Source organism: Myotis lucifugus, unplaced genomic scaffold (genome assembly GCF_000147115.1).
Source record: "Myotis lucifugus unplaced genomic scaffold, Myoluc2.0 scaffold_11, whole genome shotgun sequence".
NCBI lineage: Eukaryota > Metazoa > Chordata > Mammalia > Chiroptera > Vespertilionidae > Myotis > Myotis lucifugus.
In genome coordinates this window covers 7,928,720-8,062,293 of record NW_005871059.1, presented here as the reverse complement: position 1 = coordinate 8,062,293, position 133,574 = coordinate 7,928,720, and the positions used below count along the sequence as shown (strand labels likewise).

Sequence of the window (133,574 nt, the reverse complement as noted above, 5' to 3'; positions counted from 1 at the left end):
CCCGATCGGCCCCCTCACTTCGATCAGGGGCAGGGCCGTTTCAGCCAACCACCTAGGCCACTGATCCCCAATCGGCCCCTCCTACCCCATTTAGGGGTGGGGCTGGCCCGATCACCACCCACAGCCCCTCCCCACAGCAGGCTCGACCCTGATTGGGCCCCAATTGGGGCAGGCCGGCGGCCAACCTCTTGCCATCTCTTCCTCCCGACAGGCCCAGCCCCAATCCACCCCAATTGGGGCTGAGCCAGCCAGACCCCACGTGTGCATGAATTTGTGCACTGGGCCTCTAGTATAATTATCTAATCTAATAAAAGAGAAACATGCAAATTGACCGCACCTCTGCTACGCCCCAAGCCATGCCCACCAGCCAATCAGAGCGACTATATGCAAATTAACCCAACCAAGATGGCGGCCGGCAGCCAAGGAGCTGGAGCAAGCAGGAGGCTTGGTTGCCCTGGCGATGGAGGAAGCCAAGCTTCCCACCTGACCTGGCCGCTGTGGCTTCCGCTCAAGGCAACAAAGTTTCAATTATAGAAGATAAATAAATCCTAGATACCTGCTTCCAGCCAGCCTCCATTGGGAGCTTGGGTGGCTGGGGGCTGTGGCCAGCGTGCAAACAGCCATAAGCCCCTCACCCAGACTGGCCAGGCACCCCAGCAGGACCCCCCCCCACCCTGAAGGCGGTGTGGCCAGCCTGAAAACGGCCCTCAGTCCCTCACCCAGGCTGGCCAGGCACCCCAGGGGGGACCCCCACCCTGAAGGGTCTGTGGCCAACCTGCAAATAGCCATCAGCCCCTCACCTAGGCTGGCCAGGCACCCCAGTGGGGACCCCCACCCTGAAGGGGCTGTGGCCAGTCTGAAAACAGCCATCAGCCCCTCACCCAGGCTGGCCAGGCACCCCAGTGGGACCCCCACCCTGATCCGGGATACCCTTCAGGGCAAATCAGCCAGCCCCCACCCATGCACCAGGCCTCTATCCTATATAATAAAAGGGTAATATGCAAATTGACCCTAACAGCAGAAGGACTGGAATCACTGGTCCCTATGACACACACTGACCACCAGGGGGCACACTCTCAATGCAGGAGCTGCCCCCTGGTGGTCAGTGCGCTCCCACAGGAGGAGCTCTGCTCAGCCACAAACCAGGCTGATGGCTGCCAGTACAGCGGTGGTGGTGGGAGCCTCTCTCGCCTCCTCAGCAGCACTAAGGATGTCCAACTGCAGCTTAAGCCTGCTCCCCCCTGGCAAGTGGACATCCCCTGAGGGCTCCCGGGCTGCCAGAGGTATGTCTGATTGCTAGCTTAGGCCCAATCCCCTGGGAGCGGGCCTAAGCCATCAGGTGGTCACCCCCCGAGGGTCCCAGACTGTGAGAGGGCACAGGCCAGGCTGAGGGACCCCCCGAGTGCACAAATTTTGTGCACCAGGACTCTAGTATTATAGATAAATGTTCAAATATAGCTGAAGTTCAAAGGGGACAGAAACCTCAGTATGTTTTGTATGACTTACAAATGTTTATGAACTTTATTGTTTTTCAAATTAATGGTAAAAATTTTTTCTGAATATGACAGGTATTGATAGAGTAATAAAAATAATCCCCTTAACAAGTATTAAGTATTAAGTGCCTGCTATGTCTCAAGCTTGGCCTATCCACTGAATAAATTTCTCACACATATGTGATACTATTTTTCAAATGTACATTGATTTTACCACTGATAAAATCCAAATATATCTTGAAATGTATGAATTTATCTTTCAGTTATTGTAATGTTTTCTCAGTCAACATTTCCCTCATTATAAAATCAATGTGTGGTGTTTTTTTTTTTTTTAATGTGAGAAATACATTTCCATGTGTGAAAATTTCAGGAACTCTGGTTGGACTACAAGACTAAAATGAACCTTGAGTCATCCACTCTTCTTTGCCATTAACATTAGACAAAGGAAAGATTTCTGAGCATTTCTGGGTTATTTCAGGTCCTCACATGTTTTTGTGAGACTGGCCACTACCATCCTTTTATGTATTGTCACTTGAATTTGACAAAGTCTTCCAAACAGAAAGACATAAGCAAGCTTACATTATCTAGATATGAGTAAAAATAAAAACATCTTAAAAAGAGATATAATATAACTTCTTTATTGCTCCCCAATACCTGACTCTGTAATGGGATAGGGTTGATGCATAAGGTAAAGCCCTAGACAGAAAGGTTAGCACTTGTTTAAGACAGAAGTTAATCATCAAAGAGGAACAAGCACAACAGAACAGAAAACCTATCACTTGTCATAGTGTTAGTGTGGGAGAGTGGAGTGGGCAGTCTAATAAGACTAGGTGGCAGTGAAGGTGCCCACTCAATGTTTATGTGGTAACTGAGGAAAACCAGAGCTGGGTTCAGTTGTAATGAAAATCTAAAGCAACTAGGGTATCACCATACAACCACCTTTAGACTATTGGGAACAGGAGAAGTGGTTATATTTTTGTGGTAGTTTTTGCTGTTCTTAATCTCCAACCACAGTCTGGGTGGTGACCATGAGGCCACTCGGAGCTTTGGAGGGGCATTCTCTCAGGAGAAAGAGGCAGCCCTGGAATGAGAGGCAACCTTGTAGCCAGGAAGACAGAGCCCATCCCAAAGGGTGAGTATCTGAGAGGATCTGAGAACACATAGTCACCGGGCTGGAGATAGTTGAGCAGAAGTGAGAGCCAGAAGCCTCAGATGACTAAGATAAGACTCTCTTTCTCCTGGTTCTCCTCACCTGAAAATTGGGCAGACACATCTCCCAAAGGCACCTCCTGGGCTGAGCTGCCCCCAGTGTTTGACTGACAAACACAGCTGGGGCAGCAGAAACTATCTTGTGCCTTGGGCTTTGAATGACTACCCTGAATATCAGGAAACACCCAACACCTTCTCAGCCAAGAGCAACAACACATGCTATTGATCTTAAACTTCTTGAAACCATAACTGCTTAGGGTGGTTACTTTCAGAGATGACACATATTCTTTTGTCAAGTTATTTTATCCAACTCTCAACAAGGTTCCTTCCAGGATTTATACTGTCTAATTGTACAGTGTTACCGGTTGAATGTGTGTTTCCTCAAAATCTATGCATTGAAGCACTAACCCCTCAATTTAATGGCATTTATAGGTGGGGCGTTTGGGAGATAATTTCATTTATTAAGGTCATGAGGGTGAGGCTATCATGATGGGATTAATGGCTTTATAAAAAGAGGAAGTGGTTCTCTCTCTCTCTCTCTCTCTCTCTCTCTCTCTCTCTCTCCTCCCTCCCCCCCCCCATGTAAAGACACAATGAGAAGGCAGCCTTCTGAAAGCCTGGGAGAGGGCTCTCACCAGGAACAGAATGAGCCAGCAACTTGATCTTGGACTTCCCAGCCTCCAGAAGTGCAAGAATTTAAACTACCCAGTCTATGATATTTTGTTATTGTAACCCAAGCAGACTAATACATATAGTTACGGGAGCAGGTCAGGTAACTCTTGCCAATAAGTTGGTATTTATTGCATACTTTTTATATCCATAGACCCACTGAAAATTCTTTTTGAGAATAGATAGAACAATGTGAAGAGAGCTCACAAGATTCCCAAAACCCTTGGAAATCAACGTTCTAAGCACTATGGGGATTTGAGTGTGTGAACTCATGCTAGCTCATTTTTCTGGTTCAGAGAGTGGTTTATAAAAGACCTTTAAGAACTAAACAGAAAAGATTTGTACCAAGCTGGATTAACTAGGGTTCCTCAAGTGAGGGCAAGCCCAGAACACCTGCCAACAGTGAAAGATTGTGACCTACAGTCATTGTAACAAATCGCATAAGACTGATTTGGCAGGATTCCAGGGAACACCTCTCTGAGAACTGCTACCAGGAAATTGCTAGTGAAATGCCAAGAAAAAGTGGCTATGGCTTCTAAGTGGGAGCCCCCTTTCTGCAGTGCCAGAATTTTATTTTGATTTCCAAATGTGTGTGAACCTTTGAATTTAGAGGTTCAAATTTTGATTTGCTTACTAGTATCCCTTTAGACTAAAGGTTAAAATCTCTTGCCTCATAAAGTTTTAAACATATCATCTCCTGGGGAGGGGCAATGAGGGGAGTATGCAGGAAGCAAAGCTGTAATGGGAAAGTAAGTATGAAATCACATTCCCAGAGGCTTTGCAGTTTAAACACAATTGGGTTTCAATTCTGTGCTGTTTCCCTTGCCTCAACTTCCTCCTCATTTCAGTAAACCCCTATCGGATTACTCAAGCGATCAAAGGACAACATACCTACCCCACACCTAAAGAATCTTGCTTTACATTTTCTTGGTGAGCACATCATAGGTCTTAATGCTTCTCCCTAAACAGGGGACATCAACAGCCATGCAGACTGTCTGGGGCTTTGGCGATGCATGAGGTATAGCATGAAACAGCTTATATAAATCATGTTTTCTGTGTTTCCTATTCCTGTAATGCAGGAAGTGCTGGTTCCACAGGCCCTTGTGCTTTCAGAGATAAGAAAGGTTCTGCACCATTCAGAGTTTTTAGATAGCCCATTGGAATTTTGTAGGAGATATGGAGTTTGCAGTCCTGTACCAAATAGACAAGAAACTGTTCTTAAGGTGTCATCACCCACTGGAACTGTATTAGGTGCTGGGAAATGTGGATAGCTGCAATTCCTGGCTGGGCTTGCTACAGGCTATTGTGTATATGTACAGATAAACTTATATCTAAGTGCCTAGCCAGCCATTGCTATGGAATTTGGTTTCATTCATAGTAACAATGTCCAGAATAAAAGAAGCAGATCAACTGTGTATGGTAGGTTTGTATAAGAAAGCAGGTGTAGATTTGACAGCCCAGAGTCTGGTTAAAGGATCAAATGAATCAGTCAATAAATTATTAATCATTTTTTTATGGAACTTGAAACACATTCCTGCCCTGAAGCAAAGTAGGATATAAGCCATGAGGTAAAGCATGATAATGAAAGCTCTGATGTCTGCATTCTGGGAGCTTTATTTATTTAGAGGGTTATGGGGGGGGTGTAGTGGGAATAGGGGTACAATAGTGAATATGTTATGAGAACATGACATGAATAATCTCAAACAGGGGATAGTCAGAAACATTAAAATGCTTCTCTTATAATCTTCAATGAAATAAGAGCAGTAAACAAAAGTGAAACATGTTATAAAGCATGCAATGGTGACTTCAGTACTTCAGTGCAGCAATTATATCTATTAACATAGCTGATGGAAAACATCAAGAAAAAAAAAGCATTTATATTCTTGATGGCCAGGGGGTCAGTCTTTTGTTCCCCGATTGTCTTACATATGGCACACAACTGTTATAACAGTGGACAATGTAATTGCTGATTTTATATTGTTTTTGCATTTTTTTGGTATGTACATTGAATGTGTTCTGATGTTAGTGAATTATTTAGAGAGCTGCTGTATAATGTTGTTCCTATAGGCAACAATACCACATTGTACACTTAAATTTGTTGAGAGGATAGACCTCATGTTAAGTCTTACCACAATAATATACATATATACTAGAGGCCCGATGCACGAAATTTGTGCAAAGGGCTTGGCCCTCGCAGCCCCGACTGCCTCAGCCAGCCCTTACAGACCTGGCTTCACCCAGAAGGTCATCCGGAAGGTCATTCAGCTGTTCAGTCTAATTAGCATATTAGCTCTTTATTATATAGGATATATTTAAATATTTTTTATTGATTTCAGAGAGGAAGGGAGAGAGAGAAAGAAACATCAATGATGAGAGAGAATCATTGATCAGCTGCTGCCTGCACACCCACTGCTGGGGATTGAGCCCACAACTCAGGCATGTGCCCTGACCAGGAATCGAACTGTGACCTCCTAGTTCAGTGATGGCGAACCTATGACACGCGTGTCAGAGGTGACACGAGAACTCATTTTTTTGGTTGATTTTTCTTTGTTAAATGGCATTTAAATATATAAAATAAATATAAAAAATATAAATCTTTGTTTTACTATGGTTGCAAAGATCAAAGAATTTCTATATGTGACACTGCACCAGAGTTAAGTTAGGGTTTTTCAAAATGCTGACACGCCGAGCTCAAAAGGTTTGCCATCACTGTCCTAGTTCATAGGTTATCGCTCAACCACTGAGACACACCGGCAGGGCTATCTCTCTATATATTTAAATATATATATATATTTAGAAATAAGATAAAATTAAGGAATACCTAGAAAACAGGCTGGTTTTCTTACTTTTCTTCCAGAACTTGTTTGTATTGGAAATACTGACATATTTCCCTTGGCCATAGAGCCTCCCCTCTAGGATTTCTGTATTCCAAATACTTCCCTAAAGTAAAGGAAATATTTAAATGTTGGACTTTTAAAATATTTTTCTAATAATAGAGTTTGGGTTGTAGGGGCTTCATTGGCCATTTCAAACATGCGCACACTTCCACATTCTATAGGGATCCAACTGAAGAACACCATTTTTCTGGTCATTAATAGTATCTAATCAATTACACTAAAAATTTTGCCAATTGAATCATACTCATTGCTAAGATTAAAACCCCAGGAGTAATATATGAGGTCTCTCCTTTTCTCCCACAGCATATCCTGCCCTTACAGTATTATCTATACCTTAAAAATACAAGTATGACCATTCCTCATGACTTCCACCATTATCCCCAAGTCCCAGTCACCATCATTTCTTCCCTCAACTGTTACAATGGTTCCAAGTTGGTCTCCCTGCTGCCACAGTTGCCCACCTAGAGTACATTGTCTGTAGAATAGCAAGAAAGATCGTTCAGTATTCCATCACTACTCTGTTAAAGGCAAGAGAAAACTTTGAGAGAATAGATTGGAATGAGAGGTATTGATATGGATTTATAATTTCTAAAATGTGTTCTTGAGTATATATAAGTAGCCATATGCATGTATGCATACAAATACATACACACATACATTTCTTAGGTCTATCTGTTGAGTAAACCTTGGAGCAATTGATACTCCCAGTAACAAAATGAATACATTTAGCATTTAGATCTTGACTTCTATACCATCTCTACTAAAAGGGATTCTCAGAGAAATGATTGTTTTCCAGGCTGGGTTATGGTAAGTGCAACATGTAATGAAAAATTCCTTTAAGTGACAGATTCAGAAACAGCCTTATAGATACAGAGAACAAACTGATGGTTGCCAGATGGGAGGGGAGATGGAGACCTGAGTGAAAAAGATGAAGGGATTAAAAAGTACAAATTGGTAGTTACAAAATAGTCATGGGATGTAAAGTACAGCATAGGAAATATAATCAGTTAAATTGTAATAACTATGTATGGTGCCAGAAGGGTATTTGAAATATCGGGGGATCACTTCATAAATTATATAAATGTCTATCAACTATGCTGTACATCTGAAACTAATATAAAATAATATTTAATGCCAACTGTAATTAATTTTTTAAATTAAAAATAATAAAAGGGAAAAAAGATTGAGGATATGTGCCCCAAACATGATGGGGACTTGTCACAAGGACAAAATGAACAGCTTGAAGGAGCTCCCACTGGAACAATTTGAGAAATAAAGTAATTAAGAGCAGTAATTAATCACAAGCCATTTTTAAAAAGCCACACGTGTGTACTAATAATAAGTAATGAAAGAAAAAATGGGGTGAACATTGAATTTGGAAAAGCATCATTTTGCAAACATCACAGTAAAGAGGAATTCAGGCAAAGATCAGAAAGAAATGTTAGGTTTAGGGAGTAAATTTTGGTAAGGATGGGCTATTTGCCTGATTGCTTATTAGTACTGAGGAGAAACTGAATAACACCTTGACTGGGTGATTAAAATTACTATAATGAACAGATGGACATTGCGTGTCTCCTGATGGGATATTCTAAGGACAAACATCAGTTCTATGTTGTTCTTGCCAAGAATGCATAACCTGATCATGAAGAAATGTTAGACAAACCCCAAATGGTGATTGAACGATAGAAAAGAGGTGGTAGGAGCAGGGATAGTGAGAGGGAAACAGCATGCTTCAAAACTGTCCATAGTCATAAAAGAAAAAAATAAGGCTAAGGAACTGCTCCAACTTAAAGGAATAAAAAAGACATAAAAACTAAATTCACTATGTCATCCTATACTGAATCTTATACTAAAAGAGGAAAAAATTGCTATAAAGGGCATTATTGATTCAACTGACACAACTGGAATACAGATGGTAGTTTGGATAGAAGAACTATATTAATGATAAATTCCACTTAAATTGATAAATATTCTGTGGTTGTGTAAGGAGTATTAGTCAGTGTTCTTCAGAGAAACAGAACCAGGAGGAGTAGATGAGAGAGAGATAGAGAGAGAGAGAGAGAGAGAGAGAGAGACAGAATAAGAAATTGAAACACACCGTTGTGGAAGTTGGCAAGTCCCAAGAACTTCAGGATGTCATCAAGCTAAAGACCTAGGAGATCTGATGATGCAGTTGTAGGCTAAAGGCCAGCAAGGTTAATAAGACCCAGGAAGAGCCAGTGTTTCAGTTTGAATCTGAAAGCAGGAAAAAATAAATGATGTTCCAGTTCTAAGGCCATCAAGCAAATAATTTTCTCTTATTCAGGCAGGAGAAGATCAGCCTTTTTGTTTTATACATGCCTTCAGCTGATTGGATGAGGCCCACCCACATTACAGAGGGCAATCTGCTTTACTCAGTATATTAATTTAAATGTTAATCTCATCCAAAACACCCTCATGGCAATGCTCAGAGTAATGTTTGACCAAATATCTGGGCACCCCAATGATCCAGTCAAACTAACACACATAATTTACCTTTATACAAATGAATAACCTTTTAATCAGGAAATACACATTGGAGTGTTTAGAGTTTAAGAACCATGATGTATACAATTTACTCTCAAATGGCTCAGATACAAAAGTTTTTAAAAGACAAAGTGATAGTAAATGATAAAGGAAATTAAGCCAAACATTCACAGTAAGTGAATCTGAGTAAAGAGTATAGAAATATTTTCATACTCTTTAACCTAAATTTTCTGTAAATTTGAAATTATTTCCAAAGTTTTCTTAAAAGCCTTCCAATGTTCTGCTAAAAGTACTCCTGCAGTTTCCCATGCACGAAAAGTGAATCCAACTGTCCTCACTTGGCCTTCTGGGCTGCCAAAGGCCCAGGGTCTGCCCACTTCTCACCTCAGCTAGTCCTACTCACCTCCCTATATACCCCCAGTCACCCTGCATGCTTTCCGCTCCTGGAATAGGCCAAGTTCATTCTCTCCGTAGAACTTTGACACTTGTGTTCTCTCCCCTGAAAGCTCTTCCCCAGGCTTCCCATGGCCACTCCTTCTCATTGCTTAGGTGTTTTGTCAGCTGTCACTTCCTCAGAGAGGCCTCTGCTTGAAGGAGCCACCTTCAGTCATATTGCCTTATCTCACTTTACTCTCTGAACTTACCATGTTTACTTCCTCCTTCACTTGTCTATTATACTAGTACTCAAAACGGTCTGAATTTCAGAAAGGCAGTCTCCTCATCCATCCTGTCTGCTCCTATATCTTTGACACCTAAAACATTACTTGACATATGAAAACTTCTATGGAAATGTTTTGGAATCAATAAATAAATATTTAAGTGCCTATAGTGCAGAAAACCTTTGCAATTAAAACACAAATCTATTAGCTATTTGTCTTCCATTTATATATCGGTTTTTCTAGTTTATGACAAGAATTTAATGATTAATATTATGATGTTACAGGTGAGTATCAGATATAAAGTGTTATTATAGAGAGTGTACAGATAAGTACAAGTGGATGAATAGAAACATTTTAAAAGTAATCCTGATTATCTAAAAATTGTAGTTGGTGGACATAATGTAAAAAATCTCACAGACATAGTAGTAATAAGAAAATCTTTGGTAGCAGATTTGAATTCCAAATATCTAGTACAATACCCAGGAAATAATAGAGGATTCATAAATGTTTAACAAATGCAAGAAATAGTCTATCAATAGCAGGTTGATCCAAGGAAAGTAAAAAGAGAGAGATGGCTAGTTTTGCACCTTTAACAAACATTAAAACAAATATCGTTTTTAGCTAGAAAAATAGTTCAGGATAATAAGATGTAAGATTTCCCCAACGAAATAGAAACAACATTAGAAATAACAATCACAGCATCTGCCTCAGGGTAGTTACCACCTTCTTCACATTTTTGTTATGTTTTGTTTTGTTATTTTGGCACATCTGGTTCAATTGATGACTCATACTTCCCAAGAAGCCATATGTTTCTGCACAAAGTATTCACTCTCTGCATTCAGTAGGGATGAGAGCCAAGCAAATATCATAAATCCCCTTTTTATCCATCAAAACTAAGAATGAAATTCCATCTGCAGCAAGACTTAATTAGCAGACCATAAGTCGTTTTAGTTTTGAAAGCATGAACTCTGTAGTGATGGCGTGTTTTACACCTCCATACTCCATCCCAACGTCACCACGTAAATGTGCCCTCATCGTTTTTACAAAAAAAATCTAGAATTTTCCAAATTCTATGCATTTAGGTAAAACTACAGTCTCTCAGTGGTCCTCTTTAGATGCTGTGCTTTGCACTTTCACCTCCCCTGTTCCCCGCTTTCCAACATTTGGTACACTGCCTCTGAGGCAAGGACATTTACTTAAGAACAACTCAGCTATTTTGTAATTAGTTTTAAAACTTGATAGAGTTTTAGATTGTGGCCTTGTAAATGTACAAATGTATTACTCTGACCTCTTCAGTAATGAAAAACCAATGTCATTATTAACATTTCCGAATCTTAAGAGAAAACAGAATTATTGACCCAATCTTTTTTCCCCCTGAAATTGAAGTTGCAATTTGCATAGGGAAAAATCCACCTTTTTAATGTACTATTATTGATGGGATGTCCTCCGTGTCCCCACCTGTCACTGGTGGAAGTGGCCTTTTTGGGGTGCTGTGGAATTTCCTGGGGCACCCACAGGAGGATGAGGTATTGTGGAAAGCTTTATTGATGATGTCACATTTCGGGAGTTCCCCTCCAAGGTCCCATCTCCCTCCGTCTGGCCATGGAAGAAGTCCCATTTTGTCTTCAGTAGAGCTAGGATTAAAGCTACTGCCCAGCCAGAACCGGTTTGGCTCAGTGGATAGAGCGTTGGCCTTCGGACTCAAGGGTCCCGGGTTCGGTTCCGGTCAAGGGCATGTACCTTGGTTGCGGGCACATCCCCAGTGGGGGGCATGCAGGAGGCAGCTGATCAATGTTTCTCTCTCATTGATGTTTCTGGCTCTCTATCCCTCTCCCTTCCTCTCTGTAAAAAATCATTTTTTTAAAAAAAAGCTACTGCCCAGATTCTTTGCTCCATATTAAAGCATCACCCAGTCCAGCATCTGGCTAGCTCAGCTTGTGTTCCCAGTTGCAGTCCATTGCATGTGGAGTCTGCATGGCCATGAGCCATGCAGCTTATAGGGCCACATGTCATGGGCAAGTGTGGTCAAACAGAGCCAGGGAGAAACTGAGCACAAGAGTAAGCAAGTGAGTGAGAGAATTCTTTGTGTGGGGATTTCACCCCTTCAGGATTTCACACCCTTGCAGTGGCGCCCCCCTCCCAGCCAATCCATGTTCCCCTGGCTGGACTGACACAAGTACCTTCCCTCTGTCACCCTGACCTCATTGTGCATGTGCCCATCTTCCCTTTTGTTTAATCCCCTTTCCCCAGTGATTTGCAGGGAATAGACCCCTGGTTCCCTGGGGAATGTAAATTGTCAGCTTCCTGGTGAAGTTGCCCAGATGGCCAGGCTTACAATGTCTAGTCTCCTTTTGCTTTCTTCCTATTATTAATATTAATAACGAGCTAGTTATGACGCTACCAGTACAACTCCATGAGTTTTGACAAATGCATGCAGTTATATAACCACCCCTACAATCAAGATTTAGAACACTTCTATCACCTTCCAAAATTCCCTCGTGGCCCTTTGTGGTTAAACCTCTCTGCTACCAACTCCTAGCAACCACTGATAAATACAATCTTTGTATATGAACATGTTCATCAGATTTACTCTTTTACCCTAATAATAGGAAGGCTTTATTAGAAATTAAGGATCAAAATGAAATTTCATCTACAGGGAAAAGGCAATTTAATAATGATACCCTTACATTTGCCTCTATCATATCTTATTTTTAATTATTTTCTCTTTTTTATGTTACCAATATGTAGAACTCTTAGTTAATAAAAAGGATGATGTTATATATCATGGTAGGTAAGTAAAATAACCTTTTTTGGTGAACAGGGTGAGCAAATGTCATTTCCATAGCACTATGTAAATTATTAATTAGCTTACATTGACCTTCTGAAATGAGATAATTATTAACACACCATTATACTAATCAGAAATGTGACAATAGTCTCAGTTTGAATCCTAATTGCTAGTAGCTGCCAAGAGTTCTGGGTGACAAAAAATTATGAAACTTAATAAGAATAATTATACATATAACATTTAAGTCTTAGAAATTATTAAATATTACATATGCATTTTCCTATTTAATCATAACAAAATGCCCAGGAGAATATTCCTATTGATATCCCTATGCTATGAAAGGAGAAACTGAATCTTAGATTAAAAAAAATCTCATTTAAGGTCAAACAGGGGAGAAGTGATGAAGCTGACCCACGTAGTCTGGTTGTCAAGGCTCTGCTCACTGACAATGCATGATGCTGACTTTGAGAAAGAGGACAAGTTTGATTATTGACCTTTGCTGAGGGTTGGGAAGAGGCTGAGGAAGCTCATGCATTTCATATTGCCATCCTAAATCTTCAGTTAGAAGAAGATGCACAAAGGCAAGCAGTAATAATTCTACTTTAAGTAAACGGGTCTTGAAAACCCACTGGATACTCAATTTTGATCAAGGGGAACTCATTTAATAATGTCAAGAATAATGGCCTGTTACTGTTCCTTCGAAGAGTAGAACTAATATTTTGCATTTTATAATTACCCGTAAGTGCCATTTCTTCCAGCTCCAATTCTACCTAGAACCTTCTCAGAGTCTGGAAGCATAATGGCTTTCTGCTGGAAGGAGTGGAGTGAAGAAATGTGTAAGGCCTGGATCTGGGATCATTCCATACTTCCCAAAGTCTACCTCCCTTAGAGAGGTGTGACACCTTATTTAAAATGACTAAGGAAACAAACAATGTATTTGTTTCTGGAACTTTACAGGAAGTACAAATGAAAGGAGGGACCATGGATGTGACCATGTCCACATCCCAAATGCTGGATGATATATAGAGTACCTAAAAAACAAGCAGTTCTTAAATTTGGAAAGAAATAAATTGGCCTTCAAAAAAATACCTCTCCCGCTCATTCTTGCCATCTTTCCCCATCAGGCAGGATTTGTTTATACTGGTGTTTATAGTTACGGGTTGGCCTCAAAATAGATATTTTAATTCTGAGATCTCACTCATGGATAAAGAATGTGAAAAGAAGGTTTGTGTGGTGATGTTTGAATTTTTAAATTAAGGGTGCAGTTAATTAATCTCTACCACCCATCTCAGGAAAAAGAAGATGATTAATATGAAAACAAAGGTTGTTAGAAGAGAAAACAGTTCATAACTACTCATTTTGGAATTTTCCTTAAACTCTGTTCTTGTTTTTAGTTCATGAAGGTAGAAGAGAGCAGTTATTTTTATTTATCCTGAACCCAAGGTTACAAAGACAAACAAATGAGGATCTATATTTACATACTTTCCCCTATTTGTGAATAATCCATTATTAGTTGTGGTGGTTTGGTTCTATCATGCCAAATTCTAGAAGCTCAATACATAGTATAAGTTGTCTTACCCAATGAAAGCAGAACTAGTAGTTGATTGGTTAATTTTAAAAAGCCAAATATCATAAAAATTTAATACATTCATCTTTAATTATTTTCTTATAACATAACAGTTTAAACTGCCTGCAAATTTATCATCATTTTGTGTAGTGTAGCACACCATCTTTTTTTTAAGCATTAGTTTGTGATTAGGATTTAGTCAGGTAGCTTAAATAAAACCAACTAAATTCCAATTTCACTTTATTTAAAGAGGAGTGAGAATTTAAAGACATTCAAAAATCAATTAGAGGGTAGAATCATTTATTTTATTTTTGAATCTTTTACAGTTGTATCACCCACACATAATTCAATGGCCAATTTTAATGACTCATTTATTCTTTCTAAATCATTTAACTTAGTAGTCATAGATATAAATACTCTCTTTTAGCAATCATACTTCATAGGTTTACAGGATATTTAAATTATGTAGCTTAGACACAAAACTTGGGATTAAAGTCAACTGCATATAATTCAACTGGTGTCAGCAAAAATGCACAGATGTATGGAGAGTGGCTTTGAGCATTCAGCTCTGTTTGTAAAGAGAAGGAAGAAATGCAGTTACTCTTATGAATCTATTAGTAGAGGTTGATTTGAAGATCTTTGACTGTGTATGTAAGGTGATGTTTGCATGTTCGTAGGTTTTACAAATCTCCTGTTGTTGTAATTTAATAAAGATGGTAATAATGAGACTAAATGAACTATAACAGTGTAATACAAACAGTAATGATCTTGGTGTCTGACTTACTTGGATCTGAACTTGATCATCTTAGTAATAATGGCAACACAGTAGCAAAAATGCAGTTATTGCCATCACTATTTTTAAATTGACTTAAAATAGCAGTAGTCTTCTTAACACACTATGAGTTTACTTACGTTTCAACTACTCTATTCAGAATAAACTTCCAAAAACTGTCAAAGGCTTTGAAATATTTTCTCAGACATAAAACCCAAAATATTTGATTTTATAATATTAAGGATGAGCTTTTTAGAGTAAGTACATTTTTGTCTGATGAATTTCTATTCATCTTTATCTCCTTCCCCCCAGCTTCAAACCTACCAGTGGTTCTCATCTGGGGCAGTATATTTCCAAGGCATTTTAGAAATTTATAAAAGTTCTGTGATTGATGCTATGATTGTAGGATGCCACTGACATTTATTGGATGGGGTTCTGGGGATGGGGTTCTGGTACTGGAGTTCCAGAAATGCTTAAGACAGTTTAGTCCAACTTTCTAATGACCCTTCAAACAAGACACCCCTGAAAGTGAAAAATCTATTTAGATTGAAATGAACCTAGAACTGAACTCTGTGTAATTATAAAGATAAATTTTTGATGGGGGGGGGAGGTATAGAATTTTAATAAGTAATTTCTGCTATAAGAAGACATGTGCTTTTCTAAAAATCTCTGTGCTACCAAAAATCATGTAATAAAATCTACAGGGCTTATGAGAAAAACAGAGTTGAGACATAATACTCAACTCTGGTGACACATAAGTTTCATGGTGACACATAAAGATAGGACCCCAGTAACAGTAGTAACACAGTGTTGAATGGTTAAGAAATACACAAGTATTACAATAAATAGAGCACTTAATGTGAAAAAGACCTAAAGTTTGCTAGTGGAAGTGGTGACAGAGAGAAGCAATTAATGAGTTATTGTGAAGTAGTGGCAGGCGGGTTCTCCGAAATGATCCAGAAAGTCAGGACACCATGCACTATGTGTGTGAACGTGGCTCATAATGCAGGTGGTGAAATGAGGTCTCTGGTAGGTGTTAGTGTGTGCAGCTGTATATTCCTACACACGTGTTCAGCTAAGTGCAGTTTTCTCAGTTCAAAAAAATGTTTCTCACTGAAAAAGTCATCCAATAGAAATGTGGTGTGAGCCACATATGCAACAGTCAATTTTCTGTAGCAATATTTAGAAAAGAAAACATGGGAAATCAATTGTAATAACATTTTATGTAACCTATTATATCCAAAATGGAATCTTTTCAACATGTTTTCAATATGAAAATTACTAATGAGATAGTTGGCATTTTCCTTGTGCTATGTCTTCAAAATCTGGCATATCCTTTGCATTTATAGCACATATAAACTTGAAGTAGCATTTAAAGTACAATTTGAAAGAATTTTATGCTGACCTGTGATACTAAATGTATAATATCTGGTAAACCAGATGTGACAATGTGGCTGGGCTTGAGTTGAGGCGGGAAAGTATACTATGGCGCATCACTTCACCAATAGGATTCCATAAGAATAGGACTAGTCAGCTAAGACATCCACTGTGAGGATGGTACTAGTTATGAGCTCTCCTTAGGAGATTTGAGAAAATAGTTAAATCGTCTTTTGATGAGCTTAATTCTTTCCAGAAATGGCTGTGATGTCCACTTATTTACCTAAGTTGCAGTTATTTTATTTCTTTGTCCAGTTTGTGTCAGTTTAATATTACTTGATTTATAATCTCACTGATTTCAAGAGGATAACATGGAGACACAGAATGTGTTTTAGGGGGAGCAGTGGGTCCGTGGTGATGGTAGGTTTTCTACAAAAGGTGGAAGATTCCCAGTATGGTTGCCCTTGAGTGACTAGTAAACCGATGGGAAATGTTTGAAAGAGAAGCCTTTTCCCCCAGGTTCCTCACTCAAGAGGAAGGAACACTCTCCATTTCTTCCGAATCTCCACCCCTTTTGTTATTGTGGAAGGAGAGTTGTCCTATGAGTTCAAGACAACCCTCCCCCCTCACCCCCAGCTGACTCTTTTCTTCTGCTTCCCTCCAGTTTACTTACCTGTGCTATTCAGAAATGCAAGGCGGGACTTCCAGGAGCAGAGGGCAGACAGCTCTTTCCCACAGACCTCTGCTTCCTGGGCAGGAGCTGTAGGCTGTCAGGCCCTTCCTGGAGCCCAGTCCTGCCTCTCTCTTCATAGACCTGCTGGAGCGTGTGCATTTACACCAAGGCAGGAAGTGGGGACCTGCATCCGTCCTGAGATTATGATGTAGCCTTCACCCTAGCTTGTACGAGAGACTTCCAGCAGGGGAGGAGGATTTGCATCAGGGGCTTGTTTACCTCTTCATAAAATCCTGCTTTGGTTGTTGTTATTCCTTGGGTGAGTTCCAAGGTCTGAAACTCAACAGAAAGGGGAGCAATCAGTAGAACTGCGTTACCAAAATCCTTAACTGGATGTTTAATGGTAAGCACTGAACACAAGTTTTATCATGGCAGATGTTTTGTTCTATTTTTTGTTGTTCATTCCTATATACCCAGTACCAAGAAGGGAGCCTGGCACATGATAGGAGTTCAATATTTGTCAAATGACTGATGTATATGGAAATATATGGTACAGCTTGTGTCAAAAGTAAGTATACAACCTGTCAAGCTGTGCAGTCCAATTAAGAAACCAGTGGCTACATATGGTCACTAAATTACGTATCTATACTAATAAAAGGGTAATATGCTAATTAGACCGGGTCAACTGGCCATCTTCCAGACATCTGACTTCCTTCTGGACAAAGCCACGGTGGCGGGGGCTGAGGCAGAGGTGATTAGAAGTGATCAGGCCAGCAGGGGAGAGCAGTTAGGCAGTTAGGGGGATCAGGCTGGTAGGGGAGAGCAGTTAGGCAGTCAGGGGGATCAGGCCCTCAGGGGAGAACAGTTAGGCAGTTACGGGGATCAGGCCAGCAGAAGAGGGCAGTTGGGGGCCATCAGGCCAGCAGAGGTGGTTAGGGGTGATCCGGCAAGCAGGCAGGTGAGCGGTTAGCAGCCAGCTGTCCCGGATTGTGAGAGGGATGTCCCAGATTGGAAAGGGTGCAGGCCGGGCTGAGGGACACCCCCCTCCCCTCTGCTGCACGAATTTCGTGCATTGGGCCTCTAGTAATTAAATAAAATTTAAAAAACCTGTCTCTCAATTACACTTGAACATCTCAGGTGCAAGTAGCCATAGGTAGCTAGAGAGGATTGTATTGGAAAAGGCACATAACAGGACATTTTTATCATTGCAGAACATTCTATTGGATAGTTTGCTCTAGAACTCAACTGCCTGCTCTCTTCTACATACTAGCTGTGTAAACACAAGCAATTAATTCTTTCAGTTTTGTGACCATTAAATAAGCAAATAGTCTAAAGCACTGAAAATAGGGTTAGCATATAGTTCTTAATTGTTAGCTAAAAATGCTTTCATATTGGAATGCTGTCCCAATTCAAGGAACTGGCTCCCTAGACAATATACAGTGTGTGTATGGGGTTTAATAATAAGATGAAACTGACAAGGATAACGATTTTGAGTCTGCAAAATCTAAAGCCACCATCCACCCTTAAATCATGACAAGGGGTATTCATACAATTGAGGGTTATCTTATAATCAGACCTGCACCTCAAGACAAATTATTGCTAAGGGTAGAGATGCTCAAGACTAAAGGTTCACGTGGCCTTTGCCCTTCTTCACGCTGGGAACTTGGCTGTAAAACGCAATGCCTGTGAGGATTTAGATGTCCAGGGGCTTCGATAGGCAGGCCAAGTGCTCAGAGTGAAGCGCCCCAGTCCCCTGCTGCTGCCACACTTTCTGTTTGATCTACCACAGTTACTGAGGTAATCCCACACCTTGCTCTCCTTGGAGAAGTCCTGTTGCACCTTTTTAATTTTTCTCTTTTCATTATCCACAGGACTGCTTGAACTTTTCACTTTGCTTTGGGGATATGGCTTGATCACTGATATCATATTAGACTCCTTAGGAATTTTTTAATAGAAAAGTTATTATTTTATAATATTTTATCCATTAACATAATGTTCAATGAATTACTAAAATGTATTAAGCATTATATTTTTTTTGCCAAAAATAAATCTTGTTCACATCAAACCATAATTGTTAAATGTATTCTTTAAGAAGATAACAAAGCTTGGCATCTACTTGAAGTATAAAACATGCCAGTCATCTGTAGCCGAATTTAAAATACACTTTAGGAATTTAACAAACAGAGAGAGGACATCTGATGGTTTGGCTCATTTTGATGACCAACATATATTTCTGAATGAGATCCTAGTTGTTGCTAAGCAATGGATGTGCACATATAAAATGATCCATAGAGTGTTCTGGAATATTGAAGATTGATACATTGTGCTTGTTATTCCTTGGCACTTTTAAATGCCAAATAAAGTATTTTCTGACATTTTCCCTGTGCTTCAGTACGTCTGCTACATGGCCAAATGTGGTTTATTGCTGAATCTGGAGTATGGGTACGCAGAGGTTTCTCTACACTCAAGAATCAAGGGGAACATTTTCAAGCTCTGATGTCAAACAGCCTGGGGAGGGAGGGACAGTATACTGTGACAAAGTAGGTGCCAACATACTTAGTAATAATAACCTTGGTGGGCTTTCTGTTACTTTGAGATCATTCAACCCTAGCATTTTACTGTAAATTGTCATTATTGTAATATGGTCTAAATGAGAACAACATACATAATCAGAAACTGTTCTTTAAGCAAATCTGGACAGGGAGATCTTGGTTTAGAGTAAGACACACATTACTCTAAGTAATTGAATGTTTCGAGGATTCTTCTCCATGACAGACAGATATTAGGCTGGCTGGCTTTGTTGACCTTTAATTCACCTTTGTAAAACATAGTTTAAAAAGACACTAGCTCATAAAAGAAAATAGTTGAGTTGTAAATCCACCAATTTGAGATTTTTATAATGGCAATACTGATAGATTTTGACCTTTAATAAACTTCTACTTTCATTATTTAAAAGGTTCTACTCTTTTGTAATAAAAGAACTGTGATATGTAGATATTTTATGATGTACTTATTTCAGTTGGCTTTTTGCCTTCAGTCACTGACAAAATTTTAAAAAAGAGGTTTCCCCAGTGAAATTTCAGACATGTAAGCATACTGAGAGGAGGCATAAGGGGAAATGATAATTTGCTTTACCCATGACTCTTTTCAGATACAATGTATTCTGCAAGTGCCCATGCTGACATTCCGATGAGTCCATTTTTGGACCCACACTGTGGTGACCACTATCTGTCTTAATGGAAGAGATGTGGAAGCCAATGGCTGTCTTCTCACTTGTTAAAAGCATCATATTAGCATACCGCAAGATGGGCTGAGCCTGGCAATTAAAGGCACAGATGGTATGTTGGTAGCATCAAAACTTTTTTAGAAACCAAAATGGGCAAACTTAAAATGTAAAACAACACATAAAAACTAGACACCTCAAGCATGTAATTGTATATTTATTTCTCTTTTTAAAGAACACTCCTTAATGTAATTCAATATACAAACTTGGTTTCACAGAATTATAATCCACTATATAGCACAAAGATAACCCAGATTGTGTGTGTGTGTGTGTGTGTGCACGTGCACACACAGGGGTGTGTGTGCACATGTGGTACCCTCCCTTTCTGCCATTCCTCTGGACCTACAAAGGCTCTGCCCACCTATGCCACCAACCAAAGCCCACTTTGAATGTTATATACAAAAAACCTCCTGCTCCCACAAGTTCTTTCCCCTGGAAAGCTTCTTCCTCCCATTCCCCCTGAGATAGCCCGAAGTGTGACACTCTTCCCCTCTTCCAAAGGGTAAAGTGGCTTCTCCTAAAGCTAATGCCAACCCTGTTACCGTGTGGACTGGCTGACAGGAAGGGCTGTGAGCAGGTAGGTCTCCATGCCTCTTCCCCGCTTCCACACCCACTCCTCAGAGTCCAAGAGTAACCCCTCCATAGTAGCCTTAGCTCAGTCACCGTCGTGTGCAGCAAGAACCAAGGAGATTTCTAAGCCCAGGTCTTCTCCACAGGCAGCGCCCAGCACTGCCTGCCAAGCCACCGGGCCGGCCGATAACCAAGCTCTACAAAGTCCCATGTGCTTTGTCACTTTAATTTTTAAAGACACCCTAGCATAGGTCTGTGGCAACCTAGTGTCCAACTGAGTTACATAAAATTGTACCAGTGATGCACTTGTACATATTTACATGGGGCGGAATGTTTTCCCATATTTTTCGATGAGTATATAGATCAACATGTTCACATAAGACCAAATACTTTTAATATTATTTATAACTGATTTATAAAGCTTTGAAAAAACTCACAATAGCACATTGTTTACTTTAATGCTTTACGGTACTATCAGTTTAAAATCACAATCAGCACTTAAGTTATAGTCAATCCAGCAAACAAGAGACAAAAAAATTTACAAGAGTTAAGAACTGACTGATACATCCTTTATCTTTTTTGTAACTAATGCATAAGTGCAGAATAAGATACTCTAGTTTAAATATCTTGTTTACAATATACATTTTTGTTCTAGTTATGCAACAGTAAATCCCATGCTTCACATAGAAAAGCAATCCACAACATTAAGAAAAAATGTACAATTTATGAAACAAGGTAAATAAATATTAGTATTACAGAATCAGAGCTGTACATAAAAGCTGTTCAGTTTTAATCATATAAAAATATGTTTTAGTGCAACCTCACATATATATTGATGCTGTTTTGCTTTACATCATTTAGATCCAAGTGTCCAAAAAAGGAAAGAAATTACATTTATTACAAAGCAGATACACAAATTCTAAAATATGTACAAAGTACTGCTAAAAAATGCTTATAAGAATATAAGCAAAGTAAAGAAAAGGCACAAACATCTGTACAGTTTTAAAAGTACCAGACCCAATAGGTTAATTTCAAATTTTGTTTTGGTCAGGCTCATGATGACTTGTTAATTTACCTATTCTTTTGCTATAACAAAAGTATATATAATAGCAAACTACTGTAACTCAGGACAGGCATGCTATAAACTTGATTACCTCTATTTCTAGAAAAAACAAAACAAAATAAGAAAATGTGGAAATGAAAGTCTCCATGCATCTGAGATCAATGTAGCTGACTCTTTTCCGACGAAGGTTCTTTGCCTTCCTCTGTGCTTGAAGATAATTCTTTGCTGCCGTGAAAGCCCGACTGTTTGTCATCCATACAACTCTTGCTGTAAAACGTGGAGTGAGCTAATGCAGTCTGTGATGTACCAAAGTTGTCCTTTTCACCATCATGCAAGTCAGTGTGGGTAGCTGAGGAGCAGGGCTGGCCTGGCTCAGGTCCACTAAAGTGTCTAATGCTAACATGTGCACTTTCCAAGGGTTTCTGGTGGGGCTCCTGCACCCGTGCTGGCTGGTCTGCCCCAAGCAGAGCGGCCTCTTCTGTGGCAATCCGGAGAGAGGCAATGGCTTTTGTACAAGTCTGTATATTTTCCTCCTGTTCCCTCTCTGTTGCATTTAAGCTGTCTTCCGAAGTGCTCTGTTTCATCAGTAGCCGAGGAGAGGAGGGCATGCTGGGTGGACCAGATGACTGCAAAAGGTGAGGAGATGGCTTCTCGTGCTGCTTAGAAATAGCGTAGGGATCCTTAGCGAAGGATTCCCCGGAAGCTCCTTTCTGCTCCTCAGAGCCCTCCATTGGCAGAGGCAATGTGGGTGGAGGATGTAAACCAGAGAGGAGCGGCGGCATGGAGTGAACCATTTGGATCCCACCAACGGGCACCATGGGGATAGGAGCTCGTACTTGTTGCTGAGAGTGGAGTGGAAGATGACTGAAGACATAGTCATTAGGTCCCTCAGGGAAGAGGCTGGAGCCCGGATGTTCATAAGCACCTTCTTGGTCTCCGTAGAGACTGAAGTAAGGAACCTGAGGTAATCCTCTTCTTAGATTCTGCGTTGGAAACACAGAGCACAACAGTTAGGACCCGCTGTTCTTCATGCTTAGGTCAAGCTTTTTCATCCATTCACGCTTTCACTGGTTCATTCAAAACACTTTAAAACTACCTGATCCTTTGATTAATTTTTCATTTTCAATACAAAAGAGGTATCTCAATTGTCGTTTAGAATCCTTGAATGAAGCTGCCCTTCTTTGAAAAGTTACTTTACTTTATAAACAGCAACGTGATACAACATGCATATGTTTTATACTAGGTTACAATTTTAACTCTGCTTTTTTTTTCATAAGAAAGGATGAAAAGGAAATAATGGAAAATTACTAGAAAAAGTTTTCCAAGCAAAACAACACTAATAATAGATTTTTAAATTCAAAAGAAATTAAAAATATTACCATCCATTTATATACTATGTAGAACTTTAACATTTTTCTGAAGTGTTAATAAGTATAATCAAAGTAACAAGCCTGAAAATTTGTATTTATAAAAAGGAAAATGTTTACCGAGTAGATGACAAAATGATGGCAATACACAAACTGGTTGCTCCAAAGTGCAAGTTGTTAGTCTAATGAAATACATTCCTGCTCAAGAGACACCCAGGCAGATGACCAGAGTCTTCACCAAATCAAGGGTGGGTTTTATAAGGAAACTATCAATCCATCAGATATGCAGTTAACTCTAAATACTTTGGGTAGTTACAGCTCTTACTCAACTACACAGGTGGGAACCAAAGACGACGGTGTCTTAAGTTCTCTGTTTATATTATTACTTCCATTTACATATCTTCTCATAAATTAATGAATTAAAGATACTTAAAATTTTTGGCCAGAATTCCAGATTTCATGGTTTCCAGCCCAGAAAATGGAAAACTTATTTTCTACAAAAGTTTCTGTAGCAAAACACAATTTAGACTGTGAGATTATCAGGTTTTAATGAGATTGTGTGGTTTTAATGACTGAGATTCATTCTTTTAATGGATTATCATCCGTTTATTGTTATTTTTTTGAGAACTTAAAATCAAATGGAGATTAAACATGTCAAGTATGGTAGTAATCCAGGAGACAGACAAAAAAAATGTTTTCATTCATTTCATGAATGTTTCAGTTCTAAAACTCAAGGTATGCTTTATACCATTAATGATTCATCCAGTTCTATTTAGATTGTGAGATCGGCTCAGGAATGATAAATTATGCATCATCTCTGCTACTCTGTGCCATACTTGGCCTTACCCTGCTCCAGGCTCCAACTTATTCAAGCTAAAAACAAATGATTTGTCCTGGAAGTGCATGAGAAATCATGTAATCATCAACCCTATAATCACAAGGGCCTAATAAGTTAGATAAGGAGAGAATTTTATGGCATGAAAGAGTCATTATATGCTACCAAAAAAATCCTACTTGTATTTGCTTCGGTTCTGAAAAAGGCACATTTCCTTTATCAAACACCAATTAAGGTTGAAGAACTGTAATGCCTACAATAATCATTGAAAATAATCAAGTGAATCTTTTAGTCACAGTTGTTACAGATTCAAAGTTTAAGGTGAAATGTGGTTTGGTTATTTTTCCATTTTGCTTTGGGTTGCTATTCCGTGATGGCCACTGCATACCCCTAATCAGAATGGGGTCTGGGAGGGAGCCTGAGAGAAAGAGAGCTCCCATTGCATGAGGTCTCTCACTCAAGGCTCTTGAAGGGAATGATGAACTTGTAAAACTAAAATTTATTCATTATGTTCAAATTCCAACAAAACTGGATTTGTGTTAAGAATAGAAGTGTCACATTTAGACCTTTACTGATCAGAAAATCAATGATTACAACCACAGAAGTTAGTACACAGCAGAATTCCTATCAGGTAACCACACATCCTCTCTCTGCCTATTCACCCCTTCTTCACCCTCCTAATAAATTCTCAATAAGGTGTTTCTACTTCGGTTTTTACTCCATTTGCAACCCTATTGTGTTCTGTAATTTATGCTTTGTTGTTGTGATATGGGAACAAACTCGCAACTTATTTAAATCAAAGTAAGAAAAATCTTGATGTGAAAATACAAATAATGAATTCATGTGTGGGTTGTATTATATATATCTCCCATGTGCCAGATTATCCCACTCATCTTTTCAACAGTGTCAGTAGGCCCTCTGGAAGCAAATGCTAAGAAGGAAGGATTGCAAGAGGTTTCACTGGTTGGTGTGTGTAGAGGTGGGGGCAGGAGCAGAGGAGCTAATGCAGGGGAAGGTAATGGGGAAAGGAAGCAAGTGCTCAGCTTAGCTGTGACCCATCTGGGCTCAGGCATTGGCTGGGGGCTCCAGAACAAAGCATGGCCTTGGCTTAAAAACTGAGGTGTGCCCTGAGGGAGCTAACAGCAGGAAGTTCTCAGCTGACTACATTCCTTACAGTTGAATGGCAAGTTCTTTCCAGGACCGAAATCTGCTTGGATCAGCTCTCTGGCTGCCACAAACAGATTAGGAAACTATGACCAAGAGGTTAAGTGACTTGCCCAAGATCATAGAGATAGCAAAGGAAAGAAGCGAATGTGGACTCTTTCACTGGACACAATGTTCATCTACACTATGTACTGAGGACCAAGACACTCTTTTGTCTCCTTGCTATTGATCTACCAAATCTTTAAAAATGGAAATGTTTTATATTTGGAAAAGATGAGGACAACATTTCACCCTTATCCTTGAGCCTCATATAGTAGACTTTTAAGAAATATTTACTAACTGAAAAAAAGACTTACCTTCTTATTCTATGTATCTATGTGTCTGTCTGTCTATCTATCTATCTAGTCATCCATTCATCCTAAAATTGAAACTAACCAGGGGGCATTAGGGCAGAAACAGCAGGGTAATAGAGTCCCAGTGATTGCATATCATCTCCTCCAAACCTGCTCCCTGGGGCCTACCACTCAGACTAATAATGAGTGTAATATGCTGGGCTACAAGGTCCTTTCACACCACAGTCACTGTCTTGTGAGCCCTTGGTCAAGGTTAAGCAACCACAAAGGTATTGCTAATAGCATTTCCATAAAAAAAAAAACACCAAAAAATATTTTAGGGGTAATGCAATTTAATATTTTCAAACATTATTCAGAAGGGTGAAGTTCTCATCAAATACAGCAATCAGGAGAAATACTTCTCAGAGTATTGCCAATTTTATTTTGTCTGCCAACAAGAAGCTAATGTATACATCACAGAAAGATGCAAATCCTCCTTTGCCCCTCAGAAACTGTGTGATAAAGCATAAAAGTGTTTGGGATCAAATGCTTCTGCTTCAGGGAGGATTTCCAGATCTGTTCCATCATATCATGTGACCAAAGAAGTGGGTTATCAATTCTCTCAAGATAATTACACTGGGTAATAGACCAAAGGCTCAGCACTTGGGCTTCATAAATGGCAATGTTTAATAATGCTATTAAATATCTAGGTGAATTGGGCATACTAGTGTATGCAAAAGTTAGATGAACTCCCTTAGCCTACTTCTTCAGTTCCTTTGCCCCAGTTGATTGTGAGTGCTATTATTTTTTAATAACAATACTGTGTTGGCACTAAAGGCTTATTTTTTGTTGTTGTTAATCCTCATTCAAGGATATTTTTATATTGACATTTTAGAGAGAGTGGAAGGGAGGGGGAGAGACAGAGAGAGAGAAACATCGATGTGAGAGAGACACACATCTATTGGTTGTGCCTCAACCAGGGCTAGGGATCGAGCCTACAATTGAGGTACATGCCCTTGACTGGAATCAAACCTGAGTTTGAGGGCTTTATCCACTGAGCTAAACTGGCATGAGCAAGGCTTATTTTTTGGGTGACTACAATTGGTTGAATATGCTCCAACATCTTACTAATACCACAGTCTCAGTCTACCTGACCAATTCAGAACAGGAGAGTCATATCTCACACATACCACCAGCATCACTGGGTCTAAAGCAGAGAAAGCATTTTACACCCAGATGCAGTGTCCTGGCACCTGAGGGCTTTATCACTCTTTATGCTGCAATGGTGTTAACTTCAGATTCCTCCTCTCTACTTAACACCACCAAGACACAAACACCAGTGGAAACTTACCTCTTTTTTCTTAGCTAGCTAGTTTATTAGCTTGGCAAATAAATTCCATCCTGTTTGCTATACATGTTTCTGCAATAGTTACAGCTTGAAAACTAAGTTGATGGCAGGCTTGTGAAAAGAGGATGTTGGTGGCAGGGGACTAAAAAGCAACACCAGGGAGCTTTCCTAAAGTTGAAAAATTCAACAACCTAAGCTTATGATTCTGGCTGGTGAAATGGTAGTAACAGGGAGGCAGCTGGCCTCCCTCAATGCATTTGCATTAAACCTTCTGCCTAAATTTAATTCATGATTGTACTATTGTTCTCTTAATTTACACTGAGGGCATATCCTAGAAATCTCCTCTGATACTTTCTCTTTTAGCTCTCCCAAATTCCCACTCTCTTTGGGCCCCCATCTCACTAAGCAAGTGCCCTTGGTTAGCAGGAGATGGAAGTAATGGTAAAACACACACATATATGTTGATGCCTTTGATTTACAAACATACAGCGGGGATCATTCTCTCTTCTCCCAGTCCCTCATTAGTGTCACATGTTCACTCATTGTGAGCAAGGTCGTGCTCAAGGTAATGAGTTTATTTTTTCAAAAATTTATTGAAAGGCAAGACTAATACCTGAATCAGAATCCTTACCTAGTAAAGAGTTATATAACTATGACAACTAAATACCCGCAAGAGTGTCTGTCTAAGCCAGTGGTTCTCAACCTTCTGGCCCTTTACATACAGTTCATGTTGTGACCCCCAACCATAAAATTATTTTCGTTGCTACTTCATAACTGTAATTTTGCTACTGTTATGAAGCGTAATGTAAATATCTGATATGCAGGATGGTCTTAGGCAACCCCCGTGAAAGGGTCGTTCGACCGCCAAAGGGGTCGCGACCCACAGGTTGAGAACCGCTGGTCTAAGCATTCATGACAGTCCAAAGACTTTATCTTTTCTATTCATGTCGAAGTTTCAGCTCATGTTTATAATTAGTTAAGCTTAGAAAGCATTTAGGAAGGCCTCACCTGTTACCAGCTGGAATGCACCACTGCTCTGATGCAATACTACTACACTTGGGGTAATGCCACAGCCATGTTACTGACAATAGCTTGTGATAAAAATGTCTTCCTGCTATTTTCAGTAACCGCGTTCACTCCTCCCCATAAGAGAGACTCATGTTATAAATTCCACACTACTGTGTTATCAAGAGGTTCTCATGCGCTATGACTTATATATTAAAAAGAGAAAGCTACTCATACTCACAGGAGGCCCCAATACGATTGGCTCTGCTTGCAAATACTGCCCCATGGACAACGGTGGGTTGTGGTATAAAGCCCTTCTGGGAGATGGTGCTCTTATGGAAGTCATGTATCTTCTCTCTCTTCTGGGAGAGAGGTCTCTTCTTGCCATGATATCTTTCCCAGGTGACAATGGCCTCCTTGGGGACAGATGCCTTCTTGGTGAAACATCTCTTTGTGACATCTCTCTTCTCAATGCAGCTTCCTTTCTTGGTGAAAGATGTCTCATGGGTGATAGATCTCTCCTAGGTGATAAATGTCTTCTGGGTGATAAATCTCCTTTGGGTATCAGATACCTCTTTGGTGAATTATCCCGACAGGGTGAAGAATCACATCCCGGTGAGGAATGGTGGCTTGAGGGAGAGAAGTCCCTCGGAGAGGAGCTGGGCTCAGAAGACAGCATGCACTCTTCATCCATATAACTGGGTATGTCTAACCTGTCTTTGTCTGGTTCTGAGTCTGTACTTTTGCTCTGGAATAACCTCTGGTATTCTGTCATCTGGGTATCTTCACATGAGTCACTTGGTGTCATAAGCTGAGTAACCTGAATACTTGGCAAAGTAACCAAATAGCTGATCAATGAAGAATGTCCCAGGGAACTATCCGAGGGAACCCCATGGGGTACGGCGCCAACATTCACAGGCAAGGAGGAGAATCTAGGAGGCTGAGGACTGGTGCTTCTTGATCTGGTTTTTGGTGTCAAATCTCCCTGGTCATCAAAGTCATCATCATCTTCATCATCATCATCATTATCATCTGCATCCTCACCATCCGATTCTTCGGCATCTGAGAACTGATGATCAGTTGAAATGCTGGACATGCTGTGCTTTTCAGCTGCTTTGTGCAAATCTTCCATAGTTTCTGAAACAATTGAACAAAGATAGTGGAGTTCCAGATCCAAACATCAAAATTAGGAGCTAATTTAGACCCCATCTCTTTCCAAAAGCTTTCCTCAACCCTCCAGCCCCTGCAGATAGTTCCATCTCTGAACTCCTGTAACACTCACTGGACACATACCTCTGTAAACCTGCATTGGTTCTTATCTTTTATGTACCTGTCCTATGTCAACACACCTTATAGTAAAAACTCCAGAGTAGGACCTTATATCTCAGATATCACACCACTGATAGAAAACCCCCAACAAATATGTATGTAATGTTGTAAATGATAATGTTAGAAAAAAATAAATAAAAGCAACAACCTATCTCTACAGGTATAAGCTTATGTGTAAGGAGAGTATCTCAGGAGGTTTGGCTGAGCCTCAGGTTTTCTACTGAGGTTAATGATGTTTTCTTTTCCTATTTTATTTCCTCTTAATAGGAAAAATAAGACATTCAAATTTTCAAATTTCCCAGAAAGTTTTATAAAATGTACATCCCTAACACAACAAAAGTACAGCTGGATTTCCTTTATGGTTCTAGATAGAAATATTTTCTTGGTAAGACCTTCTCCCTTCCTACTTATAAACTGAAATGCATTTGCTTCTTCTTAGTAGGTTTCAAGCAATTCAATATGTCAGACTTCTTTTCTATATTTAGTATTTGATAAAATAAAATGTGATCATTTTTAAAAAAAAACACACATCTAAACTTATTTTACCACCAGCCACAAAGCTGAAGCATACGTAGTGCAATAGTCCACCAACTAAATGATAAATACCTGCTTCCTCGGTTTCTGTATCATCCACTGAAGTCATTGAGACACCCAACTCCAGGCATTTTTTCATGTGCGCTTTAGATTTCATATGCTTCGTCAGGTTTCCTAGAAAACACACACAGTAAAATAATTAATGTTACCAAAATGTGATGATTGTTCCAAAATTCACTTGAGATGACAGGGATTTGTTTCTACCCATGACCCCTTGATTCAAACGGAAGAGGGACAATCTGGTTTGTGAAGATATTAAGCCCTGACGGCTGTAGCCCAATCTCAGGTTTTCTTCATTCTAGAGGACGTGTCGACACCTAGGTCACATCTTTTCAAGGGTAGGCTCCAAGCAGGACTGGGAATCCCAAGCTTTCCTGGCTGAGAAGGGATCTAATATCTTTGGCCCAAATGGGTCAGCCTCCTAATCTACACTAATAAAAGAGAAACATGCAAATTGGTGTCACTCTGCTACGCCAACCACCCAATCAGATGAGTATGCAAATTAACCCAACAAAGATGGCGGTTAATTTGCATACACAGGCGCGGAGCGAAGACTGAAGACAACATAGAAGGAAGCCAAATGCTGCAGAAGGGAGTGAAGCTGCGGAGAAGCAAGCAGGGCGGCGGAGATGGGGGGTGGGGGAAGCAAGTGGGACAGCGGAGGTGGGAGGAAAGCAAGCAGGGTGGCGGAGGTGGGAGTGAAGCCCACAAGTCACAGGAAGCCCTATTCTTTCAGGAATCTTCTTTCAACGGGCCTCTAGTACTTCATAAAAAGCCAAACTGAGTCACACATCTCAGAGAAACTTCCCAATGAAATATTATCAACACAGTCAACCTCCTGGCACTGATCTGATATAGATTAGACTCACAGGATCCTAACTAGTCAGAAGAAAAAAAAATCCAAACTAATGTTAGGGGCAACCCTGTAAATAATTCAAAGAACAATACAAATATTTAGCTAACTCATAGGGAATCGTATTCTCAGTATTGAACATCTATCTGTCTGACATATGTTGGCATACTTTATGACAGCAGTTTCTTCTGGGGCAGCAATACTGCCTTTTTACTTATCTTGAAACTCCCATTATTCTTAGAAAAAAAGAAAGAATTTTATGTCACATATGTATGATGATGACAGAGAGATATACAATTATGTATATACACACAAATGTTTATGTAAGTTTAAGTTTCTGTAGATTTATATAATTGCTATATGTAATGTGATAAATTATGAAAACACTGATCTAATCACTCTTGACTTATATTATACATATACTGTTCAATGTCATATATAGCTTATCAAAAGAGATCCAGAAATTAATTGTTGTAAAGGCCATAATATTGTCTAAGCCCTTTGATGCTACGTTAGCAGTGTACCAGCAAATACCTTATTTTAAAGAATAGGCTCATTGAATCTAGGTGGAAACCCTCAGCCTGCTGAGATAGTTTGTTCCCCTTGTAAGGGTGTTTAGTTTGCTATTAATGTAATATATGAGTCACAATTCTAAGCTAGGACACTGTTGTTTATTATTTTACTTATATTATTACGATTTTTTAAAAAAGCTCAAACATTTTTGTAGACAAATCATCAAGAACTCTAAAATCTGAAAATTAATTAAATATAAGTATAAATTAATATAACCATCTACTTCTGCAAGGGAGCTAGGAACCGTGTATGTGGATGGGTGTGGATGTTAAGTGGGTCAAGATAATTTATTTAGATCTTAATATGTGTTTCTTCTTCTGTATTTTTCTCTCCACCCGTTTCAAGCAGGTGGTCAGGCTCTGAGCTTTTATCTTTAGGGAAGGTGTGTTGTTAGAAATCTGGCTCTGAAACAACCCCACGTTGGCTTTGGTTTATGGGATTCTTGAATTTCTGAAGGGCTTAGAGCAAGAAGAGGGGAGCTGAGTGGCAGAGGGAGGGCACTGAAGGAGTGGCCCGGGCCTGGAGGAAGTACTGGTCCTATGAGTGTGCTCCTGATCTGAGCTCAGGTGTCTGGGGTTTGGATAACAGGATCTCAGCAAGAGGTGAAAACTGGAGGGGATTCCCAGAATGTTTTGCTCATTTTAAGATTCTGAGAAATTTTCACGTTTCCAAAGGGTGCATAGTAAACTAAAATAATGACCAAGATTAAGTTATTTCCTTCTAAACTCCAAGACAATGGTTCAAAGCCAAATTTAATTTGATTTCAAAAATATCTTTAAAATGTTTCTTCCCCCAGTGTTTCACACAGCTGTACCTGCAGACAAATCATATGTCCAGTGAAGATATATCTGTTGTAATGACTGGCAGATTTGCAGCATATTTTAAAACTAAAGTTTATATTTTCTTATCTCCCAGGAAGTCTCTTTGTGAAATTCTAAATGAAAGTCTTGATGGTGCAAAAGTGAATGATATTTAAAGGACCTTATGTGTATTTCTTTTGAAACGCAAATGAACATTCTCTTCCCCCTTTTCTGGCTTGTTAATAAAGAAGAAACAGGTATATTGAGAGGCTACACATTTATACTTCTGACAAACCATTGAAACAATTCAGGAGTTGAACTATAAAAGAAAATAAGTACACATTTCTCTAGCAAAGACTATCTTTTCTCTGATATTTACTTTTCTTGATGTGGAGTGGAGCAGATCAATTGGAATGCAAATTTAAAGTTAAAACTTTGGAAAATGATGTGAGGCTCCTGAAGGGTGAGGGGTGTCTAGAGCAGAGGTTCTCAATCTGTGGGTCGCGACCCCTTTGGCGGTCGAACGACCCTTTCACAGGGGTCGCCTAAGACCATCCTGCATATCAGATATTTACATTACAATTCATAACAGTAGCAACATTACAGTTATGAAGTAGCAATGAAAATAATTTTATGGTTGGGTCACAACATGAGGAACTGTATTTAAAGGGCCAGAGGTTGAGAACCACTGGTCTAGAGGATCCATTAGTACTTCTACAAAAAAACAGTAAAATGTGCTTCTACAAAAGTCAAATCACCTCTAATTCACTATTGTTTGTATTCTGAGAATACTGGGCTTATGAACACTTTCATGATTCTATAAAATGATAGAAACATAATCAAAGCAACCTTCTCCTGTAAAATGCTTTCATATGAAACTACCTGTTAAAAACAGATTTAGAAAACACACAGAATGTCATTTCAAGGCAAGTCCTAGTTATGACCCGAGAGTAAGAGATTGTCTCTGTGCTGATAAATACACAGATCCCAAGCTATCAAATTTCTATGCATAATTAATGCTACTGTGGATGGAGGGGCCCACCTGGGAGTCTGTGGATTTCTACATTATTTATAACCTTGAAACTGACCATGGGCACATGTTTTTTCCCCAGCTGCTGCTTTGCTTTCCTAATGCCACTGCATGGATTGTCTCCTTGCAGTATTTCAATACTGGTGCAAAGGTTCTCTAGACCACATAACATTTCCAACATGAAGTAATAGCTATCCAGGCAATTCTGAGCCACTTCCTTCAGAGACTACTGGCCTGGGCCTCACTCTATATAGCTCTTAAGACGTAAAAGGAGCCTCACTGTCTCATACATCCTTTGATCACTTACATGAGAGAGGAAATACATTTCATGGGGTCATATTTTCACAAACAAAACCATCTTATTGTCGATGAAAGTTAGTTGTAAAATGGGATTTGGAATCCATGGTAGTCATTAAATAGTGATTTTCCTCTAAAAAAAAAAATCAGACCCATACCTTTCGTCTTGAAGGCGAAGTTACATAACTTGCACACATACGGCCGGACATCAGTATGAGTGCGGATATGCTTTTTGAGCATGCTCGGCTTCTTGCAGCGAATTCCACATTCTTCACAAATGTACTTCCCACGTCCACGTCCTCTGACATATACATAATCTTCATTTGACTTATACCTGTTTAAAAAAGGGAAATCCAATTTGTTTTCAAATACTTTAGCACCCAATATATATAATCAAACCCAAAGCTAATTATTTGCATGGCAAATTTTTATGAGGGGCTTTTACAATTATTCAACCTTACTGCTACAAAACCTATGAAATTTATGCAATAAATGCCTGAAAGAGCTAGATAATAGATTTGGTATTGTAAAAAAAATGGACTTTCTCCTACATTTAGTTCAACATGGAATTTCCTCTTTTCTATTAAGTATAATATATGGACTTGTTATAGACGTTCAAATGGGCTTATAGAAGCCTAAAGGAGTTGCAGAGCTGTGCCTTACTACTTTTGGATTCTAGTAAAACTTCCAAACAAGAAACATCCAAAAAGTTCTCCCAACATATTCAAATCATCATATATCATTTAGTAATATTACATAATCTAAGATGTGCATGCCCAACATACATACCCCTCCAAATTTGCTAAAATTAATGTAACTGATAATAGAATTCTTCTTTGCAAGTTTCTACTCTATTTTTACAATCCTGGCACGAGAGTGCCTTGGAAATTTCTAGCTTACACAGGCTGAGTTGAGCTCACCAACTGTTGTCTACAGATTTTATCTGCTCTTCCCAAGGACTGAGAATCTGTATACAAATGGAGTCTAAATTTCAAGTGGCTTCTGAGAGATACTGTCACATAATGAAAACTAGAGATTCAATTTTTCAATCAAATTTGCATTGGTGTCCTGGAGGATTTAGTTGAGAAGTTTGAAAGGATGTCTAATGAAATCAGTTAAATGAATAAAGTCTTAGGTATTCACTGTGATAATCTACAGAAGAAACCTACCCAGTGCTCAAACATCATATTTTGTTTAGAATACAAAGAAACATAATCTGCTATGGAGTAGAGTGACATTCTATTGAATAAATATGTGAATATTATTACTTCCTTATTCTCTCATACATCACAGCGAGGCTAGAATTATGGTTCTAAATGTCATTCTTGGAAAGATATTCCTTTTGAAGTATTATTTATAACTTCAAAGGTAAATTGACATAAAAATGCCCTTGTTCATTGGGGATTGACTTAAAGGCACTAGATTTCTAATTTTCTACATTCTCAGAGCACTGTAAACTTCTCTATTCGTCCCAGGTCCCAGCTAATCCATCATCAGGAATAAAAGCAAGTTCAATTTCATTCATCCAATGCACTGAAGAATTTTTAAGAGAGAAAAATCCACACACATATTTAAATACCAGATCTGCTATAGATACTATTTAATCTTAATATGATCTACTTTTTGGTTAGTGCCAATCCAGGTGAGATTTAAAAAATTATTGGTTAATTTTGCATGCTTTCTGCTCCTTTAAATCTGTCCTCTTTCACAAAAAATTTTCAGTATCAACTTGTTCTTCAAAACTGTTTTAGACTTTGTCTTTTATCTCACATTGTGTTTTGTCATAAAGTAGATAAGAACCTACAGATGCAAAATATCTTTCACCTTTTAATTTCACTACTCTCTCCCACTAACTAGATGAAATTACCTAAGAAATACAGAATAAAAGAATTTCATAGAAAGCTAATTTTCTTTGGAGAAGGGTACTTTAAACTTATTGTAGCCCATCATCATAGTTGATGGGAATACATTTTTCCTTCAAATAATATCATTTTATGTTTAATGTCTTAACTGATTAAGTTGACTCCAGAATGGAAATATAGTAAATTTATGTATAAACTATTATTCTATATTAGAAAAATCTATACAAGTAAAATATGTACCAACCTACCATTCTGCACACCCATGAATCTACTTGACGTGAGAATTAATAGATTTTTGAAAAAAAAAATTAAAGGATATGTTTAATTAAATTCTAAATCTATAAATTAGATTAAAAAACACATACCCTTAAACAACTGGTCAGTAATACTTTTTTTAAGTTATCAGTTTGTAATCACCAAAGTAAGAGTTGGTACTACACTGCTTGGAATGAACCTGATCACCACCAAGCAGAAATTGGACTACAGATTAAGGGATGATTGGGACATAGCCTATCAAATTGGGCAATGAAAGGCAGAAGAAATGAAATATGGGCACAATCCTTTTGGATCATCAAAGCACAGCAATAAAATGTTCACATACGCTTTTTCATTCGTGTCCTTCGTTAGTGGAGATGGGCTCCCCAAAGCACACAGTAACTGTGAAGGTCTCTCTAATCTAGTACAAGTGCACTGCTATGAAGACTGCTGAATGTAAGAGGGTTGATTCAGTCACAGGGACCTCTCAGTCTCTGAGGAAAGATAAAATCTATATTTCTCTCGTTTGTATCAAAAGATGAGGGATGTCAAAAAATAGCGAGACAAGCTTCATGACTATATATGCAACTATGGTTTTAGTGAAAATACTCGACATCCATCAAAAGAAGGCCAAACCTAAGAGGGAATCAATTTTAATCATCCATCTCCAAACTGGTAATCTATGTGAGAAATCAATATTTCATTTCACTAAACATTCAACATTTTATAGTCAAACAGATAACATTATTTTGTCCTGTAAATATAATTGGAATAAATTCACGCACATGGAAATATGTAAGTTATAGATCTGTTATACAGATAAGGCTGGTTACATCATAATCTCCTAAATGTGGTTAATGTGCTTTAAATATTTTTAAAATTTTAAAAGCAAAAATCCGGGCTTTTCTCCCATTGACTAGATCAAAGATACATTTCCATCAAAATCTAAAACTAGACGTTACACATATGTGTACTTTTTCTTAACTATACAGATAACAAAGTCATTGGGCCTTATAACATGTTTCTACCACTCAGAATTTAACATTTAAAAAGAAATTCCTAAAGACAGAGAACTGTCACAGACCAGAGGACTTTGGGGAAGCATGACAACTAAATGCAGTGTGGCCCCTGGCTTGGATCCTGGAGCAGAAAGAGGACATTGTGGAACTGGTGAAATCCCAATGAAATCTAGAGTGTAGGTAATAAAAGCAATAAAACAAACAAATTAACCAGTGCCTAGGATTATACATGAGTGTGCAGGATTGCATTTCTGTAAGCATAGAATAAAAAATGCCCTCTAATAGCACACAAATGCCCATAAAAATAATATAGAAGAATAAAACTTTGAAGATTCCACCAACTTAGTCAATTTCATACTAAATTAGAGGCATAAAGATTTAAAGGAGAGGCTCCAACCATTTACAACAGGGACATGTTCATCAAAAGCTAGTCATGAATGCAAGGACATGAACTCATTATCTATTACCAGCCAGGCTTCAGAAATGTCAATAGAAAAGGAATTCGCTTTACCCTTCCAACCTGAGTAGATACCACTTTTCCCATGCAGGCACTCAGGACTGTTTCCTCTGACTTAACACTGAATCTTTTCCATTTGCACTTATGTTTCCTTACCCTCCTTCAAAGATTTTAATTCGGATTGGCTCAGCTTGTTTGGATCCGATATCTTTATCTCCGTGAATATCTCCTTTCCCTCTTTCCTTTAAGATATTTCCCACTAGTTTCCTTTCTAGTTTGCTGCCAAATAAAAAGGACGCATCAGGCTTCATCTGTAGGACAAGAAGAGAGAATCATTTCATATGCTTTCTCTAAGACAAAGGGGAAGCCCACATTCTCCGCTCTTCTTTGATCTCTGAAAATTAGCCTCAATTCCACACTAAAAGGCCATGGGCTGGTTAGATAAAATAAGGGATAAAATCAGAAAAGAATGACATGGTCTACTGAATAAATTTAACATTTTGTTTTAAAAAAATACTCCTCGCCTGGCCAGTGTGGCTCAGTGGTTGAACATTGACCTATGAACCAGGAGGTCACAGTCCAAATCCTGGTCAGGGCTCATGCCTAGGTTGTGGCTCGATCCCCAGTAGGGGGTGTGCAGGAGGCACTAGATCAATGATTCTGTCTCATCATTGATGTTTCTATCTCTCTCTCCCTTCTTCCTCTCTGCAATCAATAAAAACATATTTTTTAAAAACACTCCTTTAGTACTTATACTGTGGAGCACTAAGAAAAACTTTAAAAACAAGTTTTATATTCTGAAGTAGCAATTAAAGCTATCTTTATTAATTAAGGAAATATTTTCAAAACTTAATGAGGGGAAATGGTAACTGAAATTAGTAAAATATTTAAAACCCCCCATGTACTTCTTTAATAATTTAGCATTAAATTCCCAAATGTCCGTTGTTAACATTTTTTTCTTCTAATTTCACATGTAAGGCATTCATTGTTCATTTTTTGAACAAACCAGCTAGTCACTTGGGAAAATGAGATTTGAGAGAAATACATAGAAAAGAAATTTTAGTAACAAATATTGTCAGTGGGAACCAGCGCTCCAAAGTTTGCAAAGTTCAGTTCTGACAACCTGTCCATCTGCTGCTTGATCGTTCCTTCCACTCCCTGCTCTATGCCCCCATTTCACAATTTCTTGAATTCCTCGCATGAAAAGAAAAGTCAATCTGCTAGGTCAGTGGTCGGCAAACTCATTAGTCAACAGAGCCAAATATCAACAGTACAACGATTGAAATTTCTTTTGAGAGCCAAATTTTTTAAACTTAAACTATATAGGTAGGTACATTGTTATTAACTTAATTAGGGTACTCCTAAGGCTTAGGAAGAGCCACACTCAAGGGGCCAAAGAGCCGAATGTGGCTCGCGAGCCGCAGTTTGCCGACCACCGTGCTAGGTCATTAACACAGGTCAGAAGGGAGAAGAACCCAAAGGGATCAGTCTCGGAGGTAGAATTTCCTGGCACTTGGGTGGAGGGGATACTTGTGGTTTGGACTTTTCCTGGGATGCTTATAACTGAGCTCACACCAATGGCTTCTCTTACCCAGGGCCAAGCCTAATGTTGCACAGGACTCCCCCAACTCAAACCTTCATTTTATTTGCAATTTTTAGAATGCCCTTCACTATGTATTCTGCTCAGCAATCAAATCCACAATGCAGAATGCTTTCAGAACAACATCCATTACCTGAGCGAACTGCTTCCAAGCACTCGATGACGTCAGCTTGCCGGTTCCGGGCCTGTGCATAGCAGCCAGAGTATAAATTTCTGCGGTGATTTTTTGCTTGGACCTCAGAAGAGCCAGAGTGGTCTTGGTATTCAATCCTGATGGGTTTGGATTACAGGAACTAATGCACCATGAAGCATAAACCGAGGATTTGAAGGTGGCCTGTTGCACATAATTGGGTTTTGTATAATTCAAGAAGCACCAACTCACAGTAGTTGTTGTCCGTAGACTGGGGAACTGAAGAATCTGCTGGAAATCTGCCACATCGGTGAAAAGAAGTGTCGAGTTTGCTACTTTCCTGCTTGGGCCGGAGGCCATGTGGACCAGCATGCCAACGGGCAGCTTCTGGCCCCTTCCCTGCTCTTCGAGCTGACTGTCTCCCGGCGGCAATGAGGAACTCTGTGGGCTCAAGCTCATATCGGAGGCTGTCTCATCAATATCTAATTCATCTGAGGACTCTTTGCTCTCAGAAGGCCCACTGGACTTCTGCGAGAGAGAGGGTGCCCTGGAGGTGGGAGGGAATGGCTCCCTCAGGGGCGCGCTGGCAGAGGGATGGTCTTGAGATGAGGAGGGGGACAGTGAGGAGAAGGAAGATGACCCCGACTGCGAGCCATCCTTTGGCTCAGAAGCACAGCCTTGTCGAACCAGCTGGGGTTTCTGCGGGCGGGAGAGATCCTTTTTGATATCTGAGTTGGTTAGCTCCACAGCACTGAGCTCCTCCACAATCTGTCCGTACATCTTTTCTTCCTTGACCCTTTTCTGCTGCTTCGTTTCCATGAAGAGTTCTAAGCTGCTGGCTGGAGAGAGCATCCGCTTGCTCCCTCCCAGGGAGGCGGCACTGTCCGAGGTGGAAGGTAAGCACAAGGGGATTGAGGATTCTAAGCCGAGGGGTAAGGTTTGAGGTACTTTCCAGATGGGGTATTTTTCCAAGCCTGCATGCTGCCCCAACACCTGGGCAATGTTAAACCCTATCCCTTGCATGGCCGCATTGGTTACCAGTGTTCTTTGGGTCATATTCTCGTCGACTTTGCATATGACAATCGCAGGACTGTTCTGCCCAAGTATCTGAGAGATGCTTGTGTACATGACACTCCCATAGGACGGAACGTGGGTCTGGATTCTAACAGGAACCACTGTTCCCGGTAAGGACTGCAAAGGCCCAGCGGCTGCCGAGGTGAAATCCTCTTGAAGAACCTGCTCGGAGGGAGTATCCATTGACTTGGTGCTCGGGTCCGACGGAAACTTGGGAAGGAGGTTCTTTGAGTGTAGGCCTGATGTTCCTGAATAACACGGGTAAGCTTGCTCTTTTGTGTGTGCATAATCAGCGGCTTTCTTTCCAGTGTGCTCTGCGGCGTGCTCCAGGGGATAGCTAGGATGGATTTCTGCCTGGAAAGGAGGCTTGCCGTAGCTCTTCTGAGGGTGTGGCGCCAGGGGAGGTGGGAAATGGGCCTGCCACCAAGGAGGCTGAGGAGCGGGTAAGTGAACCATGCAGACGGTTGGATACTGGAACTGAAACAAGGCATTCTGGATGGGAGAAAACGGGATGGTCTCTTGGTGTGGAAATAAATGTGGCTGTTCAGACAAGTGCTTGCTTGTCAGATAGGATGTTGGTTGTAGCAAGGGATTCCTCAGAGCTTCTTGGCTGTCCATGTGCATGAGCTGTGGTTGGGCCAGGTGCAGTGGCCCTGAGCTCAGCTGGGCACAAGGACCCACCAGCTGCTTCCCTGGGTCCTCTGCCTGGAGAGGGGGCAGCACAGAGGACGGGGCGTGGGGCCACGTGGACCTCAGGCCGGCGTGCAGGTGCTCCATCTGCTCCTGCTTCACGCCCAGGTCCGCGCCCGCCTCGCCCTGGGCGATCTCGGGAGAGCCGCTGAAGGAAGCCTGCCGCACCAGGAAGCACTTCTTCCTCTCCCGGGACGGGGATAGCGTGGAGGCCGGCGCCCCGGCTCCCGGAGCGTGGGACAGGTTCCCATAATCAAAGGATTTGCTCCGAATTTCTGGGACTTCAGTTGGGTGCGGGCAAGGCATCTGCTCGGAGGAGCAGCGCCGCATCTCTTTCTGGTGGTGGTGGCCGGGCACAGACAGCGAGTAGGACCCAGCGGGGACCGTCAGGAACTCCGAATGCTTCCCGAACTCATCCTGCTTACCCGGGGCGGCAAGCTTCACGGTGTCTTCCCTCTCGAAAGACATGGAGAAGCTGGAGCTGTGGGACAGGTTGCTTTCCTGGCTGGGGCTGCGAGAGAGGCCGGTGCCCGTGGACTCGAAGCTGGACTCCCCGGAGGAGTGCTCCATGTCCGCCAGGCGCAGCCGCTTCTTCTTGGGCGGCAGCTTCTCGGCGGGCAGCTGGGACAGCGTCTCGCTCCTCTGCGGCCACTGAAATTCCTCCACCGGCTTCTCCGGCTCCTTGCTCTGAGCTTCTTTCTCCTTGTCTGGCTTATCGGGCTCCTCCGTCACGCGAATCTCCGGAACCTGGATGTTGTGCTGGCGGACCAGCCGGGGCTGCGCGTGGTACGCCTGCGGGGGCGCCTGCTGACCCGGGGACGGCTTCCCCCCACTTTCCGCGCCGTCCCCGGGGGGAGCCCACTCGGGACTCACCGGGGCCTCGGAAACCTCGCTGTCACCGGCCTCCGACGGCGAAGAGGCCTTCTCCTGGGCGCTGGCCACCAGCTCGGACGACTCGGACCTTTCAAAGGAATTGGGTCGGCTCAGAGAGTTGGTGTGCTGGATCACAGAAATCACGTTCCCCGGGGGCTTCCTGCCCCCGAGGTCTGCCATCTTTTCTGGATCAGTGGCTGCAGGTAACTCCTCTGACCCGAGAGACGGGCTTCCTCCCGCTGGCAGGTGGGGCCGACCCGGGTCAAAGCGCTCGGCGTGGCCGTGGGGAGCGCCCTCGTGCCCAGCCAGGGCGAACCCGCTCCGCGCGCCTTCCTGCACCTGCACCTTGGGGTCGTACTCTGCAGCCATGAGGCCCATGGGCGCGCTGACCACGCTGCTGCAGATCATGGGGGTGTCCTCCTCGTCTCCCACACTCTTCTCCTTCCGGCGCTTCCTGTTTTCACACGTGGTTCCGAACATGCTTGGCACGCCCTGCGACGGCCCCGAGGGATCCGCGAAATACTCTCCGCCGTGCTTTAGGGAGCTCACGCCGGGCACGTCCCTGTAGCTTGGCTTTGGTGTTTCAGAGTCGTCCCACTTCTTGTAAGGTTTCCGGCAGACGTCGTAGTCATAGCCTCCCCTGTCCCCGGGAATCAGTTTCTTCTCCTTCAAGGATGAACCTGAGATGCTCTTCAGCATCCTGCCGTGGTGCTCCGCCTCCACGTGCCCCTCCTGGACCGAAGGCAGCTCGAACGCAGCTTGCCTGCGGAGCATGCGCTGAGGGGGGATTCCCACGGTCCCTGGGTAGAACACGTCATCGGAACCCGTCATCCTCTCATCGAATGAGTGGCTTCCTCTCAAAGAAGGGGGGACACTTAGATTCGTTGCTGAAGAAGTTGGCATCGAGTTGCTTCGAATTAGGGGTGAAGAGTCCACAGGAGCTTCTAAGAGAGCCGGGTTGCTGCCTTGGAAGTTTGCAGGGTAAAGTTTTCCTTCATTCCTGACAGACGATGGGATAGCCTGGGATTGTCTGGACTCATGGTTGAATTTAGTGGATTTCAGCATGCTCGTCTGACTGGGATCCATCTCTCCTTTGCTGGGGATCAGCTGTGAAGCAGGATCTTCAAACATCGTGACGTCTAACCTGGTGTTGACGTGAGGTAATGGCTCCATCATCCCCTTCCTACCCATCGTGGCGCGCTCCTGACTTGTGGTTGTAACACTGAGTGTGTTTCTGGGACTAAGCCGACCGTATTTTCCAAAGATGATTTCTTCATAAGACTTTGCGTTTGTGTTTGGGGGGCTTATCTGCTGCTCTGCACTTTCTGAGCGAGAAAAATAACCGGAGTCAGTGCTGCCTTTACTGTGCGGGCTCAGGAGGTTTAGCGATGGCTCAGAATCTTGTCCTTTCTTCTCTGACAGCCTTAGTGCAAGTTTCTGTTTCACCGTGTGAGAGTCATCAGCCTTAGTATTTAAAGACAGATTGGGGAGCATATCAGAGCCAATATACTGAGAGCTTTCATTAGGCAGAGGAAGCCCGCTTTTAGGAATAATCAGAATCGGCACCTTCATGGGGCCTCCCAGTGACTCTTCCAATGACCCGTGGTAGCCCCCTCTGCTGGCAATGTCCAAAGGGAGGGGTGGGCCCGGACTCATTTTGTCAGAAGCCTCAACGAATAAAGAACTCTCCTCATCGGTGTCTGTACTCTGCTCACCATCTGAATGTATTTCTGCTTCTACATCAATAAAACCAGCCTCTAGGTCCAATTTAGAGACAGCTGACTCTGTGAAAGGGACCAAGCCTGCCTTAATTGCATGGGCATGCGACTTCCTGTGCTTGTACAAATTGCTCTTTGTCTTGAAAGAGAAACCACACGGTATACATGGATATGGCCGCTCGCCGGTATGGGACCTGATGTGCTTCTTCAGCACGCTGGGTTTGGCACAGGCCCTGCTGCAGTAAGGGCAGATGTACTTGCCGGGCTTCTTGGGTTTGTGCTCTTTCTTGTGAGCATCTTCTGACTGTTCGATACTTTTCTGGGAGTATTGGCTAAAAGCAGGGTTCAAACTTGAAATCTTTTTTCTGGGATAACCACCACTGTGGCCATGGATTGGAAAAGGAAATAAGTCCTCGGAGGCAACAGATGGCAAAGGGCCAGGGAAAAGCCACGGAGGGCCTTCGAGGCTCTGATGTGGCTTGTTGCTGTGCATGACACCCTGTGGCACTGAGTGCTGAGGGAAGGAGAGTGAATGTTGGCATGAGTAAGGACTCGGACGGTGCAGTGGGTATTGCTTCTCTGTGACGTGCTGGGCCACCTCGCTAGGGGAGGCCAGTTTCCCAGAACCGAAGAGTTGTGCTGATGCTGTGTTTGCGATTTGCTCCGGATCTATTTGTGGTTGCCGCTGTCCTTCTTGACTGCCAAAAGTGCTCATCTTAATAACAGCTGATTGCTCCTGTCTCCATCTACCTGACGCTTTATCAGTTTCTCCAGACCTTGAGGTAGCTTTTTGTCCTAGAGCTGTGTCCCCAGTGTCCATTTTGTTATACAAGATCTTAAGTGCTAATTCGCGTGAAAGCCCTGCAGACTCATGGAGTGTCACCAAAGCTGTGCGTTTCAAAGCTTGCTTGCTTCCATGTTCCAGGGTGTCTGCAAACTTGCCAAATGCTCCTTCTCTTTGGAGACTTTCACACTCACCCCACAGTCTATGGGCAATAAATGGTAATGTCCTTGGACCAGGGCTATAACACAGTTCTCTCCATTGTAGCAAAGTCCATCCAAAAGCTAATGTAAATCTCTAAAAATTTCTTATGGCATTTGAATATTTTCAATAGGATGAAATTAGGATGGTGAATAGTCTAGGAGAAATTTTGCCCATCAACTAGAGCAAAGTTCAATTGTCAGTTTCACTAAGATAAAATGATCTGGGGGGAAAAGAAATACAAAGAGATTGTCAAAACAGTTATCAAGTAAAAAAAAAAAAAAACACACCACAAAATCATTCCTAAATAACCAGGCTGAAATTGCATAAATTGAAAATGACTTTCACTCTAATAAATTCTTTTTATGGCTGCTACATAATTTCCACAATTAAAGGATATTAATAGCAAACTTAGCATTAAGTCATAAGCATAAATCTCTTCAATGCTTGAATTGTGGTCATTCTTTTAAATATACCTTAATTTTGGTTAGAAAAGAATTTAAAGAAAAATTTTGATAAATATTATTTATGAAATCATAAAAATGTTTAAAGCCTCCATTAATATAAATTTATAGCTATTTCTAACCAAGTTCTTGTATGCTGGTGTACATATTTCTCTATGTAGATGTATTTTATAGATTAATATAAAATGTATATTTATAAATATTTAATATAACACTATACATATGTATAAATATATAACATAATATATAATATATACTATAGATATAGTTATAGCTTAAAAACAGTGAATTAGTAGAGCTAGATGAAGACTATAAGATTCAAAGATTGTCACAGAACTTTAGAAAAATCAGGTAAGTCAAGACAAATAAATAATTATAAAATGTTCATAATGTGGGAGACAAAACATATTTTTGGAATTGTTTAAAAAGGTAATGATTACCTGAATGGATTGGAGTTCTCATGGGCATGATTGTCTTGATGCTTCCTATGTAGAAAATAAATGCAGTTAGGAAAGATTGTCCCATTAAACCACAACACTGCTGTATACAAATGTCAATTTAAAGTTCATTATCTATAGAACTCACACTGCCATGTGCCTAAAGAATAAAAGCAAGTAACTTCTTAGAATACAGTGCATTAAAGCAGTAAACCTTATATTGACATGGTGTCCAAAAATATTTCAAAGAGAAGTTATAAAAACTTCAGAGTAACCTTTTCTAAGATATAAAATTATATGAAAAAAATTTAGTTTTTTGACACAATTAGCCTGGTTCCAATCCCTTAGATAGTAAAAAGTGGAAAATAGTAGGGGTTTTTATGAACCTAGAGGTTTGAACATTTAAAAGAATACATTTCCTTTTTAGGAAATTTACATCACAAGCAAGTAAAGGAGTCCTCCAGATGACTGTGAGAACTTGACAACTTAGAAACCATTAAATTTTAAGTGATATTCAACTTTCATAAGCAAATGGTCAATGTAGTACCCAGAGGATTCTGAGAACCTCAATGCTCAATTGTGTCAGTTATGATGAAAGCTGAGAGATTTGTTGGGTAGGCAATGTGGCAGTGCTTATCAAAGTAAGAAAACATGCTGTTGTTTACTGTGTATCCAATATAATTTATTATCCAGAACATTTTTAAAATTCAAAACTTTGATCCCAGTAAAAACCATATTGACTCAATTATGCAAATAGCTTCTGTCAGAAAAATCTCTTCCTTTTAAATGTCAAAGATTCCTACCTAATATGTCCTTCCATTTTATCACAAAATCAGATGATCCCCCCCAGCCATGCTCCCTTCTCCTGGACATTCAGGAAAAGCTCTGTGTGTGTCTGAGCTGGAGGGACCCCCAGAACTGCGGGTCCCTCTGGTCTACATTCATCTGAGCTGCAGTGTCTAAATTTGCACTTCAGTAAAAGGCTTAAGAATATTACTCAGGAAATGGAAATCATTCCTATTTCACGGGGACCTTTTACATTAGATTTTAAACATATTTGAGGATATTCTCTCCATCACCAACAAACTGTTATCCATAAAATCAGTTTCCTTCCTGCTGAGCCATATAGAAAAAGGTTAAGTAGGAGAGAAAATGAGTGCTGAGTCCTTTGGGGAATTTACTGATCATATTCATTAACCATGAAAAATGGGGATTTTTTCATTAATCTCTTGTCTACCATTGCTTTCTCTTGGAAACTGAAAAAACAAACAAACAAACAAACAAACCCTCTGCCATGTACATTATGTTCACAGATGTATTACAGGGCATGGCATGACTGTCTCTTCACCAAGCAGGAGCTGGGAGTGTTCAAAATCTCCTTACTGCTTTCCTCAACTTATATTTAGGAAAGAAAATTCAACCTCAAAACCATAAGGCTTTCAAAGTTTAATCTAAGATTTGATAATGACATTTGTCATTTTTTTGTGAGGTGAAACTTTTACTTAGTAATCTACCTCTACCAACAATGGTATAAATTCCCAAGCTTGTATTTTATTACTTGAGTGTGTGAAGATACTTATAGGCTGGGAAACAGTTTCTTTGGACCTTATTAATATCCTCACAAACCATCAAATGTACCATTGTATACACCTACAGTTTTAGTTTAATTTCTCAATATGGAGCTCCCTAGTGCTGTAAAGGCCTACAGTAATGTGGTTAGCTATAGCTCCCTAGATTCATTTCACTTTTCATCTCTAATTGCATGTTAAAAGTAAATTTCCAGTTTCCCCACTCATCTGATAAGTTTAAAAGAAAAGCAGTATGAGAGCAATCCTCACATGAAAACAGCCAGCTATCATTTCATTCTCTGCGATTTCTTTTTATGGTAACCAAACCCATGCGAAGTCATTTTTGGCACTCATCGCCAACAAAGAAGAGGTATTCCAAACATGGTTTCACATTCCCATTTAAAATTTTCCTTAATGTCTTTGAGTGCTACGGGAGGAGTAAGATGTTTTGCCGGAGGATATGACTTTTGGGTTTTCTGTGGAAGGTGCTCCAGCCCATAGGAGTCCACCAGTCAGTGAAGACAGGCGGTATCTAGCAGGCTCAGCACATTTTTCAGAGAGGTAGTGATGAAAAAGATACTACCCTCTGCATGGCTACTTCAGTGGTTATGGAACTAAAGGAACTGAGCAGAAGAAAAGAAAATGAGCCCAGCTGGCATGGCTCAGTGGTTGAGCGTTGACCTATGAACCAGGAGGTCATGGTCCAATTCCTGGTCAGGGCACATGTCTGGGTTGCAGACTTGATCCCCAAAGGGGGTTGTGCAGGAGGCAGCCAATCAATGATTCTCTCTCATCATTGATGTTTCTATCTCTCTCCCTCCCTCTCCCTTCTTCTCAGAAATCAATAAAAGCATATTTTTTAAAAAAAGAAAAGAAAATGATATACTTCATGGAAGAGTTGCCAATTTCCTAAAAGTGTGCTCTGTCCTTTGGCCCCTCTTCACAGTCCCACTCAAACAAATTTGGCAAGCAGTTCAATCATTTCCTCACACAGGCCCTGAAAGGAGAGGCACAGAACAGCCTCCCGTACAGACCCTGACAGAGGTCTCCTCAGGATAGCGGCTGGGTGGGATTGGCAGGAAGGCAGGCTCGCTCTGCAGATGAATAAAGGCCCACAGTGTCCAGGGTTGTCAATCTGGGATCTTTTGCTTAGAAAAACACTATCTTAGAAAAAAACTTCACCTCAGGAAATTAATCATTACTTGAGTGGTGGCAAAAGTCAAGTGAGCATTAAATAATAACATCCTAAATAATAACGATATAAAATGACTGGCCACAGACACTTCTCTACTTCCAATATTTTAATACTGAAACATTTAGAAAAATTAAAATGGTTATTTGGTCTTTTTTTGTGTGTGAGAATTTAGTGTTACCATTTCACTTGTAAGCAAACATAGGTCTTATGATAATTAGTGAACAAAATTTTAGAGGCCATTTCTGTACATTTGCTTTTCAAATGCCAGAGATCAATCACAAAATACTTTAAGAAATAGATGAGTATCTCAGAGCACCGTTGCTTTAACAATGATAGCCCACAAGTCACTGCCACATATGAGGGGGAAAAGGATCTATTAAAAACTGTGACCAGTGCCAGAGTCCAGCTGAATACAGACTTATTTCCACAGAAGGATTAAAAAAGGCACCTTCCTGAGAGCCAAAGTCATTACAAATGCTTCTTTTATTAGCAAAAATTCCCATAACAACCCAGTTCTCCCTAAAATGAGCAAGTCACCAATATGAGGAAGATACTGGGTATTTCGTAAAACCCTGCCAAGCAATTCAGATAACTTTTGGAGAAAAGAAAAAATATTATTATTTGACTGTGGCTTGCGAATCTTCATATTTTGTCACACATTTTTTGCAATATTTTTACATCTGCAATTTTGTTTTTCTAGTGAAATGTTTTCCCATTATAAGCAAAAGTAATTAGGAATTACTACAAGTCGAATTTGACATGAAAATAAACTTTGCCAGAAAGAAATTCTCCTACATGAGGCTATCTCATTCAAAAATTATAATTAAACCTAGTCTCTCACGAAAAACAAAATAAAGTCAAACCAAATCTTCATGACACTTTTCTCTCTAAATAGCATATACATCGTTCCCCCAGATTTGATGACAAAGTAAGTTTATATATGGATGCGACATAGCCAAACTGCTTTTTAAGTTAGTAAAAAAACAATAGAATTAAAGAATAAATTTTAGTTATTAACCTGTTATCCTCATATCACCAAACTGCATCACAACTGTCTTTGCCTTCCACGGTTCCAACTCTCCCACAGCAACTCATGCACAACTTCTGGGAATCTAAAAGATGAACAAGAAGGTTTAAACAATGATGACACTTGTGAACTTAACAGGCATGCTTATTCTTTACTCACAGAAACTGCCTTTCCTGAGGGGGCTGGGGGAGGAATTGAACTGGATCTCTCAAGAAGACTTACTTTTTTCCCTAAGGAAAAAAAAATTCCTGTCTTTTAATATAGTTTAAATCTTTTGAATTAGTACTTGTATTAAAAGAGAAGTTGCAGTAACAGCAAAAGTGGAGGCCGTTAAGAAAATAAGGCTAGAGTTAAAAGTTAACATAGAAATTATGCCACCGGAGTCCAGGATACAATTCTGCACTATAGCTGAGATTCTCACAAAAATAAACTCCACAGGATGAAGTCTCAGGTCCTTGTAGCAAATTCTTTTCTATAGTTTACATCAGCAATGTTATGTTCTGTGCTAAAATTAATTTCTAAAATAGGAAGCCAAAACCAACCAAAGTAAAATCCTGATACTTAACAAACCCTAGTAAGTAGCAAAGAAAGGGACTTTCTCATACTTAGAATTAATATTTATCCAAGTCTGATCCAAAGAAAGGCATGGAAGGTCACTCATACTATTTAATCCAAACAGATTAATCAGTTAAGCATCTTAAGATGGTTTAGCACCAAGTATGAAAGGCCCATATAAAATGTTTTAAACTCCCCTAGATGGTTATTGTATATTTGCTCTTTTAAAAAATATATTTTTTTATTGATTTCAGAGAGGAAGGGAGAGGGAGAGAGAGATAGAAACATCAATGATAAGAGAGAGAATCATTGATGTCTGCCTCCTGCACACCCACACTGGGGATCGAGCCTGCAACCTGGGCATATGCCCCAACCAGGAATGTTCGAAAGGTGACCTTCTGGTTCATAGGTCAATGCTCAACCACTGAGCTATGCTGGCTGGGCTTTTCTCATTTTTTAAAACATTGCTCTTTCTTCCAGAAAAGCTATTGTCTCATAGGAAGGACTAAAGCATCAATACATGACAACTAAAATGGGCCTTAATCTAGTACCAGTTCATGAGAACATTCAAAGTGCTTAAAGGAAGAAGCTTGCTTAATTGTCCCCCTCCATTCTGCTCATCACTGCAGTAGCACTTTGGGACACCCTGTGCACATTGAGACACGAATCATTATAAGCAAGCAGGCCCACTCAGTTCCTCAAAAGACACAAAAGGTGCAAAAATAGCTTCTGCAATTGAAGCAAGAACCACATCAGCAACCAGATGAATGTGGGTGGTCAGATAAGATTGTGTTGCTGCAAAGGGCAAATTATTAAGCGAATGCTAGATTTATTTTCTTTCTTACACTTTGTTCTTCTTGCCTCAAATCAACCATTTGCTGGCACTTAAAATGACACTTGACAAGCTCTACTATTTTCAAAACTGAAAGCTTCATCGAACCAAAGAGCATGATTGATTAAACACCAAGGGAATAGTGGCAGTGTCCTAAAAAAAGAAAGAAAGGACATATATGTTCTATAAGATAATAAATAATTAACTATAGGTATATTTTTAACAAACCAAATAGCACCCCTTTTTTGGAAAAAAAATCAAGTTATAAAACTTAAAAAATACACACCACAATTACACCTTGGCAAGCTAAAGTAAAGCATGGCATCCTTCAGAAAACAAATAAATCACTGAGCTACTTTACACTCCGAGCAAAATTCACCAAGACAAAAATGGGCCAAGATTCTATAAATATTGCTCTATATATGGAACCATAACTTGAGTCACTACCTATGATTGGCAATCCTATAGTCACTGAACTAAGAGGTAAGAAGGGAAAAGGAGAACATAATTCTCAGGATGCTAGCCCACAACTTCTAACTGTGGAGCAACTACAGACAGGCTCCCAACCATTCCCTAACCCAGAAATCATCATTCCCACTAACAACCTCCACAGGCAAAGCAGAGCAGGTGAGAACCCCCCATACAAGTGGTGACAGGGCGATGTTTTCAGTTCTGACTCTGCTTTTCTAGCCCTACTTTCCAGGGCTCTGGTTACTGGCAACAGAAAACACTTGTCTCACAACATGCATATGTATCTGGAATTTTATTTTTTATATCCTCACTAGAGGATATTTTTTCCATTGATTTTTGTTTTGAAAGGGAGAGGGAGGGTGGAGAGAGAGAAATATAGATGTGAGAGAGACACATCAAGTGGTTGCTTCCCAAAAGCACCCTGACTGGGGGCGGGGAACAAGTCCACAACCCAGGTACTTGCCTGTGAGGGGAATCAAACCCTTGACCCTTCGGTGTGCTGGCTGATGCTCTAACCACTGAGAAACACTGGCAAGGATTATTTCTGGAATTTTAGAATACAAAAATTCTTTTTCACTCAAAAGAGGATCCAGAATTTGTTTCTGTCATATGACTTACAACTCATGACTTTGTCAATGTCTGATTTTCACTTAATGAACTTAAAAAACAGTGATAATGATGTACTTATAGTTTACCTCATAGAAACTTCCAGGTAATTAGTGTGATTTTAAAGCAAAGATTTAGACAACATTTTATTTTATTATATTATTTAAGGTATTACATATGTGTATTTAGACAATATTAACATGAGAGATATGACAACAATTTCTGAGATTTTGCACAAATCATTTTGTTGCAAATTGGAATCAGTAATGGCCTCTCCAAGGGGGGTAATTATTGGTACTATTATAATAAAGACATGGTGATAATCATCATCTTAGAAAAGTATTTATGCATTAGTTTTAGATGAGTTTTTGTGCCTTAGTTTCTCTAACAAAATAAAAGAAAAATATTTCCCCCAATAGCTCCTGAGAATGTGGTATGACAACTCATGCTTCTGTTCCATAGAAATCAACAGTTTACACAGTACACTATTAAACAATGGAACAAAAGGAAGAGAAGAGATTTTCATTTCTTTAACTTTACTTTCAGCTTATTAGATTCAAAAAAATCACCATGCAATGAAAATTTAATATTCAATAAAACTAACAAGTTTTCAGGAAATAGTGTTAACAGATCTTGTTAAATATCCCCAGTCATTTAAAATCCATTCCTCAGTGTGAGGTGAAAATTACCTTTCAATTTAATAACAACATACAGACTGAGTCTTCTGTTACCTGTAGGTTTGTGGAAGAGTTTCTTAAAAATATTTTCCAACCCTCTATCTCCTATTTGTAACAAACACTTGAAAAGTTCGAGTATTATTGTTTCTCTCTCAGTGGCTTCTCAGCCTTTCTACTTTAGAAAAAAATTCTTGGCATTAGATATTTATTCTTGGATGCTTAAAGGTTATTATCACTAAATCACTAAGCTAAGCAAGGGTCAGAGGTTATATTGAGCTATGATTAGATAGATGGATAGATGATAGGCAGGCAGAGAGAGGGATTTTTAAACTATCCATTGTTGGCAGCGTGCTTTATTATTTTAAGTCTTTATTACTTCAAATTATTTTAAGACAAGTTATGGTTTAATAATTTAATATGACTTTTTGATGAATCTTGCAAGATATTGAAGTCTCATTAGCAAACTTCTCATGCAAATATAAGTACTTTCAGTCATTCTTATTTTTTTCTGAAGTTAAACAAATACACACTAGATAATAATTTTAATAGAAGAGCTGATAAGATAAACCAGTTACACTTTAGATGAGAGTTGTCACAATTAAAAATAATAATTATTTGCATAACTCTATGAAAAAATGGCATAGGAGCTGGAAACAAGATGTGACCCATATGTTTCTTGGTTAAAAGGAGTGTTTAAGTATTACATATAAAGGAATGAATGCTACTCTTCATACATTAGAGAAGAGCTATTTTTATTTTATAGAATATAGTAGAAGAGATTCAAAAGTAGTAGGTAAAGATGGGTACTGAAAAATAAATCAATGCTCAAGATACACTTTATCAATTCCACCAGAAAAAGAAAAAGAAAAAGAAAAAAGGTTCTAAATTGGCCCATTGATCCACTTTGCAATGTCTAGAATGGTAAGGTAAGAGACACTTGGTAGGTGGCTCAACCCCTGAGCCACATCCGCCAGGCCTACTTCCTTTTATTTAAAGCTTATTAACCTGGCCTTATTGTAGGCACTGATTGAGTAAAGGAATGAAAAATGAATAATAAATGATATTGAACTTAAGATAAGCAAGACATTTATCATCCGTACTTTAAAGCTAATCAAAGAAAATAACAGTAGCTAAAACCTGTGCTCCTTTGAACTGTTCGTCCATTTTTACAGAAAATAAAATGAAAATTTTAATAAAATGAAATTTTTAATTTTTCAAAAATGAGTACATGGTAGCAAAATTAGCTGTCAAAGTAATCAATTTCTACAAGCAATAAACTATTTAGTATCCAAAACAAAACTATTTCATTCTCAACCATTTTTCAGCATAACCTATTTTCCATTATCAAGCTTTTTTATGCTCAAATAATTAAAAACTTTTTAAAGTAAATATTTTAAGTCAAGTCATGAGATCATCTCCAAAGCAAGGCCAGTTCTTTCATTGACAGTCAATAGAGGCAAACACTTTGGAGAATAATATCCAGAATTTACCATGGAGGTGATCACCTGGTCACCCCATCTCCACAGGCACTAGTTCTGCAGAATGATGTAAGCTGTCTTGTTTTTGCAAAAAGTCAAGCCAATTAGATGTTTCATATAATTAAAAATCTTTTTTGTTTTCTCATTTGTGATACATCTTTATTTTTGCATTCCCATTTTTATTTTTCTTTCCCTTCCTTTCAATTCCCTCTACTCTATCCCTTAATGTTATCGTGGCAGGTAAATAACTACTTCTTATGAAGCTATCTTAAATATTTACTCGTTAATTAAATATCTGGAGGAGAAGACCAAAGGAGCGATATTTGACTACTACCCTAATGAGAAATATGCCATAACTAAGTCCTAACTCCAAAGTATTGTTTTCTCATGTTTTATCATTTAAGTGCTTATGTTTACTATTTTGGTTGCTCCAGGTGTACGTAAACAAGGTCATGATTCTTTCTCCAATTTTTCTTTTACTCCTGGATATGCCAAATTAGCATAAAGAAAGGCCAAAGTTAATGTTGGATTATGTAAACAAAGAAAATAGAGAAATCAAATCATCAAATATGTATTATATTCATATGAATACACAAAACAGGCTGACCTTGTCTGAAGAAAAATCCATCTCTTAGAAAAGAGCAGCCTCCCACATCAACGTAAATAATACAAAAAGCAATAAAAGCACAGCTGAAAACTTGGACTGCATTCCATATTTCATGCTACAAGTGATTCTCAGATGTGATGAAAAAGAATTGCCCTCAGTCTTCCTACAGTAGGCCTACACACAATAAATATCCTTCAAAAAGAAATCAAGGTGAGGCCTATGACATATAATCTAACCAGATAGGCATAACCACCTGTAATAACTGAGCTTCTGAAATAATCAATTCTTTCTCCTCTGTTAAAAATTTTAACAGAGTCGGGAAACTGACCAGTATGCCTGCCAGTGAAGAGGCATACAACCTTAGTAAATCAAAGAGAAAATCTTGATTCAACACTGGCCCAGGACTGGTGCAGCACAAAGAATAAATAAATGACAGGGTACTATCCTTCCAGACTTTAGAAATGGACATAAAGTTAGCACACAGCAAATAACCTGAACATCAGTTATTGTCAGAGTTTTAGGAAGCATATGATCAAACAGGGCTTGAACAACCAGGAAAGACCCAATAGGCAGTTCAAATGGAAGCCATACTTTACCCAAATGAAATAACCAGAAAAGCTGTATAATTACCTGTGCTTCCTGGTTATTCAGGGACTCCCTGGCATACTGATAAACTCTGAATGGCATTCATATTTTCAGACTCATCTTGGAATCTATCATTGCTTACAAAGTTAAGGCTAGAAAAATACTCATTTCAAGTAGGCGTTTATAAGGTCCCACTGGACAAACTCTGTCAGACAATTCAGAATTCCATCTATTGGTCCATTCACTCATTCAAATCACATCTTTTCCAAAGCTCATATATTAATGAAATCAAGTCAAATATTATTAATATGCAAATTTCATTTTTATTTGAATTTGAATCCAGATATTATTGTCTCATTTACCAAATGTATACATTTGTATAAGTTTATATGTAATTAAATATAAATATATGCAATTTAAGTCAATTTCAATGACACCAACTAGGACTTGAGAATAATGCACACACATGAAACTAAAATATAAATAAAATACAATTCATGCCTGTTAATGGGTGAAAAAACATATAAACAATAAGCTGTAAAAGCATTGGAGGCAAAAACAAGTGAAACAAGAGGTTGCTTGGGAATACTTCATTTAAGAAACACTATTTTAGGTCTTGAAAGAAGGCTAGGATTTGGCAACTAGAAATGCAGAGGAAAAGCATTTAATGTGAACATATCCTGCAATAAAGAGCAGCAGGGGATGTTGAAGAAACAGTCAGTGTGATTAAAACATTCAGCATACCCAGGCAACTTGAGTTAGGTTGAGGAAGAAAGGAGGTGGCTTATTTGGTTCATAATGAGAGCCACCAGAAGTTCTAAGCAAATGACTGCCACAGTCATAGAGACACATTAGAAAGTTTATGCTTATATCTCATCTCTTTCCATGCCCTTTTCGGGCCAGCTTCTGCAAATGTTTAGCCTGAAAAAGAATCAAATTGAGAGGACGTTTTAAGAAAAAGAAAGCTTGAAGTTAAGAGGGAAAAGATACAAGTTATAATTAGTAAAAAACTCTTGTAAAAGTGAGAAAGAAAAGAGAACTCAAAAATATAGATTAAAGGATCAGTTTCAGAAGAAAGAATGAAAAATTTTGTTTTAGAATGGAAGGAAGAAAGAAATAATAAAGCAAGATAACCTTTTCAATAGAAAATAAATTCAGAAGTTCCCTTAAGATGTTCTGAATTAATTGAGTAAAGGGGATAGAATTAATTGAGGGGCCTGATGAGTTTAAACAGTCATTGCCCTGAGTAATTAATGCATTTAACAGTCTTAGGTAGAACACTATTCTTATTGTGCTATTTAAAAAGGATATTTGTTGCCTGGTCGGGTATGGCTCAGTGGTTGAGCACTGATCCAGGAACCAAGAGGTCACTGGTTTGCTTCTGGGTCAGGACACATGCCTGGGTTGGGGGCTTGATCCCTAGTATGGGGCATGCAGGAGGCAGCCGATCAATGATTCTCTCATCACTGATGTTTCTCTCACCCTCTCCTTTCCTCTCTCCCTAAAAATCAATAAAAACATATTGAAAAAATAAATAAAAAGAATATTTGCAAAATTTATCTAAGTTGATAAATATATGCAAATAATATATTATATCAAATAATACAATAAAATATATAAATTTACCTGTTTTTTTTAAATAAAACTCTGAAGATAATGAACTATAAACCAGTACATTTAAGACAATTTAAAAAATCTTTATATCCTGTATAAAGATTCTTTGAAAGCATAGTTGCAGAGGTTTCCTTTTTACTATAAATGTAAACAGTGATCTACACTAATTTTAGAAATGTTACTGAGTCTTAGAAGATCAAACTCTTAGTTAATATCCGAAATACAGATTCCTTACCTTACTGAATTAACTACTTATATTCATCATACATGAACTATATTGAAAGTTAAAAAGCCAATTGAATGACACATAGGACATAAGACAATGGCTGGCAGAGTAGAAAGTCAACAGATATTTGTCAGCTGAGTGATTGAATGAATAACATAAATGTGAATACACGAATCAATGAACTAAGAAATGAATGTGAATATACCATGTGTGTATGTCCAGAACCTGGGAAAACACTCTTTTGGCTTAATGACTGAGAAAGAGCATCATATATCTTCAGACATGGAGCTTGTAAGGGATCTAGTCAAGTCCAACACCATACCCAACAGTCAAGGACACTGAAACCCATCGGATCTAAGTGACTCATGTAAGTGGACTTCGGAAAACTTGAGCAACCCCCATCTCAAAAAGGATTCATTTTAGAATTTCTGGAACATTTTCAGCTACCAAACACAAAAGGAAACTTTTCATACATTTTAAATGCTATACACTTACATAAAAAAAACCAACACAAAACAGAAGTATGTATTTTTTGTAACCAAATAATAAGTTTAAACATCCAACCACTTTACCCTTTGTTAAGGATCTCAATTCAACACAGTAATTAAATTAAGCAATTAAGAGTTAGGCTTACATCTCTTTACCCAAAATGTGAACAATAAACTATTGACTTAACCTGGACTCTCCAATTTCTCACGCTTTCTTTCCTGTCTCCTTATTGATTGGAGTGGTCATTTTAATTGCTAAAGACCAGTGACGTGTGATACTGAGTCTATGTGCTTTACTTATTCCAAACATAGAAATGTGAAGATAATAGAAAACCAGGGGAAATGAAAGATGACTCCTGGATTAGAACTTGAAGCATCAGGGCAATCCTTCAGCCACAAACTTCTGCCTCTGCTCTCAGTGATGGTGAAGACAAGTAGGACAACGCTGACATCAATGGCTCGTGAGATATAAAAAGCCATCCCTTGGGTTTGCTCATGAATATTCCTATCTTTTGCAGTCTTAGAGCACATTTACCTCACTGACTATCAAGATCCTGGCCTACTTGCTAACTTGAAGGGCAGAATGGGGTAGTATTTAAAGCACCTAGGTTTAAATAAATCAAGAATCAAGCATTCACCAGCTACATGACCATGAACTCTTAGTATAAAGGAAGTAACAATATCAAATATCACCTACCAATCTCATTCAATTGTGAGACTTCAATAAAACAATAAAACACATTAAATTCAAAGAACCCAAAACACTTAGCCGAAAGTAACTGGTACATGGCGATTGTTCAAGTATTATTGTGGTTGTTATTATTATGGGTTATAACTGCCCTCAGAGATTTAGCCTGGGCCTTGGTCACTACAATTCCAGATAATACCAGGATATAGAGCCAACTTAGAGTTTGAGGCAACTGTACAAGATGACAATGGTTCACTCAAGCCTGGCTTAGAACAAACCTAACCCCTTATATCTAGGTTGGGAGCCTCATCTACACCCCAGGCACAGGAATGAGGAAGGAGTGCCTGGTTGCATTCCTTGACATGAATTTTTCTCATAATTGATATGGGCTGAATGTTAGTGTTCTCCCAAAATTCAGATATGATGCCCTAGCCCCCAATATGGCTATATTTGGATGGGGCTCCTAAGGAAGTAACTAAGCTTTAATGAGGTCATAAGGGTGGTGTCCTGATCGCACAGGTTTAGTATCTTCATAAGTAGAGACCTCAGAGAGCTCTCGCTCACTTTCTCCCTCTACATGCACACGAGGAAGAGGCTGTGTGAGCACACAGTGAGGTGGTGGCTGCTGGAAAGCCAAGTTAGGTTTCAGAATGGGATTATGAGAAATACTTTTCTGTTAAACCACCAAGTCTGTGGCTTTTTTAAAATGGCAGACTGAGAAGACTAATATAATAATTTAACACAATTTTGCAAAGGACATAAAATTGTTGGAATGAGGGAGAAAAGGTGCAAAGAAAAGGATATTGGATTTTGAGTCAGGAAATCCATACTCCTGTACTGGTTCTAATACCTTGGAGCTGTATAATCTTGGACAATTTATTTAATCTTTTTTACCCTTTTTTCTTCACTCAGAAATAAAAACAGTAATTTCTCCCAATCATGGTTGTTGTAATCAGGATGTCTACTGGTGTTTTGTTTGTTTGTTTGTTTGTTTGTTTTTTAAAGATAATGGGATGAAGGGGGACTCCTGTGGGGGAAGAGATTACAATAATTAAAGATATTGTATCTCATAATTCTATATTACTACACCAAGGAAGACATTGTAATAGTCTTGCTGTGCCTAATTCTATCAACACTTAAATATTTATTGATGGCCTGAATATTCACTTTTTATGGTATCATTAGTGAGCAAGGTGATTTTTTTCAGTGTTTTAGCGAATAATTTATCAAAGAAAATTGTCCCGCTACCCCCAATTCAATGGTTATCAAAATATGCATTGACTGCTACTATGGACAAGGTAATATATCTATTCTAGTTTATTTAGCATTAAAAAGGAGCCGTGTGTATACAATTTTTAATTGTCTATTTAAAATTAATCCTCATGGGAGAAATTTATCTGGTGTGTCAATATCAAGAATAATTTTATTCTAGCCCTAGCTGGTTTGGCTCAGTGGATACAGAGTGTCGACCTGCGGACTGAAGGGTCCCAGGTCCGATTCCAGTCAAGAGCACATGCCCAAGTTGTGGGCTCGATCCCCAGTGTGGGGTGTGCAGGAGGCAGTAGATCGCTCATCATTGATGTTTCTATCTCTCTCTCCCTCTCTCTCCCTCTCTCTACCTCTCTGAAATCAATAAAAATATATTTAAAAAAAGAATAATTTTATTCTAACTAAAAACTGGCTTTATAGGTCCTACATTTGAAGCCTATTAAGTGTCCCCATTTAGGTTGGCTGCTGGAAAGCTAAGGTGTTTATTTGGAGCCTCCCTCTAGGACAGTGGTTCTCAACCTTGGCTGCACATTAGAATCACCTGGGAATCTTTTTAAAATCCTGATTTCTGGGCCTCATCCCCCGGAAATCTGTTTCTTTGTTATGCGGTGGGGCCACAACATTAGTAACAAAGAACAGAATTTCCGGGAGGATGAGGCCCAGAATCAGGATCTTAAAAAGATTCCCAGGTGATTCTAATGTGCAGCCAAGGTTGAGAACCACTGCTCTAGGAAGTACCCAGGCCTTCTTGGCATGTATTTTGATCACTAACATCATTTCTAGTTTCAAGTACTATTCCTACTTTCGGTTCCCATCATATTCACACTTACTAATATGTATACATACATACCTCAAGAATGGGGACTGTTACAAAAAAACACACAATAAATGTAGCTAGAAACTGTTTCGAAAATTGAACATATATTTACATTTCAATCGTGATTGGGCAGCACAACTGTGAAAACTAATTGGTTCCAGGTATATAAAAGGAATGTGAAAACTCCCCAAATATTTGTCTTTTCTTTCAGCCTTCAACTGTATTGATTCCAAGGAAAGGGAGGATTTCATAAATATAACAGAAAAGGTACATACAACACAACTCAAGAGAAACTAATCATTTTTCTTCTCTAAGGAACTGCATATGAATAATATGGAAATAATATGGTCAGATTATATTATCTTTGAGACATGGTCGAATTTTCAGTTACTGTCAAAGCTCAGCAGCACACATGGTAAATACACCTGACATATTCTTGGACACAGATAACTTATACTGGCAGATCCTACACACAAATCCAGTGAAGGGGTTGGATGAATATTTTTTTTATTTGTTAGCATCCATAGGGTATAAAATCAGATTTGGACACATGTATTTCAACAAGTTTAGAACCCATTTGCTCAGAAAGCATGTCAAGTCTCAAACCAACCTCTACTTTTCAGGTATAAGCATCAAATGTCCTAAATGTTACTAAAATTTTAAACAACAAATTAGTCTAAAAATCATTTTCAGTGCCATTTCAATGAACCAGTTGCATGTGATTTAATTTGATCTTTGTTTTCAAATAAACCCAAATGCTAGAGAATGTGTGTACAGAATTCATAATTTTGGATTTGTCAACATTGACCTATATCCAATATGGGCATATTGGCTTAATTCCTGTGTTCTTCACACCCATATAAATAACTTGAAGAACACAATTTAAACAATGTGACCAGAAATAATTCATCTTGAAAAAAATTATAAGTAAATATACATATTTACTTAACTGGTTTATAGGATCCATGGGGTCCCTGGCATGAAAATGGGCTTGCACAAGTATATATATTTACTTAATTTACACAATATTCGTTGATTCCACATTTACTGATGTTATTTGGAATCTCACTTTCATTCTCTCTGACATATTGATGGAAAAAGAATTTGCTTTTAAAATCTTGTTAAGAATTCTTCCTTAGCACATATTCTCATTAAAACAACAAAAATAGGGGAAAATAAGCAAAAGCACTTAAATAAACAAAAATGCAGAGAAGATTATAAAATTAAATATTTTATCATATTGTCTAACTTACTAGGCTTGCCCTGATTTCATTAAGGGTCTTAGATAAGGTTCCAGCACTAATTTTATTGCAGCATCTACTCTCTGCTTTTAATACAGTATAAATTATTTGAACAAGCAGATTATAACATTTCATTTACTCGATAACTAGCAATACAATACAGAGAAGAAAATGTTTTAATAATGTCTAGTGTAGGTGCATTATTTTATTTTCAAAACTTATTTCAGCCTCCTTCTAATGTAATATGAGCATGAGGAAACTGAGGCTTAGAAAAGTGAAGCAACTACCAAGGCAAATCTGTCAAAGATTACACAATCAGCCCCTGTCTCCTAGCACAAGGAAACTTCCATGGCATGGATCGCATGGATCCTATAAACCTGTTAAGAGAACATGTGTGGGATGAGTGGGCAGGAGACATAGGGTTAAGATCCCCCCTGTCATGGACTGACCTTGGGTGATTCCCTTACTTTCTCTGAGCTTGAATTTCCTCATATGTCATTGGGAATAATGAAGGTGCTGGTCCCATTTTTATACACCACTCTATTGGCGAGCCACAAATTGAGCTGACAGGTGAAAGGTGGCTGCCAATTTAAAATCACCATATAGTAGATATCCTTGTTCTTGTTAATACTAATACACAAAGCAATCTTGTTGCCAAAGACACTAACACGGAAGAAATGAAAAGGCCTGAGCCCTAACTAATACTTCCTACTTCACTGAGAACCCTTACAAAGTTCAATTACCACAGTGACCAGTCAGAAAGCTTTTACACAGTAGTCATGGGACTACTTTATGTTAATCAAGGTCAGCCTAAACCTTCTGCACACACAGAGCAGCAGCAAACTTTCATTCATTTTGCTCATTAAATAGAAATCCTTTAGCATCAACCCAAAAGTGAGTTTCCTTTGACAAAGGACTCTCGAAGGCTGGGAAGAACTCTAGACATGGGAGTCCCGTTGAGCTACAGTGGACAGATGTATCAGCATTTGGGAAAAGGTTTACTGTTCCTCTAGCGTGGGCTTTCCAGCATCTCCAACCCAGAGGCTGATAAAGGCATTATTTCAGCTGGGCCTGGCACATTGTACATTAGACATTAACCTTTAGTTTAGGTTAATAAGAGTGGAGGCATGGAGGAAAAAAATCCACCAAGAGTGTTTTCTTAATTTGGGGGTAGGGGAATCATTAATGCCCTTAAAAACCCTTAAACAGTCACACTTGCTTGGTGATACCCAGTCCATAAAAACGAAAGCGCTCTGACCTTGAAGACACATGGCATGTTCACTCTTAATGTTTTTCTACATTTTAACCACAGCCCAGTGGACAATTACGGTCCCTTTTCTTCACAATTGTTAACATTAAATTCCGTATTTCAGAAACTGGAGATAAGTACATAGGAGGAAAGAAAGAATATAATATAGTATATGAGCCTGTGGAAACCTTACTTCATTACCTGCTACCATGACTTGTTCATAAAACAGACCTTCCTTTCTTTTCTCCTTGTGGAGAAAGCGGAATAGAGGCTGGAGGTCCTTACCCACAAGAAAGAAAAGGCAAGAGAAAGGAAACAATTTAGATATGGTACTCAGAACCAAAAAATATAAGCACATCACAAGGAAACTATCAATGGAGGGTTTTCATATTGTCAGCTAATTTTCTCTGACAGAAACATGTTAAGTGACTAAATTGCTATTTGGTTTAATTTCTGTGAGATAAAAAGAGTGTAAAATAGTAACATTTAAAAGTTCTGAGTTGTATTTTTTTTATTTTTTTATGTTTAGGATTAAATTATCTGCACAAATATATCCAAATTGAATTAAAATATTTAATTCTAAGTTGTTTCACAGCCTACATGGAACAAAGAAAATACTTATCAATAGTAAGTAAATAAAATACTTTTTTCAAGGAATTAGTAATTAGGATTTTAAGGTAAAATAGGTATAAATCATTCAGAAAGTAAATGGAGATGATGTCATTCAAAATTATAAACAAAGGCTGTTCTTGAATTACAGTTTTCACATGTGTACATAAGTTCTTGGTGTGCCCAAAAACATGTACACATATATCTGGAAAATTCTTCCCTTTGCTTCTAATGTAGTGATTTCATGTCAAGAAGAGTATCCTAAATAATAAAAGGCTAATATGCAAATCGACTGAATAGCGGAACGACCAGTCACTATGACACGCACTGACCACCAGGGGGCAGACGCTCAATGCAGGAGCTGCCCCTTGGTGGTCAGTGTGCTCCCACAGGGGGAGCACTGTTCAGCCAGAAGCCAGGCTCGTGGATGGCGAGTGCGGCGCATGGGGAGCAGGCCTAAGCTATCAGTCGGACATCCCCCGGGGGCTCCCAGACTGCGAGAGCTCCCAGACTGCAAGAGGGTGCAGGCCAGGCTGAGGGACACCTGCCCGCCCAGTGCACAAATTTCTTGCACCAGGCCTCTAGTTATGAATAATTGCAATGGGCTTCTTGGTAACAATAGGTAATGTCTATCAAGCATGAAGGAAGAGTGTTTTCCTCTGGAGCAGCCACAAAAAATTCTCTTCCTTTGCTTTGTGTGGTGAGGAGAGGAAGATAGGAATCTTTTGTCACTGCTACTACCAGGAAAGGAGCCCACTTAGTGACAAATCTGATATACAAAAGGGACAGAGCCAAAAGAATCCCCACAAAAGCAAACAAAAAAACCAACAGATCCTGAAGGCTTCACAGTCTCTGGATCAAGCCGAGCCTGAAAGCATACTACCTCTGGACTGCGAGGAGCATGAGCCAATCATGTTTCTGCTTTTGATTTAGAAAGTTGAGTCAGGTTCTGTGTTCCCCCTATCAGAGATATCATACAAATGCTGATTAAGTGACATTGGTTGGTATTTCTCACTTCCGAGATCTACTGACATGTCCATGAAGAAGGCAGGCAGCCAAGAAGCAGGAAGGTTGAACAGTCTTTCACCTGGGTGGCAATTTTACGCCTAACTCACTCTGTCCAAACAAAAAGTAATTCTGCTCCTGAGTGCTCAGGGTCAAGGATGACCCCAGGAAGACAGGGGAAGTGCATGCACTCTGAACTTAAGCTGGAACTGGGTCTCAATTCTCACAACCTTGATCCAATTACTGACATTTTTTAACATCTGTTTACTGATCACAAAATGTTCAAGGTTGTTGTGAGTATTAAATGAGATACCACATGTAAATCATTCAGAATAATATCTGGATCAAATAAATACAAAGTATTAGCATTCTTTTTTAAAATATTAGCAGAGTTAAATTTCCAGCAGCTGTAAATAAAGGCAAATATTATATTTATAAAAGTAGGTAGGTACTTGACTTTTGTTATTTGAACTATAAGAATAGCAGGCGTATCAAATTAGCTGAAAATGGTTGTTTGATTTCACATGTATTCTAGGACATGTGAATATGTGTGTGTATGTCTGTAGATTTTGTCTCAGTGCAGGTATCACTTAAAGCCTGAAAATATTAAAAAGGCAAATTGTTTTTAATTGTATTTCATAAAATAAAAATTATTAAATGGAATATAAATATTATAATTATTTCACATATTATAGATATTATATATGTAACATATGCATTACACACACACACACACACATACACACACTGACAGAATGACAAGCCATGAAATGTAACTCCTTTCTCAGCTTGTCAGCAGGAAAGCCATTCAGGCCTCCAGTGCAGCCCAGTGTCCCTGAAAGATAGATGAGAATATGAATCTTGTGCTATAATACTAAGAAAGGGGGGAGAGGGAACATCAGGCATCATTGTGGGAAAGTTGGGTACTCATACTGTAATTTGCTTCTTCTGATCCTATAGGAAGAGTGACTAAGTATTAGTGGATTTCTGGTCCTTAGCTGGTAGCATCAAAATCAACAAATTATTTGGAATATTAACATTTTCTAAAAGTATTCCCCACCCCTAAACATTATAAAAGTTCCAAACATCAGAGTTCGGTCAACTAATTTCTATAATGCATCCCGAAACTGTAATTAAAGTTCAAGGTGGTAAAGTAGCAAACTAGTGACATCAGAAAGCAAAGAAGCCTCTGGGCGGAGATCTAGTTAGTGGGAGAAAATGGTCCTTTTGCAAGCTAGCAAGGAACTATACATCAATAACAACTCCTTTCCCAGCACCATTGACTAGCTTGAACTTTACCTTACTCCCTTGTTCACGAAAATTCAGACATCACTTAATGCCAATGAATAACAGATTCTCTTCAAATGTAGGTCAAATTACTAAAGTCTATCACCACTCGTCTTTATCCCCACCCTGCAGAATGTTAAAAACCTTATTGTTGCCCAAGAAGTTTCCCAGAAATTGGATTAAGAAGCAAATATTTTCCCATTATTTCAGATGAGTGTCTGGGCTACAGCACAGCTGGGTGGCATCAAAAAACTCTAAGTGGCTTAAGATCTGAGGCATTAAACCCAGGACACAGAGCATCACCACATTCAGCTGCTGAAGTGTGTCTCTATTACTGCGATTTTTAGATACTCATCAACATTCAATTAGCATCCATGTCTCTATTACTGCAATTTTTAGATACTCATCAACATTCAATTAGCATCCGTGATATAATATTAGTCACTATTGACACTTATTAACACCTCTGCCTCTGCTGTGCGAAGCGCAGAATTCAGGCTTAATAAGGTGGGACTCAAACCGCCAGGTGGCATCTTCACGTGATTTATGTTTCCCTATTAGACGTTTGACTCCTTTCCAAGTGAATCACCTCAAGTTTTTCAGTTTGTCCTTCATTTTTATAAAAGCCCAGTATGCTTAGCGACAAGAAAGAGCATAATAAATAAATGTATGAAAATTGATAAAGGAATGCATTTTCTATTAGAGGGTATCTATTAGATGAGAAAAGATTTAAATTTGTTGAGATTAACAGTTTAAGCCAGATGATAAAATCTTTAAATCACTTCCTTTTAGTATTCTGAGGGGTGATAAGCCAAGCAAATGGGAATCAGTGGTCAATATGAAAAAAAGAAACACCCTTGGGAACAAGGGGTCCAGAGGGTCACAGCTATAGGTAAGAGGTACTATGGCAACATGAAAATAATGCCAGATTCAAGCAAATACCAGTGCACTTTAAAATACTTTATTTCATTGAATTCTCATGAAAACACTGAAACATAACATTTTTACAGTTGAGAAGGTTAGATAAGACCAAAAGTTACAATGATAGTAAATGCCATGGACAGGATTCTATGCTAATTTTTTTACCTAGAAACCCCAATATTTCCACTGATCTATGGCACTTCTCAATCAGCAAAAGAATTCAGCTCTCCTGCTTCTGTATGTACATATATATACTTACTACAGGCCCGGTGCATGAAATTTGTGCATGGGTAGGGTCCCTAGGCCTGGCCAGCAATCAGGGCCAATTAGGGCCTTCAGGCTGCTGACCGGAGCCTTCCTTCATTTTGCACCGCCCCCTGTTGGTCAGTGCACGTCATAGCGAGTGATCAAACTCCCAATCTCCCAGTCGAACTCCCAAGGGGACACTTTGCATATTAGCCTTTTATATATATAGATATGTGTAATATGGTACGTATATAATATGATATATTAAAATAAAAATATCTACATCATTGGAAAATATGAATGTTAAACCCAGGTCCCTTCTCAATTAACATTCTGGCTTCACCAACTCCAATGAGGATCCAAGGCCACCATGATTATCTGCCTCTAGCTGGCAAAAGGGGTGAAAAGACGGAGGGTCACCCAAGGGAAAGTTTTATTAGTCAGGCACTAAAGTTGCAGGTAACACTTCCACCCACATTACATTCACTAGAACTTAGCCACATGGCTCATCTAACTGCAGGAGAGGGTGGGAAATGCATTCTGTGAGTCCTGGAAGGACAGGACATGGGTTTGGTGAACAGCCAGCCAGTCTCTGCCACACTTGTATTAGAAACTGCAGAGATGCTTGCTGATCTATGGATGGAGAGACCAGTCCACCCAAGTCTTGGCCACACAGTAAAAAAGGGGAAATACACTATATGTAAAGCATATAGGATTTAGATCTAAATCACTTAAAATTCACTGATTCACTGCTTGCCTTCCTTTTTCTAATATGCCCCAGCTCAGTATTAAGGATGCAAAACTATATTACCAAGAGAAAAAAAGGTAAGTATCATAAAGCAAAGCCCAAAGTTTCAAAGAAAGAATTACTTCATAATAAGTCAATGTTACAGAGAGGGGAGAATCATGAACATGGACAAAGTTTCCTAGCAATACATAAAGAAAAAGTGAGAGAATAAGACAGAGTCTACTTTTGCAATTTATGTTAGGATTTCACATTTTTCTAATACTAAGAGGTAAAGCCCTGTCGTGTTTGTGCAACTAAACTAGACTTTACATTATAAAACTCTGATACTGATGCTTTAATATCTAAGTAGCTTTAAAGTCAGTTGAGATTAAAAATGGATCAGATGAAAAAGGCGCAAATTTTTTGTTTTAAGTAAAGTCATTAAATACACCAAGAATGAATGCATGGTCTTTTAAAGACATCATATAAAACTCTGTAGTATGCAAAGTATTTTGACAAATCTACATTTGACTAAGTCAAGATTGCCAGTATATTTAATCCTTATGAAAAGAAATCTATCAAGTATAAGTTTAAGCTCCATTAGGAAACTATGTGCATATGCCAGTATTTCATCACCACCAGAAATTTTAGGTGATGAAATGCTGCGGATAATGCACCAACCCAGAGGATCTCTATACTTCAGTGGAAGTTACTTCAACACACAAGCTCTCAAAATAGGTTTATTTCTGCTATTTTTCTGACTATATTTTAAAAGAGAAATGACATGGGTTCTGCAGATGCTGGTGAAATAATTACAGTTGCATAGGCGAGGCATATAATTAGTTGAAGAAAGGGGTAAAAAAAAGACTTCACCTACACTACGTGGGCACAGAGTTAGGATTAACCATGAAGCTACTGCTGCCTGTATCTTGCAGAGCTGTAACCAGCACTGAGGGGGAGAAAAGAACTACACACACACACACACACACACACACACACACACACACACACACACATAATACAGAGAGAAGCTACCCTTCCTAAATGCAGGAGAGCACAGATGCCTACACTGAAAATAAACTCAGTAGTTACCTTCCTCAGTAGTTCCCCTCATAGGTGTGCAGCAAATATCAGGACAGAGCAAAAATCAGAAGGGGGACCATGAAATGATTCTCCCTTGCCTATCATCAAGGGCCAGAGTACCAGTACACTAACCCAAGTCACAGAGAAGAAACCTCTTTTCGTGTGATGTGTGTGTAAAAATGCTGTTCCATGTACCCGAGTCCTCAGGGATGGGAAGTTGGAAGTACTGGGAAAGGAACCAAATTCTCTCATTTTCATATAAAGCTTTGTTGAACTCATAAAGGTTTCAACTTTAAAAAAAATATATATATTTTGATTGATGTTTTAGAGACAGAGAAAGGGAGAGGAATAGAGAGCTAGAAACACCGATTGTCTGCCTCCTGCACACTCCCTCCTAGGAGCCCCTAACCCGGGCACATGCCCTGACCAGGAATCGAATTGGTGACCTTTTGGTTCATGGGTCGATGCTCAACCACTGAGCCACACCGGACAGGCTCAACTTTTAAGCTTAAGGAGCTCTTAAGTATGAATATCAGAAGCTATTTCTACCTGTTTTCACAATTTCCTTTAATTATTTTTATGACACTTGGAAGTTTCCAATGATACAGTGCAGCGAACTCCAGCTCAAACTTTAATTGCACATGGAAGCAAATAGTGGTTTATTTTTAACTAAGATGTGTAAATTCTAATTGGAAGAATTTGCTCAAAGCTTGCTCAAAGCTTAAACAATCACACCTTAGTGATAAAGAGCTCAACGGACTTGGAAATAATTATAAGGGAAGACTACACTTGGCCAGCACCACTCAATTTCAGTAAAAGGACCCAAGAGGAATTTAAGAGAAAGTAATGAAATACCAATCAGTGGGGTGCCAAGAACCTCACCATTCATTCATTCGTTCTGCAAATATTTATTGAGCACATACTACGTTTTAGATGCTATGCTTGGCTGTAGTGGGGAAGCAAATAAACTTGCTCTCTGCTCTAGAGTAATTCTGTCTAGTGGACATCCCTCCCATCAAGGGTTAGAATGACTGTTCTCCACTTACATACACATCACTTAATATATCTGTACACTAATGCTTTCATTAAAAAGCAGCATTTAAATCATGGTCAATATCAACACATCCTTAGCACCTCCTGGGTCACTGCCCTATAGATATGCCTGACCTCATTGCATTGTCAGTACTCCCAATACACTCAGTAGATTTTGAAGAAATAAGATATGAAATGGTTTATGTTCTCAAGTAGCTTACAATCTCCTTTAAGCGACAGCTCATCTACATGAAATGTAAATAACAATATAATTGGAAAAGTAGCATAGATAATTCAAAACTGCAAATATTCCATAAATAGGGTGCTTATAAAATTTATCATCCAAACCATTGCACTTTTCAGAGAAAAGGGGGGCACTGGCAAAACTTAATATTGGGACTTGGCCTGGTAAACCAGAACCTAAGATTACCTTTTCATAAATCCCTTTTTAGGGGGTGAATTTTGGAATTTAAAATCATATTTAGTTCCTTTCTCAAATCAATATTTTTGGAATGTTTGTTATATTTGATGAGATATGATAGGTTTTTTAGAGGCTTTGAGAAGAAGATACTGTAAATCAGATATGTTACTTGACTTCAGAACTTATTCCCAGAGAAGGAAGACATAAAAATTGCTAATATGTTCTGACACATATGTCACACATCCCATGTGACAACCCTTTGCTAAGTCTTTTGTGTACATTATCTCATTTAATCAACAAAATAATCCTATTAGGTGAGTGGTTTTACTCCCATGTTATGTGAGGTTTAGTGTGGTTAATAACTTGTCCAGGGTCACACAGGCTGTAAGCAAGCAGCTGGCTTGGAAACCAGGTACATCCCACTGCAATGCCCCGGCTCTCAGTCTGTGACAAGTACTACAAGAATAATCCAGAGAAAATCAAAATGTATTTGTGGTTGAAGTAATCATGGATGGCTGAATGAAGGAGAATGATATTTCACTTGGACCTGGAAGAGTTAGAAGGATTTTGAAGGCAGGGGTTAGAGGGAAAGGCAACTCAGGTTGGTAGAACAATGAACCAGCAGCCTAGAGATGGGAAAGGGTAAGTGAGCTGGGAGGAGTCCTCTTGTTTAGGAGTTCATAGTTTTGCATTGATAAATTGAGAACTGTAAGGCTGAAAGGTCAGCTGAGGCCAAAGCTGCCTTCATGTTTAATTAAGCAAATATGAAACTCAGTTTGCATGCCCTGAGTACACTATATGCTTAATTTGCATGGAGGTCAACCAGTACAACCAGATAAAGATATCTTATAGGTAGAGTGTCTCATAAAGCTGAAATGAAAGGAAGCAGCTAAAAGGAAGACAAGCAGACATGTGTGTCATCCAAAGGCAGAAAGGATGCTAACTTGGGGCTGGACAAAGTCCTGGGAAATCCCTGTTGGTTAAAATAATGTAAATCAAATCTGTTTTTCCATAGAAACAAGTTATAACAAGGATGGCATTTCATATCAATGTTGTAATAAAATCACCCCAAATATTGTAACTAACAGTACCATAACTTGTATTTGTTAAAGAATAATACCTTCAGTGTGTACATATAAATTAAGAGTGGTGGTTGCCCAGCCGGCATGGCTTAGTGGTTGAGCTTCAACCTATGAACCAGGAGGTCATGGTTCAATTCCCAGTCAGGGCATATGCCTGAGTTGTGGGCTCAATCCCCAGTATGGGGCATGTAGGAGGCAGCCGATTAATGACTCACTCTCATCATTGATGTTTCTATCTCTCTTTCCCTCTCCCTTCCTCTCTGAAATCAATAAAAATATATATTTATAAAAAGGAATAAAAAATAAATTAAGAGTGCTGACACAGTCATAATGTAAATGTACTGAACCTATCCCTAGAGGCAAAGCCTTTGAAGGTCTTGGAGGAACTGTGGGACTTGGTTCCAAAGTGACTCCCAGGAGAGAGATTATGCACAAGGCCATAAAGCCTACCAGCTTGAGGCAAGTTGTCATCAAAAACAGGAGTGACCAGAAGTTCAAACCTGTGGAGTCCAGTCTTGAGCAAACTGACTGGGGTAATCAAGCCCAGCTACAGGGGGGTCTCCCTATCTCCAGATGCCTCCCCCACCAACTTAACCCACATGTCATGGCTGCCCCAAGAAGCTTCCTAAAGCAGTATCTCTAATATTAATGTTCTCCTGCTCAAAGACTTTCAGTGACTCCTCATCTACCAAGTTCCAATTCCCTGGATTGCCATATATGACCCTCCAGAATCTGGTCCTTATCTGTCTACCCAGCATTTTCTAATATATCTACTCCAATAACCTGGGTTGTAGAAAAGATGGCTGTGTCATTATTCTCAAGCAGGACCAACATTTTTTATCTTTATGTCTTTGCTCAGGCCATATGCTCTGCCTGATAGACTTTCCTTATTATCTCCATTGTGATCTATCATAACCTACCTAGACATAACATCCAGCTCACGTGTTAACTTTTCCACAAAGTTTAGTACATAATAAATGCTTATATGTCGGATGGATGGATGGATGGATGTCCACAAAGTTTAGTACATAATAAATGCTTATATGTCGGATGGATGGATGGATGGATGGATGGATGGATGGATGGATGGGGATGGATGGATGGAGGATGGATGGATGCATGGACGGATGAATGGGTAAATGGATGGATGGATGGATGGATGGGTAGATCTCATCATGAATCCATTACCTGGCAGAGATCATTCCCTTGTCAGTGTACCATAGCACACTTCTGTTCCTTTTATAAAGCTCTCTGCATGCTCCCTTTTTTCATAAACATCTGAATACTATTCTTATCTCAATGATTAAATGGAAGGATCTTGAAGTTTGAACTACACAAATTCCAGTACAAGGTCTTTCATAGAATGTGTGCTCAAGATATAAGAAATAAAGCAATATGGCACACTTGGCAGCAGATGGCAAATGTGCATAATAGCAAGTTTAATCCAAGTAAGGTATAAAACCTGGTACAAATGAGTACCTGGATCAGTAAATGGGCCTAGCTTAGCCTTAACTACAGCACATAAAGGTTAGCTCTCTAGTTAACTTTTGACAGAGATAGTCAAGGTCATCATCTCCTACTCCTCCTTCAAGACTCCAATTTCCCCACTGCACTCCCCGAAGGATTCCAGGTCCCCTCTCTGTGCACCGGAGGCATCATGTGCATGCACCCTTCTGAAACAAGGCTGGCACACCGCTGTGTAACTCCTGCTCCCTCCTCAGGGCAGAAGAGTCAGTTTTGCTCATCTCTATTAACCATCACCCCTAGAACAGGATCTGGCACATACTGGGCTCTCAATAAAGTTTTCTTATAATATTATTTTAGAAGTATTTGGTTAACATTCTAATTTTTTTATCTACCAAGTACACCCAGCACTGTTAACAAATATGGGATATGTTACTGAATCTCTTAGGGTAGTGGAACTTAGCCTGGCATCAGCTCTTCTTACTAGTGATATGATCTGTGACAAATCACTTACACCTCTGAGCTGATTTCCTCTTGAATCCCATGGGGATAACAGCATCTTCCCTGCAGCTCTTGTAAGGACTAGAGGTTAGGTAAGTAAATAAGATACTAATAGTGTCCCTGGCATTTGGTTAGGGCTCAATAATGATAGCAATTATAAGTACTACAATAAGAGGGCAGGCAAAGTAAATGTTGATACATATATAATTTTTTCAATGAATATATATAAATTTTTGTGTTTTTAAAAAATCAACATTAAAAAGTTAATTTGAAACCCCAGACAGACATAACCAACATCATTTGGGGCTATAAATTATTTTTCATGCTTCCAATAAAAATCTTGATCCATACACACACACACACACACACACATACACACACACACACACAATGGAATATACATGGGCCATATTGAGTTGACAGAAAAACGTGCAAAACATGGCACAAGAGGTAAGGTTATAGAGTCTGCCTTCAATCTGATTTCTGCTCTATGGTTTGTCAAGGAGAATTAAAAGAAAATTAGTGGGGAGGAAAGAGGATGTTTTCTAAGCATTAAATATTTAAAGTAGATCAATAAGAGCACTTCATATCAGAATTCTTCATCAGTCTCCATGCCTCCAAAACATTAAATATGTAAGTGGTACATATGTATGCCATATTGAGAAAAACCAATGTGGGAAACGTGTTTCTGACAGTCTCCAAAGAAAAGAATCTAGCGTCTAGCTTCCTGTGTAAACAAATGTCATCACATTCAAAGAACAGTACATCAGAAAATTCTCTGGAAGATGTCTGTGTGTGTGTGTGTGTGTGTGTGTGAGAGAGAGAGAGAGAGAGAGAGAGAGAGAGAGAGAGAGAGAGAGAGAGAGAATGAGAATCTGACAACATTCCACTATATAATAACCTCAGAAGCACTCTAAGACAAATCATTAAAAATGCAACACATGCAAACTGTCTTCCATTGTAGATGCAGAGCGGTTAGTGAAAGCAAAATGATCACTTAAGATCAATTTAAGAAACCTGGCTTCTTACAAATAGGAGTAAGTAGGTGGATGTGTCCAAACCACGCTATTTACATCTTCTAAACCCTATCATTTGGTGCAATGGCTAAAATTTCATGCATGTCACAAGTCTTTCCCCTCCTCCGCTGCCACACAATGTGGCTGCTTTTAAGGATGTCAGATTGGAAATAAGGCAAAGAAAGAACCATTATTTTGAAATCTTACAAATTCACAACTAAATTTAAACCACACACAACTTTTAGTTCAGTATTTTAAAATGGATGGAAGGTTTCAGAAAGAAAGAGCCAACGATACTACTTTGCATTATGCTATGAAAGCACTTCCTAACACATTCTCTCAACACAGATTTCACAGACCTAACTCCCTATGTTAGGTGCGTACATTAAGTTAAATCCCTTATTTAGCAATTATCTCATAGCACCCTAAATTCTTCAGACTAAAATATATTATATAAATGAGGTAATGAACATTAAAATAGGCCTTAACTCAGCCTTAGATCAGCATGGAGTAGCAGGAAGCAGACTGATTCTCCTGCCTGAAAAGCACTATAAAGGTAGGTAGTCAATATGAAATAACAGCTCTCAAGATACTGGACAGCAGGCAGCAAAGGGCAGTGATCCCTGAGAGAAGGGAAACAAATGAGCTGAGACCTAAAATTGCTCCAGATTGCTACCTGGAGAAAATTTTTCACCATGGTTACAAAGGAGAAAGTCAGGAAGAGACAAGTGGTCTCCCAGAGTTGAAAACATGGATATAGAAATAGAGGGAACCAAGAGCATGGTGAGGACAGCACCACACAGAGAACTCTGAAGATCTGCAGAAAAACTATTGAGCAGTACATATGAGGAAACCACCCACAGTCAGAAAAACACAACTGAAACTCAGTGAGAACAATGCCCAGTATTCACATGGGGCCAAGAAGAGCGCCTGTTCCCAAGAGCCAGAGTGGATAGCCTCATAATTTACGGGGCACAGGTTAGAATTATCAAGAAAGGTATTGCTTGCATAGTGGGGAAGGTTAACTTAAATAAATGCTACCCTGGTCCTGCCTGACAAAGCTTAAAAGCAAGATCTGAACGGATCAGACTATTTCCAAGTATATTAACTGTGCCCAATAGCAAAGCTCAAGAATATTTATAGGAATACAAAACTCTCTGTTACCCAACTAGGTAAAATTCTAGTTTCCAATAAAATATTACCAAGCATTGCCAAGAAACAGAAAAATCTCACCGATAAAGAAAAGTTAATGGAGCAAAACAGATCCAAATGTGACACAGGTGACAGAATTGGTATAGAAAAGCCATTAAATGTTGTTTTATCTGTATTCCATATGTTCAAGAAACTAGAATAAAGAATAAATATGCTGCCCTAGCTGGTTTGGCTCAGTGGATAGAGTGTTGGCCTGCAGACTGAATGGTCCCGGGTTTGATTCTGGTCAAGGGCACATGCCTGGGTTGTGGGCTTGATCCCCAGTGTGGGGATTGCAGGAAGCAGCTGATGGATGATTTTTTTTCTCATCATTGATGCTTCTCATCATCTCTCTCTCCCTCTCCCTTCCTCTCTGAAATCAATAAAAATATATCTATTTTTAAAAAGAATAAATATGGAAGATATAAAAGGCCCACAGTGAACTCCCAGAGGTACTACCTCAAAATCTGAGAGAAAAAATACACTAGATGGCAGATTAGACCTTGCAGAAAAAAAGACTGCTGAACTTGAAGACAGCAATAGAAATTATGCAAAACGAAACAGAGAGACAGACCAAATACTTGGCCATATTCAGTCTAAACTTTTAAAAGTGAAATGAGGCCAGTTGCCCTGAGGTTGAGACAAAATTCACAATGTAGTTTAAGATCCATTTAACACAATGAAAAAAAAAAGTTTATTTTTTCTATTGATAAAAGTGCATGACTTTATAGACTTGTCTCACTTTTAAATCTTTCTAATGATAATTCTACATACTATTTCTAAGACCTGTCACTGCTACAGAGCCTTAAATGAGGACCAACAAAACTTATAAATAACTTCACAGTTTTAAAAAACTAGTTTGACTTTATCAGCTATATATGTTAATATGTTATACAATAATTAAAACCCATTAGGCCATTAGTTTTCAATAATTGTAGATAATCCTATTAATGCAATCAAACTTGTTAGGAGAGTTTATTTCACTTGAAGGATTAATGTTCTTTGTTATGGTGGTCTAGTTTCTAATTAAACCATCTTTTGGTTCATCTACATCTCCCAGTTCCTGTTGTTGATCTTCTGGATTCTGAAAATACCATTCATACTCAAGATTACACGACCCTATATATATGGATGGACACACATATTTAATAATTTTCTTTAGTGTAGTAAGAAATATCATATTGTTAAATCATTTAAATTCAATCATTTATAAACCACAAGACATTTAAATATAGATGCTTCAACATCAATTCCAATCTATATATATAAAAGGCTAAGTGACCAGCTGACCAGCTGGTAGGTATGATGCACACTGACCACCAGGGGGCAGACGCTCAATGCAGGAGCTGCTGAGGGACAGCAACTTTGCAGAGTGCCCTCTCACACTTTGGGACCCCTTGGGTGATGTCGGATTGTGGGTTTCGGCCTGATCCCCGCAGGCCAGGCCAAGGGACCCCACCTGCTGGAGGGACCCTGCTTACTTTGCAGATGCCCTTTGAGCCCCAGCGCCACCCCAAGTGCAACCCGCTGGGGAGGAACTGTGGGAGGTTGGCTCCAGGGTGTGTCCAGCCCATCTCGCCCAGTCCCACCCCACCGACCACCTTCTAATTAATTTCCTTTCAATGTGCATGAATCCATGCACTGGGCCGCTAGTGTTTTATAATAGAACATATATTCAGCTTCTTTTCACAATCTGTCCTTTATAATTTTATTGAATGCCTAGCAGGTCCATACAAGTCACTGGAAATATAATAATGAATGAGACACAACGCTCAATGTGAAAAGAAATTTACACCATATATGTGGTCAAGTATGGACAAAGGTCTATGGGAACAGAAGTGAAAAGGTGAGTAACTGCTGTGGTGAAGGATGAGGGAAAGGAGGAGTAAGAAAAACTTCACAGCGGAGGTGACCTTTATGTCTTGAAGTATCTGTGGAAGTTCACGTAATGGAGAAATTGGAAATTATTTTAGAAACAGAGTAAACAGCAACTGAAAATGCACAGAAGCATGAAGAAGCAAGATATATTCTGGGAGACTGGAACCAAGATGGCGGCATAGGTAAACACTGGAGACTGCTGCCGCAAACAACCACTTCAAAAATACAACTAAAAGACGGAACAGACATCACCCAGAACCACAGGAAAGCTGGCTGAGGAGAGACTCTTCAACTAGAAGGAAAGAGAACAGCAAACCGAGGCTCAGAGGAGGCGCAGTGTGGAAAATACAAAGGTACCGAGGTGCGCGCGCAAAGCGGGCTAGTGGCTGAGGGCGCGGTTGTCGTTTTCAGTCGGGAGGGAGTCTCAGACTCTGGGCTCCAGATCCGGGCGAGTCTCTAGGGACTCAGACTCAGACGGGAGAAGCAGGATTGTCCGGCATCAGTTGGAATCTGAGGGCAGCTTTCTCTCCGAGGTTTGCAGCGGCTGCCGGGGTTCTGAGAAGCAGAGCCTCTGGGAACGGGACTGAGAGCAGCCATAACTGCTCCCTCCGCCCGCCCTGTTGATCCCCTGCGACCTGCCCCGCCCAAGCCCTGAACAGAGCCATTTGCCGGATCGCCTCAGGCAAAGGCTAGATTAGCACCTCCCCAGAGGACAGAAGTTTTCCACACAGCTGATTCTCACAGCCAGTCAGCCTGGTGGTCAAATCCCTCTAGTATTAACTACAACAATCAAGGCTTAACTAGAACAAGACTGTGCACAAAGACCACAAGGGGGTGCACCAAGAAAGCATAAAAAATGCGGAGATAAAAAAACATGACAGAAATGGAGGATATAGAGCTAAAAAACGCAATTTTGAGGGCTTGCAAGAAACTTGAGGAGAGCCTCACAAAAACTAATGAGACCCTCGATGCTACGATAAAGAAACTAGAAATTAAGCATACACGGACTGAAATAAAGAATATTATACCCAATAGCAGACCAGAGGAGCGCAAGAATCAAGCCAAAGATTTGAAATTCGAAGAAGCAAAAAACACCCAACCGGAAAAGCAAAATGAAAAAAGAACCCAAAAATACGAAGATAGTGTAAGGAGCCTCTGGGACAGCTTCAAGCGCACTAATATCAGAATTATTGGGGTGCCAGAAGATGAGAGACAGCAAGATATTGAAAACCTATTTGAAGAAATAATGGCAGAAAACTTCCCCCACCTGGTGAAAGAAATGGACTTACAGGTCCAAGAAGCGCAGAGAACCCCAAACAAAAGGAATCCAAAGAGGACCACACCAAGACACATCATAATTAAAATGCCAAGAGCAAAAGACAAAGAGAGAATCTTAAAAGCAGCAAGAGAAAGAGACTCAATTACCTACAAGGGAATACCCATACGACTGTCAGCTGATTTCTCAACAGAAATTTTGCAGGCCAGAAGGGAATGGCAAGAAATATTCAAAGTGCTGAATACCAAGAACCGACAACCAAGATTACTTTATCCAGCAAAGCTATCATTCAGAATTGAAGGTCAGATAAAGAGCTTCACAGATAAGGAAAAGCTAAAGGAGTTCATCACCACCAAACCAGTATTATACGAAATGCTGAAAGGTATCCTTTAAGAAGAGGAAGAAGAAAAAGGTAAAGATACAAATTGTGAACAACAAACATGCATCTATCAACAAGTGAATCTAAGAATCAAGTGAATAAATAATCTGATGTACAGAATGAACTGGTGATTATAATGAATCAGGGACATAGAAAGGGAATGGACAGACTATTCTTGCGGGGGAAAGGGGAATGGGAGATTCGGGAAGAGACTGGACAAAAATCGTGCACCTATGGATGAGGACGGTGGGGAGTGAGGGTGGAGGGTGGGGCGGGAACTGGGAGGAGGGGAGTTATGGGGGGGAAAAAAGAGGAACAAATGTAATCTGAACAATAAAGATTTAATTAAAAAAAAAGATATATTCTGGGAATAAATAAATTTGGGTATTGCTGAAGATAAGTTATGTGAGGAATAATAATAAGATGAGAGAAATGATGTAGGAATTAAAAAGTAGGTTGAGACAATAAAGTGCCCAGTGTAATATGGTGAGGATTTTGAACTTTATCTGAAAGCAGAAGGAAGATTTCTTTTTTAGTAATATAGCTTTGGAAGCAGTGTGGAGAGATCAACATGGAGGTGGGTGGAGCTTAAGGCAAGGACATCAGTCAGAGTCTATTGCAATAGTTCAAGGACCTACATTGAAAAACTGAAGGGGACAAAGGTAGAAGGCACTGATTAAAGAGACACTTAGGAAGAAGAATGAACAGAATATAGGGATTGGTTGTGTGTGTCTGTGTGACATGAAGGTGAGGAAGGAATGAGGGGTAACTCCAGGGTTCTAGCTTGAAATGATTACAGGGATGGTGGGCTTCTAATGAATAGAGGGAACAAGGATCAAATCTTGAGGAAGAAATACAATTCTGGGCATGTTGAAATTGAAGTTTATTTGGGCTACTTAAGCAGAGATATCCAGTGTACAGGATGGGGCAAAAGTTGGCTTATAGTTGTGAGTTTGCAAACAGAGTTTATTTGTGTACTACTATTTATTAACTAGAGGCCTAGTACACAAAATTCGTGCACGGGGGTGGGGTCCCTCAGCCGGGCCTGCACACTCTCACAATCCAGGACTGCTGGCTCCTAATCACTGGCTTGCCTGCCTGCCTGATCGCCCCTAAATATTCGCCTGCCTGCCTCATCGCCCCTAACTGCTCACTCTGCTACCTACCTGATTGCCCCTAGCCACTTGCCTACCTGCCTGATTGCCCCTAACCACCTCTGCCTCAGCCCCTGCTGCCACGGCTGCATCCGGAAGGTCGATTGGCTGTCCGGTCTAATTAGCATATTACACTTTTATTATTATAGACTAGAGGCCCAATGCACGAAATTCGAGCAGGGGGGCTTGGCCCTCAAAGCCCTGACTGCCTCGGCCAGCCCTCACAGCCTCGGCCGGCCCTTGCAGCCCCTCACAGCCTCGGCCAGCCCTCAGAGCCCCGGCTTCATCCAGAAGATTATTGTATTATTTTCCATATGAACAACTGCAAAGCCACTTTTGCCCCAACCTCTATAGTTGGAAGCACAGAGTAGGAAACTAGAGCTTCTACTACAGATTAGTAATTGAAGAAATAAAAAAAGATAAAAACACTCAATCCTTGTAAGCATGAAGAATAAAATGGAAGTGAGAAATCCTGTGACAGAACTCTCCAGTGCAACAATTGGGCTGATGGAGAGACAGAACCAATGATGGAGATATAGAGAAGGAATAATCAGAGAGGCAGTGGAGAACACAGGAGTCAGTAGTGTCAAGAAAACCAATGGAGAAGACTATGTCAAGGAGGAGAGAGTTCAAATGCAAAAGGCAAGTCATATTAAGTAAGAAATAAGAAATGTCCATAGAGCTGCCAATTACAAGATCACTGGAGTCTTTAACATGAATAACTGCAGTCGAGTTGAGGTGTTAAAGCCAGATTCCTATTAGATAGGAGGTAAAGAACCTGACATTGTTAATAGAGATTAATCTTTAAGAATTTCAGTTATGGAAGGCCCAGTCAACAGATTATATTAATATTAATAATAAATATGATTCTAAAAAATGATTATGGAATAATGTCAGATACTGGACTAAGCAATTTACATGGATTATCTTGATTAATTCTAGACAATTTAGATGACTCCAAAATAGTCTTTCTTTAATGCCAAATTTCCATTAAATTGCTAAACTTCTAAACAAAACATCCAGCTTGATCATTTATGCTATAAGAATAAGGACTGTATTATGCTTCCTTTCTTTTGTCCCTTCCAGTTTAAGGGATGTAGTAAAAACCTAATATTCTTTAAATATAGAAAGAATATATTGAGTGATTGCTACATGCAATACTTTGTATTAGACGATAGAAAATTTTTTTTACATCATCTAATTCTACAGAAGTTTGGAAGCTCATTGAAGAGATAAGCCATGCAGGTGAAAATTTAAATTGTAGCTTTAAGCATCAATTAATTGCCACTACATTTATAATAGCACTGTATGAGCTTAGTAAAGGAGAGATTGCTATGAACTAGTGTTGTGCAAGAAATACTTATGCAGCTGGTTAAAGTTAAATAAGGGCTTGAAAATTCTGACAGGCATAGACAAGGCTTTCCAGGAGGTGGAAATGCCTGAGCAAAGGAATGGCTGTGCAACTCATGAGAGCCAAGAATTCGCCGCCAACAATTTATTGAGCAAAATCTTCAACCCTACTGTTCTTTGTCCCCAATTCTGCCCATTTCCAATGTGTATTTTTTCCATCCTTATATCTCCTAAATGTATCTCTTTACCTATATTTCATAACCACACACTTATGTTCATACTGTATTTCAACTATGACAACCCCCCACCTCATTAGCATCTCAATGGGTCCTCAGTTCTACTGTTGAAGCCCCTTCCATGGGTCTGGTTTGCATATCACCTCAGCCAGTGTTGCACTCATGATTTCCTGTGCTCTGTATACTGGGACTAACAGCTTCTCTCTATATGTCAAAACCTTCCACAGACTACCAGACTTCATTCTCTATGTCCCACATTTTAATTTTTCCCCTCTTCACTCTCCTCGCTTTCTCCTTTCTAACTCACTGCTGTTTTTCCCATACTAATTTGCTCTAATGCCTCCGGCAGCACAACTATCCACTGCCCTCTTCCAAGCCTCTCCTGGCTCAAAGTCACTCTTTATGCTCAAGGCTCCAAATCATAACTTATGAGTTGGAAATCATTAATCATGTACAGAAAGAACAGAGCTGACTGCCACTGAGTTGTTCAAGTATGAAGACAATCTGGTTTCATGTACATTTTTTATTGAAGTTGCTTATAAAACATTTGTAAGAGCTGCAGGCCATATGTATATACACACAGGGTGGGGCAAAAATAGGTTTACAGTTGTGCATATGGAAAATAATGCAATAATAATGATACAAGAATAAACTGTTTCATGTACTCACAACTGTAAATATCTATGTATCTCTCTCTCTCTCTCTCTCTCTCTCTATATATATATATATATATATATATATATATATAGGCCCAGTGCATGACATTTGTGCACTGGGAGAGGGGTCCCCTCAGCCCAGACTGCGCCCTTTAGAGTCCGAGAGCCCTCAGGGGATGTCTGACTGATGGTTTAGGCCACTCCCCATGGGGAGCGCACCTAAGCCGCAGTCAGACATCCTTAGCACTGCTGCTGAGGCAGGAGAGGCTCCCGCCACTGCTGCTGGACTCGCCAGCCGTCAGCCCCATGGGAGCACACTCACCACCAGGGGGTAGCTCCTGCGTTGAGTGTCTGCCCCTTGGTGGTCAGTGCACGTCATAGCAACTGGTCGTTCCGCCATTCGGTCGATTTGCATATAACTTGAGTCTAACATCATTAGCAAAAGCATGTGAGGACTTAATCCAAAGAAAGGTAGATAAGTATGTCCTTCAATCTATCATGTGACTGCAGATCCTAAAAAATAAAGAATGAATTAAGACTTCGAGGGTCCAAATTTTCTTCTGAGGCTCTGATAACGTGTAGGTCTATACATTTTAGATATTTAATGGTACCTTTTAAATCACTTTGGTAATTGATCTGACTGCAAACTCTAGCCAAAATTCTATGGCTCTAGTTTAGGATGCCGTCTGGTTGTAGTCAAACCTAGAAAAGACACACTTGCAGTTCCAGGCTCTGTTCTTTCACTAGATCCAACTTTGGCTGCACACTGATCATTTGACCCCTCTTCTGAGATGACTAGGAGTCACATAAACACAATCCAGAGACAATTAGAAGCCCAAATACAAATCATTTCATTTCTAATAATCATTACACTATTACAAGCAATTTAACAAACAGAAAATGCCTATGTGTCTTAAGCACTTTGCTGGACAGAGCATGCATAGAGATACATGAAACATAATTAATAAGATACAACATTCTCAAAACTCACACCTTGAGATGTAACCAAGGAAACATAACACAACCCTAAGAGTAAAGAAATTTACAAAGCAATAGAGGAACACTGGGGCAGGGATCTGCCTTGAGGAGTCTCAAAAAGATGTACAAGAAAGTGACATTTAAGCTAGATCTCAAAGGAAGAAGGAAAGAAGACAAGAGATGACATATATATATATATATATATATATATATATGGCATGGATTGTTTGCCAGACAAAAGTGACACATTACCTTTGTTGCCACCATTTTAGAGATGGTGAAACTGAGTCAGGACACCTAAAGCCACTTGCTAAACTATCATACAGCCAGCTTCAAACCCAACTTTTGTATGTTCTGTTCAATGTGCAAGGATTTTTCAAGCAAAAAAGGGAAATAATTATTATTGCTACAGTTAAAGTTTAGGAAGTGCCTCTTATAAAATCTTTACTCATAATGAGCTAACATTTTATGGTTGTAACTAATTTTCTACCTGTCCATGCTTTAAAAACCCAGTTCTACGATAAATGCCTGGGGTCCAAGGTCACTTAAATGGTCTGTGAAACTTTATTATATGTATGCAAAATGTGGTATATATGCATTTTTCTGGGGGAAGGGGTCAGGGCCTTTTGACTGAGTCTTAAACAGGTCTATGAACCCCTCCCCCAAAAGGCTAAGAACCACTGATCTATAGAGAATTTTGGTAAGCTTTTTAATGATTTCAAAAAAGGAAAAAATATATGTAAAATTTAGTTTTATATATAACGAAATACACCTCATATGTAATAGGAAGACTGTTAATATATTCTATTAATAATGTAACGACTTGATAATGAGTCACTGAAGTAACCCTTTCCCATATTTCTAATAACTACTCAGGATGTTAGCAGTGAAAGGATCATTTAGAAAGCTAATTTCCTTTTCATCATGCTTGTTAAGTGTTTACTTTAATTCACATCCTGTGTGACCCTATGGGAAAATTTTTAACTAATACTGGGGAAAATCCCATAGGGTTACACAGGATGTGAACTGGGCCTGTACTGAACTACCTTTGGCTTGGAAAATAAAATTAGATAGGTGAGTTTCACTTTCTATTTGTCATACATTCCACTTTCTGGTTCCCGAAGTTTAAATTCATAGCACAGCTGTGTTTCTGAAATGGCAGCTCAATAAAATCCCCAAATTCTTCCTCTCTTTTTAAGGAATGATTTCTCAGTGTTGTACAGCAAAATCCCTTCTGCAGAAAATGCAGATCTGTAGTGCCAATCACAGACAGCCTGGTGGCGTGCTCCCGGGGTGCTCCTCCGTACCTGTGCTCACACAGTTCAGCTGTCGTTTTCCATTTCCTGTGGAGAACACACATCATACCACTTCCCCTATAGAAAAAAGAAAGCAGCCCAGCTTAATTGCTGATGGAAACACTGTCATAGTTTCCACTGGCCAAGCTTGAAACCATTACTGATCTAACCTTCATTAATTTTTCCACAACAATTTGCAGAAATGTCAGGAAGCAGCTGCATGAAACTGATTAATTGTCGTTATCACCGCTACTTCACCAGGCTATACTAGTATATATATATTTTCTTCAGTTTAAAAATAAAATTTGGGATTTTTCTGTTTCGATTGGTACTGGTGGTGGTCTGTCTTATTCTGAAAGACCCATATCTATTTTTGACATCTTCCAATGGCCCAAACATTTTCAAATCTGGAGGAGGTCCCATGAAGTTTGGGACAGCATCCATGAAGGAAAAGATTGCTTCCTGCCGATTACTCAGTTATATCTGTTTAAAAAGATGTTAATGAATTCAAGTCTTATAGCAACGCTGCATTTATTAGTCAATCACAGAAACTAAAATTCACTTCCGAAATGAAAATCAAGTGCCCCTTCCTATTTTTTTCACTTTCTTTTCCCCCTCATCATTTTAGTTTGAGCTATACCATCTGTCTCAACCTTTCAAATAATGTACTGTGCATGGCTGGCAAAAACAAGTGGAACAGTACACCTCATAGCCCCAAGTACACAGCCAGTGAGCATCTATAAAAGTGGTACACAACAAAATCTGGCCATCTGGGGATAACTGGCTACAGCCAACTTCCCAGCCAGCACTCAGATTTGCAGACTTTTAACTAGTTGGCAAAATATCAACTAGTGTTCAAGAAGAGAAACACTAACAAACTTTTTTTTTTCAAAAACACAAAAATTCAGACAGAAATTTTCAAAGGTGTACTTGCCAATGTTGCTGACGAGAAGGCTTCAAAAGCAAAGATCAAGGCACTGTCAACGTCCTTGAAATAGAGAGAAAGTCAATCCAAATGTACCATTTTGCAGCACTCCTAAACTTTTGGGGGATGAACATGTTTTTCCTTCTCCATATTGCCTTGAATACTTACAAGCAAGGGGTGAAAGCTGAACAGACTGAATCACGTGGTGAAGTAGCTTTCAGAGACAGCGCTGAGACACTGGAAAGAGTTCCTCTTAGGACTGTTATCAAAATATCCCAAGGTGCTGTTCACCCCAGATATGTAGGTTCCTAGTCAAACTCCAAACCAAAGGAAAACAGCATCTGGACAATGGTGCTGAAAGTCACTTATGTAATAACTGGACATGTAGCATAATGGCCCAGATCATGGACACTGGAGCCAGAACACCTCTTTCAAATCCTATCTCTGACACTTACTAGTAGTAGACATATACATCAGGCAAGTCACCTAACCTTTCTGTGCCTTAGTTTTCCCATCTGTAAAATGGGGATAATAATAATGTTCTTAGAATTGTTTAAAAAAATTATACAGTGCTTAGAAATGGCACCAATAAGTGAAATATGAATGTTAGTTATTAATTCTATATTTTTCTATTGATTTTTGAAGCATACGTTAGTCCAAAATGAGAAGGGAACAATGGGACAAGAGTCCCTAAATGAATTTAAGAAAGCCCACTGGGTTGGTTTAAAGAGTCCCCCTGCGCATACAGGGACCAATATCACCTGAAGTACCATTAACATTGGGTCAAGCAATCAGGGTTAAATTTTCTATTCTTCCTGTTGACCATTCAGGTGTCTTAGGACAACATGCTTTGTGATGCTGTGTGACCCAAAGGGCAAGCACCGCTGGAGCTGACCACACCTCACCAGCAGCAGCAGCAGGCCTGGAAAGGAGAGGAGGGAGGGAGAAAGGCCACCACAGGCCAGGGAAGTGCGAACAAAGAGGGACGCTGCCTGGGCCTTCATCATGGTCACAGGGCTTGCTAAATAAGACAAAGTGCTCATTACCCTGCCACTGAGATCAGGGTTGAGGCACCAGGAGGCCATACAGTGCAGGAAGGGCACTGCTTTTAATCCCTGTTCCACCACGTGACCTTAAGGAACGCTGCACTCTCCAAGGCCTTAATGGTCTGCAGTAAAAGATGGTTTTTCATCTACATCGGAGCTTCTCAACCTTCTTGCTGCCATGAGCCCCTCTGGCAGTCTGATGAAACCAGCGGGTCCCTTCTTAAAATGTTTTAAACTATGTAAAATAAAATGTATAGGGTTATAAAGGACACCAGTTATAATGAAAAACAGTTATCTCAAAAAAAATTAAAACAAACTTGTTGACAGTAAATATGTGATTCTTTATTAAAATTAGAAAATTAGCTAGATAAAATTATCTCTTTATTAAAATGAGATATTAGCCACAACAGTAATGTGATATAAAAATATCTGTGATTTCTACTGCTGGCAACGACACAACTAGGACTGAAACCACTGTCATTATTGCCTACATTAATTATAAAGGAGGTGCTGAAGTTCAGTTACAGGTTAGTGAAAAGATAGTTGAAATTTAGACCCTCCCTCTGAATTCTATCCTTTTGTGGTTCAGATCCCCAATCTAAGTAAATAAATAATTCCTTTCTAATTCCAGTGATCGAGGATCAGTGATGACATTGTGTCCCTGGCTCCCTCCATAGAAAACATTCACAAAGGAGAATGGAACTATCCTCTCCTTTGCAAGCGTGTGGAGAAAAACAGATTTACAAGATGGAAGTGCCTTCCCCCATCAATACTCAAGTGAAGAAGGAGCACTTATTGACTTGGAAATGAGTTACCCAGGCACACCCAGCCTACAGGCATTACAGATGAAGGGCATCAACACCAGTTACCCACAGCTCCTGTTCCAGCCCCACCTGCTCACACAGGACCTCCAGTCCCCTTGAAAAGTCCCCACCAAGTAGTTCTAGGATGCCAACAAGGGAGATATGTACGAGCCCACAGGCATTCCGACAAACAGTCACAACACCATCTGCCAGTTCTTCCTTCCTGCGCCAGTTCCCCCTAGGGATGGTGGCCCTCGTGAGAATGCTAATGCCCACATGCTCTCACAGCTAGTGGAGCCCATACATCGAGGCAAGAGGGGCTCTTGCCTTGGGCCCCATGCTTTAGAAGGCCCCAGTACCACAAGTACACACAAAAGAATAAATGGCACCTTTGTCACTGGCATCCAGATGTCTTGTAGCCCTAATGACCTGGCTCCTCACTACAGCTGTTTAGGCCTCAGGGAAATGTTTCTCAACATTCCCTGACCAACCTCTTTGCTCCAATCAAAAAGTGACTGAGTTCAGATGCCCCGAAGGTTTGTGAGTGTGGTATTGCAGAGCGTGGAGTTAGACACCATTTCAAAAGCAGAAAAGGTGTGGGCACCATTCATGCTTATGTTAAAGAAAAGACAGTTAGCCAGGTATTTCTCTCAGATGGCAGCAATGCCACACACACTAGTGGAACAAGGTATAATAGTGCCAATCATCCTTTTTCTTGCTTCTCTCATGCTCTGATCACTGTTCTAGAATAATTAATGAATTAGTGTTGAATGTGGAAGAACCACACATGGCATGTGAGGAACATTTTGCAATGAAACAATTCTTATTCTTATATTTGTGAATATGTAAACTGCATGAAGTATGATGCTAATTCTTTACATTATCAATTAAATGAACATTGAACACTAAACCCGAATATGGATTTGCTTCTATTAAAATATCTAAGAAAATAAAATTTCCAAAAAAATATATTTATAAGCTTCAGCTTTGTTTGAATAATTGTGGACTTAAAATGCTTTATACAATCATTATAACATAGGTTTGCCTTTTAATTTTAACATGTAATTTTGAATATTTAATTAAAAAACTTTTTCAAAAATACTTTAGTATTTTTACTTAGTCTAATTTAGATTATTGTTGAAAATATATTGATATTTTATATACTTTGTATACAATTACATTTTATTTAACTCCTTCAGGTCACCCAGAATAAATACAAGTAGAGATCTTGGTATATGTAGCTTCCTTTTTGTAGTTCAGAAACTTAAAAAGCTAAAGGGGGTGGGAGGGCAATAGAATATCTAAAATCAGTTAGTCTGCTTAATTTTTAAAGCTAGAAACAATGAAAGTAAGCAGACTTTTGTCAAGCATGACCCATATAAAATTCACTAATAGGACATTACAAATTCTTTACTTAATGAAGATTTAATTACCATTCCAAACAATAAAAATGAGCCAGAAAATTATCCTCATCCAGAAATCCCTGCAACTGCATGTTCTATACAAATAAAAAATTTATCACTGATCAAATGAGGAAGAATGTATGGGCCTCCATCTGAACTCTTGCCTTGGAGGCCCCACAAGCATTGGCAGCAATAGCTAAATCCCCCAGTTGTGGATTCTTAAAGTCCAACCAGGCTTGGCTTCTAACCAATTCTCCTTCAAGACTGTCTTGAAAGCAGTTCCACCAACTTTTGGCCTCCACTCTTCTTAATCTCACAAAGTTTACTGCAAAGGCCTTGTCACTATGTTACACGATGGCTCAGGTCCAGTCTAAGGAGCTGGAAAGACAACAGTTATGCCCTTCATGGCCCACCTTGGGAATCCTCTGCCCCACCTCAGCCAGATGCACCAGCAGAGCTGTGGTGATAACACATACTAGAAGTGAGAGAGGAGTTCTGTAGTTTGAACCCAATAGCTTCCATACATTTATAGACAGAGTCATGTACTGGGTTTATCCCTCTTTCCTCTTATTCTTCTTCTCCCTGCCTCCAAGGCTCTTTGGACTGCCATGAGCTCCACCATCTCCACACCACATGTTCATCTCCCTATCAGACTAATTAAAATTAAGGTCTAGTAGGAGAAAGCATGGCAGAGAAGGCCAAAGAGAATGAACAGGCCTCTCAAAGCCCCCTTTCACATTTTTGCTCATTATCCAGATCTTAAACTGGAAAGGTAAATCTTGCAGCATTTTTTTTTTTAACAATTTACATGAGCACTATGAGTGTTTTTAATAGAGTTGTCCCTTTGTACTTGGAAATTTAGAAGAATATTTCCTATACATCTGGATTAAGGGACTGAATCTTGCAATAATCCATATCTATTTTTATTTAAAGACTAGAGGCCTGGTGCACAAATTCGTGCACCAGTGAGGTCCCTCGGCTTGGCCTGCGGGATCGAGACAAAACCGGTTCTCCAACATCCCCCGAGGGGTTCCAGATTGTGAGAAGGTGCAGGCCAGGCCAAGGGACCCCACCGATGCATGATAGGGGCCAGGGAGGGACATGAGGGGTTGGCCAGCTGGGGAGGTTATCGCGGGAGGGCTCCAGGGTGTGTCCAGCCCGTCTTGCTCAGTCCTGATTGGCCAGATCCCAGCAGCAAGCTAACCTACCCGTCGGAGCATCTGCCCCCTGGTGGTTAGTGCACGTCATGGTGAGCGGTTGTGCGGTCTTATCATTAGCATATTATGCTTTGATTGGTTGAACGGCCGACTAGACGACTGGACACTTAGCATTATTAGGCTTTTATTATATAGGATGTGCATGAAGTCTTGATTTTCATGTTTTAAACAGAAAAAGAATTTTAGGGGTTTTGCAGATATGTACAGAAGTCTATATATGTATCTTCAAAATCAAGGGTTGAGAGACTTGCCCAAAGTCTGTATATTCTGTGGCATCTAGGGCAAGAACCTCTGTGGTTCCCTGGCATTTCAACCAATGACCTTTCCAGTTAATCACTGTTCCCTCCCCATTAGAATTAACTACCCTCACTAGGGTAGCTAACTTTTTTCTCTCTAATTTTTTTTTAAATCCACATGAACATTTTATCTTTGTCCAATATAATTTCCAAATTTGGGTTAAGGCATTCTTAAAATCTGCATTATAGCCCTAGCTGGTTTGGCTCAGTGGATAGAGTGTTGGCCTGCGGACTGGAAGGTCCCAGATTCGATTCCAGTCAATGGCACATGCCCAGGTTGCGAGCTCAATCCCCAGTAGGGGGCGTACAGGAGGCAGCCAATCAAAGATTCCTTCTCATCATTGATGTTTCTATCTCTCTCCCTCTCCCTTCCTCTCTGAAATCAATAAAAACACATTTTAAAAAATCTGCATTACAAACTTCCAAATTAACATATAGTTTAATTTGAATATTTTAGTAATTCTACAAAACATGTTAATATGTTCATCAATTCCAAAAACTCACGATTTATATTTTGACATAATAAAAATTGCCTTTATGCATATATCATACATATATATTTTTAATTTGCTTTGGAAACAAAAGAACTCAAGAATAATTCTATGGCAAAGGTCCCATAGGTTTACCAGTTCAATTTGAATTTTTGACTATTTAAAATAGAGGTAAACATGGTGGCATGCTACATCTGACCCTAGTATTCATGAGTGTGGGCTGCAAAGCAAATAGGTAGAAAAAAATGAAGGCCTTGTTTGTTCATAAGCATAACCAAGCTGAAATTAAAACAGGATAACTACTGCAAGACACAAACCTCCCGGCCACATTTGCCAGTTGTGAGAAAAATTGGATTATTAAAATGAAGCAAGGAGAGATAATTTTAAAAAGAATAAAAATTGAAAGTATTGTCTATCAGGGTGACATACTGCTACATTCTCAGATTTACTCTGCCTTATCTGTGTCAATGGTCCTTCCCACTTCTGAGCTTGATTGCTGATTGAAAAGATCATGACAGTGCTTTCCAACGGTAGAAGATATCCCTACATTTGGGGAATTCCCTGAGAATATTTATCTGTGCACACAAATAAACATACTTGCCCTATTGATAAGACAGGGGGAAAGCAGCCTGATGAAACATCTTGCCAATTTGATTCTTAAGGAAAAAGAATACCAATTCTGTAGTAGGGAAAATCTGATGAGAATATATGGCAATTTCTTTAGAAGCTCTGAAGAGTCGCACTATCATAATCAAATAACTGGATTCCTGGATTCTAGCAGGTTGAACACGTTTTAGGGTTCACAAAGGTAGGAATCGCTTTGAGAGGTAAAAGCAGTAGTAAATGTACTTTCATCAACTCATCTACCTATAAAACAGGCAAACTTATTTATATTGGTCAGTTTCCTATAAGAAGAATGTATTTTATTTAAAATATCATATATCTTTTCTCTACCTAGCTATATTTTCCCAGCCCCCAGCCTGGAATACAACAGGAAATCAGTAAATGTTTACTGATTGAGTGATCAAGTAAGTGAATAGATGAATGGATGAATGGATGGATGGATGGATGGATGATAGCACACTCACACATACCATGTTCATGTACTATCATGCATTTGTGGGGTTAAGGAGCAATTGCTTCTTCCTCCATCCCACTACTCTTTTTAATTGCTCTCCCTTTATCCCTTTTAAATTATAGGGTGGTCTGTTTTAATTTTAAATTGCTCCATAATAATATGGGTGCCTCTGAGAAAGTTTCTCTATTTGCCCAGTTTGCTGTAGTAACTGATTTTTAAAAAAAAACACAACAAAAATCAACTAAACATAACCATGATATAAATCTCATCCCTTTACGTTCTATAATAATATGTTATTCATCTTAACAAAGCAATTTAAAATTTTTTCTCTAATTTCTATTTTTCCAAATGTTAAATTGTTAATAATATCTCTACAGCTTCCTGTTAGATGACTGCATCCATGCCCTGTTTCCTTAGGGTGCATGTGACACAATGTGCCTATGTATGACTGTATGTCTGGTTATTGGCACATAAATATCCTTGAGGACAGGAAAAGAACTGGTGTGTGTGTGTAACTGTGTGTCTATGTGTACATGCACTTCCTTGGATTGTTCTCCATGGAAATCTCCTTCCACATGGGAAAAGAGCCAAGGAGAGCCCGAGGACTTCCCTGACTCTGAGCCAAGGGTGTGGCAAATGCATGCACCCTAAACAGCTGGGTGCTTTAAAGAAAGGAGTGGGAAGAAGGAAAGAGGAAGCAGGAAGGAAGAGGGAAGTTGGAATAAGTGTTGACATCTTTTACTTGTGAGAAAATAATCTAGGAGCCTAACAATTTTGAAATAGTTTGAAGTTTGCAAAGACTTTTCAGGACTAACAAACGCAGTCCCAAGTGATACCTCTACATCCAGCCAAAGCACTAAGACCCACTGAGGTTTATATAAACTTGACCCTTCGAGGAGAAACCCCTGAGGAAAGCTTAGCCTTTTCTCTGGCTGATACAGTTTAATCATATCTTCAAGATAAGTAATAAGATTCAGAATGTTCCCACCTCTAACCTACTGAAACCTCTTCAAAAGCCATCCTGTAATCCTTACCTTGTGAAATACAGTGGCCCTTTCTTAGGTCATAACACTGGTGACGACTTTGTAGCACTTGACACTGTTGAAGTTATATTCTTTAACTACAGAGTGCCCAGCTCAGGATCTGACACGTAGTAGGCGGTAAGTAAGAGCTCTTCTCTCCCTAAAGTTCCTCTCCTCAGCACTGGTACTTGCCCCTCTTGAATTTTCAGGGACATCTGAGAGCTAACCTACTTTGGAGTTCTCTACCTGATCTTCAAGGTTGAAGGGTCATCTCGTCCATAGGCTACCCGACTTTTCCAGTCAGAATTAAGGCCTCTCTCCTTGTGTTCATAACCCTTTGCTCAACCCCTGTTATCTCACTGATCATAATCTGCTTTAAATGTTAGTTGAGTACATGTTTTATATCCCCAACTACATTTTCAGTTACTTGGGAACAGGGCCATTCTCATTTTTCTCTAGCACCAAGCACAGTGCCTTGCACATGGCTGGTTTTCCATAAACGTTGATTGGATTCAAAGTTTACTAAGATTGTTGACTGGAATTTTAAACTCCTTCCTGTTTCCCATCTCTCATGTAGCCAATCACATGTCACAACCAGTGTAGACAATTAATGACAGTGTCTCTCCCATCTGTCCCCTCCTTTGTAATCCATTACAGCCAACCTAGTTCAGAACCTTATTACCTCTCATGGCGACTATGACTGTCCCAGTAGCTTCCTAACTTGTCTGCCTCCAAGTTTTTTATTGGTGAGGTGAGGTGAGATATATTTCAAGAATATAATCCAATCATGTTACTCCTGAGCTCAAAAATGGGTTAAAGCTCTCAAATGACTAACTAACTGATGTGTTAATTACACATTCAAGGTCCTCTATCCTTTGTAGATCTCTTGGTATGTTTCTTTCCTCTTCTTTAAGGTCTTATCTTCACTTACCAAAGCTGCTCCCATCCTGTTACTTTTCATTCCATGATAACACCCCTATTATCCATCCCATCTCTTTGCTTATGTGGTTGTAATTCTCTCCACCTGTCAAAACCCTGCCCACCTTTAAAGACTTCCTCAGGAAACACTTCCTGGTCCCCACGCCCTTTCCTCCACCTTATACCACAAGAAAGTGCATGATGCCTTTCTCCTCTGAATTTGCAACACATTTTACTTAATGCTACTTAGGCTCCTTTCATCCAAGTTTGGTGTACAGTAGTATTATCTCTCTTTTAGGTTTATAAGCAACTTAAAGGCTAAAATTCAGACTTGCTGATCATTGTATTTCTCCAACCACCAGAACACTAAAATTCATATGTCAGAAATGCCATAAGTATTCATTGAATTTAACCGAACTAAAGCTTTTACAAATAGCCAAAAAAGTTCAGGTTCCATGTAAGAGGGATGAGGGCTCAAGCCAACTTACTGTTGGCATCTGTGATGATTGGTGTTCTCAAAATTTCCACTTAAGGCTGATGACAGAATCAAGCTCTGCTACAGTCAATGAATAATTTATTTGTGCAGAAAACATTCTGTTAATGGAAATCTTTTTATGGTTTAAGAACTGAAATATATTTACTGCCCTATAGCTATTAAATGTTTGCTTTAATCATTAATACGCAAGGTAATGACATGATAATTACAGGACCATTACATGCTCTTAAACTGATTTAATTAAGAGTATCTCTTCTACAGTTCAAAATGGCTCAGTGGATGGGAAAAGGGGTGGTGGTCCCACTGGGACCAGCCAACTCACTGCTACCCCCAAACTTAAGAGCCTAAGTATCCTGTTGTTAGAAACACCACCGATTGAGAAAATAACTTTAGAGTTTAATGACATACATTTTTTCGATTTTAGCGCTCAAATAAAAATTGTCCTGCTGCCCTGAACTAAACTGCCTCAATCGGAAACATAGCAAAGGAGAAGTGCATGTGTTTGCGAATTCCCTAGATTTCTCAGCCTGCCAAAAAAATGTTCCTGGGCTGTGCTATATCTGCAAGTCGTGAGATGACAATGACCATGCCCCTCAAAAGGAAAAGAGAGCTGTTCTGCTTGTATGTTTTTATTTGAGGAGGCTGAAAGGCACACTTCTGGCTGCTGTGAGTACTCTGACAAGTACACATGTTCCTGAGGAGGTGAGTTTGTGGGGGATTTTGGCAGGGGAAAAGTTGATAAAACCGAAAACCATCCTCAGCTCTTGAGAAAAATATAAGGAGCTGGAAGAACAGCAAAAAGAGGAAGAAGACTCACGTCTTCCAGTGAATTCCTGTTTCCAAAGATAAACCCGCTTGAAAAAATAAATCAAGTATATGTTTTATATCTACTTTTATCTCAAACTCAAAACTCACAGTCATCATCCTACTACCCAAACCAGCTTCTCTCTTTATCTCTGTTTTTCTATAAAGTTATATTCAAACTCCCAGGCTCAAAACCTGGTGACATCATTGACAGTATCCCCAGAAGAACACGCGAGAGTGCGCATGCAGCACACACACACACACACACACACACCTCCTGTTTCCAATCAGATAGTCCTACGTTAGCTTCCTGCACACTCTCCCTCCTATTGTCTGTGTCCTGTCAATCGTTACTGCCACCACTCCAACTCAGGCCCTCAGCACCCACCTGATCTCCCAGCACAAAGTCAGGAGAGCAGAAGGTTCTCTGGATCCAAGCGGCAAACTTTCCAAGGACAAGTCTAGGCACCGTACCCTCGGAAATCCAGGGACAATTATCAGAGGCAGCGACCCATGGAAATATCAGGAGAGTCTTAAGAAAAACAATTTGAGCTGAAAAAAACACACAAAACAATCTGGGCTCTATGATGCAAAACCTGAGACATGAGTAACTAAGGAAGGGATTGCAGGAAGTTAAGTCAGAAAGAATTTCCTAAACCTGGGATTCAAATGTTCACTAAAGTTTTCCAAACAGTGCTTTCATCTGTGATGTCAGTGTGGGAGGAGAGGTAAAGGGCACAACATGAGGTGACAGCTCTTGTATGAATTAATCTAAGTGCCTCCTAAATGGCTTCCGTGCCCACTCACCCCACCCTTACCTATACCCCCACGCCATCCAACACAATCCAGCAGCATCTATGTTCCTAAAGTGCAGCTCTGATTACATCACTCTGCAGCTCAAACAATTTCAGGGGCTTCCCACCACTACAGGCCAAATTAAATGTACTGTATAGCCTTAGTCCTGAAGTCAGAGAGCTGTGCTCCACACCTGCCTTAAAGTGCCACCTGGATCTCCCAGGAAGCTTTATATTCAGAAAGTCTTACTTTTTCTCTTAAATCTTTTCAGAGGTCAATTGTTTTTGTTCCCATGGTCAAGACAAAGACAAAAAAACATTCTTGTAAGTAGAATGTAGGGATTTTTGCTCTGTTTTATCTGGGGGGGGGAAGGGATTGTTATTTTACTTTCAGAAAGATTTTTTACATTCAAAATAACACTAAAAAAGCACATAAATGTGTCCTGACGGCTCTGCTCTGGATGTTTAATACATATCAGACTTGCTGATTCAGCTCACTAATATGATTAAAATTAAATCTGTGTCCAGATATCAATTTGCAGTCCTCAAATAAATTATAAAAGGAAACACACAACCAAATATTTCTATTAAATTTAACAATTATTTATTGAATAGCTACTGTTTTTTCAATCATCATTTTCAAGATTGAAGAGGATACCAATAAAATGAATACATAGCCTTTGCCTTCGAGAAGCTTACAGTGCAGCATGAGCATGTGAGGTATAGACCATAAATATATGCACAAGAAATGACATGGGAGAAACGTAAAGTGTCAAAATGATTCAGAGAGAAAAAAATAATAAAACATGAAGATCTCTAAGTGGGTGCTTTTCTTCAAAATCCAATTTAGTAATTTATGATAAAACCTATAATTGCCAAGGAACTGAGAATTCTGAAGGCCATTCTTGATCTATAAAGATGTTGCTTGGAGATTGAGATTCTCAGAGCAGGGGAGTGATTGGGTGAACTTCATAGTTAATATCATCAAGGAAGGTAAAGGTGTGCTGCCTCCAAAATTCCTTACAATTATGAACTGTAATTCTCCAAATTCCAACATGACTTCTATTTCCTTATATGATTGGTACTAAATATAATATAGTGGCCACATCAACAAAGCTCTAATATTTGAACACTGCCAGTCAACTAGGCCAGTGATCTGGCAGTGAATGGCATACCATCTGAAATTAGAAAAACAGAATTCTGGTTCTATGACTCACTAATACTATGGCTTTGAGCAATTCATTAAATTGTAACCCTGTGAGCCTCCATTTCTTCATAAACAAAGCAAAAAGTGAGTGATAGGTACATGCTACCTATTGCCTTTAGTGAGATAATGTCACGTGGAAGCCCTTTGTAAACTGTAAAGCTCTACCCAAATGGTAATTCAGGCCATCACAGAAACAAGGCATACAATCACTCAGTTGCACTTGTGTGGTGAGAAAAAGATGAGAGGTTCCCTCACACAGCCATCCTACACTGTAAGCTAAAGTAAGGAGACAGGAAGAAGGACAGGCAGAAGGTAATACTATGAAAAGATACGAAAGCAACCCACAGTCAGTTTTTCAGATGGCTACAGAATGCCCATGCAACATAATGTGCTTTGCTTGTACCACTGGTTTCATTAATGCCTGTTGGCTGAATGATGAATACATAAACGGGTAAAGTATTGAATATAGGAATAAATCAAGGTATAGCTGAGTGACATTCTTGAAAACACAGCAGGAAGAGTTAAGTTTTACAGAAGAGGGTAAGAAAAAAATTTTGGAAAGATGAAACCATGTGGCTAACAGTAAGGGGCTCCACTCACTCAGGTTGTAATGGAGAAATATAAAGATATCCTTGTAAGTAGGTGTGAGAGTCCTTATGTTTCACATCAGTTTAGTAATAATAAGACACACTGAGACACTCTCAAGTTACCTTAAAACATAGAAGACCTGAACAGAAGAATGTATGCATCTGAAAAGCTGTAAAAATGATCCTATATAAAATGAAATATTTTGAAGGTCACAACTCCCTTGAAGCTTACTAGGTTTACTCTGAATTATATGTAATAGCAGGAAAAGTTCTATCACACCATAGAAAGCAAACAGCAGATCTTATTTGCAACCTTATCAATTCTTTCTGAGACCTGCCAAGATGTGTCTAAGTAGAAAGGATTAGAAGTGTCCTTCACTATTTTCTTCCATACTGGTGTAAGTAATTACTCCGCCCCACCACCAAAAAACAAAAACAAAAACGTATAAAGGCATAATAGAAGAAAGACAGATGGATGAACAATGGGTCTGGGAAATCACAAAATACAGTAATTTTCACAGAAAGTAGAATGACATATTTCAGATATCCTAATTTAAAGTAAGATTTCAATAACTCTGACTCCAAAAATTACTGTCATAATTATGTAATTCTCAGCAAAGTAATTACTGCTTTGAAACCCGATTTCCTCAAATGAATAAATCTTACTTTTAAACAATTAAGCGGCTACAGCAAAGAACCTGACTCCGTGGAACATGCCCAGTGAGTGTTAACAGTTTTCACCTTCCTTCTTACCTTTCCTCAGCTTAAAGAAGAAATACCACTTACATAATTCATAAAAGTCACCTCCAATGCAATGAGAGCATATAAATCTGTGCATGTACTGGTAGTGAAAGGTTCACAGTTCAACTAATATGACCTTAAAATGAATAAGGTCAAGGCAAGTCCAAAGTACTGGCTACTTGAAGGGAAACAGCAGGATATGAAAAGACACATTACTTTATAAATAAAATAATTTGTATTTGCAATCTTTAAAAAAGGACCACAAAAGAGAAAGCATTCTAATGGCGAGGGTTTTCCGTCTTGCAAACAGTTTTCTATTTAGTACCAATTTGGAATGGAGAAAGTTGGACACATTTTTAAAATTTATTATTTAAAAAAGTAAATCCTCATTTGGGCTAATGGTCAAGGCCAGGTAAACAGATAAAGTCCCTGAGGGGTTGCTGATTGTGCAAGGCATACACATCATGAAAAAAAGCTTACCAATTTCATAAAATGTTTCCTTACCAAAATAAGTGCTTGGTTTGAGAAAATATACTCATCTCTATGGGTTATGCCCACGATGATAGGCTAAAGCATCAGTCACATGATTCATAAAACATAAGTATTGTTTTGAGTGTAACCATTACCACTATTAATCACTATCATCAATAATCACTACCAGTTACTGAGTGTCTACTACTTTCCAGGAGTTTAATCCTCACATAGTCTTATGAATTCAGTAGCATCCTTCTTTAATTCAAAGAAATAATGATTTTAGAACACAGTGACCTAAGGGAACTGACTTAACCAAAGGCTTCCACGCACAGTGCAATAAGCAAAGAGAAGGCCAGCTGGACTCAATGTCCAGGCCATGTCCATCCTCAGGAGGCATGAATAGAATAGTCTCCTAAACACAACTTAACATTAGGTTCTGCCAACTAAAATTTAACTGTACCACTGTAGGGTACTGGGGAATAACTGTAAAAGCCAACCTTGTGAGTAGGTAGAAAATTAGATGTGGCAGACAAAGACATTGAAGTTAGTGGCTCAGAGTATTAATTTTCATCTTCGAACATCTATTATAGCTATTGAAGAAATTAAGCCTTTGCTTTGGAAACTCTTTTTAACATTTCTCTTCCTGATGGGTTTTTCATCTAACTGACTTATATCCCTTTAATTATCCAAAAATGTTTCCGAATGGCACCATTTGCCCATAACAATGGAAATAATTGGTCACAAATGAATCTTGGGTCATGAACCTTGCAGGCAAAATGAAAAGTTACCCGGGGTTTCCACACTTGATATTTCTACACTCACGGAATGCTCAGAGGCTACACTAACAAATCAATTTCCGGGGCAATCGCTTCAGGGGAGATTATTTTAGACAACGCAAAGGCAGTTGTTGGCATTGTACAAACAATGCAACCATCTCCCTGAAAAACCACCTGACCTCCAATGTCTTAATATGTCCACAGGTAAAGCAGACACTATTAGTTTGGTTGCAAAGTCTGCTCCCCACATGATTAGACACTTGCCTCTCTTATTCATTATATTTCATCAGGTTTTAGAATAGCTCTAGTTTATTCAGAGGAAAATTGAGTAACAAGCTGCACAGTTTAGAAATATGAATAAAATTTAGTATTTCAGAAGCTCATATCTTGGGACTTTAGACTAGAAATACTTTTTTTCCCCCAATTTTCTATTACTCTGTAAAGGGTTAATTAAAACATGAGTTTGCCTGGGCTTAAAAAAATTTACCAACCTTAAAATCAGTATCATTTAGACTTCTGATGCCAAAAATCTGTTTGACAGAGCAGGTTTTACTATACTGACATTTTAACAGTAGCCAAAGTCCTGTTCCCACTGAATTCTGTCTTGGCAGCACCAATAATTTGCTAAAAGCCTAAACTCCTCCTGGCTTAGAGTTTTCTACCTTGTGAATTTTCTGCAGAAACTGTGCAACTGGGAAGTTGAATTAAGATCTTAAGGTATTTTTACTCTTATCACAGAAACCAAGATTTCTGTAAAATGATAATGACTTAAAAGAAAAAGAGCTACTGATGTATTTATTTTACCTTAGGTTTGACTCTGATACAATACAGTATAATTACACATAAATATCTCACTAAAAGAAAAATCTGACATTCTCACATTACCTCAAGATTACAAGCAAATAATCATTGATAAAGTAAATTTTAAAATCTGGTTCCAAACTATAAATGACAACATTTTCTAATCTTCTCATCCTTTGAATCCGGATATTTCCAGAAATACAGAAAAACTTACAGACATGTTTATTTAGATAGCATTGCAAACATCTTTTACAGGGTTTGAGGGCCTCAAATCATTACTGACAAAATTTTACATAAAGCTTAGTATTTTGCTTGAGCGATCTTTCCAATAATTTTTAAATCAAGCCACATAGAAAACACTAAACTCAACTTACCCTGCTGTTGGATGTTAAAGAATTGGAAAGATTGTTCCAGCCAAGTCAATTCACTTAATTTTTCAAGTAGATCTGATTACTATCGTCTTTTTAAAAATTCAAAGACTCCACCTAATGGGAAAAGAACAACAAACAATAGTGTTTAAATCAGAGCAGCATTATATGATCTACACATTAATAACACAGAAATCAAACCAAGATAATTGTGGTAGCATGCTACTTAAAGCTATAAAACAACAAAAGCATCTGCCAACTAAATTAAATTTTCAAGTTTGGGATAAAATGAATGTTCAAGCATAGAGAAAACAATAAAATAGCACAATAGAGTGTGAGAGCAGAAGAGTTTATTTTCAGGACTGATTGGCACATGGAAATGATGACTATATACTGTCAGTTAGAATATGTAAAATTAGACACGAGGGAAAGATGCAGCTGACTGCTTTGGAATTCGACTCATTGAATCTTATTAATTTGCGAATGCAATGAAAATGTGTAGGTTGCAGTTCCTTAAAGCTGTTAAGGTATATAAACTAATATTCAGATCATTTGGAGAGAACTAACATGAATTTCCAAATCACTCTTAAAATGTTACACCTTGTCTCTCACAGAAAGAGTTTATTAAAGATCCAATCAGTTAATTCTATTCATTTTACTAGTAAATACACCTTTTTCAGAAGCCCAAATATTAAAGAATCATCTCAGCTCCATAAGAAAGTCTGAGAGAAAGCAAGCTGTAGCTCAACTGGTGAGAGCCTAAAATAAATAGGATGCTGGAGGGTTGACCAGAAGATTGAAATAGAAAACTGGACAGCTTCCAGCCTCTCCTGAATCAGGTTTCCCCAGGGCAGACTTAGTATGTTTTAAAGTCCCAGAACATCAAATACAACTATACTAAAGCGAAAGTTCAAAAACCTACTCCAACGCCATAAATACATGATTGTTTTACTATACAATTTGGAATTAACCACATGCTGTCACTCCACAAATCCCACTACACATGCTAGAAAAATTAATTGATAGTTATCTCATTTTTAAAAAAAAGGTTGAAATAGATTTGCTCTCTACTATTGGAAGGTACATGCTGAAAAAAAAAGTGAAACAAAACAAAAATGTTCCTGACAATGAAGACAAATAGCAATAATTATACATACTAAGACCAAATGCAGAGTAGTCATGGGAACTAGGTTTCCACTGCCAAGGCAACCTATGTCTGGACTTCTGTCTTATTGCTATTCAAGAAGTAGTTATCTAGGAAACTCATTTCGATATGGTCTCAAAAGATGTATTTATTCCAGAGATAAATAGTCTTAATTATTATTCTAGGATTCTTGCCATTAATATGACAATATAAATGTCAAATGACTTGGTTATTTTAAACTACACTGTCTCAACAGATGTAGGCAACCTAAACAATGAATTGCAATATCATACAAAATTATACAGTCATTTTTCACATTTGAACATCTAGAGCTGTGAAAATAATTTATTTTTCCAGCCCTTTCATGAAAGAATTAGCAAGGCTCCTTCAAATAATATTTGGTATTTATTTTCATAATATCATTGCTGGATTCTTGTCATGATAGTTTTGTGTTAGTATATGTTTAACAACATATCTTTGTGAAAGTCTCTTTCCAAGAAAAAGTAATGGTGCTTCCTCTCATGGTATGGAATGGACTTGAAGATTCTTAAGAATCCTTTCTTGCCAAAACCGGTTTGGCTCAGTGGATAGAGCATCGGCCTGCGGACTGAAGGGTCCCAGGTTCGATTCCGGTCAAGGGCATGTATCTGGGTTGCGGGCACATCCCCAGTAGGAGATGTGCAGGAGGCAGCTGATTGATGTTTCTCTCTCATCGATGTTTCTAACTCTCTATCTCTCTCCCTTCCTCTCTGTAAAAAACCAATAAAATATATTAAAAAAAAAAAAGAATCCTTTCTCATTAAAGTAAATCCTTGTGTATTATTGGGGGGCTGTAAATTGGTGTAGCCACTATGGAAAACAATATGGAGTTTCTTAAAAAATTAAAAATAGAACTATCTTATGACCCCAAAATTTCACTTCTGGGTATTTATCTGAAGAAATCTAAAACATTAATTTGATAAGATATATGTATCCCAATGTGCACTGCAGCATAATTTACAATAGCCAAGACATGAAGGCAAACTAGGTGTCCATTGATAGATAAATGGACAAAGAAGATGAACTATACACATAATGAAATATTACTCAGCCATAAAAAAAAGAAGGAAATCTTGCTATTTGCAAATGGATGAAACTTGAGGGTACTATGCTAAGTGAAATAAGTCAGACAGAAAAAGACAAATACTGCATGATTTCACTTATATGTGGAATCTAAAACACAAAATAAACGGGCAAACAAAACAGAAACAAATTCATAGATAAAGAGCATGAACTGGTGGTTGCCAGATGGGAGGGTAGATAGGAGGATGGGCAAAAATAGATGAAAGGGATTAAGAAGTACAAACTTCCAGTTATAAAAATAGTCATAGGGATATCAAGTATAGCACAGGGAACATACTTAATAATCCTATATAATAAAAGACTAATATGCAAATCAACCCAACGGCGGAACAACCAGTCACTATGACATGCACTAACTACCAGGGGCAGGCGCTCAATGCAGGATCTGCCCCCTGGTGGTCAGTGCACTCCCACAGGGAGAGCATCACTCAGCCAGAAGCTGGGCTCACGGATGGTGAGCGCAGCAGCGGAGGTGGCAGGAGCCTCTCCCACCTCCGCTGCTGTGCTAGGGATGTCTGACTAGTGGCTCAGGCCGGTTCCCCACGGGGAGCGGGCCTAAGCCGTCAGTTGAACATCCCTCGAGGGCTCCCGGACTGCAAGAGGGCACAGGCCAGGCTGAGGGACCCGCCCCCAAAAGTGCACGAACTTCGTGCAGTGGGCCTCTAGTAGTGTAATAACTATGTACAGTGCCAAATGAGTACTAGACTCTGTAAGGTATACAAATGTATAATCACTATGTTGTACACTTGAAACTAATATAATATTGCATGTCAACTATAATAAAAAAAAAAATTAAAAAAATTCTTTTTTTCACTAATTTTTCAAGGTATAATATGAAATTGACCTGTACAACAGTCTAGATCTACCATTTTGTCCTTTATAATTTCTTATGTTAAGTATTATTTTCTTAAACTATGTAGTTCTTGCCTCAAATGAGGACTTAAGTTCCTTGAGGGTGGCCAGTCATTAAACCAGTATTTTAAAAGGCTGCTCACCTATAATTCAACAAATGTGCTCGTTTCAATCTAACTACGGTTATCCGAGTGGTCAGTGATTTCAAATTACCTAGGAATTTGTCAATGTTGATATGCATATGCACCTCATATCCCACTTCAAAAGCACAAAATATATTAGTCACCTGTTTGGAGGATTCCGTTATATGACTGCCAGTAATTAGCACGGGAGATACAGATCTGTGGCCTGTTGAACAGGTAAGCCTCATGTGTACAAACCACAATGCAACATTCTTCAGAAATGCCCATTTCCTCAGGAGCGAACAGGACACCTGAGATATGATCGTGGGTTCTCTTCAATTTCTACACGACACTGCAGTGCAACACCTACAATAATTTTATAACCTGATGAAAGCAGCTGAGTCTAAACCTCCTTACCTTTGATTTATTTTTATTGCCTGTCTCACCACACTAAGAAAACAAAACAAACTCCACCTCAGTCAGTGGTATCTGAGTTCCATCAGAAAATCTAAACACATGTGAACTTTGTATTTCAGCCAGTTACATGGTGTACACAATGGAGTACTTTATCTTTAGGTAATATTTGATTGTGTGGTCACCAATTGGTCTCTTTCAGTTATTTGCGTATAATACACCAGGAGTACCTACAGTGACAGAGTGGAGTAACTTTCTCTAGCTGAGTGGTGTCCCCCGTGCAGTATACAGGGGCCATGCTTCCCGAGTTGACCAGGATGCTCTGGGAGCACTTCAGCCCCCGGTGCTATGGTAACGTGTGGGGGAACACCCATGAACCAGAAGACAAGTCCTATCTGAAATAAAACATCTTGATTGCCCCAACAAAAGATGTAAATGACACAACCACGAAATAATATCCCATGTAACCAGTATATTTTCTTAGTATATTTACATGACAAAGCCCTGAGTTCATTTAAAACATAGCTGAATGGTTGAGCTTACCTAATACCCTTCCCCTGTCCCTCCATCCCAACCAGTGTCTCTCATTTCTGTTACCTGCGAAATAGGTTTGGATTCAAAGAAACAGAAATACTAACAGAGAAATGTAAATGACTTAAAACGTAAGCTAAAATTTGACTGAGAATAGTCTACATATTGTTGCACATGCTAATTGCATCCATGTGTTATCTCCCTTGATTTAACAAACCTAAGTACTCTCAAAGAATCTTATATTTTACAAAACCTATGCTGACCTGAAGAATTCCAGACACTCCGGTGAAAGGGAAGGAAAGGACAAATAGAAATGGGAGGGAAAAAAGCCAGGAACATCTGTGTGAAGTTGGGCAAATAAGGACAGAAGCTGTTCTCCATCCACACTTTGAAAGTCACACTGTGTGCCAAGCGGAGTGAAAGCATGAGTGGTGTGCTGCTCCACCTTCCCGAAGAAAGAAACACGGAGAAAATGTGGCAAGTACTTAATCTAAGCCTCGTTTCCTGAAAAACTGCAAGATGCCCACAAATTTTCTTTCCCAGAGTTCAAAATAGCAAGTTGAGTGGGTGTAAACATTTCAAGTGAAAAAAAAAAATAACTAAGGAAAAGGAAATCATACTTTTTGCTTCTCAGTTTGAGAATTTTAAAAGAGGCCATTTAGAGGGATGATTTTAATGATTTGGATCTGGAGGTTGTTTTGAATCAGAATACAAATACAGTCCTGATGATTTAATGGGGCCCTCTGGCCACTTTAAAACCTTGTCTTACCTTTTTTATGTTTGGACTAAATTTACAACCTCACTGTCACAGTGAAAGTGGCAGGTTCAGTACGTTACAACCAGATCCCTACATCACTACAGTACAGCACTGGCAAAAAGGGAAGTTGAAAGTTCATGGGGTCTCCACCCTGCCCAGGAAAAGAGACCTTCCTCAACAGGGCTATGAAAACTTTGCCTGTGAGTCACCCTAGGAGCTCATTAACATGATGATTGTAATTCTGCACGTCTGGATGGGGACCAGGCTGCTAAAGCTTCTAGGTGATGCTGATGCATGGGTCTGGAGTCCACATCTTGAGAAGCAAGGCTCTAGTCCAGGGGTCCTCAAACTACGGCCCTCGGGCCACATGCAAATACAAATATTGTATTTGTTCCCGTTTTGTTTTTTTACTTCAAAATAAGATATGTGCAGTGTGCATAGGAATTTGTTCATAGTTTTTTTTTTAAACTATAGTCCGGCCCTCCAACGGTCTGAGGGACAGTGAACTGGCCCCCTGTTTAAAAAGTTTGAGGACCCCTGCTCTAGTCTATAACAATGGTTTACTAACAGCCAGACAACAGAAACCACAATCAACCAATGACGACTTTTGCAAGGTACCTAACACAGTGCTAGTTGCTATGGAGATAATAAAATGCATAATAACATAAGCCCTGAGCCAACACACAAAAATTACTTTAAAAATGTAAGTACCAAATGCTAAGCTGTTTGGTAATGATTCTAAGTAAAATGGAAATTGAGAACAGGAAGAGCTCAGTAGGGGCTAGAATAGTGGCAAATGACTTCATAGGCAGGTCAAACTCATCAGGCTCCAGGCTGTGGGGGATGTGGACAGAAAAAGAGCAGCAGACCAAAAAAGGAATTGTAGAAGGGAGTGCCTAGAGTTCCAATGGGCAAAAACTACAGTGCACTTGCTCTGTGGTTGTAGATATTATCATTTGAAAATTTTAGCCAGAATTCACTTTTAACCAGGTGAAGAAAACATCCGACCTAGTTTAAAATGTGTAGGTTAGGGAATTATAATGCTGTTGCCTTAGACTTATGCAAATTCTCTCCATTATAATGGAGACAATAGCATTATAATTCCCTAACCTACAGCCTTCTTGTTTTTAATGCATTTTTACTGATTTCAGAGAGAAAAGGAGAAGAAGAGAGAGATAGAAACATCAATGATGAGAGAGAATTATTGATTGGCTGCCTCCTGCATGCCCCACACTGGGGATTGAGCTTGCAACCTTGGTATGTGCCCTGACCGGGAATTGAACCGTGACCTCCTGATTCATAGGTTAATGCTCAACCACTGAGCCACGCCCACCGGACAACAATAGCCTTCTTAATGACATTTTAGGTGTTAGCCTGGTAGCAGAGAATTATCATTTTGTATATATATTTATGCCTTTGATTAACATATGTCTTTAATAATTTTAATAGCATTGGACTACAAATTTTCACTACAATAGAATTAATAATCTTCTGTTATTTAGTGTTTTAATTTTATAATAAGAACATTTTTTCTCCTATAAGATACTTTTGGATTGCACATACCCACACAACACCGTGGGCTCCAACATTATTCTTCCCTTTCCTCCCACACTGGTTGACAACGGGAAGAAAACACACCCAGAAACAGAATGAAATTATTAATGAATGATGCCTTAGATTTTTTAAATCTCTTTAAGTATTCCTGTCAATCCACAATATATTGCCCAGTGGATTCAACAGACACGAAACAGGATTTCAAAGATCAATATAAATATGAAAATACAATCTCCAAACTTCTTTTACTGAAGAAAATTATAGGGAGGTGAGGGAACCTATAAGCTGCAGGAGGGGAGGGTCACATTTGAAAGAGAAATGGCACATTTTAGCATTCTTAGGTGGGGTGGACAATCTCCCTGAGTTCCAGTTTCATCATCAGAACTACCAACTTCACCCCCTAGTGTAAGCAGTAAGAAATGATGGGTGGAATTCTTGCAAATATTACCTTTCCTGTGAATGCTAAGTGCCAGGACTATCAGCTACTGTCCCTTCCATGCTCCTATCCTACAGAAATCCCCAGTGTTTGCTGGAAGACAAGATTTAAGCAAATGGGTTATGGCAAACCTCTGCAATTTCAAAGCATCTAAACTTGGACATTATAAGATACCTGCATCACTAAAGCTGTGCTAAACAAGGCCCTAGTATTCAGGATGGACCAATGAAGCTATCTGCCATCAATATAATACACACACGACACACAGCAACGACTCATTAATGACAAGAAAAGGATACTGATATGAGGATGCTAAAGTGTTACCCATGAATGGCTGCAAAGCACTAAACAGAATGCAAATAGGCATGCCCTAAAAAGACCCTGAAGTTTGTCTTCTACAAATCTCTTCCCCTTTCTATTCTGAAGCCTTTCAGGAGTCCTCCCCTAACAAGGTCACAGGATCCTGCAGGCTGCCCTCTCCAATCTACTGCAAAAGAGAGCTAATAGTCTTTTTCATGCTAACTGCCAAAAAAATGTAACGTGTTCCCATTAGAAACTTTACCTACAGAATCTAACAAGACAACTTTGGACATTATAAAACTTAATACAAATAAACAAAGATTGGTTGGTGATTGGATTCTGCTATAATAAACTCCTCCTCTGTGGGATATGTTATTATTAAGCCTATTAAGATACAGTGCAAGGTACTATGACTAAACAAAACAAGATATGATCTGCTTTCAGTCTGCCCAGGCAATCTGAATCAAATTGGCCCTGCTGAAGACAGCTCATCCCAAGAAACTCTCTCCCACCCCCACCCCTCTGGCATGATCTCACCTTTGGTTAGTTATAAAGCACAGTCCCATTTCTTTCTTCCCCAGTACCTCTCATTACAATCCCCTGTGTTCGTGTCCACCTGCTTTTAGAATTGCCAATAGAAATTACCAGAAGTTGTAAGAGTTAGATTGGCAACAGCACGGACATCTAACTGCAAGCCTGGAACTATGGTGGAAATAGGTTCAGTTAAGAAAGACTCCCCCAGCCAGAATTATTCTCCTCACTAACCAGACAGCCAGGCTCAGATCAAATGAAGGTCGATGCAATGTCCCCAGAGGAAGCTGTTTAACCCACTGGGTCGGTTCCCCCGAGCCCTGCCAAGGAGGCCCTTCAGACTGACAGCTGACCTGGCAGGGCTGCTGTCTCCCCCCGGGGGGAGAGGACCTCCCTTGGAGGACAGGCCCGGAAAACCAGCAAAGCAAGCTGAGCAGCTGGGGCAGCCACTTGTGGCCAACACCAAGGCAGGCTGCCTCAGCCACGAGCGTCAGAAACCTCTGAGGGTGACGGGGCCCTCGAAATGTATAGTGCGAGACAGGACATCCCTCCTGGCATTCTGGAGAGTAAAGCCCAGGCCAGGGCAACAACAGCCTGCCAGAGGACAGCCTGCTCCTCACATCAAAGCCGGAGGCCCTGGGAGGCTGGCCAACTGCCAAAGATGCAAAGAGCAGCAGGGGAGCGTGTTGCCTCAGGACAATAGCAAACTGGGACAAGGAAGAGTCTGTAAATTCCAAGCACTGGGGAGGTCTGCTAGAGATTTCACCCTCTCCTGTCAGGGCTCTGATTTAATTTCCTTTGAAGGGAAAAAAGAAAAGAAAAAGGGGGAGAAAAAAGAATATACATTCCCAAACCTCCTGTCTGCAAAAGCAGACACCACAATGCACACGAACGCCCTCTGGTCCTTTCAGCTCACCCCCACTGTCTAAAACAATACAGCTAAGCCAGACGTGATCTTCTCCGGTTCATCTTAATAGGGCATTAAGTCCAAGGAGTAATTAAGACCATTTAAATGCAAACATCGCCTTTCCATTGCTAATATCCTCCCAGATATTTCTCGTCAATTCTGTTTAATTGGAGAAGCATCGCCCATTAATTATAACCTGACAGTTTTATTTATTTGACAGCGCACAGTACACAGTCCCATTTCGGGGAACAAGAATTTAAGAGAGGCATCAAACTCTCATTCACCCTGATGACTCAGCTCTCAGACCTCCCTAAGAGGTTCTACCCAGAAAAGCTTACCCACTTGCTCAACAGAAATGGAGGTAGTCCAGGAATCATCTTCTAGCCTCCTCATTTAATTTTACAACGTTTTGCATAAAAACACACAGAAAACAAAGTAAGGGAAACAAATCTGTAAGAGAGTAAAAGAAAAATCACTCACTCTCCCTTCCATGGTCTTAGAATGAGATACCTAAGGCCCAGGATAAATGCTGCCAGTGTCCCCAAGGCCTTTCAGGGAAGCGAGCATCAAAGGGAAACGGGGCACTTGAGCCACTGGAGGTGACTGGGTGCCATCGTGAGAACCCAGGCTACGTAAACGCTCGCTCGGTGGAACAGGGAGAGCCTTGTTGAGTTTTCCTTTTAGAGGAAATGAATATGAGTTGAGGTCACTCAACTCTAATCCACCCTGTGCATCAGGGTTATCCTTCTAGCAACACGTGCTCCATTTAGGCACCGGTTTGTCCTAAGCCCAGAGTGTCATCCGTGGTGGCATGCCGGGGGTGGAATGACTTCCAATTCTCAGCTAATCCTGTGTGGGGAAGGCCAAGGTACAGAGCTTTACTTGATTGCATAAAAAGGAGAGCTATTTTCAGCCTCTGAATCATCCGTCTGGCTCTTTTACCAGTCCTAAAGCCATATTACAATCCTGTAAAAATCTCTTTTCTATTCAACTTCACTTATTTTAACCTAAGCCAAAAGTTAAAAGAATCCTGCGGTTTCAAAACGATGAAACCATGAAATGGAAGCAAAAAAAAAAGAGATTTACACATATTTTCAATTTAAAACGGACACCATTTCAATGGTAGAGGGTCAGGCCCTATGTTTTCTTCAGTTATCTTTAAACTCTTTATAAAAATCCTGCACAATTAACACTTAGCAGGACATTAGGGCCTAAGGATACAAATCAATTTTGTTTTAGTCATACTTCTAAAATTTCGAAGAGAAACATTAAATAATGGAAATTTTAAAAAACCTGCTTCTATAGGAAGAAACTTAGCTACTTCTGAAATAATTTCACTGGGATTTATGCTGGTTATTATGAAAACAGGATGCTTGTATGTAGTTCCTCATACAGTCTACCAAACCAGTATAAGACTACAAAATAGATCAAAACAACAAATCTACATGAAGTTGGCTAATATTGAAAAAGCAAAATGAAATTTTTATTCACATATTTTAAATTTTTTTTCCATGTGAGCTGATCTCTGGAAACATGTTTTCTGTTTTCAGGGATGCCAAAGGGAAACAGGTACATAATACAATCTGCGATAGTCCAGCATCATAGTGCCAGGAATTTAATCTTCAATATGGGAGGGTCAAAGATGAATCTTCATTGCTAAGACTTCTTATTAAAAAATTAACATGGATTAACCCATGGTCACTACATACCTGCTAAAAATTCACCTCAACAACATAAGGATTCCAATAACAAACTTTTTCTAATGTTCCTCAATGAAACGTGATGAAGCTACTGGCACCCAAGGATGGACTCGATATTAGTGAATTTAGAGATAATGCTAAATGGGTATGACTAGTACACCCAGGCATGCAATCTTACCTGGGTGTGGGGAAGGGTAGAGCAGGGTAATCACCTCTAGAAATGAAATCATTATTTTTTTTTCCACTCCTTTCTGCCTACGTAAATGGAAGCATATATATGATCCTCTTATCCTGACCCTCATAGCCCCATTTGGGAATGTAGACTAAATGGGGGGAAAGTGTATCTAAGAAATAATTGCACCTAAATATTCTCCCAAGCAGATAGTTCAGCTGTCTTCTGTCCATCAGGTACTTATTGAAAAGGCTGGAAAAGTCATTCAAAAAAGTGCACCTGCTGCCACGATTCCATGAATGTGTCTCCACTGAAACCACCGCAAGCACCAGGGCTACTATGCATCGAGGAAGGACACAGAGGTTTCTCTTCCCTTCTGACATCCTAGGGGCCACATCTAATCAATAAGGCTGATGGTTTCATTTTTTATAAAACTATAAAATAGATCTTTTTAATATCTCACCACTTACAAACTTTTCTGCCTGGTGAAATAAAAAAGTTGCTTCCTTTCTCTATATCTATCATTTGCCATTCACATCCATCACTTACTAAGCACCTATCACACACCAGGCACTTGGCTGCATCAGAAGGACACATATGTGATTCTGGTCTCAGTGAATTCCTGGCTTGCAAGTCGGATGGAAAGTGCTACAGTACAAGTTACAGTGGGCCCCATAGGAGAGTGAGGGGTCGGTAGAAGGAAGGGCTGAGAGGGGAGACACTTGAAATGGGTCTGGAATAATCTGCAGAAGCTTGTCAGGCAGACAAGGAGAAAACTGACTTTGAAAGGAAATATAGTACGTTCGGTTTTAGAATGAACTAGGTTTACGGTAACTTAGAAACATTCAAGTAGAAATGTCCATGCAGACAGCTGGACATATAGCTATAGAACCATCCAGGAATATATGAGCTGAAAATCCATTATCGTCATCAGCATCTATGGTGATACTTAAAGCAATGGGTCTGTGTAAACAGTTTGGGAAGTTACAGGAGGAAAAGGCCTAACTTAGGACTGCACTTTGGGGAAAACTACAAAGCCAGAGGAGTATGACAAGGGGCTGAGATGAGAGGTGGGGTACCAGGCCTCAGCATCATAAAGTCTACTGGTCTTCCTTTCGTAAGCAGGTGGTCAAAACTGTGATGCAGCCGAGATAGGTAATGCAGGAGCTGGAACAGCTATTAGGATTATTAGTTTGAGTTTGTTTGTTTGTTTACTTTCAAAATGGAAGATATTTGAGCATGTTTAATTTTTCAAGCTGAGAGATATTTAATAGCCAGGGCCCTGAAAAGAAATGACGGAACAAGATTTTACTAAATTAAATTTTTGCCACAGCAGAGAGGCATAATTATTTGGCCGTGTTAATATTTCACTTGACTGTTTTTAAAGAATGCAGAGTGAGGCAAAGGAAAGTTTACAGTTGTGCCTATAGAAAAGAATGCAATAATTAATAAGTAATAATACAATAATAAACTCTTTTCACGTACTCACAACTATAAACCTACTTTTGCCCCACCCTGTAATTTCAAATTCTCAACAATCATTAATATTGGGAAATCCAAAAGAAATAAGAAAGCAATCACACAAAACTGGGGGGGAAAAATCTTAAAAGTAAAACCCTAAAAGGCAAAGGTAAACTTTGGTCAGAGAATTTTCAAGGTGAACCAAACTTTCCAGGTCATCCATTTAAACCCTTATTTTAAAAAAGATCTTAAATCAATGCAATAATAAGAGCTTCCGTTGGGAAATACCAAAACCAAATTTAAAGTGTGTATGATGACATTGCTTGTGACAAAGATGCTGAACAAACCACCCAGTTCCAGAAACTTGAAAACATTTTATTCAGCCTGGACCTGGTAAACGCGTTACAAGTGAGACCTTCTGAAGAGGCACCCTAAAAGAATCCACTGACTGCTCACACTCTCAGCCCCTAATGACTGATGCATCCTGCTCAGGCTGGGGTCATGCCCAGCAGTGGTTCTCACCCTGAACGTGACAACACAACAAGGAAATACTTGAATTGAGAAGAGTAAACATGAAATTAAACTAAGTGAAAAACATTAGTTTTACAGTGTGACAATTTTATCATATGATTGTAACTGAAAACCCAGTTTTATTCCTGTGATGAAAAATTCGGGGGAAAAATGCTTCTTTAGAAGTTAGAAAATTACTTACAAACTCAGTTTCTAAGAAATATAAAAAATAATACAAGCACTTTCTTACTTCTTTTACAAGTTTATAGTTTTCCAATTTCTTTTGGTCTTTATGTTTTGAATAAGAGATGGGGGGCGGGGGGATCAGCAAGTGGAAGCATCTTTATCAGGCCTGAAATAAATAAGTCCTGGTGATAGGATTTGGCTCCCAGACAAGAGGGTGTCCACCTGCCCTAAGTCTGGCAAGACTTAGGGTTGTGACTCTTTCTTATGTAGACACACACACATATACACCAAGCATTATCGACTTTCATTATAAGACATAGCAGAAAGTTTTGGCAGCGTAGACTTTGTTTTGACTACTCTGCTTTCCATAAAAAAAAGGAAGCTTAAAAGTTTGGGTTTACCACTGAAAACAAGAAAGAAAATGAAAGACTGGAAATATTAGTGGGGTCTGGAACAATCAACAAGAAAAATATAAATATAATCAACATTGACTGAGTCCTTGTGTTCCAGCAACGTGCCAAGTGATTTATGTGTATTTTCTCATTAAAGGTTTTATGAGGCAGGTACTATTATTACCACCCGTACAGAGGATTTAAAGCCCTAAGAGTTTAAGGAACGAACGTGTCCATGGCCTGACAGTTAGGGCTGAAAATGTGTGTTGTTTTCTTTAATCCAGTGAGTTCGACTCTAAACCAATGCTCTTGAAAACATATACATAGCAGCAATATAGAAAGATCCTTGGGTGGAAGGAGTCCAAGAACCTGGTAGTTGCATGCACTCAATTTTCAGTTCCACTCATGATTTCAATCTGGCAAATGGACCACCAGTGCCAAACCAAAGAAAGTTTAATATATTGAACCATCCCTGATGACTCACTGTCTATGCTGGTATGGCTGCACCACATTGCGACAGAGTTGCAGGTGGGTCAACCAGGTCTGTATACAACAGTGATGGAATGCTTTCCCACTTAGAAATGAGGGTCATTACTCTAACTCCGGCAGCCAAATCAAAATCTTTCTCAAACAGCTCAAGAATATGCTTTTATCCAGATCATTGTCCTAATTTACTTTGGCACTGAAAAGTGTTTACTACGATAAAGTAAGATTAAAATTGATGGGCTTGGAGGACTTTATATTTCCATGTCCCACTAGATTAATTTTAGAGGGCATGCCATGCTTTCCTTCTGTAGAAAATACAATATTCCGTTGTCCTTAAATAAAAGTCATACATTTCACACAAAAAATCACAACATGATATTTCTCTAAATTTTGTTTTAACTTCATTATTAGAAAATGTCTTTTTTTTTTATCCAAAGAGCATTATGCTTTTCTTATCCAGTGTTCATGATGAACTGTTTTTTTCCCCTCTCATTTATTCAATTATTCATTCAGCAAACAACTACTGTGTATTCCCAAAGCCATGGTTCTGGTCCTCATGGAACATAGGGGCTAGTGAAGGACAAACGTTGAAAACAGATTATTATTTTATAGATCCCTTAATAAAGTGCATGCTATCTAATCAGAAAGCTATATAATAGTATTTGAGAAAGGCAACATTGTAAAGGTACATGATTTTAAATTTGGAAGCTAAGTATCCCTCCTATCATGATCTGAAGCCTCAAATTTAGAGGTCATTTAAAGAGACACATGTTAACTCCACCACAATTTTACTTTCTTTGAAAACTGCTAGATGTTCCAGGTCATCCTGAATCCAATTTGAAAATCATCGGAATGAATGTCCTAGAAACTTCCCAAAAGAAGTCACTGGTCATCATGCACATATTCTAGCTTGCACAGATTTATCTGTCAGTCCCACATGTCAATTTGTGCAACTGATAAATTTAGAGGGAAAGATGAAAAAACAGTATCAGAATTGGAAGACCCTTTCACATCTTGGAGGAGTAGTCCTTTCCATTGTACGTTTCCAGTCTAAAATGATGAACATTCCTATCAGTGACAAATTTGATGTAAACATTTGTTATCTGATGTAGAAACAAAGAGTATGGTGTTTTTGTTCTTATCTTTTCATTAACCTAAACTCCCCTTAGTTTAACTGCATCCTCTTACAACATATATCTTTTCTCTTTCTAGAACATGCTAAGAGACGGTTGTTTTCTAATTGATTTCCCTCAGTGGTATCTCAATCTACAGGTGAAGATATTCTTGTTTTCCTTTTTGCAGACTTAGTACATTTGGCAAAGATTATACAGAAGAGTGCATCTAAACGGAATCCAAGGAGACTGCCAGAGTCCTATTTCCCCATAGCTGGCTGGGCCTGTTTGCCCTCCAGGTCTGGGACTTCGGGTGGGTAGGTGCAGTCCAATGAAAAGAGGGGTCTAAGCTGCCTACCTGAGGGTCTCTTTGTGGTTTTGGTGAAGAATTCACTTGGAACAGGTACAAGCTGGACTATTACAGCTCATCTTCCAGCTGTCCAAAGAGGTTCCTCCTTAAAATTTAAGTCATGTTGCTAAGTCTACTATTTGAAATTTGGAACATGTCTCTCTAGAACCAGAGTCACAAATAGTGAGTGTCATGCCAGGTTAGTTAAAGGCAAAGTAACAAGTACTACAGAGCCTAGTCACTTTATGTGGCATAGCTTCCATTAGGAAAAATAGTCACACTGAGGACTTGAGTCAGTAGGATATGAAACTGTCCCTCACCTTTTCCTGCAGGGGCCATAAAAGCCTAGGCAGAACTCTAAGACGTTAATAATGAAGGATAGCAAGACACATGATCCTGGGCCAGAGTTCTGGGCACGGGCATCAGCAGAAAGAATCTCAGTGACCCTAGGCTTTTGCAAAGGCAGTAGTGGTGGCCCAGTCACTGGTAGCAACAGCAGAAATGTGGGGGGAAAAGAGCAGAGAAAATAAGTGAATCAGAAGCTAGGTCAGTCATGAAAAGGGAGTGTCCTAATGTTGAGGGCAAGAGGAAGAGAAAGGGAATTCCTGCCACAAGCCAGCAGGGGAAATCCCCTGGTTTGGGTTGCTGTCCACCCTGTCACTGACCAGAAATGTTCATTATTTCGTAATTGAACGCTCCCAATCCTACTGTCTTACTCTGGCTTCTTAAAGTCAAGTTTTGTGTTATTAATGAAAATCTGGCTTCAGGCTGGTTGATGTTCCATCCTTCTCAGATTTATTGTTAGTCTACAGAGGTTCTCGACCAGGGTGATTTTGTTCTTCCAATAGATACTGGGCAACATCTGGTGTTATTTCTAGTTGTCAGGAGTAGGGAGTAGGGGAGGGGATGGCATTTTCTTCTACTGGGTAGAGACCATGGGTGCCAGTAAGTATCCCACAATGCACAGGACAGTGCCCCCTTTATCCCAACAAAGAATTATTCAGCCTCAAATGCCAATATAGCCAAGTTGAGAAACACTCCAACAGTATAACTGTGCTGAGCAACATTTTGTTTCATGTTACTGTACTCATGATGGGTTCAAGCAAGTGCTTATAACACAGATCCTGCAGACTACTCCATCACTCAGACTCCATTGTGAAGTTCATGCTCAACTAGGAGACTTTCCACAAACAACCAAGGCTATTCTTCAGAATGAGAAAGTCTGAGATTTATTTTTTAATTAAAGTAATTAAATCAAGAGAGCTAAACTTTGGAAGGCTGGTGCCAAGGGTATGGCATGAACGTGGTATCACCTGAATCGTACTGATTCAGGGGGTTGTGCAAGCTCTTAATGTGAATGTAAACCCTGCCACCGATGCCACATCCTGCTTCTTAATCATTTCCATAAACAGCAGCTGCGTTGTTTAAGCCTCCCTTTAATAAGCCTAATGGGGCTGTATATGTGCAAAAGAACGCAAGCAGGGCTACTGAAGAGGCCACAAAAAGTTCCATGACCGGGGCAAGGAACACAACCTCTTTCTGGCCCTCTCTTTCTTCAACTAAAAAGAGAAAGAGTTGGACTGAGTCATCTCCTACCTCCCTTTCAATTCTCACCACCATGATGGTTTTCTTCCCAGATGGTAATGAGAAGGGGGGCTGCTCCAAAGGAAGTAGGTATCAGCGACCTTCTGAAACCCTCTACAGTGAGGGCTCTGTGAACACAGGGACAAGCCACCCAGCCCCTAAGCAGCCCCACAAAGAGGGACGTGTTTGAACACAAGTAAAAATGGCTCCTCATGTGATAGAGAAGGTCCCCGCTTAGCTCCAGGCTGCATTAGAAATGATGAAGGGAAGAGATCAAGGCACCCTCTCCATGTGTGCACAACAGGAAAAGACTAACCAATATATACTGTCCTGTCAGCCATAGCCTCCTGCACAGAAAGTCATCACCTCCCAACCACCATCTTCTCATTAGGAGGGACAGAGGAACAGGACAGTGTGTTTTTTTAACTGTGTCTTTGTAATAAAAATCACAATGATAACAAAATGGGAGGGCAACAACACAAATTTGAGGAGCCTATAGTTGCCAAAAATACATATTTGTAACCATTTGGTAGAGACTCAAATTAGTTCTAGGGAACCACTCAGCAAAACTGCATGGCCGACTTCGAGAGTTTTCATTCATTGTTCTACCATGAGAATGGGTATTGCTTTCTCGAGTCTCCCCCTGAGATGTCTGTACTGTGGTTCTGTTCACATGCCTAGTGTGGCCAGTTAAAAGTAAGTGTCAAAGATATACTCAGGCTCTACCACGTAGAAGTAAAACATTATATTTCCTGACCTCAAGATTTTAAAAAATCTGACTAGGGAAATACTAGTAAATTAAAACACACCATGGTCAGGGCATATACAAGAAGTGAAAATAATACAAATCCATTTTTTTGCCATTTCAACCTTTATCACAATTTTCCAGGACTATGTTTTCCCAGCTGAAAGGCCAGGATTTTAATATGTGTTTGAAATATGAAGCCTTCTGATGAGACATGTTTGCTAAGTTTGTTTGTTGTTTTGTTTTGTTTCAGCAAGAGCAGGTTCTTCTTAAAACACCTGTCATTTGAGGGTATTTGACAGCTTGTCTCCTTACTTTTTGTCACAGCCAGGGGTTAAAAACAGGAGACCTTCAGGCACCCCAGTTCCGCCTGCTATTCCTTTGTAATCTCCAGGATTCTCCCCAAACCACCCCCAGAGAAAGGAGTGAAAAGAATCTCCTTTGACGCATGTTACAAGCACCTAGAGCAGCGGTTCTCAACCTGTGGGTCACGACCCCTTTGGCGGTCAAATGACCCTTTCACAGGGGTCGCCTAAGACCATCCTGCATATCAGATATTTACATTACGATTCATAACAGTAGCAACATTACAGTTATGAAGTAGCAACGAAAATAATTTTATGGTTGGGTCACAACATGAGGAACTGTATTTAAAGGGCCAGAAGGTTGAGAACCACTGAATTCTGAAGACTCCATATACAGCACGTTTGTGGTGCAACAAAAAGACAGATGCAAGGAGTTGACTTGCCTCTCAATTTCGAGTAACTCTAACAAGACCAATGTGCTAGGAAAATCAGTAGCAGTAATGACTGCCTTTTTTGGATGGGCGTGGGCAGTCAGCTGGATGGGGCCACTGCTAAGCCCAGGAGCACTGCCGGGTCAAGCACTACAAACAAGCTTCACAGCAGAGAAGCGTGAGTAATTTACTTATTAAAGAGAGAACTGTAAGGTCCCATAAAAACAGAGACGCGTAAATCCTTACGCACAGTCCAGATGCTGGGCTTGGCAACCAGAACGTGCAGTAAACAATGCAATCTAGGTTATACTGCTCAACTTCCAAAGTCTAAGGCTCCTTTTTGTCCTTAAATGGGTGACATCTCCAGGTGCACAAAGAAACGGCCTGCAAGGGAGTGCTCTGGTGTAGAGGGGCTCCCCGGATCCGCTGAACCCACACAGGAAGTGGAGGGAAACCTCTGTGACTAGTCTCTTCTAACCTGGCCTTCCGTACACGAATACAGTGCAGACAAAGGGAGTCACTCTATTTCAATCCGGTTCTAGAGCAGTTTACATTATTTAGAAGAAGACAACTCTCATCAGCAATTGTCCAAACAATCCCTTCTGTGATCCTTTTCCCTGCGTTGGTCACAAATGCAGTGATGAAGGTACATTTCTGAGATTCTGAGAACAAGAGACAACATCTCAGTGACCTCAATTTTACTTTTCAACTCATTTCATTGCCACCAGTCATCAAGTCGGAGCAAAAAAAAAAAAAATAGACATAAAATGATAAAAAGTGGAGCTTGAGTTACTGAGAGAAAAAAAAATTATGTCACTTGTCAGCAAATGTTGCCTTGTCAACTTAACCAAAATAAAGAGAGAATTCAAACAGTCCTTCTACAATAAGCTATTGTATGGCTCATAGGTCTGGGTCATTCACAACTCCCGGAAAGACCTACCTGTTCCCCAAAAACTCTTATTTCGTATGTTCTCACGGGCTTGTACAAATTGTTTTCCAAGCGCCACCCGGTCATAATGACCAGGTTCCTAGTGATAATTATGCTTGCCTGTCTATAGGTCTGTCAGCTAAAGAAATCCACAGACGGCTGTTAGAAGGAGCAGAAATCGACTCTGGCACAGCTGCGCTGACCACAAGGCATTAAAAAAACAACCCTCTTTGCAATAACCAGTTCTGGGCATCACTGGTTAAAAAAGACTAGTTTCCTGTTTTTCTCAAAAACTTCAGAGTGTGGGTATTGCTATTTTTTACTCCACCCACTCCTTTTCTCTTTAATTGTTGAAGATTCGGTGCTGTAAACACCTAATCATGGGTATTTTTTATATTATAGCTGCGGGTTTAATTTTAGGTCAGATCTGTCTTTTCCAAGTGAGGGCCTCTCTTGCGCCAAGACTCGCACGTAGGAGGAAGAACTGGGAGCTGCCAGGTGGGGCCTTGGGAGGAAGGGGGGCTGTTCCCCTGGAAAGGGATCTTAGCCTGGGTGTGGGCAACACCCAGCTGCTCCACACCCTGTCCAGGAGCAGGTCACTGGCACTTCCAGGCTGGCTGAACCCCAGAGATGGAGTCTGGGGGTCTTAATGTGGCCGAAGGCATCAAGTGCCCAGCCTGACATATCTCACTTATTCTAAGCTATTTCTCTTCCTTGCTTTGAAATGTTAATTCCTTTCTTTCAAGGGGAGTTCTAAGTATATGTATGCAACACCCACTACCATAAAGGCAGCTGTTCCTTCTGCCTGACCCATCAAGGTCCCTGTCCTAATGTCACCTCCTCCCACCCCACCCCCTAATTAATAGAAACACACACAGCATATGTCCTGGGAAGGATGGTATATGAATTTGTCTCCCAAAGTAGGATAGAAGCTTCTCAGGGGAGGCACTACTGTTTTGTTCACGTCTATAGACCCCCTGCACCTTAAATAGTGCCTGGAAAATAGCAGGTGACTGTTCAGAACAAATTCCCCTCCCACTCCATTGCTTTCATGACAGCCTTGGGGGCACCTCCTACCCTCTGTGCCTACCTCTGTGAAAGCCCTCATCAACCGTATAGTAATTTGTTTACATGGACCTTTCTTATAAACCCAGAGCTCCTCGAGGTGAGAACTGCTCTTTGCACACTGCTCAGGGCCTAGCACGTAACAGGTGCTCAATAAACATCTGCTGACTGTTGTTAAATGAATCACTTGCGATGGCCTACTTTGGGGCCAAGGACTATGTAGACACTGTAGAAATATAAAAAGGAGTAAAAAATAGATTTCTGTCTATAATTTTTTTCTTTTACCAGTACTATATCTTTTGGACACTACAAGAAAAGTTTGAGGCATTTCCTAAGCCAACAGCATCTGTTCAAAGGCGAGGCAGTAAGACTTAATTCACATACACTTGTCAAAACAAGGACCAGAGAAAGAATTTTTAAGAGGAAGTTGAAAATAAAATGTTTATTGCTGTTCTGCTAAACAAGAATTGAGGTAATATCCTTTGAAAGTCACTGAAAAGGAAGGATTCTAACCAAAATAAAAATCTTTGTTTTGTTTAAACTTCACAATAAGGACAGTGTAAACATTTCTTTTTTTCATCCCATAAGTCCTCCTTTTAAGAGAAAGGCAGAAAGTCAACAAAGGCTTTGATCCCCTCACACCTTCTAAGGCTTTCTACACTGTAAAAGGAACAAGAAAAAGTCCAAGCCACAGTGATATCAGTAACATTTTATTACTAAGCAGCGAAGTCTTTCCCTACTCATTGATAGATCAATGATCAATTAAAATAGCCTTCCCCAGTGCTAATACTCACACGATGGAGCCTTAAGAAGCAATTCAGGAATAGGACCAGCTCTAACCTATGTACTACAGATTTGACATGAGCAAACCACAGTTGCTATATATGAAAAAAAGAAATGGAATTCCATGTAAACCAAAGATATAATACAATAACATTTCATGAACTATGAGCGACATGTCCAGTCCCAAGGAAATAATTCTGTTTCTTGCAGGTGTCCTTAGATAAAGTAGAATAGCACTATACAAATAATAGGAATTTATAAAAGGCACACACATACACATGTTGCAGTCAGGCTGATGCTAAAAATTTAATATTAAAAAAAAATAGAAGTTCTGTATTGGCTTTCTTTCCAAGTCTTCCATAAATGCCCTTGAAATTAGCCCTCTTCCTCTAAACAATTTAATGTCGCCTTAGGTCCTAAGTTGTCAGGCCCACACACTCAAATTACAAATAGATAAAATTCAGTGTATGGAACTTCTATTTTAGAAAGGATCCCCTTTCAAAGTGGACTCCTAAGAAAGCAGTGGTAAGCAGACCAGACAGCGTGGCCGCCTTCCTGGAGCTGAGCATTTGGTCCACCTGTAGGAGCAGATGCTTGCCCAGGACAGCTGCAGCAAGCTGGGGAAAACAGCTGGGGAGCCATTGATTTCTCTAGTGATGAAAAGCAGCAACAACAATGAAACAGCATTTAGATTTTTGTGATGTTACTTGAAAAAATTTTTCAGGAAATTTTAGGTCTATAAATATCAGCCTGGCAAACTCTGTAAGGCTCTGCTGTCAATGTTTTATACCTGAATCTTTCTGCCACCACTACATAAATCTCCATAAATAGAGAAGAAATGCTAATCATTGAAATGACTAACATAACTACAACAAGAATGAAGTTTATTGTACTAGATTCCAGACAAGGGTTACTTCTTCCTCAAACAATTTTTACTACTTTCCATTACTATTAAAATGTCATTAATTTTTATTTACTAATTTACTATTAAAAATAATTTTTACTACTTTCAACAGTCAAAAATATTGATTAATTGATTTGACACAGTAACAAATGATATATATATAAAATGACAAAAATAGATTTGGTGGCATTTCTCTTAAAAGTTCTCTATCATAGCTCCATACATAATACACCACAACACTTAACATGAGACCTCAGATAGCAGAACTAAATGTATAAATAAACTTTGAAATATAGTAGTTTGGGTTTCTTTCATATAAATCCTGAATACAAGCCAAATCTTTTCTAAGCCTTATCAATATTCTGGACATTAACACATAACAGTGTTTTTATTTTATAACCTCATATCCTTTTTGAAATGATGAATTAACTTCTTTAGATTGTCAATGGCGATTAATAGTTACTATGCAGAAAATAACTTTCTAAAATATTGCTTTCTGAAGAATCAGAAAGCATATAAGATATGATGGCAACATATGCAAAGGCAGTGCTTGGCAAATACCAAGCTATGGGTCCTCTTACAGACTTAATTGAGTTCTCAGGAGTAAAGAGGAGATACAGTAAGTTTAGAAAGTCTTTCCCCAAAGAAGTCATATTCAATAGTAAATGTCATGCCAGATTTAAGGTAAATGAAAAATGTCAAATCAAGGTTTTTCATAGTATCTCACTTCTACCTTCACCTAACCCGGACTTTACATATTACACATTTTCAGGGCCTGCTCTGTAGCAAACCTGGGACAGGTGCTGGAACCTTATGAGGGATAAGATGCGTGTTTTTTATATGGAGAAGCTCATAGTCAAGGAAGATTTCTCGTCCACAGGTCCCTAAAACACATTTATAAGCAAAATCTGTATTTAAAGCCCATCCTTATTATTTGATCTGGCTTTTGTTCCAGTATGAAGAAATGTTTTATACTGCTATAAACAAAGACTAAAAGGGTGTGTGTGTGTGTGTGTGTGTGTGTGTGTGTGTGTGTGTGAGCAATTTTCAAATTCACGTGCACAATTTACCTTTCCCTCTTCCACTGGAAAGACCACCCAGTAAGTAAGCAGTCAGACCAGCAAAAGGGCTAGAGGGGATCCCTTTGCTCCTTCTCTGCTACCTACACTGAGGATCAATCTCTGGTCTCCCTCTTGCCCTCCGTCCTGCAGTCTGTACTGGAACCTACCTTCACTGGCCCTCTCCCCCACTCTCCAGCCTGCAGGAGCCCGAGCAGGAACCTCCCCCAGATCCTCCAACCAAAACCTCAAGGAGTGGCCTAGAGTCTAGAGTGGGAAAATGCTGTTTCCACAATAGAAGAAACACAACACCTCGGCTTATCATTCAGAACACATTTTTCCAGAGAAACTAACACCAGGTTTATAGCTCCTTAACTATTACTAATGCTTCAAGTACATTACAGGTCAACTCAACTTTTGTGACTTTGCAAAGAAACATAAGTATTATCCAAGAAAACTGTCTATAAGTTGAAGATATCTTATATGCACACACAGGGGTAAAGAAACTGGAACCTTGACATGACACTTGTTCATCCAATATTTTTTGAGCATCTAGTAACTTCTACCTCAGTTAAATGCCATTATTCAGCTCTCTGTTGCCCTTTTTTTAAAGGATTGCCTCCTTTGGAATTGCAGCCTTCAGTTCAATCTACATCTCCTCTCTCCCCACCCCCCAAATTCAATAAAAGGAGGGGAAAAATTCACTGAACAAAATCTGTCATTCACATGGATGACACTTGGTCATGCCCCTCAATATTTTCCTTTATCTGAACCCCAATAGAACAGATTCAGCGACTGTGTTACAAACTGCAATTACCTCCCAGAGGGCTGAAACACCTAACCAAGCTATCAATTCCCACCTCACATAATGAACTTACATATACAGGGTGACCCCCAAAATATGTATATACACTTTAACAGCTGATAGCTCAATTTGGAAAATGAAATGTATTCTAATAAGCACTACTTTTATAATTATTCTAAGTGTGTGTATACATTTTTGGGGATACCCTATAAATGTGCCTGAGTTCAGAATTGAAAAATAGACTCTTCAAAAATGGTTCCCTCCATCCAGAGTTTTATTATAGCCTCTGTGGTTTTGGTTTCTGTTGTTGTAGTTTTTTTATTCTCTAATAATAAAATAAGTGTCTTGACAGACACAGTGCTCCAGGAAACCAGACCTCCTCTGAATGATTCCAGGTATCTCACATGCTGTCATTTCTATAATTCAAGATAGAATGTAGACTGCTATCTATAACCCATGGATTCACATTTTGTTTTCTATTATATTTCTAATTGCTTATTCAGTTAGGATGTGGGATGGTGTGCATTAATATTGTCAGGAGCATTACAAGAAAATACTGAGTAGAAAACATAAAAATCTTAATTTCATTAAAAATTAACCAAAAAATGACATTGGGGTTATGTTACTAACTAAAGAGAGTCTCAAATTATTATACTAAGAAGAGAAGAAATGGAAAAACTTTAAAAGGCTAGTGTTACCATTATTTTTCTCTTTTATTTGTTTCAAAATCCTTGCATAATTAATACACTAATACTTAATAAATGCAAATAAACCTACCACCTCTCTCCTCTTGCAATTTAATTAGGTGATTGACTTCAGGCATACTATAAATTATAATGACAATTTAATTACTTCTTTAATGTGCACACTTAAAATATTTATAACCAGGAATAGAACAGCCCAGCACATTGAGAAGAGGCACACCCAATGGAGCGAGCACAGACCAGGACGAGGGCACAGAGGGCAATTTCTACAAGACAGCGCTGCAGCAGAAGGGGTTTCCATGCTTCAGCAAACCACCCCTTTACTGCATCACAGCGAATTGCGAACAACCTGTATACACTTCCTTAGAGCCTTAACTGTCTTCATAAGGAAGGAGCTGGACCTCCCATGTCTTTCCATGTCAGCTGTGCCTCTGAGCCTTCCCAAGAAGGTCTCTGCTTGCAGCGAAAAAGCACAGACTTTTGAGAAAGTCAGATCTTGGTTCAGATCCTCCCTCTACCATTGGCCACCTGGGACCTTGACAAGTTAACCTCTCTGGACTTTAATTTCTTCATTTGTAAAGTAAAGAAAATGCCTACCTTGCAGGGCTGTGATGGAAATTAAATTAGATAGACAGCCTGGCACATATTCTGCCTCTTACTTTCTCTGGAACCTCCGCCAAGTTGTTTATTCTCCTTGTGCCTTAGTTTCCTCATATAGAAAATGGAGATAATAACAGCAATTGCCTCAGAAGCTTTGATGGAGAACTAAATAAGTTAACACACATTAAGCGGTGCTGCTTGCCACACAAGTACTCAGTACGTGTTGGCTATAGATAAACCACTGAGCATAATCCTGGGCACACACTTCCTTTTCCCCAACCTCCATCCACACAGATATTTCCAACAATAAACAGTGCCTGAAATTCCATCTCTGCTGTGAAGCTTTATGTTAAGAGCTAATACCTCCATTACCTCCCTGTCCTCTGCATGTAAATCGATATTGAAGTGGCTATCTTTAACTCTCTAGAACACAGGTATTTAGTCTGGGAGGTTCTCTTCATAAGGCACCTGTAGCCTGATGAGCTTGCATATGCCCTCAGTCAGAAAATTAGTGAATAATCTCAAAAGCCACATGTATTTTGAAGTTAATGATAAGGAGAATTATTGGGAGGACTAATATGTAAAGCTGTGTAAAGGGTTTCTTTTTATCTTTAAGATAAGTCTCCCCCTTAGTTTATTTGGCCGAATCAGGATTTCATTTTACCCCAATAGGGTTCAAGTGTAAGGAGACTCAGCCCAATATAACTAATTAGCCCTGTCTAACTGCTAAACAACAATTGCCCTCTCTCTTGAACTGTCTTTATAAAACAGTGAAAAAGAAGGTAAAAATTGAGCGATAATTTTTTGGTGGAGATTTTTGTTTCTCTTCTCTGCCCCCATGGTCCATGGTAAACTGGACAATGAGGAAAGAGGGAAGATAGGGAATGATGAGATCTGTGGGTTAGGAGAAATCTTAGTCATGGGTATACTGACTCCAGTTTTTCTAACCAGCGCTGGTGAGTGTGGTGTTAGTATTCCTCTAATCAGCAACTAGATATGTACCTTGGTATCAATATTTATTTTAATCAAAATACATACACTTAATTAGAAAGCATCATTGCCTGCTTTTTTACTCTTTTACAAACATTTTACTCTTTTACTATTATGTATTTTCACTTGCCTTTTTAAAAACTGCAACCCTACTAAGCATCAAGATTTATGTTAATGACTTTACAGAATGGCTGCAGCCAAATCTAAAGAACACTGCTCACTAATGAATATTTCTTATTGTATAATACCCTCCACAAATTTTCATTCACTATCAGTGGTATCTATGACTATGGCAGCCAATCTGCTAAATATCTGATCAAAGAAAAAACAAATATCTGGCTTGCCCTGCCTTCTACAAACCAGTTGTTATCATCACAGATTGATTGCAACAGGTATGCTTTTGATACACAGAATCTGAACACACCATCTCTGATTCTTCCTCCACCCACTCCTATGACAGCTTTGGTCAGCAACAGCTGCAGCTGATATATTACTCTACTTGTTTAAGAGCATGGCATAAATAGAGAGATTGGGTGACATAAAGCTGTGAATGCTGGGCATAGCTCTTATAAAGTTTTCCTGAGCTAGTCAGAAAAATAAATAAGGTATGTGATCAAAGAATTTGCATGTGCCATCAGTTACTTAGAAAACACATGGACAAGGGTGTGCTTTTGGTAATTAATACATTAACAGTGGGGGAGCAGCATACAAGAGTTGGAAGGCACCCTGGTGATCTTAAGACAGTAAGAATCCCAACAGGATCCCATGTGAAATTCTTGAAATTATGTGCTAGCATAAGTTTATTTTTGTATTTGTTCTTCCTTTTAAAAATAAAAAGAAATTTCCAACAGTCTCAGGGTCACTCATCTGAATAACCCAACTTCAAGTCTCACATATTATCATTTCATACCTCTAACCTGGCACAGATTAGCAACAGAAAGGAAACATATGTCTATAATCTTAAAAATAGAAAGACATCACATTGCAAGACTGCTGTGTCAGTTATTTCCGTTTTCAAGAGTAACACAATGCTCAAACAATAGTTACCCTACCAAGCTACAGTTCATGTAACCTCACAGTCCGGCTGATGATTGATGAAGGGTCAAGAGGATAGCAGACTTTGGTGTACGACACGTCAATCCTTGATCGACGATGGCAAGAGGCCATGTACTATAATAACGGAACAAATACTTCCTTTTACTGTACAGTAAATTCCTTTCTCTGATTGGCTAAAGCTTCAGCCATGATTCACAAGAATAAAAATTTGTTCTATGGTTAGCAAAACACATTTTAAAAAGCAATCACTTAATTTCTGGGCCAAGTGAAATGTCTGTAGCCTATGGTTGTTAATAACCAGGTATATCTCTCTGCCTCTTTATGCTAAAACATCCACTAAAAAGTCCATAAAAGGACTTCTGAAAACCAACTTCAGCATCTTTTACACAACTATTTCATGGAGGCACACACCCATCTGTGAAGGCAATTAAAACCTTTCAGTATACACGTGAGGAACACGAATGTTCTAATCAGAGAGAGCATTTAATACGTGGCAAATCATATAATGATTTCCACTTATTTGAAGTTTTAAAAAACACTATCAACTCAATGTGATAAATTAATTCAGAATCAAGGGGACATATCTAGTTTGAAAAAAAATGAGATAAAATATTCATCCAAATGTTGGGAATTCTGGTTAACTGGCTTTGTAATGGTAACTGTTAATCAGAAAACATTTCAAACCATATTGTTGCAAAATCTAATTTCTTCATTATTCATGTGTACAATTTATTGCCTCTAGAATATTTTCTCCTTCTTGTTGTGATTCTGAACATCTATTCAAAATTACAGAGAAACATAGATTAGGCAGGGTAGAAGATTTGAATATATATTGCAAATCCTAGATCAATGGTTCAAAACCCAGGATATTGTGCTCCCTCAGAGACATCTGGCGATGTCTGGTGACATTTTTATTGTCAAGAGTGGGACAGGGAATTCTACTGATATCTACTGGATAGAAGCCAGGGATGCTGCTAAACATTCTACAATGCACAAGACAGCAAAGAATTGTCCAGACCCAAATGTCTACAGTACCAAGACTGAGGACGCCTGACCTAAAATAAGTCATCGTTACCTACATCTTCTCTAAAAAACAAAGTCCATATACACAACAACAACATTTTTTTGTATTATGGCTAATCAAAAATTTAATGCATATAAATAAATTTATTTATTTGACAAAAATATATTGTACCAACTATATACAAATTTTTTTATTCAGAGTAAAAAATGCTTTCATAAAAATCATGCACTCCAATGTAATATAAAAAGCAATTCACTCTTTAATCGTTAACAGGTATGGAATAATTCTTCCAATTTTAAAATTTGTTCTCAATATTTTTAAAATTCTGAAGCAGGACAATGAATTTTATTTGATCATTTGATCTTTAATATGCCAAACAGGACCACCATGATAAGGAGAAAATCAAACTTTCAAGCTGTGTTTAATCTTAGAACAAAACAAACAAACAAAAAAATCATATAACAACCAGCATTTTAAAATGTACAATTGAACCACAATCAGAAGACTTACTTAAACTAAGGTTTAGATTATATTCTTTAGTAATTTTGCTTAATAATTTCAACACAGTGACCCAAAAATGGCGTGGGTTAAAAGTGTATTCGTGCTACTAATTTGTATCGTATGTGTGCAACCACTGAATGGGTGTTCATTACCGTCCTTCCTGGCACGAAGGAAAGACTGAAAATTTCTCCCACAGAACCCTGATCCTAAATGGCCCTTCGGAGAGATGAAAGACAATCTTCACTCAGAGGCCAGGAGACGGGGGACGGGTGAAACCTTCCCACAGCAGTGTCAAGGGCAGCCCTGAACAGCTGCGGGTTAGCACACACACTCAGTGTCACAGAAGGAGGTCCCCGAGATCCCCACCAATACCACCCCTCCAGGTCTGTGACAGCACATGACCCTCTCTGCTCCTTTAGAATTCGGCACCGAGGTTAATATACATGTAAACATGTTTATAGAGCAGAGAAGAACCAGAAAGGAAATAACCACTCAAGTCCAGATACCTTCTTCTCTGACCTCACTGTGCCACTCATAGGCCACTGTCTGTGAGATAGGCATTGAGTGCCTCGGAGGTACAATTCCCAAATCTAAAATATAATGTAAAAGAACTCTGTAACCTGACAAGCACCATAAAGCATGTGAGTGCTTTCATGATGGGCCACCACAGCACTGCACCTTCTCTCTCTTTCCCACGCATCTTTCTGCTCTCTCTAACCCCCCCTCCCTTTTCTCTTCCTCTCAAGAGACATATCATCAAACTCCACCAAATTCCATCAAACAGAACCTACAACAGCATAGGAAGTGGTGCATTCTGTCACTTCCGCATAAAAGTTTATTTCTTCTTTAAATCTATATTGAGTATGAACTGCTTTAGATGCATTATTCCCTTTGAGCTTCACAACAGCCCTACCACATAATAAAATTGCCCCTATTTTATAGTTTAAAAAACTGAGGTACAAAGAGATTAAACATTTGTCCAATTTTCACCCAATCAGAAGTGAAGGAATTAGGACAAGAAGTATGATGATTTAAGTCCAGAGTCCACACTCTTAACCACTACCCAGAACAGACTCTCATTTTAAAAGTAATGGTATTTGTAAAACCAAATATCAGTTTTTGTAAAGTGAGCCTTATACCATGCAGATAGACAAACAATGCACAATTACACCCAATATATAAATATATGGAATGTTTCTCATTCATAAACCTCCCCATCATCCTCTTAAATCTCTATGGGGACATTGATAGCAGGACTGGTGAAATCAACATTTTGCTTAAGACAGGGTCTCATCAGTGAGCCAAATTTTCATAAGCTTACAAGGAAAGTAGCTTCTCCATTGAAATAGCCACAGTCATCTCTGACACCTGAGAAGTAATTACCAGTATCTTTGATGGAACAATGCAAAGCAGTGAATACATGAAAACAATAACAATGATAATAATAATACATGCTCTTTAAGACCCTCCTGCTTATAGAATGTTTCCATTATCATATTTCATTAGATTTGGATCATCCAGCCATGAAGACAGGAGACTTGCAAGCAGTACTGGAAGGAAAAGGCAAGCTAAGTGTCAGAATAACCAAGAAAAGAACTAGTGTTCTAAATTCCCAAGGTTCTTATTTATGGCCAAAAATGCAATTTTGGAGCTCCTAAAGGGCTGGAAAAGAATATACATCTTGTGATTCCAAAATAATTTTGAAAATTCTTATTTTCTTTTTAAGGAAGGTAATAAAACAAGTAAAAAACTTTATAAACATAATCCCATCTGCATTTTTATATTATAAATGAAATCCTAAAAATACAAAATTTACCTTTTGAACACACTATGAAAATAGATTCAAAAACTAAAATCACAGACATCCATATTTATAAAAAGACAATAAAATATTTTTGCATTAGCACCCTATTTGCCTACCATCCATTTTTACCTCTCAGTTCCGCACTTACTACTACCCTTCAAAGGCACCTACAAGTGATTTACCTTTGCCTGTCTTCCCACCCCCATGCCCCCCAGCCTGCCATAGGACTTTGTACATTGTGGGGCATGGATTAGTTAATTGATGGAAATTAGCTTTTTAGTCCACCACTATAAAATCAATGGATACACACACACACACACACACACACACACACACACACACACACACATATATATATATATATATATATATATAGTTGAAAACACACAGACAAGCAACCCTAAACTCAGCTGAAATGCAACTATAAGCAAAAGTGAATTGCGGGTTTCATGGTACTGCAACAGAACAACTCTTTTTTAATTTGACAGCTCCCAGTCATTCAGGCCCAGAGTAACAACACACAGGGTGTGTTCCTCTAGCTAGCTCCAGCGGTATCTTCTGAATCGCTGCCATTACCCGAGAAAACCCCAGGAAGTGGTTTGAGTAGCTGGACCAGTGCGCAGGTGTCAGCTGATGCCTCTCACACATACACACAAGTCTGTAACAATGGGAACACTGTGAAACCAGGAGTAGCCTTCCCTTATCTTCAGAAGTTTGGGAAATCATTTCTAACCCAGTGAGTATATAACTTGGGAACAAGTCAAATGGTTAATTATTCACTGAGAGTTTAGTAATTAATCTGTTTTAGACCAAGTACTGTAGGACCTGAATAGCATAAGGATGTCCGATGTCGGGAACAATGAGTCTTTGGAACCACTTCCGAAAGGCAGCAATCTTTCCTAAACAGTTATGACCAAGCAAGAACAAAGCCAAAGTGCAGGCAGTTGCCAGCAAAAACTAATCAAAATGAACGGTGATTTCATAAAACTTTTCAGACTCAATTTATTTTAAAATATAAATCAATGCCATCTTTTTCTGTTCAAGCAAAAGGCTGGTGAAAATCACAGCACTACTCAGTGAAATACCAGCTGCCCATGAGTCTGGGGGCTGGCAAGCCAGTGAGTTCACCAGGAAGAAAAACCATAGGATATCACAGAGACAGTCCTCATTTAAACAGCATTCACATCCTTACCTAAAAACAAAAGGAAAAACTCTGTCATCCTACCAAACCAAATCTAAGGAAATACAAAAATTTGAATTAAATATTTACCCTTCTCCTACAGTTGAAGTTAATGCTTGTATGGCCATTTTTTGAGGGCTGAAGTAAGGTTTCATGCAGTATTGGGTTTCTAAGAGCTCATAAATTTCCCATTTAACATGGTCATTGTATTATTCCAATAGTCCCTACCCTTTTTAATTGAAACACCCTGAATCCACTGCTTCTTTACATTCTCAGTCCCCTCAACCTCTATAGGTATTAATTCTCCAAGGGATCTAAAAGGTCACCAGCAGCCACAGGACACAACTTCTCGACTACCCATATTGGCAGTGTTCCCCTAACAGAAAGAATTTGCAATGTCAATCCTAATGCATTACATAGCAAACCTTTTTCACAGGCACCACACAGCTTAGACCAAGGTGTGAGGCTTCTACACAGGAACACAGAACAAGATTCATCTGCCTTCAGCACCCAGCAGTACAGCCAACAAGTGCTCTCTGAGCTCTCCCATGCAAAACTATAGCAACCTTTTGGAAAAGCCTTTGAATCTATTCAATAGAGAAAATAAATGGCTATTTACCCTAAACAAGATATTTATAGAAGCAGACTTTTTTTATCATCTCTACTTTTCCAAAAGAAATAGATGCCTTGAAAATAAGCTATTTAAGCTAAACAGAAAATTCTGAGATGGACAGAGAATTAATCCAATCACCAGCATTATTTAGAATGAGGATACTATTTGCAAGTAATTGATGTACACAATGACCACCACAAGTCACTGAGTGCCTTCACTATTATTAAACATAAAAAAATACTAAAAGTGTATTTGACTGTACCCTTTGAAAACAGTTAATCCATGAATGAAATATATGCTTACTCTTCATTTTGAGCACACATTTCCCAGCCACTCTGGATTAAGAGGAATTTAGCATTCGTGTACACTGAATTAAGCATGATCATACACAGCATCAATTCACAAATTAAGTAAAAGAAATAAGCCCATGATTCTTTATAACGTGATTATTAAACAAATAGATGAGGTGTTCCCTAGTTTCTAATTTTTTTTTAAAGTTGACCAGTAATTCCTCTACTTGTATAGGAAATGAGTAACATTTTCCTGAGTTATCAAGGATCTGACCAACAGCAAAAAGAAAAAAAGGAAAAAAAAGGAAAAGGAAGAAAACAAATTTGCACCAATCCCTGAGCAGTTAGCATGACTTCTGCTTGGAATGGGAAGGACATACTGTACTTAAATTTACCCACTAAAAATGGTTCCCCTCCACTCAACCATTTGCTATTAAAAGAACCAAGCTGTTCTGGAGATAAGCAGGAAGAGGATATTGAAAATGTGTAGGTGGGATATTTTCATCGAGCTCTCTAAATTCCAAATACCCGAACAAACTGATCCAAATTAAAAACCCAACTCAAGCTTTAACCTGAGTTAATAATAAAAAACAATGCCCATTTATTTATCTTTTCAACTATTTATGAGTATATTTTATAGAAAACTTTTGGTCAGATTGCTTACAACTGTTTGCAAAATACCATGTCATACTAAATCTAAATTTTCATATTTCCCCCTTCTATTTCACGCTTAATGAAGGTACACTTAGTTGGTTGCTTTTTAAACATCTATTTTGTCCCATGTAAATTAGTAGAACAGTCCAAATATTCTTATTGCTCTGAAATCAGTGTTTTTTGGAAGACACAGTGTCCTTATTTTGCATTACAAGGCATGTACTGGGTGTGCCCTATATGCTAGCACCATAATAGCTGCCAGGGGGATTCAAAAGTGTTAGAACTATAATTCAGTTATAGCCCTGTGTTTAGGAGCTAACCATATAGTAGGACAGGCAAGACAAGATTACATAAAACAATTACATTCCTCTCTGAGGGTATAGACAAAAAGAGAAAAATAAAAATCCCAAAATAATCCTGGAACAGAAGAGAGGAAGGACACTCAGAAAGGGAGTGAGCAGAGGCCTGAAGACCTGAATAAACATGGCCCATTTATAGGACATTAAGGAGGTGAACTGGACTCCATCAGAAGGCTGGAGACATGATGAGAACTAAAGCTATGTAGGTAGGGCAGCTTCAGAGGTCACCTGTCCTACCAACTTTGTTTTATAGATAAGGAAACCAGGCTCAAGGTGATGAATAAGTCAACAAATACTTCCACGTGTCCGCTAT

The 133,574-nt window shown here is 39.3% G+C and overlaps 1 protein-coding gene across 1 annotated transcript; it reads right to left on the bottom strand.

Moving 5' to 3' along the window:
• Window positions 1–20,036: 20,036 nt before the first annotated feature.
• On the bottom strand, window positions 20,037–99,957 carry HIVEP2 (human immunodeficiency virus type I enhancer binding protein 2). Its single transcript, XM_006084405.3, has 9 exons — window positions 99,847–99,957; window positions 48,395–48,488; window positions 44,617–44,661; window positions 38,379–43,935; window positions 36,802–36,956; window positions 33,211–33,386; window positions 29,512–29,613; window positions 27,818–28,713; window positions 20,037–22,508 (listed from the first exon to the last, which is right to left on the bottom strand). The coding sequence occupies exons 4-9, from the start codon at window positions 43,548–43,550 to the stop codon at window positions 21,684–21,686; spliced, it is 7,326 nt and encodes a 2,441-aa protein (XP_006084467.1). The 5' UTR covers window positions 43,551–43,935; window positions 44,617–44,661; window positions 48,395–48,488; window positions 99,847–99,957; the 3' UTR covers window positions 20,037–21,683.
• Between the last annotated feature and the right edge of the window lie 33,617 nt (window positions 99,958–133,574).

Bases quoted from the DNA above. Each gene is read 5' to 3' on its own strand.
- HIVEP2 (XM_006084405.3), bottom strand. From the start codon at position 43,550: ATGGACACTGGGGACACAGCTCTAGGACAAAAAGCTACCTCAAGGTCT. The intron at 33,387-36,801 runs GTAAGGAAACAT...TTTTTTAAACAG, and splicing joins ATTAAAATCTTTGAAGGAGG to GTATAAGTCAAATGAAGATT. The intron at 29,614-33,210 runs GTATGGGTCTGA...TGTGTTTTCTAG, and splicing joins CTTCGCCTTCAAGACGAAAG to GAAACCTGACGAAGCATATG.